Source organism: Pseudopodoces humilis, chromosome 16 (assembly GCF_049639895.1).
Source record: "Pseudopodoces humilis isolate 2021_Gansu_Grassland_sample_001 chromosome 16, ASM4963989v1, whole genome shotgun sequence".
Lineage (NCBI taxonomy): Eukaryota > Metazoa > Chordata > Aves > Passeriformes > Paridae > Pseudopodoces > Pseudopodoces humilis.
In genome coordinates this window covers 13,713,646-13,855,055 of record NC_142215.1, presented here as the reverse complement: position 1 = coordinate 13,855,055, position 141,410 = coordinate 13,713,646, and the positions used below count along the sequence as shown (strand labels likewise).

Here is a 141,410-nt window from a genome sequence, read left to right as displayed (position 1 = left end):
CTTTCCAGTGTTCACAGAATGTCAGCAATAATGGTGAGAACACTAAGCAGTGTTGTGGGAATAATTGTACAGCATTTGAATGAGAGCCTTCACAGTGCATGTCGAGGATGAGGTTATGTAGCACTGAATTGCCTGCTATGGCACATTAGTCTGCAGAGAGCAGATGTGATTGTGTTCCAGAGGAAGGAGCTGATCCCGATGGCCTCTACAGCATTGTCACTCAATGTGTTTTCAGAGTGTGGGTTTGGGTTTTCTTTTCTTCTCCATTTGATTTACATGAGTAATTCCAATTACCTTTATTATCTGCTCATAAAGAAAAGAATGGGTTCTTCTGCAAATGTAATGATCGTTAGAGGTGGGAAACGCCTGGTAAATAATCTTCTTGTGAATCCAAATATTAAAATTATAACCTTTGCCATTTTCAATATGTTTATCTGGTCACTTGATAACTACTTTGCTTGATATGCTCTTAGATGGGTTAATTGCTGTTTGTATTGTTATTGCATATGTAACATTCTATGAGTATATAACCTGAATTATTTTAGAAATTGGTTACCCTAATGCAAAAAGCATAGCAAGAAAGAGTCTTTGGCACATTATGAGAATAGAAAAAGTGGAGCCAGGTATTTACCAGAAGCAACTGTGCAATAGCTACTCAGAGTTACTGGCAGCATGTTGCATCACGTACTAAAATGGCTTTTTTTCAGCCACATTTGAATCTGCATGAGGTGTAGTGAGTGGGAGCTGCAATATTCCGGGTGAAAATCACTGCAGAAAAAAGAGAATCCTCTGGGAAAATAAGGATGCTCTGGGTATTCGTATTATTCCACTGTTTGATTGTAAGAATGGTGCCTGAGTGAAACTCAATACCCCTGAGACACTCCCAGTGTTCTGCCAGAGCCTTGAGAACTGCAAGGCTGCTCTGCTGCAGTCCTGCACCACTGGCAGTGACAAAATGTACAACACAGGTACCAGAAAATCAGGGAACAGATCTTAGGGACTGTAAAAATGGCTGAGACGCTGATGTAGGAAAATGACGCCTGGAATATGCAGGCTACACTGTATCCTGATGTTACTTTCAAGAGTGAGTGGAAAGTTTATTCTTTAGAATTGGATATGTTTGTTACTCATGCTCTGGATAAGGAAAATGGATAATTTGGTATTTGCAAAAATCTTGATTCTTAAAAAATGTCTGAAATTAAATTGTTTAAATATGGTTATGGTTAAATATGTTAATCTTAAAATTTAAAGGATCTTTTAAAAAAATAAATCCGTATATATGATCTTTCTTTTCGATAACACCCAGCATTTGCAATTACATCATTTTCTGCACTGAAATCACTCATACCTACTGTAGTGATTTGGATTCCAAATTTAGAAATAGATATTCCAAACTGCTCTCTGTGAAACAGACAGAACACATATTTTGTATTGCATGGAGGCTACTGCTTTGCCAGCTTTACATGAAATAGAATCTTTTCTTAAACACACAATGGCCAACCCTAAATCTGTAGCTTATGTCGATGTGTTTATATCTAGTTTGCATATACTGTAAGGGGGCTTGATAACCTCCTCTCTTCTGCTGAGCTGCTTCTTGTACAACATATACCCAGGAGGTAGACTCTCAATCACAGTCCCCATCTGCTTCCTGGCTAATGTTCCAGTTACAGTTAGACCTCTTGCACATATTCACATCTAAAATAAAATTGATGGTTTCACTATTGGGAAGCAGAGTGTGACTAATGATGCATTGTACCAGGCAAGTTTTTGCTTGAATATATCTTTCTAATCAAGTTAAAGAGAGGAACACAGAGCAGAATTTTGTCAGGCATACAGTCCTGCTTTTTTTCCTGAAACCACAGTGTTCATCAAGATGCTTTTCAATTACCTGAAGACCAGTTATATTGTAGTACAAGATGTTCTTTCAGGTTTAGAAGAGATTTTATGGGCCAGAACTTCAGCTAGCATAAATTGGCTTCTGTGCAGCTCTAATGATTTTCACCAGCTGAGGACCAACCCTGTGTTCCTATAATAACCCTAGCATCTGAAAAAAGATTCATGTGATGGTTATGCTAATACATCTGAGGTTATAGAGCAAGAAAATTTTTATGTGGTTGAATTTTCAATGTACTTTCTAAATCCAAAATTTATTCTACCTGTTTTATCTTTTCTAGGATTTTTAAATATCAAATAACTCTGAAGAGACATTTTTAGATGGACTTTTGTGTGTAAATTTATGGTCTATGTCAAACATACAGCAGCTGCACATGAGTCTGAAACTTCTTTTACAGCATTAGCTATTGAGCCATCAGACTTCCCAGTATCAAATTCAAAACTAAATAATTGATCAGCAAACTTTGCTTTCTGATATGAAAGAAAACCACTAATTTGCATGAGCATAGTGTTGTGAAATATGAATTTCTCCTGCAAGATGCATTTCATACTTTGTATCTCCTGATAAGATAGTCTTCTTCCATGACTCATCACCCAGAATATTTGACTTTCCTTGGGAGCATATTTGGGACTAGGAATGGCATTCTTGCAATTTCAATTTTTTCCACAACTTTAGCAGATTTTGTATATTTGTGCCTTTTGATGATTTTTGAAATGTGCTGCACTGAGTAATTCTTATTATAAACAGCTGTAAACAAAGAAGAGAACACAAATACAATTACCAAACATAAAAATAGTTGTATAATGAGTGGGTCATCTGCTTCTACTTCAATCTTTAAAAGAAGGCATTTTTTTGTTTACTTTGATCTTCATGGAGTGCTTTCATAACAATTCATTACTTGCTTAATTGCATTAGAAGAATGCTGTTTCTTCTGTGTCTGTCTGTCTTTTTCATGTGTACACTGTGTTCATGTGGGGTATGTCTGAAAGCTTGACAAATCAGAAAAACACAGAATTGATGAACCAAATAAAAGGGGGGAACAAATCCCAATACATCTGGACTGCCCATGCTCTTCCATCATGTGTAGAATATTGGGTGTTTGCATATTTCCCCTGCCTTAAAACGGGTTAGGAGCTGGCCTACTCCCTGCCTCCCATTACAATTAGTTCTGCTCTTCAGCAGACAGGACTAAATTTCTGCATGATTATGCATTGCGGAAGGGGTAGTGCAGCTGCAGACCTTTTATCCACCTGCATTCTGTCATATTTTGGATATTCACTGTTTTCAGTGTCCTATTTCAGGGATGCCCTGTAAAAGTTTGCATTGAATTTTTTGTTGTTAAAGCAGGTTTTACACAGAGCTGTAACATGTAGGAAACCTTCCCCACATCAGCACTGGGGTGTCAATAGATGTAACTGTGAAGAGCAGATGTGCGTTTGGAAACCTCAGTGTGCCTGCTGAGGGCATTTCCCTTCATTGGTCTGTGTAAGAGACAGCCAAACATGTGCAACAATGCTCATTGGAAAACTGAGATCCAGCCCAGCCTCCTTCCCCCCTGAGGACTGAGCTTTATGGTTTTAAGCAAAACCAACACAAGAGCATTGCCTTTTGAAGCTGCCTTTGCTTGTTCACCTCCCTCACATCAAACAGAAGCATATCTGAAACAGATGAATATAGAGGAAAACCAAAAGTGCTCTTTCCCCTTGCTTTTGAGCTACTGTATTTAGGAGGGAGAATTTGTAACAACAAATAGAAAGCAGACTTGTTTCAGATATTGATTGATGGCTCTTATGGATAAAGAAGGCAGCATGAACAAGACAACCAGAGCTTCTTGTAGGTAACATATTTGAAGAGGATACACATGAAGACACTTATACAAAAGGCAAAGAACCATGCCAAAGTAAAGAAACTTGAAAGACACTAAACATTCAAAGGCTGATTGATGATGTCTCTTAGAACTTAACATGCTCACAGGAGCAAAACCTGGATCTCTGTGGAGCTGCTGTCATTAAAATTGAGCCTTCATGAAAAGAGAAGAACAAACAGACAAGAAAGCCAAAGGAGAAGAATAGGATTAATATATACAAAGTGGATGAGGGGGCAGCAGACTGTTTGAGGTGGTTAATTATCAATCCTAAATGTTTTGTTTGTTCCAGGACCTGCTCTTTTAAGTCCTAGCAGAGCTTAGGTACTGAGTAGACCCTTGCATCTGATGTACTGTGGTAGTTCCTACATTACTAAAAGGTTAGAGGAGATTATTAGAGAGAAAATTAGCTTAGTTGAGGGATGAAGAAGCTTTAAATACTTAAAGCATCAGTTAGGATAAACATGCATTTAAAATCTCCAAACTTTCTGAAAATCTGGTCTGAAAAACTGCCTGAAAATGTTACAGATTGGTAAAAGAATTGTTGACTTGTTCACAAAAATAGAAATTAATGTAGCCTACTAGAAAGAATTGAAATGGTTGTTTCTCTGTTAGTTCTGGAACAGAAAATCTTTGATGTTTGGATAAAGCATAGGATAATTGATTAAATACATTTGTATTTAAATACATTAAATACAAAATCCATAGTCGTTGAAATGATTCAGAGCAAAAAAAAAATCACTCAGAATTAGGTTTAAAGTGACTGTGACTGTGAGTTCAAACAATTTCTTGGTAGTGTCCTGTAAAAGCTGATGTTCCACAACTGAAATGGGAAGAGCTAATAAACACTGTATTTAGCACAGATGTTTCCTGTTATAACAAATTAGTAAAATTTCAGTGTTCAGCGGGCCTTTAACACCCACCCTCCATCTGTGGTATTCATTTTTAGCATTGTGGAATAGGCCAAAAAAGCAGGCATATAATTAAAAAGAAACCCCATCAGGGTGTTTTCTCTATCTCCACTTCTTTTCTTTTTTTCCTAGCTGGTTCCTTCATTTGTGTGTGGAAACATTTCATGGGTGGCAACATGGAGAAGACAAAGCTAGTTCTCCATCTGGAGTCATGCCTATTGCAGCCAAGTGCACTGCAAACAAGCCCTTGAGCAAATGCTGCATCCATAAGTGCTAATTGAGAAAGGCTGATTACGTCAGTTGGGTAAGAGTAATATTCTTTGCCAAATGACCGGTTTGTGCTTGTGGCTTTTAAGTAGCTGTGGGTCACCAATGTGCTTGAGAAGAGCCTTTACTTTGAAGAGGAAGCTGAGTGAAGGGCTGGAGGCAAGCAGTGCTGAGGGACCGGATGAGCACCATGCGAGTAACAAAGTCAATAACCCAGAGAGTTGCTACAGATCCACTCAAATAAAATGATGGTAAAGCTTGTCTTTGAGTAATTTGCTTGGAAGACAAAAGAGGAGAAGGAAGTAAACATTAAAGTTACTCTGACCATAATATGCATTGCAAAAACATTCAAAATTTATGGTGTATATCAACTTCTCAAGTTTCTTTCATATAAGCTTATTCCACGTTGAATATTCCAAAACCTTAACATGTGGCATGTTATTTGTTGAATAACCTGTGGGACACAACACATTTGTCAGTCATATGAATTTTCAAGTCCTAGGTTTGTGGTGATTGGGGAATAGGTAAAGAGTCTAAAATGTATTTACTATGGATAAGAGCAGTGCCATTGCCTCATCCATGGGATGCAAACCTTGCTAAGTCCACACACCTTGTGGCACATGGACTTGTACCTCCTTGTCTGTGTGTGTTCCCTCACTCTACACTGGGGCATGAAATCCAGGGCAGCCACCACTGGCCTGCACTGCCCTCACACCACCCTTAGGAAGAGCACAAAGGCAGGCAGCTGATCTTTCCATGGAGATTTAATAGCTACGTGTCCTACTCTGTATTCCTTGCTTTTCTGTGTTCTAATTATAGCTTCAAAATTATTACTAATTTTGTTTTAATTTCCCAATTCCATTTGGCATTTTAGACTGAAATTTCCACTGACATCTTACACTGCAAAGAAAAAATTCAAATGATTGGATAGAAATCTTTCTTGTCTTATTCCCCCACAGATGGTCCAATCTTCTCTGCAGTTCATGCCTGACAGCTAGTTAATCTGGCAGTGCAGGAACACACATTTAAAAAGGCAGGTTCTGGCATTAGCCTCAGGCAAGCACCTCAACTGTATTCTGTACCCTGAAATTGAGGAATTTGGTCTCTGTTCTCCTTAAAGGTGTCAAGAATGTGTTTTCCAGATATGAGATATACTGTAGAAGATAACTTCTGAAATCGGGATGTAACTAGGAATGTATGTGTTGTTGCAATACCCTAACAATGTTTTCATATTTACACCACTGGCTTAGGGCAATTTCCTAAAGGTGACTGAGAAAAGCAAACCCATTCATGGTAGGTCTGAATTTGTTACTCATGGACTTTCACCTCCTCTAGAAAACAAAAGAAGGAAGTAAAAAGATAGAAAAATGTTACACTAAACAAGATGTATTTGAAACTTTGGTAAGGCATTGTATAAATACTTTATGCTATATATTTGTTAGGTCAAATTTTGCTCTCTATCTGGTTAAACCATCTTTGTACAAAATTTATAAAATATTACTGAACTGCATGTATATATTTCTTATCATGGATTCTGGGATTCTTATATTCTCTTATAAAAAATGGAACAAGGAAGCAGAATATATTGTGGAGGGTTTTGTGTTCGTGGCACATTATAGAAATACACTGTTTATTATAAATACAGTAATTTCCCTTTGATACAGAAAATGCAACAAATATGCACCTTTGCTCAGGACCATGAATCTTAGGTCAGAAACCTATTTAGAAAGCAATTTCTGACTAAAAATCTAGGATTTTTTTATTTATTTAGAGGACCAGTTTAATCCTCCTAATTTTTTTAGATAAAGTTATGTTTCTGGTGACCACATGTTGTATTGAAAAAAATGTGTCTTCTCATCTGTTTGTTCCAGATTAGTGAAATTACCATGTGAGATTATACAAAAGTTGTTGCACTTTAAATACATCAGTTTTTATTAATGCAAAATAGATAAAACTAATTTTTCCATTTGCTCTGAAATGACAGTCTGCAAATGGCAGCAAATAAATTTTGCAAAATGTTATTTCTGTTTTTGTTTGTCCACTTTGTATGGTATTTGTCAAGAGATAATGCAAACATTCATATAAGTAATTTACTCAACCTTTAAGTCTGAGTAGTACAATTAATATCACATTTTCCATTTCTTTTTGATGCAGAAATAAGAAATCAGGAAATGAAGATGAGATTATATTTTTATAGGTCATATGTGATGTAAATTCTGAACTGGGTGCAGTTTTTCATAATTCTTTTTAGCAAAAGAATGTCTGCTTAAAAGCTTTTACAACTGTCATTAGGGATCCCAGTGAGGTGATGACAATTTTTGTTATGAATTAATCTTTAAAAATTTCACAGTAGCAAAAATTGTGAACATTTAAAGAAATAATGCAACTTTAAGAACAATTGTGAAATATTTCAACTAACATAACCTAAGGGCTGGCTTTCAAAGAAGCTGTAAATTCCTGATTTTAATTGTCTTCTAATTCATCTCCTCTGAAAATAATCAATTTCAAATGAAGGAGAGGTTTCCCAGGTAGTTTTTACAAGAATCACTCATTAAGAGGAGCTTTCAGGTCATGCACAAGCATGTATCATAGAATCATAACACAGTCTGGGTTGGCAGGGCCCTTAAAGACCATCTCGTTCTACCCCCTGCCATGGGCATGGACCTTCCACCAGACCAGGTTGCTCAGAGCCCCATCCAACCTGGCCTTGAGCACTTCCAGGGATGGTGCAGCCACAGCTTCTCTTGGCAGCCTGTCCCAGTGCCTCTCCACCCTCATGGCAAAGAATTTCTCTCTAATGTCTAATTAAATCCTCCCTCTTTCAGTTTGAAGCCATTCCCCCTTGTCCTACCACTCCAGGCCCTTGTCCCTGCAAAGTTTCTCTCTAGCTCTTTAGGAGCCCCTTTAGGCACTGGAAGGTGCTGTAAGGTCCCTCTGAAGCCTTTTCTTCTCCAGGCTGAGCAACCCCAGCTCTCCCAGCCTGTCCTCATGGCAGAGGTGCTCCAGCCCTCTGATCATACCTTGGGACCATCCTCTGGACTTGCTCCAGCAGGTCCACGTCCTTGTTATGCTGGGAGCCCCAGAGCTGGATGGAGCATTCCAAGCCTCTCACAAGAGCAGAGTAGAGAGGAAGAACCTCCCCCCTTGAGTTGCTGGTCCCACTTCTTCAGGTGCAGCCCAGGATATGATTGTCTTACTGAGCTGCAAACACATGCTGCCAGCTCATGTGCAGCCTCTCATCCACCAACACCCACAAGTCCTCCCCAGAGCTGCCCTCACTCCTCTCTCCACCCAGCCTGTATTTGTGCTTGGGATTGCCCCAGTCCAGGTGCAGGACTTGGCCTTATGGAACTTTGTGAGGTTTATGCAGGCCAACCTCTCAGGCCTGTCAGGGTGCCTCTGTAGTCCTTAGAGAGCCATTAGTACTGCTATGGAGCATATCACATGTAGCCAGTCTTCATTAGGAATTATGACAGCCCAAGGAAGGCAGGTTTTGACATACCATATTTTGCTTGTATTATATTTTGAGCCATGTATCCCTGCATTTTGCTGACAGATTGTCAGGGAAGTGATTAGTCTGGATTACATGGTGATGATTCCATTTTATAAAGCAAAGCAAAAAAAAAGCAAGCAAAAAAGAATTGCTTTTGGCAGAAGATGATCCCATTACTTAGAATAAAAAAATTACTTGATGTTAAATTAAATGCTTATCAAAATGAGTACAACAGAATATGAAAATAAACAATAGATCATAACTAGTTAATAACTCTGAAATAAGGATTTACACAATATTTTCTCTTCATTCAGTTCTAAATCAAAGACATGTAAACAATGTAACATTGAACACTTGGCTTCATAGAAATGGCTACTGGTATTGTAGGCACTACATAGGGCCCAGCTACTACAGATGTGACACTAGCTGGCATTGTATAATGTTGGCAGTGTCCTGATGTGTAAAATATCCATGTACACCATAATTTCTGGAAGGAAGTGCTTCCCTGCAAGGCTGCTTATTTTCACTGAGGCCTTTGAATAGGAGTGGTACTGTTCTGTTAAGGAAGCTGGTTTGGGATTGTGTCCAGGGAAATTGGATGCATTGAGACTAGTGGGTGCAGAGACGGAAACCTTCCAAAAACCTGACTTTTAAAGAGTTTGCCCTGTGTCCCAAGGACTGAAACCAATATGCCACCAGAGAATTGTGCTGGAATGCCAGAGGTGCAGCAGTGCTCCCATGCTCGTTCCTCCTGGGAAGGCAGCTCACAGCACACCTGTTCCCTGACTGCACCTCAGGACTGCAAAGTTCTGGTCACCTTCTTTCCAAGCAGCAGCAAAATGCCATTATGATTGTCTTCTGCAATGGGCTGATTTATGAGGAGAAAAACATTCAGTTCCAGAAGAAAGTAAATGAAATTTTTTTAAAATGTGGGCTGCCAAAAGAGAAAATACTGTAATACATATAAGCCATAAATCTGTTAGAAGTGCATGCACTGCAATAGTATGCTGCCTTCTGGGAAATAGGTTTCATTTTTCCATTTCTTTCAAGACTTGTGCTGTTTTGACTGACAGAAGCTCAGATCTATGGGAAATGGAACATTTCAGAAGTGAGTATGTTCTTTTCCCTGGGTAGGCACTCTTGGTCACCTGAAGGAACACTGATCCTCCTCCTTTGGTGATGACAAATCAGATGGCCTTTAAAAGTATTCCCAATTAATATTTTTATTGCAGACCTACTAGGACTTGTTATGTTGTGCTTTCTAGATTACGGTGGTATAACATTCTTAAGGCGACATAAACATCACATCTTTTAACTGCAGCTGCTAACTTGAAACCAAATAGCATCCTTTGAGTACAGTTCTTTGCTCAGCCAACCTTTGAAGAAAGAGTATGTGCCTTTTGTATAAATCAGGACCAATAATACATGGGGCAATTTGCTCACTGCATTTGAGGTTAAAATTTGACATAACAAAGGACATTACAAGAAACTGTGGTGAAGTTTAAAAAGATCAGTACTGAGCTAAAGTTTACTGCCAGTACTGTTCTTGCAGATCAAGGCTATGCTAATGTGGTCTAGGATTACTTTAATATTTTGCAGCCTCTCATTCCCTTGGTGCATGTTTTAAGTATGCATATCACTCACTTTTATAATAAAATAACTTGATAAAACCTTCTGCTTTGTGCTAGTCTCCTGAGGTAAAAAGTCACAGATCTGTTAAGTCTCACATTGTTTGTTCCAGCTTCATTGTTTGATGAAAAAAAAAAAATAAAATATATATATATATATACATACATATATATCTTGGTAATATACCATACTTCCTCAGTAGCTGGATTGCTGTAAGGACAGACATTTTTCACCTGAATAATGGAATTTTATCCTAGTTATTTCTCTGCTCTTCTTTGTAATACACATACAGGAGATTGGCAACATTAACTACTACTGTACAGCATGATGGAAAACTTTGAAAAATACTTTTGTCTTTAGGGATGGATGAGTGGAATCTTTACAATGTTCCTGAAAGATGTACTGTGCAGCTTTTTATTCTCTGTGCAGGAAGAGGTGTGTGTATGTTCTAAATAATATTATGGGTCAAAGTGTAAATGTTAGTTTGTGTGAAGTCCATGACTGAAAGCAGACTATCAGTTATCAGTGGGAGTTTACTGCCAAGATCAAAAGTAGATTTTATGCCTGGCTAAGGCTGCACTCACACAGCTTTGCTGGTCCATCAATGCTGATGTGCTACCCTAGCAAAGAGCATGGCACTCCTGTGGATGCAGCACATTCTGGTTTACTGGGAGTGAAAGATGCTCCCTGGAAAAGAAACGCTGTCCATATAACTTCCTCTCTGCACTCAGCTTTTCCTGATGCAACTAGCCATGTGTCAGTTTTGTCCATGCTCATGTCCAGAGCACTCTCACAGCTCTGATTTGTTATCAGAGAAGCCTGGCCTTCAGTAGATGAACCAAGAGGGATGAGCCAAGTCCTTGCCCTGCGCCACAGTGAAGGGGTTGAATAATCATAAGATTCTCTGTTGTAACATGGGACAAGGATAGAAACAATTATTCACCTGGGACAACCACTTGTAATTCTAGGGCATCCAAGTTCCCAGTGAGTCATCAAGTTAAAATTAAAGAGGGCACTTTTCTTTCCAATCTTTGTTTTGGTAAGGAAGCAGAAGAAGCAGAAAAAACAGTTCCTAGAAGAAACTTAAATTGGTCTAAAACTATTAGATGGAAAGTTCTTGATTTTCCTTATAGATATAAAGAAAAATTATTAGTTTTAAAAATCAAGGCTTCTCAATGTACAAACTATACTAAAATTACTCCAGTTTCTTCACTTTGGCCTTACTAAATCATGGGGTTTATAACTAAGGGATTGCAAAGGATTCAATGTAAAAATACTGGGACATGATAATTGCAGAATCTTTGTTACATGAAGAAGTAGAAAGTATTGATCAAAAAAATGCTCTGAGGCAAACCAATTAGAGACCCACTGACAGCAAAATTACCTCCTCATCCATCTTTCAAATGAAATTTTAAACCTAGGTTCACATTCTTTGTGGACATTTTAAACCCTTGAGCATTTTACTGAAGTCTGAATGCTGCTAATTTTGGTCTCCTGGCCAAACTCCAAACTGAATAATTATTCTGCTTCTTTCCTAAATTACAGCAGCAGCTTCATTAGGAACAAATGCATTCATAGTTTGCTGACCTAAACTGCTCTTATATTGCTATGCACTATTAACTGTTGCTTCATTTCCAGGCTGGCTGCATTTCCATGATTAAAAGACCTCTGGACAAAGCATGTATATCTTTAGCTTGTTTAAAAGGCTGTGGAGCAAAAGATGCTGTATATATAAATGCTATCAAAGAAACAATTTCAGGCCCAGAACATGCAGGTGCTGAAGTGTGTTCACTGAACAGGGGGATCTACTGACATTCAGTGGTGTAGCTGGATGAAAGACAGAGACTATTTGAGGACAGAGTGTGTTTGCTTATGGGTTGGAAAGCTTTTGGCCAGTGATTGTCATGAAAAAGGCAGTTTCATTGAGAAGCACTGCAAAATTACAAAACAAAATGGGAAGCAAAGGGATAGTGGAGATTTACTAAAAAGAGAGGCTCAGTGCTTTCTGGATATGTGTTTCTGGATAATGAGGTCAGCTAGCAAGATGCTTGTTGGCTTTTTTCCAGAAGTAAAAGCAATTAAATTGTTGAGAAGTCCAATAAAATATTCCAGACATTCTATGCATGGTTTCTTAAGACTCTGTATTTTGTTCTAATTATGTTATAGCTTCTTTAAAAAAGGTCCTTTAAAAACTGTCTGAAAGGTGAGGGAAAGGCTTAAATAGTATAAGATATAAGCAGGAGGTTTTACAGTCTTTATCTTTCTACTGTGCTGTTTAGCTACAGCATCACCCTTGCTTTCCAGTGCTATCATTGTTATACAGTACCTGAATTAGCTGCCTGAAGTGGTTTTAGCTACCAATTTAGTGGGAGATGCTCAACTGCACAGCTGTTCCTAAAAAAACCCAGAAAAGTCTAAACACAAACAGCTAACTGAAATTGTTGTTTATGGGAAACTGTTCCAGTTGTGGGAGAGCCACATGGCAAGAAAGCTCTCTAATCCACAAATGGTTATGGTGGCAGCAAGGAACAGATTTGAACCCCAAGGTCTTGGGTTTCACCAACCTTTGTCTCTATGCTGTGAAGCAGAACCACTGTCTGATCCTTTCTTATAGCCTGGAATCAGAATATACTGTAGGGCTGGGCAATTTTCTTTCTGTAGGTGAGTTCAACTAGTACAAAGCAGAGCTGTGCTCCCATTCTCCTAAGTTTAAGCGGGTTCTTTCACTAGGTAGCAGATTCAAAGTCAGGAAAAATCACAAATTTATGTCCAGCATGAAAGCTATTACTAAAAGACATTTTTATTGTCTTAGAAGTCGGAGCCATGGAATAAAGGTGCTATATTTGGTGTGCTCTATGCAGTGTGCAATATTCAGGTGTTCATGGTAAACTTGAGTATGAGTATTCAGTATCACTTAGTTATTGTGTGACTGGTACCAGAACTCTAAATCCCTACACTTATTCTTTCCTAACAGTGAAACATTTATACCAGAAGTGTTCATACTGAAATTATTATGGTCATGCTTCAATACTTTACCAGGATTTATTTTTATAGCTGTCAGGACGTATTAGTGCTCTTTCTTTTTTATTTTCTCTCTTATGAATTGTACTGAAAGTACAGTGTTCTTTACAAATAGGAAAGTATCTATTCCCTCCAAAATGTCAACGTTTGTCATCAAGGAAAAGAACAAAAACCAGTTACTGTCATGCACATCACCAATCAAGCTACTGCTGACCATTGTGGATGGTCTCTTAATCACTCTCAAATGAAGAAAAAGTGCACTTAGAAAAATGGAAGCATCTTTGAACAGTCTGCTATGAGTCAAATGGGTTTGTTTTGCAACAGATTTTGTTTGCTGTGAATAATTTGATGAGCTTTATTTAATTGGCAAACACAACAATAACCACTCATATCACAGTTCCCATAGGCTCCAAATCATGTTTGAGCCCTTTTGCACAGTTAAATGGTTACTAGTTTTCTTCTTTCAACATCTGTTTTACTCAACCTTGCCAAGTATCTATTCATTGCTGTTATAACAAGATGTTAAATATTTAAAATTACAAAACAGCTTTACAATTGTGCCTGAACATCTTGTAACTGTCTCATTTTGGATTTTGTAACTTTTTATATCTTTTACAGACTTTAGGAAAAAACACAGAAATCTATTAATAAAAGGGAAACACAGTGAGTAGATCATTAACAGTTTCAGCAGAATTACAGATTCTCACTTAGATTTCAGTAGAATATAGACATCTAAAGCACTTAGGAAAATCAGCATTTTTAAAAATCTAAACAGAAACAACCCACAACTTTCTTCTGCCTTGCAATAAAAGTCCAGTGCACTGATGTTAATTATATTGGAAAACCTAGTAGAACCCAAGTAAAATGTACATGTCTGCATGTCATTGTTCTGATGTGGTGGATAATGGAAACCAACACTGCAATAGTTGAGTCACAGGATGAGTCAGTTCTTTTTGACTTGAAGGACTAGCACTGGATATTAAGAATAACAGTAGATTTCTAAACTTCTCATACAAACCAATTAGTCTTTTCACTAATATTCTCTGTCATAAGCAACAAGAGATCCTTATGTTAATTCTAAGCCTTCATTCTAACCCCTCTTTACAAAAGCAGCTTAGTAAAAGATTTCAGTCTGAACAGAATTCAGACCACAATGTACTTCTCATTGTATATAAAAAACATGTGCTTACCCAGCTTGGCCTTACTTGATGATATGTCCCAGTTTGGCATAAACTATTTTATAAAATGAAATTTGAAAATAGATGTTAATGAAGATTCCCTCCTTAGAAACAGTGGATAGGTTATATCACAAGCCAAGAATTCTCAATTTTATACCCTCTTCCACAGAAGGCACAGCTCTGTCACATATTTGAATGGCTGTTTTTTCAAAATCGGCATGTTCTTCAAAATATTGCTTTAAAAGATCATTGTGTACCACATTCTTGTGCCAAAATATACAAAATGTGCTATATCAGTCTCATATGTAGTTAGGCATCCAGGACAGGACTCAGAATTGGCTTTTTATAACTGTAAATAACAAGCCTCCATTATGACCTAAATGCTATTCTCTCTGTGAGACAACCATAACATTTATTTACCCAAACTCAGTAGAATGGCTTCCCTCAAATTATAGCAAACTGTCAGAGACAGAAGAGAAAGACAGAGAAGATTGAGGCCCAGATCATAGGCATTTTTAAATCAAAGGCTGATCTGTCATTTCCTAAGAGAGACCAGTATTTTGCCTGTAATGAGCAGTTACTCTGAAGCTTTGTGGCTGAATGAAAGAATAAGGAATTGTGTATGAAGGAGATCAGATTTCCTGCTATGAACATGGATACATAAGCTGGTGTGTAAAAAAAAATAGTGCAGAACAGTCTTCTACATGCTGGATCTTGTACTAGAACACAGGTCCATGTAATTTCATATGAATTTTGAAGGAAATAGGATTCAAAATGAAGCCCTAATATGGGATTTAACTGATCAGATATACAGTAAAATACAAAACCACTGTTCAAGGAAAAGGTTTGTGTGACACCCAGAAGCGGTTACTGGGCATGTTATCTTACCATTAGTTGTAACTGAGAATATGATAAGTTTATTTTTCAGGATTTCATGAAGGAATACCCTGAAAAGCAGAATTTTAGAAGGAAATAATCCTGGGTTTCAGACAAAGGTTTTGCCTCATTAGTTTTCTTGCTTTCCTCAAAGATACAGTGTCACTGCTGCAGCTGGCATGAGTGATACAGGAGATGTAATGCCCTTCTTGTGGAAATGGAAGATTTTACTATGCCTTAGTAATACTTGCACAGCAGTAGAAAGAGCATACAATGGATAAAAATCCATCTTTGGACAGGAGAGTGGGATTGTTTTAAAAATTACATATTTCCTTAAGGATATGAGAGTGAGCTCTTGTTTATCACTGTATCTAACTACACAGGATTGCAATATCAATTTGAAAGTAATAGCAATATCAGTTTTCAAAGAAACTATTGCTTATGAAACCAAAATTGAAGGTAAAGAAATTCCAGAATAATACAACTATGCCCTAGGAGAGTTATCTATTTAAGATTATAGAGGAGCTGAAGGATCAGTCAAGCACAATGCAGACAAACTTAATCTCAAGTTTACATAAGTACACATTACATGTGTTAAGAACATGTTCACAGTAAAACTGAGTTAGAGGATTTTAAGAATTCCGGCTGCTTTCATCTTGAAAAAAAATCACTTGAGCAGCTGTGAGTTAGAGAACTGAACCCTGCACAGGGTTTGAGGGGAAAAGAGGCTTAGCTAAGAGTTTCTGAAGAATATATTTCCTAGCCTAGTGAAATAATATAAAAATTATACTTCTTAAAAGTCAAGGACAGTGGTCCTGTTTGCTTTCCCAAGAGAATTTGCATTTTGGGTTAGATGAGGGAATCCAGGGGTGTTTTACCACAGTTTTAGAGACAGCTCCAGTACAAAATGCTCACCTCACTGAACTGCAGGCCTGACTTTCCACATCTCTTAAAATTTCTCTTCTTTTAGGAGCTCAGTCTTTGTATGTTTGCAGGGTAGAGTGTATTGAAGTCTCAACCTCTGAGACACTTCGGAGCCACAGCTCTAGGAAAGAGAATATTCACAGCAGTGTGAGGGAAATAAAGGCAGGAGAAAATACAGTGATAAGAAGAGGCTGAACAGAAGTGTTAACTTGCCTGTGTGGTTTGTGGGGTAATTGCAGGCCACTCCACCCTGTAGACACAGCTCTACCTCTCCAGATTTCATGAAGAGGCTGGAAATTCAGGGTTAGAGTTTAATTTGCATCCCTGGATTTTACTCCCCCCCTACACTGCCCTCGTGTGGTCTTAGCTCCAGCACAGAAGCTGTGCTGTAGGCACAAAAGAATTACACTTCGGGTTTTGGAGAAGTGTGAAGCAGTCACATCATAATTCGGACCTGACTCAGGATTTTTTAACCAGTCCTACTGTTCTGGGCTAAAATTGCACGGTGTAGATGTGAATCTGTTATTTCATTAGAACAATAGTTCTTAATCTGATTGTCAGCCCCTGTGCTCTAAGAGCACTATGATCTAAATGCCAGTTTCTTATCTTTTTATTCTCTGAGTTTATGTCTCCTGGTTGCTGCTGTGTGCCTTATGTGAAATGAGTGGGTGGTTTCAGACCTGTGCACAGGAGATAGATGGTTATATAATGAAAATCAGTATCTCCAAGCAAATGGCATAATTAGCACTATCACATCTCTGGAACAGAGAGGGGAAGGCTTTGGGGATAGTGGCACTGCACCACTTTCTCTCAGACATGACTCCTGCACTCAAGTCACCAGTTAAGGAAGTTAAAACTCCCCTTAACTAGAGAATGTGCTGGATGTGTTTCAATGATCTATAGAAGAGTTTTGTCTCTAATGCACAAGTCCTTTACCAGCTCTGAACTGTCTAGAAGCATAAAGGAAATGGGGCAGAAGGCAACATTCAGGCAAGTTCATGGTGGCAGTGCCATCCCAGGGCAATCCTGTGCTCCCCCTCACCCCAGCAGTGTCTGGGCAAGGTCTGACTGGAGCCTGCTGGAGCCTGGTCATGGCTCTGTGTAGGATTGCAGGCTGTTCCCCTCTCTTAAAAAGACAGGGTTGTCTGGCTCTCACAGTTCCCTCTTCTTTCTGCCTTGTGCTTTTGGCTGGGTTGCACCCAAGTGCTGCTGAAGCACGATCCATGTTCTCCAGGGACTGAGGGCTCACACTGCCTGCGATATAGGCAAATGTAACCCTAATAGTCAGCAGCAATGTGCTGTCTCATGCTGAATTGTGGCCTAAATACTTCTACACCACACAGTGCTACACACCAGTGATTTGAAGGGCAGTTTTACTTCAGCTGCTGCCTTAACTAACATTAAAATACAGCATGGAGAGGGCACCCAGCCAGAGCTCTGCATTCTCTTCCTGGCTCGGTCATGCTCATGCTCCTTCTGATTTGCTCTCTGACACATAGGAATAGGAGTACTGAAATTGCCTTGTAAAGTAAATAACTACAACCACTAGGTAAGAATTAATTATTATTACTGTAGACTTTGGGAGTCAAATTTTGACCTTTCCTTGCATTCATATGTCATCAAATTGCCATAAGCCTGTCTGAAGAAATAGTTTAACCATCAGGCTGTAGTGGAGCAAGGGCTGCAAAAAAATGCTCACATTACAGATCCAATTGAAGACTGTTGTCCTGCTATCAAAATATAACAGGAGAGATGAAATCTAAACAGCAGCAGGTCTTAGCAACCATTTTCCACAATCCCTTCTAGGAGAGGTGAACTGATGGAAGTTCATTTGTGTGTGATTTGAAGAAGAATCCCAAGAAAAGCAACAGATAAAAGAAACAAGAGTTGTGAAACTGAATATGATGAGGCCTGTGACTGTGGCTGTCTCTTCGAATCCTTTGCTGCTTGTTAGTGACTGCCCCTTTCCTTCAGTTCAGGCACTCTTCTGTTTAGGCAAACACAAATAACAGCTATGCACTTTTGTCTAAGAAAGACAGCTAGGAGAACAGAAAGAACAAAAGTAACTTTTTCATGAGAAACCACATTCTGATCTTGAACAGGCTGTAGGAATTCAGAGAACAATGCAGCTAATGCTTCTGCTACCAGGCAGAGTTCCTACAGCTTTACAAGAGGGAAAAGGCGTAGGGACTTTTTGGCACCCCATCCCCATGCTCTGACTTCCACATTTAAGAAAAGGCAAAGGGTGCTGGTAGAATATATCAGAGCAATAACCTTAGAAATTAGTAATAGAATGTGGAAAAAATCAGTTTCAGTTGTGAGTCATAATTTCCCAACAGTGCATCCATTACACAATAAAATACTACCCAACATATCCCAATGGGCCTAATTAATCACTGAGGAAACATTAGAGCAGTCACAAAAAATAAAGGTGCAATTATTTGAATATGATCTGATAATAACTGGTTTGGGGAAAGAAGGTTGGATATTGGCAACTCTTTCCAAAGAGAATTCCAACCAGAAAAAATACAATTTGCAAATAGCCATGATCCGTACATTCCAATTGTACCAGGAAAGAAAGCATCTGAAAAACATGGCTGTGGAAACAGAGATTTTACAGCTCCTCTAATTGTTGTCCCTAATTTTCTGCAAATTACACATCATGACCAGTACTCCCCACTGTTGGCCCCAGGCCCTTTTCCCACTAGCACTCTTAGGTGTTCCTTATTGCTTCCTTCATGCTAAATTATATGCAGGTTGCCACACATTCTTCTAGTGTCCTTGGTTATCCAGCATCACAGTGATTATCAATAAATAGGAAAGTGGATTAACAATGGCTAATGATTAACTCAACACAGAAACACAGGAAGAGTGCAGGTGGCAGGATAACTTCCCTGCTTGGCGGATCTGTGTGGAGAGATGCCTGAGATTCTGCAGCTAAACTGTGCAGTGAGTTGTTGTAGAAGGTACATTTCATTCATTAGCTGTGGAAATAATCTGGTGGTAAAAAGATGAAGAGTCTGCCATGCATTTTGGTGTGGCCTAGAATTTGTAGCTATTTGTGGGTTGGTTTTGTTTTGCATTATAGTTTCTTAGGTGATGTGTGTAGATGTGCATGTACCTTTACTCTCTAGAGATGGACATTTTTTTGTTTCCCTCCTCCTTCCCACTAGCCACTGTCAGTGAAAATTATCAATTCTAATGTAAGAACTCAACTACCATGTATTAATTTTAGATGGTACCCCTGTGCCACATTGTGCTGAAGCCTGTCTTTGTTGTTTCAGGACACTTTTTTACCTTAAGACCCCTGACAGCAAAGCTTTTGATTAAATCCACAACAAAGCTCTGTTTAACACTCAGCAATCTGTTCTCCATTTTCCAGTTGGACTATTCCTTTGGGTTGTGCCTGGAAGTTTTATTGCAACTATTTGGACCTAAACTAGACATCGAAGTGGAAAGTAGATTCTGAGAAAGGAAGAAGGAGCAAAGACGAAAGATTACTACTTCTATTCATAACAGAGGTGTTTTTGTGTGTGCTCAGAAGGGAAAGGGAGCAATTTTAAGTCCAGCTTTTCAAGGTGAAACTTTTCATGTTCTTTCAAATTTGGATCATATTTCAGTGTATTTCAAAAGCAGCCCACCCCCCACTTTTAACAGAACAGCAAATCACTGCATCACATCCTGACTGAGCAGGTGGGAAGGTTTTCTGATCTTTTGTCCCAGTCCTACAACAAATTAACAAGGCAGGTCACAAACTCACTTTTAGCTGCAGCCCAGTCGTGGTCCCTTCTCTTATCCCCCAAAGCAGGCCCAGCATGGGCTTGCACTGACCTGTTTTCCACCAGTGAGATTATGAACTTTCAGGAAAGAAAATGTCCCAATGCATTTTACCATTTGGACATGGGTCAAATTTGCCTTGATTTCCCTGGTGTGAGTGAGAAATGGCTCAGTTACATCACTGTAAATTGGCTAAGCCTTACAGGCCTCAGTGGAATGACTGAATTTGGCCCATTGCTTTACTACTGCGCTATTAAAACAGTCAATCTTTTGGCTGGAAGGAATAATACTAAGAAAATAAAGTTTACATATGCTGGGATGTGCCCTGGATAGCAGTGTAAAAAGACAGAATATTCAGACTTAATCATGTTTTGTGCCACAGTGCTGACAGTATATGTGGTGCAGAAAAAAGCAGCCTCCAAATTATTCTCAGTGTGTTTTGCAGCACACCAAGGCATCTGGGCAAGGAGACTCTCAGACCTCTCATGTCAGAGCTGGAAAAAAATTGCCTGAAATGAGGTATAAAGATGAATAAAAAATTATTTCCTTGTTTTAGCTTGAAGAAATGTTGTTGGGTTGTTTAGTTTTTTTTCAAAAAAGCAGGAAGATAATTTGAAAAAATTTGCATTTAATGTGAACAGTTCCATGTATCTTCAATTAACATAAAAAAATACATCAAAATTTATGATTAATTATGTGTCTCCTCGGTCCTGTTCTCATTATACATACATCTGAAGTGGAACCAATGCCATTTATGAATAATTTAATTAAAATAATGACAAGTATTATTTTTGTAGCATGGAAAGCTGTAAACATTAATTGAATAAGGTTGAGAATCATGAAATGCAATCTTAATTACTAGAAACTAGAATAATCACATGAACTGAGGCAAAAAGGACAACAAACTTTTTAGAAAGGAGTTTACAGCTGCTAGGGTGTAACTAGCATCTTAGAAGAGTTAGCGTAGTCAGTACTTTGAAGTACACAATATTTTGGAACAAACCATTAAAGCAACATAGGATCTTTCATTCTGCATGTCTTTTGAATATTCTACAGCCCTCAGAGCTTCTCCCCATATTTTATGTTCCTGTTGTCTGCCAGCCCCAGGGCTTAGCAGTAAATCTCCAAGCCAGCCCTTCTTCATAGTGGTGGCTGAGCAGTCATCAGGTGAAAATATGGAACAGATGCTGCCCCTGGATCATTGCAGGCATTTCTGTCCTGTTATCTCTCTCCTAGCTATAACTATCAAGGTCTGCTTAACAATGAATAAAGATTCCTGCATCTTGCACTCTCCTGGGAGGACCTTCTCTGGCTTGCCACACAGAAACCTTCTGGTTTCCCAACTGTCCCTTACTTTAAGATGGGGCATTTCTTTTCAGCTTCTTCCATGCTCAGGTTTTTACCCCTGACCCTGATGTGTTTAAAGAAAAAAAAGAACAGTTTTTATACTACCATGATAAGCAAAGAAAGTGTTAGAGCCTCCTCTTGTAAGAGACTAAGCTTTCCCTTGACTATAATTTCTAGTTTGATTTCAGCTTTCTTTAATATTGGTACCAAAATTGTGCAAAGTTTTCTGTCTGGCTGTAGAGTGGAATGCTTTTCAAAGTGGGTCACCCTCTGCAAGGGTGAACTTTTACTCCAAGTTCAAAGTCAAAAGCATCAGAAAGCTCAAAGTTACCACCCTGAGGATAAAATACACAGTTTTTAAACCGTAAGTGCTGTCCATCACAGCATCTCTGTTACTACAGCAGGCCAAAATGACACTGTCTGCTTTGCAAGTGACACTGCCTTTTTCTCTCAGTGTGTTCATTTCTCTGCCTTTCAGTCTCCGGTGCCTCATTTCTGACTCACTGTACCAACTGAGCCAAAGAATGGGAACAGAGAGCTCAGGCTTCGTGTTTTCCTCCCATGCTGCCCCTGCGCACTGGGAGATAAGAGTTTCCAATTTCTCTGAGTCTGTAAATTGCAGCAGACCTACAAAACAAACAAAAATGTGAATTGGGGGGGCTAAAATTTTGATCCCAAATTACGAACGTGACAGACAAATTTTGACTAATTTACGCTCTCTGAAGAAATCGTGTGGTTTAATCATATTTTTTTTTTTAACTTTGGATTTCTGAAATACGGAATAATCATTAAATTAGGTAAAATATTCACCAGCATCATCATTTTTTATTTAAAACGGTTTGAAATTAGAACGGAATGAAGCGGTTATTTGATAAAAGCAATAAAACTCACGGACCAGCCAAAAACAATCTTCGTGAGGTGCCACCTTGTGCCTGCCGAGCGACATGGCCGAACCTGTGCGCAGGGCGGGGCCGGCCGGGCCCGGGCAAATGCCGTGGAACTGGGAAGGGAAAAAAGGCGGAACAGGGCTTCAAAAATCTCTGCTGTCAGCTGGCACCTGTCTCTCCAGCAGTGCATCCCTGAAAGGCAAGACGGGTGTTGTTAAAACAGTTAAACCTGCTCTTTCTCCCTCAGCGCTCGGAAGGCTCCGGCGGGGACAGCAGTGGTGGTGCCGTTCTCAGGCGGCTGCTCCCGGGCTGGCCCGCGGGCCTGTGAGGCCTCTCCGTCCGCACGGCCTTCCCCGGGCCGAGCAGGGGCTGTCCCTGCTCACACAGCCACTGTGTGTGTCCCTGGGAGCCGTGGTGTCCCTGGGAGCCGTGTGTGTCCCCGGGAACCGTGTCCCTGCTCTCACAGCTGTCCCTGCTCTCACAGTGCCGAGGGAGCTGCAGGGACACCGGCCCGCACCCCTGGGCGCTCCGGGCCGCATCGAGTGATCTCCGTCTTTCACCTGCAGCCATCTGCAGTGCTGCTTCTCTCATCGCTGCGCAGAGCAGTAGGATGCCGCCAGGAATGGGAGTGCTTCCCATCTTTGTAGTCTGCCGAAAACATTTTCTTCTAGGTTTATTAAAAAATATTTTTATCTTTATGTTTTTAAAACATTAGCAAAAATATTGCTGCTCTTGGCATTTTCTGTGTGCATCAGTTTCCCTCCTCTATTTTTTTAATTTGTATTTTCTTGAAAATTAATGCAATTCCAACCTCAGGGAATACAAGGAGAGTAGAATTTGGTGGCACAAAGTGCTGAATTAGTACAAATTTCATCAATAACTGAAATGTCTGTATTCCTTAATAGGATCTTTATTAGGGTTTATTTCATTCTATGTATATTCATCAGCTCAGAGTTACTTCAGCAATGGCAACTTACTATTACTAAGTCATATTTGCCAGGAACACTAATGTTTTTATACTGCCAAGAGTAGAAGATGGATATACCAGGGCTGTTAAACAACTGAAAATATGACTATCACTCTACTAAATTTTCTGTTCATGTATAGCATAACTATGTTTGTCTTGAAGACAGTTTCCATAAGAAAACATTTTTTTTCCTAGAAAGCAAAATATTATTGAACAACCTTGCATACTAAGGATTACAAAATTTTTTTCTGGTGGTTTACATGGTACATCTCTTATTTTTAAAAACGTATTATTCCCATAGTGAGTTTCAGTGTTAGTCAGTAAGGTCTGACACTAGATTTTAAGGACAGAAAATAGAGGTGTGCCTTTATATAGGCAGAGAGCTGATTTCCTGATAGTACTGATGAGCTTGTGCTTGTACAGAATTGATCAGTAATTAAATTCAGACTTTGGCTCAGTTTGAAGTGTTTCATGCAACTGTGAATCCATGGCATTTTAGAGATAAGAATGTAGAAATCAGAAAAACACCCACTTCACAGAAATGAAAATCCAAATTGTGTGGACTTCTGTTTGCAAGTGCAAGTCTAAGAGAGATGTTGGATTTCCATGTCCCCATCCTTCCCCAGCTCCTTTTCTTTCTCTCTGTTTGATACTCACCCACTGTCAGATTATAAATGGAAACAAAGGCTTCATGCTGAATCTGAGGAAGTGCCCCAACCCTTGCTCTTCAAGAAGTCTGGGTCAGGATTTTAATTCTTGGCGCTGGCCCATGGTTTGATGTGTTGGGATGCAAAGTGCCTCATTCACTTTCAACCAATGCTATGAATGCAGAGCAAGCGGATCAGTTTGTAAAGATTACCTAAAGAATATGTTATGGTGCTGGCCAGAGAATAATCTAAGGCTGGAAAACACAGAGAAATCACTTTCTAGCTTACCATAAGTCTTTTAAATATTGCTATAAAGCAGAAATCCAGTGACTACTGTGTTAAGGACTCAAAGCATGCTGGCAAATTGCCTGGTAGGGCAAGTAAGGACATCTCACAATCCATCTTAAACAAGAGGGAGCAGAAATTTCTTGCATTCTGTCATTTGGCAAATATGCAGTTCTCAGATGTAACAGTACTGAGTATTTTATTGAAACTTTCAGACGTCAGCCTGCACTCTCCATATGTTCAGGGTTTTACAAGCTGTTTCCATGACAAAACGAGATTGATTCTCAATCAGAGCCAGATAGTTAATTGGTTAAATCCATTTTATTTACCAAAAAATGTAGGCAAAACACTCTCTCTTCAATACAGTAGACAGATTCCTTTTTTATGTTTTTCCTTCTTTTCCAAAATCTACTCTGTTTATAAAGCTTTCTCTGAGGAAGATGGTTCCTTCACTAACTTTTTGTTGTTGTTTGTTGTTTCTAGTTTTCTTTCTTAATTACATTTCATTCATTAGGAAAAGAAGTTGGTTTTTTTTGCTATATAGAACTTCTGAATCCAACCTTTTAAAATGCCTGTTCATTTCTGCATTTCTGTAAGAGTGAAATTCCTAGGTAGCCTATGTTTTGCATGAGATACTAATCATGGGTCGATAGAAAGAAAAATGTCTACTGTATGTATCATTAATGCACATGTTGGAAAATTGCTATAATCAGGAGAATTTGTTCCTGGTTTTTGTTGTTTGACCTTTTTTTTTTAATTTTTTTCCTTCAGGGTGAGTGAGACAGGAAAAAAATACTTATCCATCCACTGACCAAGTGGTAAACTAGAATATACTTCACAAAGGGATAAGTATCATCCAGGAGTTTTATGGAGGGCAAAGCTATTTGTAATGAAAGGATCATGACACTATCTGGCCCAATTGCAGTTACTCTTCAGAAGCAGAAATCACTCCGTGTATTATTTAGATTGTCACATCTTCATAGATCCACTAAAAGAAATTATATTTTCGATGTGCAGATAAAGTCCAGACATCTTGAATTATGTTAACTTATGCTGAGAGTCAACATTTGAGTTTTTCCCTGAAGTTTTGGTGGCTTTGGCTCATGTGACAGTAGAGCCAGTGGAAGAGGTGAGTGTAGGGGCTCTCAGGGTCTCCCCAGGCTCTGGCTGCACCTTGGGGCAGGTGATGTGCAGCTCTCTAGGGCTCTGCCTGCGCACACAGCCTTTCTGTGTCAGGGGCTGCTGCACAGGGGAGCACTTGGCTTCCTGAAGGCTTAGCTGGGCTGTGACACTGCTGCTCTTGGTATCTAAAGCAGCTGAGAGAAAACCTGGATTGGAGCTGCTACAATCACACTTCTGGTGGGCACTGTGGAGGAACCAAGATGGAGCAGCCGCCGCTTGCCTGCCCCTCCTAAGCAGCAGTGGTGCATCACAGCCTGCTTTTTAGCAACTGCTGGGAGACAGGGACAGCAAGCACAGCAAATTATCTTAACTTTAAAGAGCAGAGTTATGTGTGAAAAGCCATCTTGTTTCCCATTCCAAAAAAGAAAGAAATGAGAATTTATTAATTGCTGAGTATTTCTTGTGGGGCGAATCCAAATGTGAATCACCCCATTACTGATTGCAGTGGTGTAATTGCTATTGTGAAGAAATTAATTTTGGATTCTTTAAAATTGAAATAATCTACCCTCTTTTACTTTCCAGGGCTATAACCAGCAGACACTGAAGTGAATTTCAGGGAGGTAATTTTTCACTCATGCTGTTTTCTGTGAAGCCCCAGATCAAAGCCTGCTCTGGGAAGTGGAGTAGGCCAAAGCCACAGTGCTAGCTAAGGTACTTTCTCAATATCTTGTTACAAAGTCCACTTTGAATACTTTTTTCTTCATCTTTTCAGCCTGTGAGGCACTGGAACACGTTTCCAGAGAAGCTGAGAATTCTCCATCCCTGGAAGTGTTCAAAAGCAGGCTGGATGGAGCTCTGAGCTCTGGTCTACTGGAAGGTGCCCCTGCCCATGGCAGGGGGGCTGGAACTAGGAGATCTTTGAGGCCCCTTGCAACCCAAACCATTCTGTGGCTCTGTATGAAATACAGAGCATTATTTCCCTTTCTGGTGAACACTGTTGTCTCTTGGAGACTGCCTCTGAAGAATGTCTCCATGAGTTTTGGAGCTATAACTCTGCCCTGCAATATTTAAAAAAATAAGTACTCTGGTGTTTTTAGTTTTTAAATCAGTACCTGATGCTCCAGATAATCTAGGTTCTGCATAAAATACTTTTTTTTTTTCACTAATTAATAATGGACTGTGATATCTAACTGGCTGTTAGAAATCCATTAATTGAAGTAAAATTAGTTTTTACACATTTGTCTTAAAATTTAGGGAAAAAAGAATGTATTTGTTGGCAGAATTTTAAATAATTAATTCTGTAAAAGAAAAAGGGAAGACAGAGATTAAAGTCATTCCTTTAAACTAACCTCTCCTGGAAAGTTCTTTGCATCACCATTCAGCTGATTGGAACTGTGTGGGAAGAAAGATTTTATTTAGAAAGGTGCAGCTGAAGGCTCAGTTTATGTGCTGGTAGTTGTTTTATTGAAGTGAAGGCAGCAACCACTTAGACCACTGCAGCTCATGTTATTTCCCAAAGTCCACAGAAACCCCTCCATCTTCCATCCACTGTGTGCATTACAGAACAAACAGGGGAAGCAAACAAAAAGTGCTTTTGACTGTTCAAATCTTGGCAGTACTTGTTTGTAGATGGCCAGCTCCATATCTCCCAGGAAGAAGTAAGGAGCACTAAGTTCTTCACAGATCTGCCACTGGCTGCACTGATAATCTGCAGAAAGCCACACTACATGAGATTTTCTCGCTGTCTTTCTTATTCAAATGTAAAAAAAATAATTTGTAAAGCATATAAATGTTTCTGTGGATTTCAATGGTCTTCAAATTAGGAGCTTGTTGTGTAATCAAATTCAGTGAGGATGAGAAGGCACATGGTAAACAGAATGGTTTTGTCTATAGCACAAAGACTGAATTAGATTTTTTAAAAAAATCTGATTGGCAGTTATGTAGGACTATTTTATGATGTTTGTTTGTGACTTGGGAAAGGAGGAGAGTTTGGCAAGGAAATGTTTTGTCCTAAATCCTGGCAAGCATATTCATATGCCAAAAATGCTGTTTTGTCTGCTTTTCATTTTTCTGAATTCTGTAGACAGCAAAAAATACATGTGTTTATGGACATTTATTCTGTTGTGACAATGTAGATTCATCATGTGAATATGAAATCAGAGCATTACAAATTAGGTACTGCAGCTATTTCACATGTACATATTGGAAACTTAAAAGTATTCTCTGTATGCATTCTGAAGAGAAAAATACACAATTCAGTAGAAACTCTGCCTTGATTTTCTATTCACTTGTGTGAGTTTTGCATTAGTGCTTTCATTAGGCTTACTCCTGATTTATCGCATTGCAAATGAAAACAGCATCAGGTCTATACGCTTTTGCTTTTCACTGATTTTCAATAGGTTGCTGACCTAGTTGCAGAGCAATAATCTTAGGAGAATGCTAATAAAATGATCATTTTCAAAACTACCTCAGTTCCTTGAAGGCATTTTGCATGATTTATTTGGCACCTTGGCTGGTTGGTGCTGTGGGTTACAGTCTGCTGTAGACTAGTACAAATGGTCTGCAAAGAGGTGGAAATTAGGTTTTGTTAGAAATTTGAAATTGTATTTACTAAAGAAAATTTTAACTGCCTTTGCAAATACATCAAGAGCCTCAGGATAGTAAGACTAAGCCGTGCCATGGTTTTCTAGATGGCCATAAGCAGAAGCTGAATTGAAGCGTTTTTTCCTCTCCTGGAGCACCTGTAGCAAAGCTCAGTGAGAATGACTCCAAAGCCAGATCTATATAAACTGTTTTAAACACTTTCCCATACACTGTACAAACAACTGCCCCCAAGAACATAGCATCAAAATTACCAGAACACGTATTTTTAAACTATCACTACATATATTACATTTTTTATGTTCTTAAGACATGAAAGTCCAAATAGTTGTTGAAAGAAATAACATGTCCTTCACAAACTGTAAAACTTCATTAGAACATTTATTCTTCACATCTTAACAGCATTTGGGGGACATCAGATGTAGGTCAGTAGGATAGTTCACAGTGTCTGAGGTCTAAAGAAGCTGACAAATATCCTGTAAAGATGGTTTTAGTGCATAACACATCTCAACTAACCAGCTCAGGGGCACAAGAATTTTATGGAGTCCTGGCTTCTGCTTCACCATTTGAATTGCAAGAGCATTTACAGTGTATTTCATACTGAAGTGTAGTGAATAATTCTGTCCTCTGCTGTAGAATTCTGTCTCTAGTAGTGATTTTGTAGTGAGGAATGTCCAACCTTTAGCATCCAACACAGAGCAGTGAAAATTATATGTGCAAGTATTTTAACAGCTTGTGTAGCAGCTGGCAAATTATGTGTAGGAAGGTTTGTTCTCTTGTCTGTGTATGTGCTAAATACTTACTGGTCCCCACCTTTTAAATATGAAACACTAAATAATGAAATTTAAAGAAATAGAAGCTCTTAGGAAAAATGTGCTTTTGTGTAATATATGCCTCATGTTTCATTATGCAATGAGGATACACCTCAAATGTCAAGACAGTGCTTAAAAATCATTCTTCATTCCCACACAAGATATCAGCTTGGACTCCATGTGAATCCAAGGGCACTCAAACATATTTTGAAAAACATTTGCTGGCCAGCTGTCCATAAATAGAAAAGGAACTGAGTAACACATCAGTAATAATAACACTCCTATCAAATACTTGTATTAAATAACTTTAAACTTCAGCAAGTATAAGAATCCTGTAGCAGAACCTCTAACAATTATTTTCTACCACATGGATAGGAATTATGAAAATAAGTTATAGTGCGTGGTATAAATATTTTAGTACCAGTAAATAAGTAATGTAGCAAACAGAAGAAAGTACAACTCAAGAAAGCCATACCTTTAAATTGAATTTATGATGAAATGATTTTGTATCAAAGTAAATTCTCATGCATTTCTGGAGGGAAAAGAAACAATTTGCCCACATCCCAGTTCTGTGATGGATTATAAATGGGAAACAACTTTATAGAAAAAAGTGTATCATTTTATAGAGAATACAGAGTTTCTAATAAGGTTATTGTACAAAACAATGAATGCAGAAATTATTCGATGAGAGTGTTTGCTAATCCCCAAAGTGTGCCTGTGTGAGCTACACTATATAGGTGTGCCTGTTTCAAACCCTGTTTTGGGCTGTTCCTGAATACTCATTTGGATTTCCTGGACTGACTTTGGACACGATTTGCTCCTCACCTATGTCTGGCAGTGTCTGGGCTATTGATGGAACAGCCACTGTCCAGCTCTGCTCTGCTGGCCCCAGGAAGCTGCCATGGGGCCCAGTCCTGTCTGCACTGCAGTTGCTCACAGCTTCCTTCACTAAGCATCCCCCCTCTTACTGCTGACAGGAGATTCTCAGAAAAGACTTAGGGAAATTCTAGAAAGCTGCAAAAAAAGTAATTGAAAATTGGGAGAGAAGTACTAGAAAGCATCAGAAACATCCCCAAAAAGCAGCATGTGAATTCCTAGAATACTCTCTGAAAACTGTGTAGGGAAAAATTCCAAGAAAACAGACAGGATATTCCTAGAAAGTATCAGGATTTTTAAAATGAAAGGGAAGCCCTAGAAACTAGTAGGAAAATTCCTAGGAAGCAGTGAATAAATTCTTAGAAAGGAGAAGGTGAGTTCCTAGAAAGCATCAGGAATATGGTTAAAATGGACTGGAGTAACCACCAGAAAGCAGTAGGAGAAATCAAGAGAGTTCTTCCAGCGTTAAGGGTTTTGCATAAAGCTGCAGAAAAAGTGCTAGAAAATACCAGCATTGTTTAAAGATCCAATTATCCTTATAAAGCTTCAGAAAATGTATTTTTTTATACCTTCAAGCACCACATCTTGTTCATTTTGAAAACCTGATGCTTCCTTCTGGCCTTAAACAGTCTTCCTTTTTATTGTCTTATTGCAAATGTTTTCTCTTTCATCATGAGGAATTGCAATTTCACAGTCAGCAGCTTGTGATTTTAGATGAAGAAGAAGAAATTGAACTTCAAGAAAAAAATAACTTTGCTGTCATCCCAATCTCCTTAATAAATACAGAACAGGGAAGTAGGAAAAAAATATAGGCTCTCAGCAGACTCAGTGAGAGTTTTCCATGAGAAGTTACTGGTTCTTAGTGAATCACATGAATCTACTCAAATATAGTCTCCTCTTTTCAGTGTATAATACCTTGGCTTGCATGCGAAGTACATGGGCTAGTCTGATTTGAAATGACTTAGGAGGGTGCCAAAAGAGTAGTCATGTATAGATATATCTGAAGGGAAAGATGAATCTCCAAAGTAGTGCCTGCCAAGACCTGAATATTTGTATCTATTTCTATGAAAGTTCATCCCTACCTTTGCTCTCCCAACTCCTGTTAGCTGAAATGTTTTTCCCTTTGTTCCTGGGGGATAACATGACCCAGCAGATTGGGCTCCCTACCCCATCTCTGCCAGGCCCTGCTCTTGCTTGTGCTCTTCCAAGCATGAGTTTCCCTGACTCCATTTACCTCTGTGACTGCTTTTCCTTTCACCCAGAGCTGCCCAACCACTGTGGAACACTGGGAGATTTGGGAGCCAAAGGCACTGAGTACCTGGGGGGTAACTAAATAGAAGGATACCTCCTTCAGGGAGAAATCCATTTCAATAGATTTTGTACCTGAGCAGGCCCTGCAGGTTATGCTAATGGGAGCATTTTATAAATACATATTTCTTGGCAAATTTGATAACCATATTTTTGTACCAATGATGGATGAATGCACCATAGGGCTTGACCTGGCTATAAGCTTTTAAAATATTGGTCATATTGAACAGTTACAAGCAGGCATATGCATCTCTTGGGGCATATTCCTTCTAGATAGGAAGTTCTCCACTGTAAATGGTTTAAATGCTTTAAGGCACCAGACTTTGAATTCAGCCTTTATTGCAAATGCATCTGGTTAATGTTAAATTAAAACACCCCAGGAAATCTGTACTTTTCACTGTATTTGTTATTCATGTAAATTTTTGGAGAGCATCCATTGCTCTAAAATCAAGTTAATTGGAAACAGAGTAACAGGAATGAACTTAGTCCCAGCAGAACTCTGGGATTCTCTGTCTGATGCTGAATTGTTAAGTTTTATTACTTTTTAATAAGACATTGTCCAGATTTCCATCCTGTGAAATCTTCAGATGCCAGATGAAGGCACAATCTTTTATACTGAATCTCATCTTTTTTTCTGAAGACTATTGCTATTCAGCAGATATTATGTAAACACTGTCAGATTGACATAGAGCTAAATCTGTGCTCTGGTGACTTGGGGCTTTGGCCTGCATTTGCGAGGTTTTGGGGACATTCAGAGTTTCTCTAAGGCCACAGATCTATGTTGATACACTCATCTATGCCCCACGGAATGTGTTTCTCTAAAAAAATGACGACTCACCAGGCAGGTCTGAGGCCTCTCTGTGATGTTTCAGTGATGCTGAATTCTGACACAAGACTTTCCAGACTGCTCCCAAGTTTAATAATAGGATAGCTCGCTGCATGAGACCATTTTCCCCACTGCAGATTTGTGTAATTTTGTCAAAACATTTTCCTGCTTGGCTGAAATTTGGCTGAACTTCTTTTAACAGAATGCAGCCTGACATGTTTGCCCAGAAAACAGCACAGCAGCATCAACAGCAGGCAACCATGGCTAAGGATACAGAGAATTTAGGAACTGTCTCTTGGCTACTTTTTTTTTCCTTCCTTTGGTGAAATGGCTTTTTCTACACTGAAATGCTTTTGCCAGCCTCGTTATATTGGTTTTAAGTTCAACAAATACAGGTTACATGCCAGCATAGTGAGGCCAGCTCAAGCTCTGATGTTGTACACACCTTAAGCACAAAGGTAACTGGCTCTGTGTGCTCAAACTGTGAGAGGTGCTGTGGTATTTTGCTCAAGGCAAACTCAGGCACAGAAGAACAAACCAGTGCCAGAGATTTTTGGGGACTAAGCTTTCCTATGTGTAATGTGCCACTCAACTAGAATTGCGTAAAAAACTCAAGAGTCTCTGAGACAACCAAAATGTTGATTTTAGAGCATCATAAAATTTCCCTTTAATAAGCCATGGTGGTGACAGCAAGGAAGGAAGTTTGGCTGCAGGACTCCTGTGGCAGTTTGCAGGTGTTAATTTGCAGAAAATGAAGCTTTCATGGCATGAGATCTATTTGCACAGAAGGGCTTTTAGTCTGTGATACTAGTTTAGAAATCCTTGCAGGGCTGAGACCTTCCCCATGCTGGAATCAGTAATTATTCAGCCATCGGTTACTTAATCAAGAATTACAAATAGTAGCAACAAGTAACTGGATTTGTACTTTGTGATGGGAACAGAAAAGTTACCTCAGGACAGTCCCAAAAGGCTGGTGTGGGCAGGATGCCAGCAGGTGTTCCCTGGTCAATTAAGTGCAGGAACAGCTGAGGCTCCTAAATCCCAGCTCATGCCTTGTTGATAAGTCTGTGTAACTCCTGAGACACAAGTGAGTATCTTCAGCCAGGCATGCAAGGAGTGTGGTACTGTCTCTTGAGAACTGCAGCTTCTTTTTAAACAGCAAATCCTGCTCAGCTGCCTGAGGACACAGTTATGTGCATTCAGCCAAAGGCTTTAGTGCTTCCAATCTTCAGAATTTTTGCTCCAAGTTTTCTTCCCTCTCTTTTGGCCATAGCTGCATCTTGTTTCCTTTGCCTTTTAGCAAGAATGGCTGGTCAGGCTGAAAAAGCAGAGAGGAGGTCTCCTGATTTCATCAAACAACCGTCAGGTCTGATGGGGGTATCAGCTTTGTGAGTCCCTGGGTTTGTGTGGCCTCACAGCTCTTTCAAAGTGCATGACAGATTTTGAATTTTTCTTCAGAAGCAATCATAGTTTTAGGGATCCCTCGCTCTCCCTCTAGGTCCTGTGAATTTTACCAGGCACCTGACTCCTTTTTGTGGCTTGTCTTCTGCAATATGGGCACTCAAGCATTGAAGAGACACCTATAGTTTCTTCTCAGCCTTGCTCTTATGTAACAGGTAGGCCTTTTAAAACGTGTGCACATTACTTCATTTTTAGTCACAGCTTGGGATAATCTTTTCATTTCATGTAAAAGCAACTTGATTTGTGGCTTTGACTTTTGAAGAATTCAAGAGTAAACTATAGGCTAGTCTTTAGAGATCAATTCAATCTAGGAAATGAGATATAAATTATCACTTATATATCAAAACTGAGTTGATTCGATCTCTTAGATTTGAACTCAGAAAGACCTGAAAACTGTAATCAATTCATAATCCTGAAAGATCTGATGGGTTGGATGTTTTCCCCAATGGAAGAGTGAATGTGGTATTTCAAAGTGTTTTGGAGGAGGTCAAATATGGTTTACATATAGAAGAGAGGTTAAATAAACTGTGTCAAGATTTTCTGCAACATGTTTCACTGAGACTAAAACATGTCATCATGTCTTTATGGGCTAATGTTTATAAAAGGTACAAATTACTTTCAAGGGGGGCTATCTGCTGAAGGTTAGCTGTTAAAAATGTTTCCCTTTCTGTTTATAGTTTTCTAAATCTGGGTTGTCAATGGAAATGCTGGTAACTACTCTAAGTACTGCACATTTCCAAAGACTTTATCTGAAGCACACTGCTCTGATACATTCTTTACTGCTGACATTGTTGGCTATTACCATGAAATAAACAGATTAAGTATTGACTCCATAATTTTAATTGCTATGATTTTAAGTGCACAACTACTGAAGTATGCAGGTAATTCATTTAAGTCTAGATCAAAACAATCTAGTTTGCAAAGAATGATCTATTATCTTTGAAATGTGCAAATCCCCAAGAAAATGTGGCTCTATCCTAGGAAGCATTGAGATAGAGAAAGTAGGTAGATGTTTTATACTCCCATGGAGAACTGTGGCTGATTCAGAACTTGGTAAAATCAGTGGGCTTGTTTTCAGTGGTAATGAAGTCCTAAGTCATTGCACTGTATCAATTTCTATAACAAATATGGGCCTGTTCAATAAATTGTGACTGCAGTTCAAAGCCATCACCCTACAGTCAGCTTAAAATGGTTGCACAGATTTTAGGGAACATAAACATTCTTACGTGTGTCTTGAATTTGGGGGTATACTCAGTCAATTTGATATGACTCAAGTTCTAGAGCATTGTTTTTATTTTCTTATGTAACCTTCAAACCATGGAAAAGTGTATTTTTGATAATTTGCAGAATTCAGGGAATTTTGGTACATGTTTTCATACTCTTATATGTGCTTCAAACCATGAATGTTTGCTTTTAATCACTGTTATAAAAGCTAAGGCAAATTTGTGAGTATGACTGTGATTTGATTTGAGTTTTAAGTCTTTCTCTGAACATAAGGCAAACAAAAACAAACTTCTGGATCACAAATGTGCAGGTTGCATTGCACCATTATTTTCAGCTGTCCTGAGAACTCATTATATCTTTTGTCTAAACATAATTTTTCATCAAGTGAGTAAACAATGAGCTTGCAATCCTATTTCTCATAAGCATATACTTAAGTGTATATATAATTCCCTATTGGTAAAGGGGACTGTGAAACATTTTCCTGATTAAAAATCATAAGCTGATAAAAAAGGAATTAGAGTGGCAAGAAACTTGTGGTCCCACAAGATCAAATACCACTTTGTAGCAGCACTGGGCAATGTGCTTAGACTATACATTTATATACAGCTTTTGGTATTAGTCTGCACAGTTAGGCTACCTTTTCTCTTAGTATAATCAAGTCCTTTGGTATTTCATTTTCATTGTGCTCCTAAGATGCCAAGGATATAGAGCACGTGTCTCAAGTGATCGCTTTTTATTGCCTGGTTTACCTAATTTTTATTCTCTTTGGTCTCTGGAAGGTAGATTTCTGGCCATGTGTTATTGTTTAATTCAGTGACTTTTTGTATGGACTTGCTTTGCATTTCCTGGGCTCCGAAATTTGCTTATTGTAACACCTAGATATATAAACTGCCTAGAAACTAGAAAATGTTGATACATTGACATATATTAAACACTTTGTCTTCCATGATGTAGTGTTCATGTTTCCTCTTACTGTTTTGAGGCAACAGCTTCAATACTAAGAAGATACAGAGTTTTCAAGGCTGGTGGCGAGACAATTAATAGGGGGAAAGTGTAAAATATCACATTGTGTGCTTTAATTCTATTATCAGAGGCTCAAAAGAGGAAAATTTGACTTCATTACAGTTCTGGTATTCTCTTATTGAGGAATTGAACAGGACAATGTCTTGGTTTACTGTGGAGCTTTCTAGGTGAATAAAAGAAATATAATTCTGGATGAAGACTCAGTTTTAAGTCCTCTTAAGTAGAGCCCATAATTTTGGCCTAGCTATTATTTAAAGAGTTGTGCTTCCATATACTTCATTCATGCCAGCAGCCTGCTTTACACCTGCTGCTTTGTATTTAGTCTATTCTGAATGTAGGTATACAGAAAAACATCACTCAGTGTTCAAAAGAAAGTGCTTTTTTTCCAGAATAAATCTTGAGGAAAACAGCTGTATGTAGGTTTCCATAATTTGGCTACCAAATTAAAAATATTATTACAATTTGTCTGTGCCCATTGGAAATCCTTATCACAGCTCTGCCTGGTGGCTGTCTCCACCATTTTGTAGAGTACTTTTGCAGTATTCTGGATATGTAAATCATCTAAGGGGCTGTTCTGTTTTTCATGGGCAAACCTTGAATTTTTTGGTGCTTCAACACTGCAATAGGAAAAAGTAGTTATCTCTTAGGAAAATCTCAGCTATTGACTAAGGAGTAAGCCGTTAGATCAAGCCATTGCTGACCTGAGATATTCTGATGTGCTCTTTCAGTAATGAGCATTTTTTTTGCTGTCTAGATTTTATTAAGGTTCCCAGGACAAAACAACTAACCAGTTTAACGAGGACCTCCCCAGCTCACTGTGGAGCATTTAGCTCACATTCCAGTTTGAGTCACTTGGCCATGTTCTGGCTCCTTCCCTGCAGCTCCATTAGCTGGCAGCTGGTGGTATCGTGGAAGCAGCCTCTTGCATAGAAGAGAACAGCTACCTTTGTACCTTAAAAATACTTCAGAACTGGTGGCACTTCTTTATATAAGCACAGCAGATAACCTAAAAATAGAACTATAGCTGGAACATGAGCTATTCAACATGAATTAATGTGTTTATTAAAAGTCTAGGGATTTTTGTGAGTCTTGTGAGATGCACATGACCTTTTCATGATGCTCCCTAGAGATACTAGTCATCCTGTCTAAAAGCAGCATGAAGTTTTTCAGGCGTACACAAACAATGTAATTAGAGCACTTTGGGCCTGGTAATGGGGAATGAGCATTGTAGTCCTGCTCAGATGTCCTTTCCAAACATACCACAGTGTTCAAATATTGTGACTATTGGCGCAGTTAGTGCAAGGGTCTTGTATCTCTGGGTATAACTAAGTCTTGTGCTTTCAGTGTAAAATATAAAGCATAATTTTCTTCTTTTAGCTACGTGCTTCTCCAGGTAACAAGAAGAAAATTGTGTGCCTGGAGCACTGATCTCAGTTTACTGGAAATCCATCCAGTCACCAAAACTAGCCTTCAGACTCAGCATTAGTTATAAACTCTATCATATTACCATTCTCAGAGAGATCAGGGACTGCACAAATGGTGCAGGTTAATATATCTTCCCTACAATGGAGGGCTGAGTTCATGATCAAGGATTATGATGCAGTAGCACAATAAAGCTGTGGTTATTATCATCCCAGTGCTATGGGGCCTTATCATTGTGCTTAGCATCACACAAACACTTAGAAAAAAAATATCATCAGTCCTTACATCCTAATCATTGTCCTCACCTCTTGGACACAGAGGACCTGAGTGACCCACGGGTGGCGTTTCCTATGTGCATTGCATTTGCACATTGTCCATTGCACACTTACTCTGCTGCTGACTACAGAAGCCATGCCCCTGTGAAAACACAACAGACCTTACTCATACAAATTGCTTTCTTAAGAGCTGTTAAGATTTTCAAAATGTCATAATTAAGACATTCAAATAAGCAAGCAGCCAGATGAATACATTGTTCATGTATTCGAGACTGAGACAGATAAACAAAATGTTCAGAACTAATGTGATCTTGCCATACTCATCACACTTACAATGTATATTTTTTTGTCCAAATAATGTTTCTCTAGCATTTATAGCAATGTGTCACAGTTTTGAAAAAAATAATACAGTAAGTAATAATGATAAACAATGTCCTGGCCAAATGAAACTTAAAAACAGGCTTTGCTTAAAAAAAATCTACCAGTGAGTATGGAGCTATTATTAATACTTACAAGTGCTGTGGCTTTTGATACACAACTGACAAAATAATCCAGATGGTGCTGCAGTGTTGATACTCTGAAAAAAGTGTTCTGTAAAGGGCTGCCTTTCACCAGGAACTTCTCTTTGATGGGTAAGTGCTTATGGAAACAGCCTCAATATCTTATATTGACTTCTTTGGTATGTGTCTAATACCTGTTGGCCAGAGATGCTCAGCAGACAAGTTTCATGCCTGAAGTATCTCCTTATGCTTAAATGCCACAATAGATTTCTATTTTTTTCAGTCTAAGCTTTTATCTGGCTCTCAGAACAGCTGGACATGTGTAGTCAGCACCAAACTCCTCCTAGGTAGGCCGGTGGTCCTCTTCTTCCATCACAATGAAACTGAGGTAGCAGTAGAGCCTCTGTGCTAGACACTGCTTTTGATAAAGCTGCCTTAAAGAGTAAAGGATTGTTCTGACAGTGAAAAACTTCCCAAAGTCACTGTAGGAGGAAGGCTTGTGGGATGAAGCCCTCCAGAGAGACTTAGCTGCAATTTTTTTAGAGTCCTGGTGTGTAACACTTTGCTCTCCCACAGCCCAACACACCACAGGCCTGTGGGGCTCTGTGTCACTGTGTACCAGGGCAGAGGAGGGAGATGACAGTGAAGCAAGATGTGTTTATTATCAGACCAAATAAGAGCACACAGGAAAAGACCTCCTTTGTGTTTATTTAAAAATAAATATTGAATAGAAGAACAGAGGAAAAGACCTTCAGGATCATCAGTAAAATGATGACAGTAGCAAAGTTCATAGCCAGAGACTGATGTTAAAATCTATTAAGAAAAATAAGCTTGAAAGTAAAACAAGCTAGTTATTTTTGAGCATGGTTATCTCAGTCATGGTAACCTTAAAACACCATCAGAGAGATTCAGGTCATAGCTATTTTACAACTTTTCACTTTTCTAAGCTGTACACAGCTGCTATTTGGGCATGAAGTTAAGCTACATGTGAAGAGAGCTTCTGACACTCCTTGTTCTCCCTGGATAGCTATACTCTGAAGTTCACTTAATATCTTTTTGAGAATGTTTTTTCTCTGGCTTTCTAATTGCTAATGAAATTACCTGAAGCCAGATGTACAAAGAAGAACTCTGTTAAGCTTAAACACTTTCTGTCCTGAATCTGGAAGTCAAGCTGATTGTTAGTGATTTATGCATCATATCCTGTAATACAGTGTTTCTCAGGGTCAATCTTGTACAACAAATAAAATTCACCAATACCTGAACTATGTCTCTTGTTCTAGTATTTCCCTAGCAGGAAATCCAAATCCTGTGTACTGTAGATCTGCCCTAGTGAGATAATTATTGTTCTGTCAGGTTGCTGTAAGCAACACATCTGATCAAAGGCAAGGAAAAGAGTGTAATTGCCATGTGAATTGTTGGAGGTCCAGTTTATTAGCAGTATATGTTTTGAAATTGCATGGAACTACACATATTTTGAAATCTGCCTCAACATTGAATTTTGCCTTTGTGTAAATGGGATATTTTGTCTGGGGTCTGATGCTCAATGGATGTGAAAGACTTATGCAAGACAGGAGCCTGAGAGAGAACCAGTGGCTTTCTGCCAGTTGTATCAGAAAAGCAGGTGAAAAACTTGGAAGAAGAAAAGGCTATAGGTCTGCTTTCAGGTGTGGTAAACGTTTTAGGTAGATTTTAGTTGTTTTAAAATGTATGGTTGACTTCCTGAGTTGAATTTCAAAGAACCACCTGTGATAGCAAATGGGGCTTAAAATGGCTTCAATTTTAAGGAAGGATTTTGTCTTTTTGTGTCAGAACAGATTGAAATGTGTCTGTGTTCATATCCATATTTTGTTCAGCCATCATATATTTTCTTGGATTAGAAACCTCTGAGGTGCTAATGGTATTTGCATATATGTTACATTTGCAAATGGCCTGTGACTTTGAAGCAGTCATAGCTGTGAAAACAATGTAGTTCTAAATCAAAGTTTTTCTGTTCTGCTTTCCTTCTCCAAGACTTGCTGGAGGAGCCTTTGCACTTGCTTTATCCCCTGAGATTCCATGGAAATCTGGCAGTTGGGTTCAAGTCTCTTTTTGTGTTTCTACTGTTCTACAGTGCAAGCATCTTCAGAAACATGTTGATTCTATACCCTGAAAAGCATGAACCCCCAGGGGAATACACGTGTATGAGATTAAATTCTCTCTGCAGTGAAGCCAAACAGGCTTCCTGCCTTAGGTGGCAGAATGGTTGTGTAGCAGAAGTCTCCTGCAGAGTGCAGCCATCAGTTGCTAATGTCTTGAACATCTGAGATGGAAATGAAAATGAAGCAGGTTTTGGTTTTATATTGTGTGTTTTTAATGGAAAGGTCCATACTGCCTCTTTTGAGTAGTTGCAGCAGGTTTCAGAGGACTGGAAATTGAGTAAGTTACTACTGTACTTTCCCTTTCCTTCACTGAGATTTCCATTCTTCCCCACATGCCCCACCCTTGATTTTCTCCCCTTGTTTCAATAATTCAAAGATGTTCAAATTATCAAATTTTGTTCCTCTGCTATGACAAACTCCACCATCACAATTTAGTCCTTTTATTCTAAAATAAATTAAATTTGTAAGTCTATTTAAAAGGCATTAACAAAACACCTGCCTCTTTAATTTAGCAGTGCTTGTTGCCAAGCATGTGCTGGTGCTTGGGCTTCATGTTTGTTATCTGATGCCTCGGTCATGCTACAGAAAGTGTTGCATCTGTTCAGTTCTGGCTGAGATTGTTCATTTCCTTCTATTCAGATGCTGACTTTTCAAGTCTTAACATATTGTTTACTTTGCTGCTTTTTCATTCACAGCCATGTTTATAATGGGAAGGCAGGCAAGGTTTCCTGAGAAGAGTTGTGCGGTGAAACAAAGTAATTTCTGAGGGTGTGGAATGTATTCTTCACCTACTAGACTGTTATGTGCCTAATGCTGAGGAAATAATAGTATTAATATGCCCAAACTGGTCCTCTTAATGGTACTGAGAATGTCAGAATTTGCACCCAAAACATACATGTGTGCCTGAGAGGTGATCAAGAATCATTCCTGATATAAGCTGCTGCTTATTCATATTCCCTGTCTTGGAGACACCTTTGGAAGTTAGGGTCAGCAAAGAAAAAAATTATATAAATGTGTCATGTCAAGCTTAGTACTATATGAATTTCTCTAAAATTTGATACAAATATACAAAGAAACTCCATGGTAAAAATATTTACCTACTACTTTCTCCTCTGAGACTGTGTTATTAGACTGTGCAAATGTGCAAAGGCACTAACACTCACAGAGTAATAATTAAAAGTATTTGTTTAACAAGTTGTAAGTGCAAAGTAGAAGACAAAAACCTATTTAACTGACGGGCACTGCATTTTTTCCCCTGGATAACCTGTGCTATTTTTAATAGCGGTTTGAAAAAGAAGGCTTTTAAAATTGTGCCTGTTTTAAAGAAGCATTCTCTTATGCAATAATAATTATACTAAGCAGAAAAAGAGCAGCTGTTACTGGAAGTTACAGTTAATTGTTGTGTTTTCCAGCACAAGGTTATTTGGTGGGAACAGTGGGGAAAAAAATGCAAGCAACTGCCAAAAAACCAAACATGTGAGGTGAAGCTTGAATCTGCTCTCATGGGAACTTTCTAAGATTCATAAGTAACTTAGGAAAGCATGCCACATTTAAATCTCTGGAGATGCATTGTGCTGTATAGAGACAGAGCACAGCACAGTGCTAGCAGAAGAAGGAAAGGAGAACAGAGTTGCAAAGACTGATAGGAGGATAAGTCTCCTCAGGATGGATAGAGGATAAAATGTCTGCTGCCACTTCATATACTCTTGTTGGGGGGTTGTTTTGGTTTTTGTTTGGTTTTGTTTGTTTTTTCTTTTGTGGTTCTCAGAGTAAATTTGAAGCACCTATCCTTTCCCTTGCTCCCACAGCACAGGTTTTCCTGTGCTTTTAGAATGAAACAAGCAAAGCATGCCCCTGTTACAAATCTGTGGAGGAGAAGATGGGTAGATTAGCCAGGGGCATTTTGTAAGCCCTGCAGGCTAAATCTCATGTGATACATGTATGAAAAAAACAATCTCTGAAGAGAGACTTCAGCAAAATATCCCACCTGGTCTCTGGCTGTTAGAACAGAGGGAAAGCTGTGGCAGAGAGTGTTCCTGGGCAGGCTGCAGGCAGGAAGGGGAGAAGGGCCAGAGCAGGAGGCCCTGGTTGTGTGGGTGCCTCTTGGCCTGGCACTGCCCACTGCTCTGCTCTGGCCCTGCTGCTGAGCCACAGAATCTGCCACAGGGGCTGTGCTCTGGGAATCCAGCTTGTTAGTCCATCTGTTCTTCCAGCATGAGGCTGTAAAACATTGTAGGTCGTAACAGGCAGCTATTTATTCCTTAAGTCCTTAGGTGCCAGAGGGGAGATTTCCTTTATATATATAAAAATAGCACTGGAATGCATTTATTAGGAATTGACTGTATTTATTTTGAACCACAGTATTTGACCATCTAAATCCACAGACAAAACTCCAAGAAAGTACAATGTCTGCCATACTCTGAGCTCGATTCTCTGATCACTTCTCCTTGCCTGTATAGCCACCCATTGTGAATAATTTCACTGACTTCAATAAAACAACATGCAGTAGCCAGCTTTTAACTCAGTACTATTTGCAGCTTTCTAAATTACTCCAGTACTAAGTTTATCTCTAAAGAACAAGCACTTTGCTCCCAAAAAGAACAAACCCAAAATGAAAGTTTAGCAATGCCGTGAAATTAATTTATTTCAACATTAAAATTAAGACTGATTACTATTAAATCATTAATCAAAACATCTTTCAGCTAGAAAAACTTGTTGCCAACTGTTGTTATTATTATTAGTTTAACATAAGTGTGACCACTGAATATCAGTTGATATTAGGAAATTGCATAGTTTATGCAAAGTCAAAATGCTTTTCTGTTTTTTGTAAAACAGCTAATGTCTGTATAAGTTTATGGAATGAGGTGATTGTTATTGTTCCCATTATATTATGGGATACTGGTCATGGTTTTGTAGTAAAGATTCAGCTGAGGTTTGTCCCAAAAGCAGAAATTCATTCCTTGAAGTTTAAATTGTCAGTCAGAGACAGGTCTATAACACCTTGTTACTGAATGAAATTCTGGCTTTTGTGAATCCAGGATGAATTGTGATGTTAATACCATGTGTCCCCAAAGAATTTACAAAATATTGAGTGATTAATTAAAATTTAAATCCTTTAAGAAAACACAGAATTGACATCAATTTGAGAGCATATTTAAGACATTGTTATGCTATCACTCTAGTGTGTCACTGCTTACGATTTGCATGTTAATAACTTCAGACAAGTAAGTGTCACTCATACAGAAATTATGTGCATAGGAATGGCATGAGTAGGAGAAACAAGGTTTTATGTTTTATAGACAGAACATGTTGTGATCAGAAGGATTCTGAGAAAATTAACAACTTTATGTACCTTGGCCAATGCACAGGCATACAGCGAGTGTGGGCTAGTCTGTGAGTAGGCGTATAAATAAACTGTCCCTTTCTCATTCCTGACCTGAGTTCTCCTTCTTCCCATGTTTTCCATGGTGGATTAAGGAAACAATATAATGATGCATATGAAGCCTACTGACTATGCAAAATTCTAACACAAGTGAAAACCTGCCTCTACCATTTTGAATAAAATTGGTTATTTCTGGTTAATTAGCTGTTTATTTTTATTTTATGCACAGATATTTCGTATTAGATGTTGGTGTCAGTGGAAGAGTGCTTTTCAGAGCTGAGGGCAGCTCTCAGGCTGTTTCTACCTCTGTAATCCCTCTCCAGATACAGAAGGTTGGCAGCCACTTACTTGGGAGTACTCCTGCCCCAGGGATCACCAAGAGATGAGAGACAGCACTCACTGCAAGGGGTAAAACAAAGGATCAGTCTGCAACTGCATTTACACCCCATCTTGCTTTATGTAGTGCAGTTTATCAATATACAGGACCGAGGAACTAGCTTGTCACTGCTGCCAACAAAAAGTCTAAAATTAGGACTAATTTTCGCATTTTACTTTTGATTCTTCTCTGCTCAGAATGAGAACTGTTTCTATAAGCTCTCCCTTCTTGTTCCTGAGACTCTCCAGCCAGTGATACAAGGATGCATGGATATAGCAGACTTTAACCCACAGCAGAGACATACTGAATGAAATGAGCATTTTGCAAAGGGCTGATATGTCTCTGGGCCACCTGAGTTCATTACAGTTACATAAGTTTTCTTAAAAACATAATTAAAATTGGAATTATACTCCCCCGAATATACTGCAATATCTGACTTGGAGCTGCAGCAAGCAGTTTTGCATGACCTGCTATTTCTGTCCCTTTCCTGCCATGAATTTGGCATGGCATCCCAGGGAGCGTGATCAAGACAAGCATTGACAAAGGCCTGATTGGCCCAAATGCTGAGGCGGGTTCTGACCACGGTATTTTGTAAACATCTTCTGCAGATACTGCACGGAAATGCACAGGCTATTAGTGGCAACACAAAGGGCTTCTCATTTCAGGAATGAAATCGGGAATGTAGCATGGAATTTGAGAGCAGAGTTATAGGAATCCCAAGGGAAGAGCTCCCTGAAATGAGTGAATTGATCTGGTGCTCTGAAGTTTAGCCATGAAAGTATCTCAGGAGCATTGCTGAATTGGATGTTTTTTTATTCATGATCACCACCACCAACCATGGATAGATGTATACATAATAGAAATAAACTTTGATTTAACTGAATACATTCAATTCACAATGATTAAGCAGAAATAATTTCATTTTCAAGGCTGGATATTTAGGATGGGGTATATATCCAACCATTTCTCTTTAGTCGGAGAGAACCCACACATCAGAACTCTGATGTGGATCTGGCCTTCCTTGGGGCATCAGACCTAGGACTAGCTCTGAGACCAGTTTCTAATTTTAATTACTGCTCCCACATTAAAAATTGTTCCCACAATGCAGATGAAATCCACCTATGTAAATCAGTAGCAGCAGGACTCTTTAAAGTTTATACAGACATAGGTTTTGTGCTGACCTCTGCACAGCATCAGCCTCTTGCTGGGCCATCTCCACAGGAATGAATTGTATCCAGAAAGCACAGCGGAAGAGATTCAGATTAGTATTCTACATAAGGCTTTTAATATTGGGTAGCATAAAGGTCAAGTAAATAGTCTAAAAATAACGAAGCATTGATGCTGTGAAGACCCTGTGCAGAAGTTACCCTTTGTCTCTTTAGTGCTGATCTTACAACAGTTTTTACCTTTTGTGATCGTATTGTGAGTTAGTAAACACACTCACTGAGGAGCTGGTTTCTTGCTTATCAATAGTGGCTCCATAAAATTTAGCAAAGTTATTTTAAACTGTTTTAATTGGCATTTAGCCAATTTGGGTATAGTTTTAAATGTTTAGGCAAGCCATTCTTAAGAAGTGAGTGATGCTCTTGCACATTAATTCAGCACTGGACCTGTTAAATAGCTATGCATGCAGTTTTGCATCAATATCTAAAGTATTTTCATTAATTAGGCAACATGATTAAGATCATATGAGTTGAATTAACAGGTCAGTGCATCATCTCACTACAATTGCATCTAGGAGATAACTTGTTCTAAAAGCTATATAAAAAGGACAGTTTAGCCTTCCCATAGTGAAGATACTATTTTGAATGTGATCAGCCCAATGTTTCATGGAAAGGCTGCAATTTTGAACTTCTATACAGAATTTGTGCTTTGAAAGGTGAATTTCTAATTGAGGCATATGGGTTTCATACAGTGGTCCAAACAACCATTTGCATAAAAGCTGCACAACAAAATGACAGAGAAAATTCTTCACTTCTTATGCCATATTGGTCAATTCATATTTAGCATGCGTGTCATTTTCTTCTGGCTGAGGATCTGCATGATGAAGTTCAATAAAAATGACATAGATCATTGCTCCAAGTACACCTCCCAGCAGAGGTGCAACTATAGGAACCCACCACCAATTATTACCAGCCCTGTAAGACAAAAAGAACAAGAATTAGTGTTTTTGTGACTCTAGTGAACACCTTTCTGTGTATTTGTCACTGAACAGATCCAGTAGTGTGCCACTTGCTGTAGTGCAGACCTTTCTATTTTGTCTCACACTTCTGTAAGTGGCTGACACCCCTGTCTGCCCTATCCAGCTGGTTCTGATTGAAATGCTAAATAACAAGCACCAGACATGTTGGTCTGTGTGCTGTACTTGCCTTTTATAAAATAAAGCCTTTTCAATGCTTGTATGTTTGGGAACAGAGGATGATTTCTCCCTTGTGTCTTGACTTGTGCTGTCCCTAGACGCTTGTGAATAAAATTTCAGGATGTTACAAAAGTGGCTTATTTCATCTGCATGGGAACTTGCAAGTTCACACCTGCAATAGTATATACCATCTTCCTCTTGACAAATGTAATAAATTAAACTAAATTTTGAGTATATTTGCCTTAAGCAAGGTAATAAGACACAGTGACTGTAAAGTTGATTATCCTTGACTACAGTGGTCAAGATTCAAATTTAATGATGTGGTGTCTTATCTCTGTTTAGAATGTGGTGTCTTTCAGCAAGAGGCAAATAAAGGCTTAGAAGTTTTTTATACACCTAAAACTTAATCTTAGAATATTTGTATTCACTAAGTCCAGCATGCTGATTCCACTGAAATGTTTACATTTGCACAATTACTAGGATTTAATTTGAAATATGTAGATTTACAGACATAATTAAAATTAGAAGTCCACTACTGAAACAATAAATAACAATAAATAACCACCTCTTCATGCAGGAATATTGGGCTGGTAGAATTGCTCTCCTTTACCTAGAGATCCACATTCAGACAGTAAATAACTAAGTATCCATTTCAGAGCATGGAGTCTTTTAACTGTACTGATGCATTGAGGTGTTTTGATAACATGCTGTATTAATAGAATATGTGAGTCTCCAGTGAAAATCCAGCTACCTCAGTTTCATGAATACTAAAAATGGAGAACTTTTTTTCTCACAGAAATACAAAGGGACAAATTAATCTATGAGAGGAACTTCACAGGAAGCTGCAGGGGAACCTTTGAACTGTCAGAATAATTATTCAGTGCTCAGTTCTATAGATTTATGCAGAAGTGAACTTGTGTTTGTCAATGCAAGAATAGAACTGGGAGAATATCACTGCCCTGTTAACTATTACTGCTTGTTCAGAAATGCCTTGGATGTGTATGTTTTACTTTTGGAATTATTTCTGTTTTGCCCTGAGGATAGAAAATAACTTCTGATGTTATTTTACTGAGTTTATAAGTCTGTTTATTTTTTAATCATGGATAGTTGTTGAACACTTGAATTTCTGGAACAAGCACGGACTAAGGTTTTATTGAATTAATTAGCAGAAAAAAAACCTATATCAAGTACTTGCATGTCTTCTTCTGTGTGATGTGTTTATACACGGGTGTGTAATGAAGGTGTGTCTTGGCAGGTTTCTCTCAGCTTGTTCCATGGACTGGCCCTGTCAGCTCCTGCATGACCCTCTCCAAATCGTAGCCTGTATTTGCTGTCAGCCGCGCATCGGATACCCTGTGCTGAGGTGCTGGGTGTAAAGCCTTCGTAGAGGGCGCTGCCAAACTGCAAAGGGATCAGGACCCAGCCAAGCAGGAGTTTCCATGACACTCAGCGCCCTGTCACTGGCACAGGAGCAAGAGCTGTCTGTGCCACACGCAGATCCCCAAGGGCCCCCGAGCGGCCTAGCCCCGGCTGTACCCCCGAGCAGGCCTAGCCCCGGCTGTACCCCCGAGCAGGCCTAGCCCCGGCTGTACCCCCGAGCAGGCCTAGCCCCGGCTGTACCCCCGAGCAGGCCTAGCCCCGGCTGTACCCCCGAGCAGGCCTAGCCCCGGCTGTACCCCCGAGCAGGCCTAGCCCCGGCTGTACCCCCGAGCAGGCCTAGCTCCGGCTGTACCCCCGAGCAGGCCTAGCTCCGGCTGTACCCCCGAGCAGGCCTAGCCCCGGCTGTACCCCCTAGCCGGCCTTGCTCCGGCGGGCAGGGCCCAGCCTCTGCCACCGCCAGCTGCCCTGGGCCGGCCTGGCCGGCAGAGCTGCGCTCGGCTGCCCAAATTCCCGGGGAACTGCAGTGCCCGAGCTACAGGGACTGGGAACTCGGGCCCGTGTAAACTTGCAGATACACCTTTCGCGAGCCAGCTGCTGCGGGAAAAGGAGAGACCGCTGTTCGTGAGGCAATCCGGGCTGCGGGGCTGCACTCCGGGAAGAATGCTAAATACTTCCGAGGCCGCTTTGCCATCCGAATAAATGCCTGTGCAGACAGGGGCTGCTGCCCTTTCCCGAAGCGCGGTTTGGTGCCCCGGAGCCGGCGGCCACGAGGTGTCAGCGTTACCGCGCCGAGCCGGGCTGAGCTATCCGCGGCTGCTTCTAACTCTGCACAAATGCTGCTCTGGAGAGCCCCACCGCTCTCTCTTACCGCTGTTTCAGGCTGGTTTTGCTTGTCAAAATCCAGTCTCGTATTTGGACTCTATGCTCTGGTTGTTTTCTCACTACAGACAATACTTTGCTCCCAAACTTTACTTAAGTTAATCAGAATATTAAGTGTGGACTTAAGAAAGACTCCGATGGGAGCCTGTAACCAAAACAAACCATTTGCATGGGCTAGGGAAACCACACCATAGCTTGCAGCTTCTGGCTTGGTTTTGGAATAAATGCTCCTTCAGGTGCCTGTGCAAAATGCAGTAACAGCAACATTTTAAAAACCCCTGCTCAAATGCATTCCTATCATGTGGACAATTCCATGGTCCAGCAGAAGGGCTCCCCTCCAGGCTAGTTTCCTGCCTGAGAACATGTTAAAACCAGCATTTGCTATACCTGCAAGCACAAAGAAGGGTAGTTGGGACTTTTCCACAGGGCTGATTATCTGAGAGTTAACAGCATTCGCTTGGGAACAATGTAGAAAGTCTTGGCAAGACTATGGGAAGTCTTGCTATTACGTATCTGATCTATTTGAAAGTAAGGCTTTCCCTGTGGTCCCCTGCTGCTCTTTAGGCAACGCTTCCTTCACTGACATGGACTCAATTGCCTTGGGAGATGCTTCCATCCTCTCCCCCAAAGAACTTTCAGCGTCTCTTGAGTATTTCCTACTGCTCAGTTTCTACAACAAGCTGTATATCTCCATGTCTGTGGAGGTTTCATGCTCAGCTCCCAGCTCCTGGACATGCCTTTGTTAGAGAGCTCAATACCAAGGTTGTGAATTCCATTTAAATGGAGATATCTGAGGTTTATTTGTCAACTGTTGCTGCACCACTTTAAGTTGCTCAGGCATAGCAAAGCATCAGGCAATTTAGGATCCTAACTACAGTCATTCAGGCTTTTCCCGTGGCTCTTCTAGCTATCCAACAAGGCTCAGGCTCTTCCTAAGTCTCACCTGGATCAGTGCAATAAATAAATCGGAACATATTCCTGTTGTATCATTCCCTTGGACTTGGTTATAGCTGCAACCTTTTAACTGAAGGCAGAGAGGAAGCCTTCTTTCTCCATTTTTCACATCCCTCATGTTGTTGTAAATTTATTCTGGTGAGTATCAGAGATCTTGTATCTTATCTTTCATGTTCACATGTTAAAATTTCTTAAAGCATTTACATTGGGAGTGCATTCCCTCTCGTATAAAACCTTAAACTAGGAAAGAGTCTATATTGGTATAGATGTAAAGTTTTCTTGTTGTTTTTTTAATGTAAATGAGTACAACCATGCTTTTAGAGAGAAGAGGAGCTCACAGGCATTCTGTGACTAGATCACAGTACAATCAGGCTTCCAAATTTTCAGTAACGTAATATCCAACTTCATAATACTTTACCGGTTATAGTATGACACCATGGCTAATACCTGTAATTACACAGGTATGAGAGAGGAGAATCCCACGTGAGAGATGTCATTCTGTGTGTCCTTGTTTTTTAAAAAAAGTGCAGTCCCATGGTGCAGTGGTAAGAGCTACTGGGGAGGAAAAGTTTGGAGGTAACCAGGCCAATGAACTGATCCCCGCCAGCAGCTCACCAGAGCTGCACCCAGCCTCGTGCTGTGTGCTTGTTTCAGCTATGCCATGCCTGGCTTTGTTTTTATGAGAAAAGCTTTGCTACTGCTTTCCTCAAATAAGATACATGATTTGTGTAAATAGAAATCATACTGAGTAAATAGAGATTATTTGGGCTTCTTTGATTTCTTGTTAAAATAAAATCTCTACTAATCAAAGCTCTCCAGTGGCCTACAGTACTACTGGGGATTCCTACTTGTAAATAACTGGGAACACAAACAATACAAAAATAAACCAAAAACTCCGCTTCCTGATGACAGATTACTCTTGCTTAGATAGCCCAGAGTGCCTCTTACCCTGGATACGTGTAAGATGTGGATTTGATGTGCAACTAATTAGCTGTGCAGTGGACCAGCCAAGAGCGTGTGCATGCGCACATGGGGATTTGAGCGGGCTCTGAAATGTGGGAAAACGAAGGGAGCTTTTTTCATTCACTCCTTCACTCCCAGCCAGGAAGTCAGGCTTTTAGATTGTTGTATATTTCTGCAGTAACTCAGAAGTAATCATAGGCTAAATCAATCTGATATGTCTCTGTTTTTTACAGCACCCAATAAATAATTCCACCTAATTCTCTCCTGATTTTTTTGTTTTTCCTGAAAGCTGCAGGACACAAGAAGAAAGCGCTCATATTTTCAGTGACCTCTAAGAAGCTCTAATATTTTGGGAAAGGTCTTGTTGAAACAATGATTGATATTAGAGATTATGCATGTTTGATTTGCCCTAGGAGCAGGAAATCCTTTTTAAAGCCCAGTTCCTAGAGGATATCTGGCTTAAAGTGCATGAATAGCTGCTTCTGGTATGCAAAGAATTACCTGTATGTATATAAAGTATGACTTGGTACCATGTTGAATCAGGATCTTACTTTCCTAGAAACAATTTTAGCCAGGAGCATTTGACTTCATCTCCAGGCATACTTACGTGAATACTTCCATCCCCCATCCTGCAATAGCTGTGAAGAGCCTTGGGCCAAGATCCCTGGCTGGGTTCATGGCACAGCCACTGTTCATTCCCAAGGAGCAAGTAAGAACAATTATAAGAAGTCCTACTGCAATTGGCTCCAGGCCCTTGGGTACGCTGTTATTTTTGGTGTCAAAAATAGCAAATATAGCCAGAAGAAGAACAGCTGTTGACATCACCTGGCCAAGGCAAAGAAAAGAATATTGAATAAATATGTGTAGATTCTTTCCAATAATGAAAAGAGGGGCTATGGCAGCTCTGTGGATTGGTGTGGCTTAGAGTTGGTATTCAGTTTTATCCCACTATACAGAATAGCAAAACTTGGAACTCGGTGCCTTTCTACTTCACAGTAATGAGAAGTTTTGAAAAGTGTGCTGAAAGACAAAGACAAGAAACGTGCTGAGGGCATTTGAAAAAAAAATAAATCTACAACCAGATGGGGAAAGAACAGAGGATTTAAAATACATTTCTTATGTGAGGTCTAATGCTTTGTTTCTACATTTTTTTTCCTGTCAATTTTACACTTTTATTAACTTAATTTTTGGTGGCTCTGCTGCTATAACAATGCAATCAGTTCCATTGATATAGAAGTGTTTTATGTGACTGTAGTTTATGCTGATAAATTAAATTAGATATGCATCTCTTTATCCAGGTATTGCATAACATCAGAAGAAAAAGTGAAATCTGCAAAGTCAAAACTGAGCAGCTAAAATTAGGAAGTACCCAAGTTAATGTTGCACGTATCACTGTACCATGAACTCTGTATTGCATATGCTAATTGATCTGGAGAAGGAAATTCTCTTGGAATTACTTCAATGCAAGTACAGCTCTGTCGATGTTTTGTCAATGTTGATTTTGCTAATAATTAACTTGATGGGAAAATAGACAAAAGCTTCAGCGATGTCAAACTGTTCAATTTCTATACTGATTTGAAGCTTATGTTTGAGGGGTTTAAAAATTTTTTGTTTTTTGCCTGCTTTTAAGTTTGTTTTGAAACATGCATGGGTAAAAAATATCTTGGGGAAAAATCTGTTGACTGATCCAAAGATCAGAACTGTCTTTCTTACAAAACTTCAAAATAATGTTTAGGTTTTTTTTGAAGCCAGATTGCACAATCTTTTACGTAATGAATTTCTGTGTTGAGGCCATCCCTTGCTTTTCATATGCTTTTCATACCTTACTTATGCAGTATTTATTTCATGTATTCCTGAAGAAGATGGGTAAGTTGATTAGAATTATATGATAAGGTACTTCTGAATTTCTTGAATGAAACTTCATTTTTTTGCTGTTGCATAAGTGGAATTAAAAGACAGCTTAGAAATGAAGTTGAGGATTTTACAGATTCAGTCATTTGAAAAATAAATACTACAAATCTATCTGCAAAAAGAAGGTTAGAGAGAAGGCTTGTGGAAGAAGAAAACTCAATTGTTCAGGGTATGTTAAACTGTCTGCTTAAGCATTATTTAAGGAATAATAGGCCCACAAAATGGGCTGTATTTTGATGTAAATGGACATAACTCTGATGAGATTTATGGAGAAACATTGATTTATGCTGAGCAAAACCTCTTACATATATTGCTTTAAAGACATTTTGAGTGCAACAATTAAGATGATGTATGAGAAAAGAACAACTTGAAATTATTTTGCTTGTAAAATATTGCTAAAATGTAACCCCCTGCAAACAGCATTGCATTCTCATTGTATTGTACAAGGAGACATCTGGCTGAAATGGTGAGGTTTGGCACACTTTTTAGGTCTATGTGGTTTTTACTGCTTGGCTTTACAGGTTTTTTTTATGTTTAATTTGTAGAATTAAGACAGCAAGTGCACTTACCTGATCTGCAAATCCATTTACGAGGGTCAGATAGGGAGCTGGATATGTTGCAAAGATTTGTGCTGTTGCATTAGGTCCTGTGACTTCAAGTTTTCCATCACTATACTCCATAAAGGCATCTATAGAAAAAATCCAGTAACTGCTTGCACTTCTCCATAAACTTTTCTAGGTTTTCTAGGCTAGAATACATGTGATAAATGTGTGCACTTCACATTCTCAACTGGAAATGATCTCTAAGGTCCCTTCCAACCCAAACCATTTGGTGATTCTCTGATGGTTGTTTTCTGGGAGCACCGTTGTTGGATTTGAGGTGATGTACTCCTCCTACCCTCCTGTCTCATCTCTCCTCCTGTGCCTTGATGTACTCATACAGCTTTCCAAACAGGGCTGGTTTTCCCCTGCTCATAGCTCCAAACTCAGTGCCAAGGAGCATTTTCTGATTCTGAATACAGATGTGTTATTCTATGAGAGGTGCTACATTTGTCATGATGACCCATGAAATGCACAGCATCCTGATTGTGCAGTTGTGGATTCCCAGGCACCAGGAGTTACTGCTATTCCATTTGGCAACTATGCAGTTTTAGAAGTAGGAAGATGTTAAGATGGGGTACTCAAATCATCATAGACAGACATGTAACAAACTCTAATCCATCATTTTATTAGTGGATCTGGTGATGGGATGACACTTGTGGATAAGAAATAGCTCCCCATATCCCATGGAAATCATGGTGAGGGTGATAAGTGCCTCCTGAAGCTGGCAGACAAATCTATTTCTCCTTGTTTCTGTTTTTTCTAGCTTTGCTCAGAGCCACAACATGAGTGCAGAGAATTGTAGTTGTTTACATTGATCAGGCTCTCATTTGAAGTGTCAGATAATTCTGTGGCATTTAACAATTACAGGGGAGAAAAAAAAGGGATGATCTCCTATGTCTGTTTTTCTACCAGTGACTTTTCAGTGGACCTCAAAGAGTACATGACAGTCCTGCAAGTTACAGTAAGTAAAGACTACTGAAGAGGTTTGGAAATTAATTAGAGCAAGAGGAGGACTTTAGCAGAGATAGGGATATGAGAAAATCCTGCACTCCTGAATATGAGGAAGATGTCCCTAACCTGGACCTAGGCTTCCTGCTTTGGCTCCCTACCCTACTGCTGCCCTTGTGGCAGAATATAGTAACTCCCCTGTCAACCCCATGTACATGTTAACACACTGCTACATCCTGGCCACAGCCCTAATTCTTGCTGTCAGACTTGAGGAGGACTTAAATTCAGATAGAAATCCTGTTCCAGGATTCCAGTTTCCAAATTCGAACACTAACCTTCAAAAAGTAAACAACTCTCCCCCCCCAAACAAACAAAGAAACACAAAAAACACACCAAGCCCAAAACAGTTATCATGGTTCCTAAAGATTTTCCTCTTCAGGATTACTGTGGGTACTGAGCACTGAGCTGATGTACAGGGTTATTTCCATTTTTGTTCTTCCTCTGCTGCACATGGACCCAGCTTGGTCTGCAGACATAACGGCCACAGGAAAGAGATGTTGGAGGAGATGGGCTGGGCCAGTGGAAGCAGAGTTTTGGAGTAGGGGGTTTGAAGCAACTGACCCAGCTGAGTGCAGTCAGTCAGTTACCTTTTTTTCCTTCTGTGGCACACTGTGTAAAGCCCCCGTGTCTCAAGGATAGGGGTAATTTTTTCCTTTTTCCCTGTCAAATGTGTGACCCCTTTATCACTGTACCTGGAGTTCATTGCCTTGGAGAGTCACCTCTCAAGGGTGGTCTGAGGTTTGGTCAGGAGGGACTTGATCTCATATCCTGTACCCTCAATGAACGATGTTGGTGATTCTTGCCTACAGGCACTTGTAGCAGGTCTTTAATGTTTCTAATTTGCTTGGAAGATGGATAGCCCTATATCCTGGCTATTAAGTAATTTAGAATCCTTACTGAGAAATACATGATCTCAGAGTATCTGATTTCCCATGAATAATTTTTCTAAATATCAGAACATTTCCTGGAGTATTGTTTCAGTAAATTTGTAGGGTACCTGGAATGTTCAAGCCATTGTTTTTCACTTCAAACTCTATATGCGCCTTCCTTTCTTCTTTTATAGCTTTAACTTCATTTGTGCCATTAGCCCTGTGTGAACAAGAGTCCTCTGCCTGCCTGACATTCATTGAAAAATTGGGGCCTTAGAGACTGCCTGACCTCTAGTTTGTCCTGTGAACATGTCTAAGGTGTACTCACTGTAATAAATCCCAAAGACAGCCGCTGCTCCAACAAATGCTCCCAGGAGTTGTGCTAATATGTAAATTGGTAATTTGGTCCATTTTAATCTTCCAGTCACGCACATGGCTAATGAAACAGCTGGGTTTATGTGACCACCTGAAAAATAAATCACAAATTAAGTCATGTGGATGACTCAGATACATGAGAATAGGTGGAGGATTTGTAAAAATGTGGGCACTTTTGAACACCAGAACAGCACATGCTTTTCTAGATGTTATTTTGCAGTTAAATGCTGACTGCAATTAAACTGAAAAAAGTTGGATGTAATCAAATGAGGGAGAGCGAAAGCCACTAAGATCCATCTTTACTCTTGGTGCCTGTGGACTGTGCACTTTATCAGAATGCTGTCCTGGAGTAAGTAATAGACAACTTTTCTAGAAAAATAGTAAATCTGCCCCATTGGTTGTGGTGGGAGGGTCCCCTATTCTGCACCTATTCTCTCTCCTCAAGGCCTTTGGCTTTTTATTTTTAGGGGATGACTGGGGCAGAAGAACATTCCTTTAGTCTCCCAAGCACGTATTATGATTAAGGACTGTTACTGGCTTGAGCATATGTCTTGAGACAGTTCTGGAGTACCTTGGATTTAAGTTATGTTTGTGTCTCTGTCTTCAACCTGGGGTTACTCAGGAACTCAGTTTTCATGGAAACATAATCAAATAATGCTAGGGCTGTCCATTTTCATGTTGGCTGCTGGTGAGCTATGCCTAGATCAGATCTGGGGGCAGGAGTGCATAGTCTTTCACCATGTTTTTATCTAGTTCTTGTGCTTACTGGAAATGTCCATGATAAGGAAACTAATAAAATAGTTAATAATAGTAACAATACAACCAAATAGTAATAAAACAATTCATAATTTGTTCGCTGAAACAAAGTTCAGTTTCCTGTGAAACTTCCTTTTTATGCAGGAGTAGCTACACCTGAACTTACGCATGAAAAAGATTTCAGTAACACTGGAATTCTTTGTGACAATTTTAGTTTCTAAAATACATTTATTGTGTCATATGGTCTCTTTCCTCAACATCTTTGTCAACAAAAATGTTTATTTGTATGCTCTTGGAAAATTTCATTGTTTATAGATACGTGGTTTTGACTTAAGAAATACAAATTGCCAAATAAATGAGCAGGTACTTCTTTGTAATAAATACTGAATAATAAAACCCCCAAATTTTGCAAGGACATAGGATCCTTTGCTTATCTTCCAGATAAAGTCTCATTTCAGTTTCTGTGAATGTCAGAAAAAAATAGCATTTGTCTCTGGTAAAATAACTGAAAGAGCATGTTCTTTATCTCTCAAAGGTTAGTGATGGAGAAAGGGCCTCTATGTAGTTTCTGTGTTTGTTTGCACTTCAGGTCAGTGAGTCATTATCTTATGAAATCCAGGCACCTTTGATACATAATGAACTGACAAACACAGATAACAAGCTGGATAAAACTTTCTTTGTATAATTTCCAAAATGTTGACCTAGTAGCACCAGTCTTGAATTAAAAGTAGAATTCCTCACTGTGTTTCAAATTCTTCAGCAAAGAGAAAGTAGATAGATGGCATCCAATTTAACAGCCCTTCATATGAATTTTGATTAATTGTTGTCTTGTCTTTTGTTCCTTACTCTGGAGAGAATTAATAATTTTCCTTTCTTTCAACACCTGATTTTGATCCCCTCCTGTATATAATACAGGGTGACTATGATGGCCAGAACAAGTCATAATAATATTACAGAGGACTGATTAACATTAAATATGGAAAAGTAAAGTCTAATTGAAGGCTCTCATGCTGACATAGGGGAGTTACAAGATTCTTGGCTCTTTTGCCACTGGTTAAAAAAAAAAGTTCACTTTGGACAGTGTGTTCCTTGTTCTTTTGTAGTTGTAGTGATCACAGTCATGGATTTGAAATGCTAAGTTGGATAAAATAGTGGGAGATTATCTTGATACTGAAGAAAACTGGATGGAAGAAAATTAAAAAGGGGAATTTTCCTAAATAAAAATAGCTCAAATTCACCATGCATGAAGACTATATATTTTGTTACCATCAATTTAGAATTACATAAAGAACTGATGAAAAATATTTTAGCAGTACTTAAACATGAGACTTTGGCCCACGAGCCACAGAAATTGCTAACAAATTCTACATAGGAACTTGTATTCTGAAGTGTCCACTAGTAATAATGTGTTGGATAATAACAGCCTGTTGAAGTATCTGTTCCTATTTTTTCACAGAGAAAATGTACTGCATGCAGAATCCTTTGTCATGGGAAAAACACAGGAAGCACAATACTGCAACAGCTGCAACTGCTCTGCCCTGCTGGGATTGAACTCTAATTTTCTACATAATGATGGAGATGAATATATCCCTTAAAGGTGCAAATGTAGGAAAGGTCTTCACAGGTTTGTTTTCATGGTACTGCATTAGAAAAGTTTAGCTGCCTACACATAAGCCAAGAGCTGTAAGAGCTGTAGTTTAAAGTTGTTCAGATAATAGGAAGCTGTAAGAGCTGTAGTTTAAAGTTGTTCAGATAATAGGAATGTGCTACTGAATTAATTTTGTGTGATATTAAGGAGCAGTTCTGGTCTGTGTCAATGACAGTGACAAGACTGCCTGTTTTATAGAACCTGGAGCACTTTCTAATGTGAAACTTTCTAATGGAAACCTTCTGCATGGTGCCTCTGTAAAAGAATTTGTAAAGAGAAGAGAAATGGCCACAGTAATTTCTGCTACAGCAGCTATTTCAAACGCCCTAATTATACCTAAAGAAATTTGTCCAGACCAACTTAACCCATCTTATGAAGGGTAAGAAATGCCTCTATGAGACCTGGAGTACAAGGGCACCATTTGCTTTAAAAGCAAATATAAACTCTGCATACTGCACAAAGTATTGTGTATTTTCATTCACAGCATTGCTACAATGCTGTTACAACCCATCATTTTCTATTTTAAAGGAAGACTTTAAATGTTAAAAGCAGTTATGCTCATGTTTCTGATCTTAGTTTGGCCAAATTGAATGGTGGAACTGGGAGACAAGGCAGCATCCAATATGGCACTTGTGGACACTGGTTAGTTAGCCCTGCTAACTTAGCCCCAGGACTAAAGAGAGATTCCTGACCAATACCTGTTGAGGAAGTGTAACAGTAGAAATAAAGGGGAAAGGACAATACACCGACAGTGTGTCACTGAATGTATCCCTGGTACTGAATCTTCCTGCTGTTTCTGCTCTGATCTGCTGCTTCTGTGAATAATCAGACAGGAGCAGACTTGCTATTGCCTGTGATAGGATATGAAGAAATAAATTTTACTCTGTAAGGTGAATCTTGGTCATTATATCCATTAGTAGGTCATTCTGCTTTCTGTGTAGCTGGCCACCATTTTATCTGGTGACTGCTGCTCTTCATGGTTCTTTCTTTAAACACAGTGCCTGTTCTGCCCAGGATCATCTCTATTGACAGGATCTTCAAAACACCAAGCAGACTTCTGGTTTGCACAGAACACTTTCCATAAAAGCCAGAGGTCTGCCAAGATTTTCACACTGTGGTTGAGATCAGAATTTGGTGGGACATTTTGTCAAACACAAAGAATAGAAGGAGATAAGAACACACAAGATTTACTAGCAAAATTCTGGTGCAAACTGTGCTGTAATGGTGCTTACCATTGCTAAATTCACAATTGTTTATACCATGAAGTGGAAGCCCTTTAACAGGGGACACCTAACACTGTAGCAATAAATGCTATATAAGAAAAAAGGTCACTTACCAGAAACGCCCCCAGACACGTAGACTGCTATGGTGACTGCCATGGCAAATCCCACTGACACCGTCATGGGCCCTCCGTGCTGTCCTCGGCTGAGCACATTCTGCCCCACACACCCACAGCCAAGGGCCTGCGTTGGAGAGAGAGGTGTAAAACCGTGAGTGCATCTGCCAAATGCTGCTGGGTGTCCTGCTATAGCTGCAAATGCTGTTGAATACTGAAACTGTGCTAGAATTTGTCATGTGCCATTGTTGCCTTTGCTGCAATGAGCACTTGCTTTTTATTTTCCTCGTCTCTGTCACAAGAAAAAAATGTCTGCTAATGACGACCTCTCTCCACACAGAAAACAGTTCTCAGGCACAATGATGGTACACAGATCAGAACTTGGAGCCAGAACAAGATCTCACAGTCTCTACAGCAAAACTCTGCATCTGAAAGTGAAATTAATTCTGTGTGGTAAGTTTTCAGTTCCAGACTGATGTTAAAAGCAATGAAAAATTTACTGTAAAAGTTATGAAAGATGGTTCAAAAAGCTTTTAATGTTAGTGCTGGAACTCTGGATTGAGACAACTTTCTGGCATTTACACCGTGTGTTATTGTTATGCTGACTTTATACCACATATTGCTCTTGCAAAATATTTCACTTGCTCTGGAGCTTCACCAATTAACCGATGTGGAGAGATCTTAATAATTCACATTGAAGAATTCTATGTGGATTTAAACTAGTTTCGGATTTTTTTTGGTTCCTCTCAGAATAAAGTTCAGTAACATGTTTAAATATTTGCTTAAGATGATGTTTATTCAGTCTAAAGCCTCTGCTTACCTTCAAGCATGTTTAGATCCTATTAAAGGTGATAGGAAAGATATTCAGAGGGACAAAAACATTTTAGTTTGAGATAGACTAGCTGATCCATTTCTGTGTCTTTGAAAATCTGCTTTTTAAATATATGCCTATGTGCTCTGCTGAACAAGGAGCCAATGGAAGTTATGGAAGCTCTCAAATAATTTCTATAGTCTGAAAAGTTGCTTCTCTGCAGCTGTAAGTGGTGTGAAACATACCATTTCTGGGATGTGACTAGATTTATCTTGAGAAACCTTAATTGCTTATTTTCACTTGGAAGGCATTTGAATTCAGAAACTGCAAAGTAATGGGAAAATCTCTTTTGCCTTAGGAATAGACTGTACTAAATGATTTGGTGATCAAGGTTTAACAAGCAAGTCCTGCTAGAATAGATGCAATTTAAACAGGCAAAATCATACTTTTGTTTCCATTCTTTCCCCAAGGGTTTTAGCTAATACCAAAATGTGACAGAAAAGTTCACAATAAAATTACACTCTTAACCAGCTTTTTAATGCAGACGGTGTTTCTAAGTGCCCTGAGACTGTGTCATACCCAGGTGCAGCTCTTGCCTTGAGGTCATAATCATGTAAGCAAACAGCTCTGACTGGTGCCAGAGTGTTGCAACTCAGCTTACGTAAGGGTGGGGTGGTGTTAGATAGCCACAGTTTATTGGACTGTATAATTAAAAGCTCCAGGATACAGTGCAAGCTGCAGTCAACTTCTGTGCAATGGACAACACGCACTTGTGTTAGCCATGCTCTCACCTAGCAATGCACTGGTTAGCACAAATGCACATCCAGATTGCAAACTAAAATACATCACACTGGAGCTGTTCACAGCTGAAATTACATTGTTTCTTCATATGAGACAATTCATAATGCATTTATATGTTTAATATGGAAAAAATGGCTATGCTGGAATTCCCAAGAATCTAGAGGAGGTGGAATTAGTATACTCTAGTCATCACTTTCCAGATTTCTCAAAGGGAGTATTCCAGGAAACTGCACCAAGCAAGATTTTGTGAAAGATATGGCTCAGATGAGGAGCAAGCTCAGTAAGCTACTCTGGGCCCCTGCACACACAGGGGTGCAGGTTGAATTCAGGCAACCAGCTCAAACTACAAGTGTAGTGTGCACTAGTGTTGTGAAATGGCATAGGCAAAGCTTTGCAGATTCAAAGAAAAGGCCATCCTTTTAAAAACATTACCTCTTTCTGTAAGAATGATGACAAAAGAAAACAGGGGTAGAGGAGATGCTTATAGAAGAGGATAGGGGATAGCAACATCTGTGTATATTAACTACAAATTCACAAGAAAAGGGAAGGAAATAAGGGAGGGAGGCTGTGGCCTCCCTTCCTTTATTACCAGAACTGAGGAGAGTCATACAGAAATAGCTGTGTAGTCCACTTGCATTGTGGCTCCTGCTCTGCAGGTGTTAGGGAAATATGCAGCTACAGATGCTCCATTTTTGTGCTAACCAGTCTCTCTCCTTCGACAGAGATGTGTGAGCCAGCTGGAACACAGCTGCACCCAGTGGGACCTGCTCATGTACAATGACTAAATGCTACTGCAGGCACAGTCAGTGTGTGCCCATCCAGGGAGGGGAAAACTGGGAACTGAGCCTGCAGATCAAGCATGTCTCACTGTAATACTTCTCCATTTGCTGACCTTTGAAGAAGGAGAGAAAAAGTTGCCTCATACCTAGTGTAATTAGGTTGGTGCAACTGGAAACTATCACCTAATCATGTAATTACACAAACAGCAATTTAATACCTTGTAAGTCTTTGCTTGACTGAGTTAAGACTAACTACATCATTGAACTGTAATTAAATATTGTAAGATTTTAGGGCAAGCTCAGCCATCAGTTGCACCCACAAAACTCATTGATCGAAGCACATGGAATTAATGGGAGTTTAATTTACAGTAGAATATAACCAGATCTCTTTATCTTGTCTATCTTATGTTACCAGGTTTTCCTCTCAGCAGTTGTCTAATAGCCTGCTTAAAATTACTGGAGTACTTTCAGCACTGACGTTTTTTTGTTCATAGAGTCATTAGATTACTGTCCTAAAGAACATGCTTGGGTGGGGAATAGCTGTCTGATTCTTCTCTGCCAAAAGAACTTGCTTCATAACCCATTAGATCCTTCTCTTTGTCTTGGATAACAAGGCTAAGGTTAGGAAAGGAAAACAGTTGACCTTCAATGAGTGTAAGGTCCTATTACTGACTGGAAGCTTGCAGGACTTTCTGTAACCCACTCATCAGAGAGACAAAAAATTATTCTGCCTCCATCTTACTATTTTCAGGATTTTTCCAAATGTTTGTAATAGCATTTTTCAGTGTAAATAGGATTTCTGCAAGATCTGAAACCACAATTTTAGTGGATCTACATGGCCAATAAAGTTTTCGACATCTTAAAGAATGCTTATATAAAAAAATCCCCCTTCTTATCACACAGTCCTAGAAGTGGTGTGCATTTATAGCCAGACCCTCTGACTGTCAGATTAAAGAGGCAAATAAGCTTTTTAGCAATGTGGAGACAATGAGCTGTGCCATGTTGGACATTCCCAGGTCCAGCTGTGGTGACACACACCTGCAGTGTTCCATAGGTATCCCTGCAGGCAGAGTGTGGCCTCAATGGCTGCACAGCTGATGATGCTGAGTACAGGAATTCAATGTGTTATAAGGAATACAGTCAGCAGTTGCAAAAAAAAAAAAAAATTAGTATTTAATCATAAACTGCTCACTTTCAGTCATGAAATGCTAGAAAACAGTGGCTGCATTTGCCCTTCCTTGCAGGTAGGGACCTGTGCCCATGAAAAATTTGCAGTATTCTTCATGATGTACTGTAGTCTTGTGCAGTTCTCTTACCCAACATTAATATTTCCAAATAGGATTAGCTACTTTTAAAAGTAGTAAATAAGCTTTTCAGTTTGAGGTGTGCTAAATTGGCAGTGTCTTCCTAAGGGAGTGTGTTTTGGAACTCGCTTTCATTTCCACCTCCTTCATTTACAGAGCAAGTCTGCAAGTCTGCTTAAGAATTTACCTGTTGAATTTCATAATAAAGTGTTTTATAATATTTATAATTGTATATATTTATAATATATTTTTATTTATAATATTAGAAACTCTTTCCTAATACAGAGATGTATTTTTGCTGTGTATTACATAGGATCTTAATTCAGATAGGGTTCCTAAGCATTCTTTCAACAGGGACAGTAATTCTAAAAGCAACAAAAACAGAGACATGGTAGATCTTCTAAAATTCAGGGCATTAGCTCTGCAAGAATTTAAGTTACAGGAAAACCCTTTCAGGAAAGACCAGTCCTCATCCAATTTAATGTTTAATATTTGCTGTATTTTGTTAAATAAGAGAGTATTTAAGCTTTTAAAGGTGAGATAAAAATACAGCTTACCAGTCAAGTAATTTCTAAATACCTTAAAAGCACACAGCTCTTATTTTATCATTAATAAAATGTTTTGGTGGGTGGGGAGGATTTCTGTTATTATTTAATCAAGCTTAGAGCAATAAAAAGACACTATATCTGTTCTCATGATTATCTTCTGGGAAACAAATAATATTCTCTTGGGTTCAGATAGATTTAAATTTTTTTTCATTTAAATAAGGGGTGAAAAAACCCCAAATCCTTATCATTTAATTAATTAAATAGTATAGACATAAGTCTTAAAATTATTGCCATTGTGAAACCATTTTCTAGTGAAAGAAAGCATTACTACTTGGACACATGATTGTAAATTTAATAAAAACTTTGGATCATTTCTATATAGAGAACTTTTAAAACATTTTAATATCAGGTTCAAATTTCTTTGTGGGGGAAAAAAAAGTGAAATTATTGAGGGACAGACTATGCTGTGTTATATAAACTGATGCTTTTAAATGTTATTATTGCTTTTGCATATGCAATAGGAGACAAATAAAAGTTTGAAATCACCTAGAGAGAATGCAAAAGTCTGCATTTTCTCATATTTTATTATGATTAATGTTGCACTCTTCATCCTGAAATGTTAAATGCTTTTCTTTCCTGAATTATAGAGGGCAACTGGTTTGAGTTACTTTCTTCAGTGAAGACTGTTTTTATTTTCTTATTAATTTTTAGAAATTCAGGAAAGGAAATGTAATGAGATATTCAGACACAAATTTTCAGGAGTTAAACATTGCCTGTTGTATCAGGGCTAGAAAGAAAAGGCCAGGCAAAGGAACAAAATCTTACCTTGAAGAGAAAAAGAACCTATTCAGGTGCTGCTTCCCTCCCACCCTACTCATTTGTTCTTGAGCTGTAATACTTTGCTTCCTACCCCAGCTGAAAAGCTTTAAATCTTTCTAAACTCCTAAAATATGTTCAGTCTCTGCACCAACTCTCAGGGAATTGTAGCATTGAGAAAGTGTGCAAGAGTGAGCATTGCAGGCTGAGAAAGGAGGTTTTCTGTCCTCTCCTTGGAGTACAAGGGTACATGTACCTTTTCTTTTACTCATTCCTTTGGGTGTGAAACAGAGGGGCTGGATCTTTGCTGTGCATGGGTTATCTGTTTGCTAATCTGTTTGCTGTTGAAAAAAAAAAAAGCTGAATGTTTTTAATAGTAAAGAAATGTGTGAAGAATGGGTGAGAGGAACTGAGTCACGTTTGCCTTTAAACAGGACTATGGATGGGAGAGCTTCCTAGAATTCACTTTCAACCAGAATGGTTCATTGAGCTGTTGAGATTGCAAAGATATAAACTCACTGCATAGCACAAACTACATTTATTGTCTTTTATTCTGTTCTCCAACTGTTTATGACAGCTTAAAAAAATTATTACTTTTATTACCTTTCTTTTATTTGGTGAAACTTTTGAAAAAACACCTTGTAAATTTGTGTCTGTAAAACATAAATTCAAATGTTGCACTCACAGTTGAATGTTGGAAAGATGTGAGTATTCTGTAAGTCTCAGGCAGAGGTGCTCACGCTTCAGTCCTATAGATGTAAACTTTCTGGGAAAAAGGGTATCCACAGAAAAAGGTTTTGGGAAATTAGGTTCAACTTACTGAAACCTCTTAATTAAACAATGAGTGCTGAGTTACGTGCTGGGGCTGACCTTGCAAAAATGAAGGTAATTTTCTTCAAACCTTTAATGTAACACAACATCTGAGTCACTTAAGAGTTTGAAATATCATATATTGGGAAACCTAAGTTTGGATGGAAAACAAAATTTCCCATGATTTTTCAGAATTATTTGCTGCCATAAATATTTTGGGGTAAAAGAAAAATTAGCTAACCTTCCCTTCAAATTTTTCACACTGCTAAATATTCAGTGGAATTAAAGAATGGCTTCTAAAACTGAAGGGCTGGCTAGAATAAAACCTGATTCTGATAATAATAAGATTATAAAAATAACACCAGTATGCAAGAACACCTCCTTAACCTTGGTACAGCTAAGGGTCTTTGTTACCCCTTTTTCTTCTGTTTGCAATGCTTATTTAACACAGTTTCAAAAAGAAGAAGAGTTTGTATATCTTCACCAGAATCATTAGCAAAATGTAATGCCATCAAAATATATGCAACTATATTTCATTAGATTAATGAGTGGCATCTACTGTTTATTGGTTGTACTATATTATTGCTGCTAGAGACCCAAATGTATGGATCTCAGACACCAGAGCTGTTTTTCAAAGTGCAAACACAGCTAAGGCTCACGGTATTTGTAGCATTATGTAATATTTTAAAAGCTGAGTGACAGATCAAAATACCAATTATAAATAAATTTTAATACTCTCTTATCTAGCATTGACAAACTTCAGTTCACTAAGAGCTAATTATACAAGATTCTGTACTCCAGGAAATTCTTTGCTGATGGCAAACAAGGCAGCTGTTAGAAGGTGCTGATGTTTAATTTTTAACCTTAGACAAAACTTGCTGTAATTTTATCCAATGCAAAAAAATATCCCTTTCACAAAAATTTAGAACTTGGAATTTATCTTTGTTTAAAATTTCTAAGTAGTGGTTGTGTGTTAAATGTTAAACACTTATTTAAGGAGCAAAGGAGCAAAAGCTGTTTGCTTTCATGTAATAACGTCATGTAATAAAAATTCTAATGCATGTTTAAAATAAGGGATATATGTTACCCTACAGTGTTGTAATTAACGTGCACTGGAATGCAAGACCACAAAAAGTAGATATAGAAAAGTTGTATAGATTTTAATCTTATGGGTTTAGCAGATCCATATAATGCCAGTCTTAAAGATTTTTCTGATGAGGCTCAACTGCAACAGAACAGGAGTGATAACTTGCATAATGAAGTGTTCAGAATATGAAAACAAGACTAAAATATGAAAACAAGACTAAAATATTTTGGTGATAAATAGGTTTCCTCATTAGCTGGACTGTTTCAGGGTTCTGGTGTATTCTGTTCATGCTTGTGCCCTGAATCCTCTAAGCACACACAAACATTTGCTTCAATGGGAGTTGCAAGAGGATCCTGACCTCCAGCTGGAGACCAGGCTTATAGGAAAATATATATATATATATATATATGTATCTGTATATATTAGGAGCACATTTACTCCCCACTTGTATTTATATGCTAAATGGAAGCCTGTGTTTTGTCTCAGCAGGGAAATGTATGCTGCTCTGGCCTCAGGAGATCCTGGCTCCTGTGCAGCTCCTTTTTGGGAAACTCTGTTCAGTAAGACGCTCTTGAGAGTGAAAATGAAATACAAACTGTGTTAGGTGAGCAGTAGCTGTTAAAGGAAGCCACATGGCCTATTTGGCATATCTTTTTGGAACTGTTTCAATTCAGATATACTTAATGGTGCAAGTCAGAGTAAATCCCATTTTGAGCAACGCAGTCAAGTTCCAAAGAGGAAAAATGGAGAGAAGCATGATTCAAAGCAGAGAGGCAGTTGGATAGGTGAGCTGCAGCCAGACTAAAAAACCACATAAACCATCTATCTGATGCAGCGTGGCTTCCTGACTCTTATGTGTTGGCACACAGGTACTGACTCCCAGATTAACTCACAGAAGTCCCAAGAGGACATGTACTGAACCAGGAAACATGATGGAGAACAGAAAGCTCCCTAGAGAGCTCTTCCTCAAGGGAGACCTTGGGGGAAGGTCCCAGACCTTGGGGGAAGGTCCTCAGCAGAAGGCTGAGACTATCTGAGTGTGTGTGCACTGGCTCTCAGCCACCATGGTGCAAACAGGCAGGAGTTCTCCCACCTCAGGATGCTTCCGGGCTCCTGGTGTTTCGTGTTTCTTACTGAAATTGGGTGCTTTGCTAAGCAGAGAGCATGGCTCACATGGGCTGTGCCTGTATTATCAAGTTGTATAATGTAAGCACCTGAGAACATGACTGTCGGTCTTTCAGGAGGGATTACTCACTTGGAGCATCTCCAGTCAGATCCACTGGACTGAGCATACATTAATGGTCAGTACATTTCCTGTGATTCTGGAGCTCACCTTCTACTTTATTTTAACCTGGAAAGAATTCTGTCTACGTGCTCTGACTCCATGCTGCAAGGCAAAATGCAGCATGTTAAGTAGGGCTGACCAGGAGATATTATCCAAATTGTGTGCCCAGTGCCTTTCTCAAGACTTGTTGGGTCAAATCTATCTGACATTGCAAGCCACACCCTTCACACACTGAGGTGAAGGCTGGGTTTTTGTCTGATGAGTGATTCAACTTTCTAGACTTCCTCTTTGGAAAACAATATTGCAAGGCTAAGAGTAACTAAAGATGGTAGTTTAGGCTCCTATTACTGTGTAGCTTGTGATGTTATTCTCCAGAAAAATTAGCAATAGGGTGATTTGGAGGGACAGAGTTTCACCGCACTAACTCCCAGGGGTGGGTCCCAGATTTAGGCGTGGTCAGTTAGCATTGGCTACCAGACAGAGCCTGTGGGTAACAGAAATGCTGTCTCAGCCTGGCTTCCTGGCACAGGTGCTCTCCACAGTCTCTAAACCCCATCCCAGCAACCCAAAATGGCTTTCAGCAAAGACATGAATCAACTGTGCTGTAGGCTGTGAACTCTCCTCTCAATTTGTAACAGCTTTGCCACACAGTTCTTACACTGTCCTATTACCATAACTTCTTTTGCATACACACTGTTTTTCAAGGATTTTTGTCCTCTGACTTACCAGGGTGCCCCTTTCATTAGCTCCAATTTAAATTAAGGGTTTAATATTTATCTGTACTTTAAGTGCTTAGTAGCTGACAAAGCTTAATAGGAACAGCAATAAATAGAATGGCAGATACTAGATTGAAAAAGACCTTTGAGATCATCAAGTCCAACCTATTACCTAACAACACCTCAACAACTAAACCATGGCACTGAGTGCCACATCTAATCTTTTTTTAAACATCTCCAGGGACAGTGATTCCACCACCTCCTTTGGGCAGGTGATTCCAGTGCCCAATCATTCTTTCAGTGAAGAATTTTTTTCCTGATGTGTAATCTAAACTTCCCCTGCACAGCTTAAGATAACAGCAGAAAAGGCAGTTTCTTCACATAAACACTTCATACTGCTGCTAACTTGTGCAGTCTAAACACAAGTTGAGGTATCCAAGCACTGAGAAAGCTGCAGTTTAATCCAGGTGAGGCTCTTTCTGTTTTAAACCAAGGCTGAAACTAGGAAAGGTAAGAGAAATGATAAAGAAATTGTCAACAACAATTTTGTAGCTTCATTTTCTACTACACTCATATGGTGAATATACTAGAAAATGGGATCTGGGTTTGCATTTCCTTTCTAGCCTTGTGCAGCAGGACATTAAATAATAGCATTTGCAGTCTAATCTGCACTTTAATATGTTTTCTTCTCTTGCTTAATTTTATTAATGGAAAGAGGAGGAGGATCTTGTGGCGAGAGTACTGGAAGTCAGGTGATGTGGGTTATATTCAGAGATCTGCCACAAGCTTCCTGTGCAGGCTGCCATAATCAGGTTTGCTAATATACAAAATGAAGATAATGACATTTCCCCTCCTTACCAGGGTGTTGTGACACTTAATTCATTAATGTTTGTAAAGTGCTCTGTGCTCCTTCCTTCAAAATGTGCTTCTTACTGTAATAATGTCTTATGGATGATATTAAATTTGAGAATAATGTTATTTTAGTGACGGCATACTTCACTTGGCTGAAGTGTAGTAAGGACCATAATTTCCAGTATTTTATGAGCTACTGGAATTTTTAGATGACTTACTTGAAATTTAGCTAATATAGTTACAGTTGTAAAACCTATGTCAGTACTGTGTCTGCTGCTTTTTATTTTACCTTTTTCATTATGATGTAATATTTAATAATAAGCAAGACTGAGTTGTCCAGACTAAAATAAAGAGTCTAGCTGCTTGATTTTTAGCTCTGCTACAGAGCCTGCTCTCTCCCTAGTGAGTCACAGTCCCAATGCAAAATGCCCAGAAAAACTGAGCAAGAAATTAGGTTAAAAAAAAAAGGGGAGGGGTATAAAAATGGGAACTTTAGGTATTTATCTAAGTTGTAGCAGTACTATAGGATCAAATAATATATGTATAATTTATGTAGTACAGTTAAAAACGAAACAAAAAATTGTTCACTTACAAAATCTCTGGAGGTTTGTCAATACAACTCCAAATAAATTCAATACAAATCACAAAGCTAAATATTGCATAGGAAAGCAACTCAACTAAAATTTTCTAAACATGCAGTACAATATGTTTGTTAATGTAAACAGAATTTGTGCATAAAATGAACTCCTAAAATGAGTTTTTAAGAAACAGGAGAGTATTAACAACATTCATTGTGCATATCTGGATTGTTCAGAACATGCTCCTTCACTGAAATTCCACTCCTAGATGAAGTCTAATGCCAATCAGACAATTGTAATACGTAAAACTATCTGGTTTTTATAGGCAGTGATAATTACATGGGGTGAAGAAAGGAGTTATACACTTACCGTCACAGGAGCTATTCATTCATGCTGTGCATGGTCAGGCTGTAACCTCGCTGCTGGCACAGTACAAGAAAAATGTACATGTCCCCTTACAAGCACTGTCCAACATTAGATTAGTAGGAAGAAAGGAAAGCAGCTGACACTTACTATCAGTATAAAAGTTCCCAGGAACTCTGAGAGGGCTTCTTTAACCAGGCTGTTCTTCAAGGAAAATTTCTCCTTTAAACTTCTTTTGCTTTTCTGGCTCATTTTGGCTTCCTCTATTGCTCTGGTGCCCTAGTTACAAATACACACAAAATTTGTTCTGTATTTGTCCCTGCTTCAGCTGAACTTTGACACTTTTACTTAAACATTGAAATATGAGATTTCATCCTCCACAGCCAGTGAAATCATCTGACTGCAGGCTTTGACAGAACCAACTCAACATGCCCTAACAATTCATCATGGGTTTGTCATTCTATCCCTTCTCTGAGTGCATTCTATTTATACTGGTTAGATAATACCAGCAAGTTCACAATCAGATTTCTTTTTTTCTTACAGAATGGTTAATCATTACCTTTCCTATGTTATTTTTGGTTTTATTTGTTTTTTGTTTAATCCTGGTAAGAATGAATAAAATGTTGTTTCTATCATCCTACTCAGAAAGGCAAAAAGATAAACCACAAAGTAAGGAATCAAAATATAGTTGCAAATTTCTCTCTGACCTAGATTGGGATTTAAACCATGCTACTATTGGCTGTCAAAGAATTTTTCAAGGGGAGGTTGTAGAGAGAGTGAATGCTTGGGAGAATGCTGTGCTGTACCCTGCACACAAAAGCCCTTAACTTCTGAGACATTTCAGTGGCTAATGATGAATCTTACCTTGGTGGTGTGTGTTGAATTTGCATATTCACTCACAATACTCTTTTTGGACTAAATGCCTTGCTCTCCAGTGAAGTTCCCTTTTTACAAGAGAGCAGTGAGGCAGAATAAATTAGGAACTTTTAATGGAATCTGCTTCAGTCCAGTGGCTCCCTACAAGGCAGAACAGGGAAGTGAAGCACTGAGTCACTATATATTTATATATATAGCTATTTTATATTATATATTTAGTATATGTTTAGCTTAAAAGTGCATGGGTGCTATAATATGGAGCATTATAATATTATTTTCCATTGTCTCAAGGCTTGAAGTTGCCAAAAATCTCAAAGAACTGTGCCTCCTAGAGAAACATTACACTTTTATTTGTTCAGCATTTTGAACAGTTTTATCAGATGTGATATGGACTTGACACTATCTGATTGATTTACAAGTATTTTCTGCCTGTTGACTTTAACACCAGAACCTCACCCCAGTTCTGGTAGATTATTTTGGCATGTATTGTAGCTGCTCAGTGCAGCTGAGGCTTGTATCTGTCCTAAGCAGGGCAGAGCCTTACAGAGTTAGGGAAACATGCCACTTCTGTTATCTCATCAGTGTTCTTCCTAGCCTCCAGCTAGGACCTGATGTGTGTTCCCTGCAGCAGTAGTCACCTTACACCACCAGCTTCATCCCTTAACCACCCAGTTCCACACCCCCCTACACAATTTTAAACCTTAACTGCTTTTCTGTGTCCTTTTACTCACCTTTCTCTGCCTCTGCATCCAAGCACCACTGTGCCCTTAGGTGGCTGTGAAAACGCTGCTCTGTGGAGCACCAGGGAGCTGATGGAGCAGCAGACGGCAGCATCTGTGCAGAGAGGCGGTGACACTGCTGCAGGACAGCTCCGGGTCCTGCTCTACAGGTCCTGCCTGTGCCACAGACAGCTGGGCTTGCCTCTGGGGAGCCCCTGAAAATAACCTGTGTATGGCAGCTTGAAAACCTTTACCCCACACCACTGAGAAACAAACACATATTCAGGACCTTAATTATCACAGCGTGCTAGAGTACATGTTTGTTATGTTTGTGAGAAAAGTCTTTCAGAGTAATGTATACATTAGAACTGAGGGAGGGTGCTTTAGAGGACATTGATTACAGCAGGAATGAGATAAAACACTTCCTCTCTTTCAGAAAAATGATAAAGAAATATTTTTATGAAAGCAATTTTTAGTTGTTTGTCCATAGTGATTCTTTCTCTTATGCAGATGCAAGTCGTGCTCACGAAGTAGTATGTACCTCTTAGTTTGGTCTCATAGCAGGTATAAAGACATTAATGCTATTTATCAGCTAATGTTGGGGTAATAATATGTCAGAGGCAGAAATTTGTACTTATTTGTTCAGATCACATTGAGTTCCTTATATGAATTTTCTGTCTTTGCAGGGTGGAGAACTGGCACAAATACATCTATTTCACATTTGCTTTTATCAGATTTTCTTCAATACTTCATAAAAATCATATGATTTAACTCCATTAATAAGAACTGTGATACTAAGTTAGACCAAAGGTTGTCCTCAGCTCCATAATGAGATTCAAGCAGGTGCTCTAAGAAAGTACTGAAGAACAGAGTACACAGGGGATGACTGCTCCCTTAGTAAATTCTTCCAGCTTTTGACATGTGTCAATTTAAAGGCATTGCCACACATTTCAAAGAGAAAAGGAGGCAGCTCAGAACATTTGTATTTAGTTTCTCCTTTTCTATATTTAGAGATTCTAAGACATTTACCAAATCTAACAAATATATGTTGCATTTTAAGAGAGACAAGTCAAGTATAAAGATAAACACCAGGAAGGCTTTGACTTTAATTGCTATCTATTTGATTAATGCTGTTTTGCTGCCTTTTAGTTGTATGCAATGGAACACCTGGTTGAAAAAGGGAAAGAAAATGCAGTGTTGTTACTGTTTTCTACTGCTCCCTCACCTGGGCCCTGCTCCCAGAATCAGAATGATAAGGATGGCAGTGCCACCCATAAATATTGAAACTGCGTCATCTGAGGGAAGAAAATGAAGACATCTTCCAAAAATGGAAGTTATGTAAGTAAGGAGCATACATATTAAATGTAGAACCACAAGAAAGCTCACCAAAAAGATTTTAAGGTTTTGCCAAGCATGTGAAAGGAACAGTCTAAATGTTTTCAAATTCCATAAGCAGAGGAGTCCTGTGAGACTGTAAGCTATGGAGGATGGAATCACAGAAGAAGCATTCAACATGGTTATATCCACAGCTAAAAGAATTATCTGCCTTGCTAGATTTGGTGGGCTGATTGTGAGCAACTGTTCTCAAATAAATTGTCATCAGGAAACACTTCAAGAGAAATTGATAAATTAACCAGTAACTAATTGCTGAAGCCATGCAATATTTCCACCAAGGGATTAAAATGCTCAGCTTCTTAAGTGCTAGTGCCAGTGGGTTGGTTTTTCGCTGATCCTGATCCCAATGTCAGCAAAACAGAACATAGGAAATATACCAGTGATCTGCTGGTGCTTCAACCGAGTCCTTCAGAGGTGATCATAGGAACTACAAAACTGTCAGTGCCACTCCTGTGCCAGGAAAACTAGATGAATTGCTGTAAAAAGTAAAATCAATAGACACACAGATGAAGCTGATGCTCTGTAGAAGCATCAAATGGATTCTGTTAAGGGAGGTTATGCCTCATGAATTTACTGGCATCCTCTAAAGACATCAAAAAGCAAATTGATATTATTTTCATGCCTGAATGTGGGATCACTGTAACCTTAGATTGCAAGATTAAGATTCTTGGGACCCTTACCCCCAAAGCAGCCTGGACTGAACTATTTCTTCTCTTCACCTGGATTCAAGCAGAGCAGGAATTCACATAATGTATATAACCTAACCATTTTTATAGTAATCTTCACTCCTATAGAAATAGCAAAGTAGAGAATAATGCACATAGCTCCCACAGTTTAAATCCCATGGGTAACAATATATAGTGTACTGAATTTTTAATAGCACATTATTCAGAGTATCACATAAATGGTTATTACTGATGTAATAAAACCTAAACCAACACAGCTGGAGAGACCAAGATTGTAAATACACCATATATTTTTTGTATTGTAATAATATGGGCCAAATCATTTTAAAGTCTGCTGATTTTAGTTGAATTAGACTAACTCTGAATGTGTACCTCTAATTCAGGTCCCTGGTCGATTGCCTTTGCTGAATTTATATCTCAATTTTTGTACAGAAACGACTGCATGGTACATAAGGGGCATTCTCTGTTTTACAGATTGGTTCTCCTGATGAGGAAGTCAAAGAAAAAATTCAGGTAAGGAAGATCTGAACACACTGTAACTCAGCATTCTAAGTGTTTTAGTGCATAAACCCTCTATTTCTTTAGTTCTTGTATTTTCTGATCATCCCTCTGTCTCTGCTGTAGTCCCTGGTGAAAAAGTGCTCAAGGTGAGAAATATTTGCAATGTGCAGCACAGGTTTAAGCCCTCCTTGGAGGAGGGGCAGGGCACACAAGGGGACCCCTTGAGAATTTGTTCTTTCTGCTCTGTGATCTCAGTGTCCAGATAAAACATTTCTATCCTCATCATGAATATGAGATCAAACCCTCACTACATGTGTGTACTTCAGGCTTTTTGCTCATAATCTTTAAAGACTGACATATATATGTCTGCTGCTGCTGACACTGATTTCAGGGAGAACTAAACTGGACTTTCCTAAAGCAGAACCCAGGATTTTGCTTTGTTCTTGACTGGCTGGGCACACCATTAAGGCCTCAGCACATAACTGATGTTACTACACCCATATGTTATATATAGTTATATAAGTGATGATAGTGAATTTCACAGCTTGTTGTATGTGTAACACAGGCCCTGCCTGAGAGTTTCTGAGCCAGTTTAATCTCTCAAGAGCCGTGCTGGCACAGAGGGGCACAGATAACATTCCACAGCAGAGGGCCCCGTGACAGGGCTGTCAGTGCTGGCACCACATGGAAGTGTCAGGGCAATGCTGGACAGATGCTTACATGCACTCCTGTTATCAGCTGCTCTGGGCTGTGCTGCCTTCCTAGCTCTGGGAGGAGCTTAGCTGGTAGGTTATGGTATGGACAAGTCTTTCTCAATGCATCCAGAGAAAGACTGTATAAAAATTTTGCTTTTAAGGCCTAGATCAATTAGTACAATCAATTTAGTACAGACAAATGCTTTGTTTTTTTTTTTTAATTCCTTGCTCTTTTTTCCTGCATATTCCCTTTTCTCAAATAGTTTTGCAATTAAAAATAAAAGACATCTTGCTAAATATATTAATGCAGCATGAAGAAAACCTTTAGGTATATCCAGTGGGATCTAAATCCTGTGTTTTCTTAACCTGAATGGGATACATTATGAACACCTCTCATCATTCTACAGGCCACAGGTTCCCTATAGCAGCCCTGAGACTTATTAAGGCTACTTGTAGGGTTGTGAAAAGGAGGACATCTGAGCCTACCTAACTGATAAAAGGAAAGCAACATGAAAGCCAAAGATAAAGACAAATTTGACTCTACTGACACACAAAAGCAAAGTTATGTGTTTGGCAAATAGATGGAGCAAACTAGGACAGTTGATTTGTGGTTCTAAAACCTAATTTCCACCGGGAAAATGTCAGTGTTTCCTGTACCTGACTCACCAATCTACCACTTTCACCTGTCTCCCACTCTACTTGGCCCTCCAAGGAAGCCATCCAGCCACAATCTGACCCTCTGTTGGAGCAGGATATTCTGTAAGAGCTGCTGCTCCCCGTGCTTTTTCCCCTCTCTCCCACAATGAGAGTATTTCTTTGTTTTGCCTCTGGGTTCCACTCATCCCTCATCCTTTAGCAGGTGAGTTGTTAGTCTGCCTGGTTTTCATTCTTTTAATTCACTTTCATTCAGAATCATTTGATTATTTAAATCCTCTGTCTTTCCAGATACAAGTTTTGCTTCTGGGATTCCTTCTATGTATTAAACATTTAGAACAAAGATGGTATATGTATCTCAGGCCCCTGTGTAAGAATATTAGATCATATAGATTGCCAGGCCCAATTCCTTTGAAACTCCACAATCAAGATATTTTAATAAAAAAAAGGTGTTCTGAGGTTCATAGCTGACCCTTCATAGGGTGTACTTGGGAGCAGACCCATCAGCAATTTTTTGTTACTTCTTCATGGTATCTATGTTCATTAAGGTAATGAAGCTATTAATTGAATATGTAAGTTCAAGTAATTAAATGCAAGACTTATTTCTTTAGTTTAAAGGGTAATAATAAAAAATTTAAACTTGCAAACTAGATCACACATTTAGTGATGATGAATGTGAGCTGGAAAGTGCAATATTCCAATATGAATTAGTTAATTGAATCCATTCATTAGGTGATACACATTAGCAGAAGGTCAATCCATTTGAGGCTAGATGTGTTTTACAAATAATAAATTTCAACAGGTAAATTGAAGAGAAATTCAAAACAGAAAGTTTTTAAAAATACATTTAAATTCAGAATAAAATCCCTACATGCAAGAGCACATTCCCTATAAGTTCACAGTTACCAGCACATGCTCTTTTCAGCACTGCTGAGGTCACTCCAGCCAGTGAGGGACAGGTAAACTGCTGGCTTAAACTAAAATGCTAATTTTTGAAACTGACCCTGTTATAAAGTGAGTCAAACATTGACCTTTTTCAAGCATTTTCTGCTTTATCACTCTCACTGAATTATTTGAAGCTTGCTTAAATCCCTACATTTGCATTTCAGTTTTGGACTAAATTTACCATAAATTTACCAGCAGTTGGTAAATTTACCAGCTGTATCCCTGTTGCTTGAACAAAGTATTCTGCCCTTTAGGGCTTTTCTTTTTGCAAATTTTGTAAATTTAACAAGTGTTAATTTGCCAGCATTTAGCAGTTCTACTGGGTATAAAATGGTCAATATCACAGGTAAGAAAGCTGATCTGTTTGACTCATTTTACTAAAAATTATCCATTTGACTAATTTTTAGTAAAAAAGGGGTTAAATCAAGTTTTCTTCATTAGACATTTGTGAATATTCAGTAATAAAATAGTTGTTCTTTAAATCAGCTTTTTTTTCTGGTGTTAAAGGTAATGTAGAACTAAGGAAAGTAAAAGGAGATTTTATTCTGTTTATTTATAACTTAAGATATATCCAGACTCAATTATTATTAAGATTTATAACATTAAAACAACCGATTCACTGAGAAACATGAAAAAATTCTGAAATAATATTTTAGAGGATCCTCACAGTATTGTGGGTGTTGCTTCACAGATCATGTTGCTTAGGTAGGTGTATAACAATGCCTTTTTAGTTTCTATGTATAATATAGCTTTGTCTGGAGCAAGGACTGCTCTCTTCCTGCACACAGCTCAAGGGCCATAATTCTTAAAGAGATTTCAACCAGTGAGCCTTTTGCAATGGTCAGGCATAGAGACATTTAGAGAATTGATTCAATTAACCTAGAGGAAAAAAGTGCTATAATGTGTGATTTATGTTTGCAGATAAATTAAAATACAAGTATCTCCTGAAGAGCATTTGCTGCCCTCATGGTTGGTAATGAAAATAGCAGGCAATTAAAATAGAACACCTGAGGTTGAAGCTTTAATGTACATATCAGAAAATGAAGTTCAGATTTCGTAAGTGGAAGTCTGAGCTGAGAAATAACTTAGGGGAAGTTTTTATTCGATCTCTACTTTTCTTCCAAAAGTAATTTATAAAGCACACAAGAAATAGGAAGAGACATTTACTGAAGCAGGAGGCAGAGGGTACAGAGGAGTGGGATCTCTCAATCAATACTGAATTTGTATGAGGAACCAGGAATATCCTTGTTAAATGGTAGTGGAACAGCTGAGAGAAAAAGTTATATATAAAAGAACTTATGGGTCATATTGAAATAATTTTGGGGTAGATTTTGCAGTTGAAAGGAATCATTGGAAGTGTCTGATAGAGTGATGTGACTCAGTTCCTTCCTGTGTGTGACAGTGCTTTCTGGAGCTCACTCAGGAGCATAAGAAATGTTCACAGATTAGAAGTAGCGAGAACGAAGAGCTCTTGCTTGGAGGTTTGTTGGAGTTGCTGTATCCATTGCCCATTTCAGTGGTGTATCCATATGTACTTTGGCACAGGTGATCTGCCCAAAAGATGTTTTGAGATACAAAGAGATTCACCTTATCCTCCAGTTTTATTAATTCCTTTAGACAACAGATACACTGTAGCACAGAGAAGCAAAACACCAGTACTCTGACTGAGAAACCCAGGAATACCTTAATTACATCTGTATTGTCTTCAGCATTGCAACTTTGTCTTTTGCACCCTGTCTGGCTACTGCAGGTTCTGCTCCCATCAGATGATGTTTGTATAAGCCAGTTCTATATCCTTATGTATAAATAACACCAGTGCTGGGGATGGGTAGAGAAATTGGGGCTTCTAAATGTAACAAAGGTATATCTTCCAATTATACATTCAGATTGCTTCAAATATAAAAAAAAAAGTCTCCAGGAATGAGTTTGATGATGGCTGTATACTAGCCTAAATTCTAACACTGAAGCAAGAAACAATCACTTGGTTGTTCTTCATTTTATTAACAACCATTTCATCACAAAGTGTGAAGACTTTGTCATTGCAATCTGAAACAGAACATATTTGTTTCCTGATTTGCTGTTTAAGTAAAAATATAATTAAAATGCATTCATGTGAGAGAAAATAGCCAGTCTAACTTAACTGACAGTTGATTTAGTTTTGCAAATTCGCAAAAAAAAAAAGCCCAAAAAAACAAACCAAAATCAAAAAACAAACCAGAAACTACAGCACTGCAGTAAGTGGTTTGCTGTTGTATGGAGGTGTTTAGGGACCATTGGACTGAACCCTGAGTATTGTTTTTATTTTCTTTTTTTGGATTGACTTTTTCTTTAACAAATTAATTAATTTCCTTCCATATTCATTGTTTTTACTGAGTTATTATCCCAATGTCCAAGGCAATCCCTTCCACAGTAAATTATACATTAAACATTCACTTGCATGATTTGAAGCCACAGCTTGATTTGCTGTCATAAAGTAGCCAGTGTGGTGCTGGAGCCTGGAAGCAGCTCCCCAGGCTGGGTCCGTCATTGTCCCCAGAATCTCTTCATTCCTCACTCTGCTTGGCAGAGCTGCTCCAGTCCTTGGTGAGAGCCCAGCCTGGCCTGGGCACCAAGGGCTGAGGCATCGGTGGTGGAAGAGGAACTCCAGTGAGTCCCTTGCTGTCCAGAAGAGCAACAGGCCATGTGTGCCATGTCTTCTGGGGAACCCTCTGAGGGTGGCTGCACACCAGGAGCCTGTGGAATGGCAAATGCAGTCCCAATCTCCATCTGGGAATGCCAACAAGCCCTTGGTCTAAAGGTCCCCAAGGGCTTTTGCAAACAAATTGCTTTTAGATGTAAGAGGAATGTGATTTGTACAGTAAGAAGTTGATGAAGGTCTTAAGCAGTTCCAGATTATGTGGGTTTGAGCTGCATCTCCACACACACATCCCTTCTCACCAAAATCTCCTGAATTTTATTGATCTAATAATGAAACTGTCATACAGTTTCCTCATTCCTGAAACTTGTTTAAATGCATTCTTTTTTCGAAGGAGCACATCCTCTCTCTGATTTATTTTAAAATGGCTTTTAGAAGGTGTCATCCTTGTGATGAAGTGTTAGGTCTGTGTTGCCAGTGTGCCATTAAAAATTGAATTTCTGACGTTTAAATGTCTCACTCATCCCAAGTGTCACAGTTTGACAGCTCTGCATGTCACATTACAGCAGAATATTATGAATCCATTTCCTCTGTCAGGTCAAAAAAAAAAAAAAAAAAAAAAAGACTGAAAATGAGAGAATGCAAAATCTGCAGTCCTCTTCATTAGTGAGACGGAAATTCACAGAAACAGGCATGTTAACCCCGAAATGACTTAATTGGTACTCTGTGCCTTGTGCTGCCTGTCTGTGCCCAAGCAATCTTTGTACCATGCTCCTGTACAAACACTAAGAGGATTCTGGAACAATCCTTTCAATTGTCTGTGAACATGTCAAACATGGAGTGAGGAATATAAGGGGCATCAACAAATAAATACTATAACAAAATCAAAACATGGCCAGATCTCATTGTTTATTCTCGACTATGTCAATGAAAAGGTCATGTGATGTATTTCTTGTTGCTTTGTTTTGCCAGCTTTAGACAGCGGTAACTTTGGTGTCCTTTCTTTGTTCATCTATCTGGTATGTGATAACTTCAAAACATGACATCTGATTGGGCTCAAACATTGGGAGTGTTTGCATCGGTAAGCAGAACTTCACTGATTTTGCCTAAAGTAATGAAAAGGGCCTGAGCTATCTATGTTTTCTGCCTAGGTTTGACCAGGGAGAGTGTAGGGCTTTGACGATAAATTTCTGATGCCTGTCAGCTCGTGGATCTGGCTCCATGTGGCCGCTGCCTACCCAGTAACCTGCCGTATGGCATTGCCCAGCCTCTTCTCTTGCACGACGTGGCCTCCCACTAAGAGAGCTCCCCCCAAAATAATAGCCGGCATCAGGTAGCTGTTGATTGAACAACTTATTCTGCCCTTTAAGCCGCTTCCTTTTGCGGAGAACTTTGAGGGAAAGCGCGGCCGCGGCAGGGCCGCCCGGGCCGTGAGGCGCCGCTCGGGCCGCGAGGCGCCGCTGGCCGCGCGCTCTGAGGCGGCGGCGCGGCCGGCAGGGGGCAGCAGGCGGCCGGCGATGGCGCTGTGGCAGGGGCAGGTGGGGCCCGCGCGGGGCCGCTCGGCACCGGGGCTCTGCGGGCCAGCAGCGCCGAGGGCCGGGGCGCGGTCGCTTCGGCGGCACCGCCGCCAAAGGAAAAAAGGGGCAGCCCGGGGAGCAGCGGCCGCGCTGCGGGCACGGCTGGCGAGGACGCTCGGGGAGCACCCGGGGGCGGGAGCGGGACAGGGCGGGCGCGCGGCCGCCAGGTGAGGCGCGGGGCCCCCGCCCGGCAGGGCGGGCAGCCCGGGACAGCGGCGGGCGGCGGTGGCGGGACGGGGAGCGGGCATCGACACGCTGCCGCTCAGGCTGCGCCCTGTCCGTGTCCTATCCGCGCCTCGGTCCGGCTCCCGCGAGGGGCCGCCCGCCCTGTCCCGTCGGGGCCGCGCTGCGAGGCGGCGCCGCCGGCGGGGCACCGTGCCCCGGTCACCCCAGCCCGACGGAGCTTCCCCAGTGCAGCCCCGTCTCTCCCCTTACGCCGCTACCCCCGCCGCGGCCACAGGCTGTGTCGAGCTGGGGCTGCCCGGGCTCCCCGCGGGATGCCCCGGGCGGGGCCGGAGCCGGGACTGGCCTCTCCCGGCCGCGGCGCCTCCCCGCCCGGAGAGCCGAGGGGGAGCACGATGGTCCCGGTGAGCCTGCTCCCCGCGGCCGCTCCCCGGTGCCGCTCCTCGGGCGGCGGGCAGCGAGCCGCGCCCGGGAGCTCCGTGCTCCCACGGGGTGCCGGGAATCCCCGGGACGGGACGGACGCGGGGCCGGGGGGCCCGGGGAGGCTGCGCCTCAGTGAGCGGGGCTGTGCCGCTCTCGCCCTAGGTAGGATGGACCTGCCCCCCTGCCTCTGCCCCCATGTCCAATAAGAAGAGACCCGGCTTGACACCTGCCTATATACAGAGGAGGAGAGCAACATCTTCAGCGCTGGGCTTTGGAGGGGGGGGGGACCAACCCAAAACACAACACAGCATCAGGGCAGAGCGGGGGGTTCGGTGGTATTATAAACCACCCCCCCCTCCCAAGACTATGACTTCCAGTAAAATTGAGATGCCAGGGGAGGTGAAGGCAGATCCTGCAGCTCTGATGGCATCTCTGCATCTGCTCCCTTCTCCCACTCTCAACCTTGAAATCAAATACACCAAGGTAAGTTGTGTTCGTTTGTTCTGGCAGAGAAATTCATGGTTTTCTCTCCAAAGGAGGGATTTTGCTTAAATTCAGTTTCATTATGCCCTACCCAACATGAGTGTAGAGATAAAAAAAAAACAAAAAAACAAAAACAATGGCTAAAAGACTGCCTTGAATCTGCAATAAAAGTAAAGGATTTTTGTAATCGTCTGAAAAACCACAGGATAATAGAAAGCAAATTGGATCTGCTGGGACTGGCTTTGCCACTTCTCTTTAAATGTACTGTTTTCTACAGAGCTGTTGGGGTTTATTTTCAGTGCAAAATCTGTAGTTCTCGGGTATCTTTTGGTTGCTTTTGATGTACTTCAGAGGACATTACTATACATACCTGTGTATCTCAATCAGAAAATAAAAACGTTTTCTTACTTGAATTACCCTGAGTGCCCAAGGGACTCTTTTACATTTCCTGGAGGACTCTTAATACTACCAGGTTGTTACAGCACTGGAACAGGTCTCTACAAACTTCCGTGATTCTTGAATACACCCTTGAATAATATTGCGAGAGGGCATGTTTTTCCTACAAACCTTTAAGAGTGATTTTCATAAAGAGAGGGTTAAGAACAAACCCACTGGGTCAATGTAGAAAAATCTGCTGGTTTTCTGTGGTGTCTTATGAGACTAAATTGATTTTGTTGATTAAAATGGGCTTTAAGAACAGTCATTTGTTTTTAAATGCATTTTGCATTTTAAAATTCGTTTATATATTTTTAATCTTTGAATCTTCAGTACCTTTAAAGAATGTTTTCATTTCTGTTGGAGAGGTTTCAGATCTACTGTATAAACAGATTACAATGTGTCAGACTTTGTTTTAATTACCAAGTAACTTAATAAGAAAATAAGCACATCAGCACGGGAAAAAGGTGATAACATTTTTATCTACTGGAAATACAACTTCAGGAGCTTTAATGCTGATAGGAGACTGATTTTGGCTGATGTAGCGTAATTTTTTTCCTCCATATCATCACTTTAAAAGCTTTTCATCTTTTTTTTTAGTGGGTGCCAAAACTAATTTGTCTTCTAATTTGTTACAGTAATTCCTTGTTCTAGAAGAATGTTTCAGAGGAAAGTCAACGACTTTAAATTTCATTACATTTTAATACAAACTGGAGTATGCAAATCTAAAAATGCATCTGGTTTCTTGCTCATAATTTATTTTTAAATAGTTAAATAAGTGAGGAATTCAGTTATTGGATGCTGTGTAGTGCTACACCTCGGGAGTAATCATACTGTGCAGAGTATTTGGCATGAATTTTGTTCATTGCTGGTTTCAGTGTAAACTATGCTCCAGGAGGGTTTGGTGGAAATACTTGAGAGTAGTATCACAGCCAGTTTGCATCATAAATGTACTTGCATTTCTCTGTTCTAAAACTGGAGAATTGTTTCTAGAGATCTTTGAAAAATACAGCAGTCATCAGCAATCATAGCTTTCTTTCTGTGAGAATATACAGTGACCTTTAATAGATTAATACATAGTGCCATCATCTCAGATCTACAGTGTTACACATTTTATACTAATGGAACAATTAAAAGAAAGTTATTTCAATATTAAGCCAAAAACAATGGCAATGTGTTTCTTCTAAGCTTGGGTTTGAGATATCAGGTAACTCTTGGTTGCTTTTCAGAAAATTTTGGTTTAGGACAGGTATCAGATGTTTCACTTGGCATATCCTCTGTCTCTGTTTTTCTGTCTGTCTCGCTCTTTCCTCCTTTTTCTCTTTCTCTGCAGGAAATTCAAGTGATTTATAGATAATTGGAGTCTTCAGCTTGGAGTTTTGTCTTGGGCAGGACTTTTATCCAGGATCCACTTTCCCACCTATTACAAAGAAAAACAATCAAAAATGAAATAATGGATTGTAACTTGATTCTTTCTTTTGGGGTAGTGGTCACTTCATGTCCTAAATGACAAACAACTTCCATAAACAATAAATAACATTAGACTAAAGCACTTTGGCAAAGAAAAAAAGAAAACAACAACCCCAGACCTTGTAAAATCAGACATCTGTGAGCATTCCTAACAATCTCTCTCCTGCTTGTTAGCTGGGAATTTTAAATACACAACCAGGACACAGAATTCTTGAACTCTTTATTACAGGTGTCTATAAATGTAGAAACTTAACCATTTGGGAGTTAATTCTTTATGAAGAATAGAAGTATCTATGAACACTTAAACTTAGTGAGAAAAATTTAAATATATTTTGCCAATTAAATTCTATTTCTATAATTATAAAGTTGGCAAACAGACCGGCTCGTTAGGGTATGACATGTTAAAATTCCAGAATTACCTAAATGAGTTTTGTTACAGATTTGTAATATGTACTGGGAAAAAGGAAATTATTCATTAATCTTTTAATAACTGCAGTACCCTTGAGGTTGCTATGAAAGCTCCTTCCAACTACATAGATGAAACAAATATCACCTGCGTAATTCTCATTTATTTGATTATTTAGCAAAATTATTGAAACTTGTGAAATATTACTCTGGTAAGTTTATTGAATAAGCAGAAAACTGTATGTGAAGTCCTTCTGACCTGTACACCTGACAGAGCACCCAGAGGCAATGTAGGTTTGGATAGGTCAGAAAAAATATGATTTAGTGATGAAAATTAACTGATGCCATCGTTTTATGTAAGATGTACAGCAGTAGCTATTGGGACTTCAGTACTGTAAGTCAGCCTATGCTGCTTTAAAAAAACAGTCATTAGAAATATTTTTCCCAGTTTTTTAATACCTTGGCACGGTCTGTGAAAAATAAAGTGTTGCCGATGTGTGTAATAAGAACTGGTGAGCAGGATGTGAACCAGACATGCAGGTGAGTGTTCAAGCACACAGGGTTAAGTTTTGTGTGGCTGGCAAATACTTGAAATGCTACATTCAGGATTATCTCTCTTTTCACTGTGCTGACTCCTTAACTCTTTACTTTTTAACATTAGCATTTGGGGAGAGTTTGCATCTACAGAAAAGGGCATCTTGGCATGGAATTAGGTTGTTCCACAGCCCTGCGGCACAGTGAGCCCTCCTCAGGCTTGTCAGGAGCGTGCTGTGCTCCATATGTAAGGGGGCACATAGGTAGGAAGGGGATCCAGCCCTCCCCCTGGGAATAAGTCACGCTTCTACAAAAGTCAGCTTTGTGTCAGAAACTCTCCCAGAATGGGCTGTTCCAGAAATATCAGATGTGTGAGAGAAGCAGTAGCATGATGTCCGCTAAGGACATGTCATTAACATGTTTAGTATAGGGAGCACAGCCCAGAGAACCTGACAGCTTCTGAGGGTGGTCAGAGGGTTTGCACTGTTCAACTGATGCCTTTCCTAAGCTTTTATGAAACTCCATTTTTCCTCCTGAGTCTGTCTCCTAAGTATCTGACAGTAGGTATGGAATCAGCCCTGTGGATTGAGCCCTTTGCAACATTTCCCTCCTGCTGTCTCCATTTGAGGAGCTAAAGGTGTTTCTGCAGGATGTGTCTGTCCTTCCTTTGTTATGGCATAATCACATCTGCTTTACAAAATATTTTCTTCGTGGTCTTAATAGGTCATGTTGTCTCTTTTAAGGACAGCCTGGGGGTGAGGGCTCCATGGCTCTGTCCTGTCACAGCTGTGTCACTACATCAGGTAGCTGAGTGAATAAATGTTCTCAGTTTGCATCATGTTGAGCACACTAATCCAGATGGATGTTTTAAGTTTTGCTTATTGCTTGCCAGTTGATTTAAATCTGAGTAAAAGCTGAACAACTTTAGCATAAGGAAAAGCTGAAGAATTGTGGTTTAAGATCTTTTTAGAAAGAGGTGCCCTAATGGGATGAAGTTACAGCGCAGTGGCAGTGAGGAGGTACATGAAACATTTCTCTATTAACAGCCTATGATTTAGCTGACAACCATATCTTCTTTGTCTTGTACAAGAGGGTTTGCTTCTACCCTTTTGCTATACCACAGGCTAAAATCTGTCCAGTTTCTACACACAGGCCAGGTAAACTACCCAGCACTACAACAGAGAACTGTATAAAGGACTTTGTATGAAGTGTAGGCAAACTGCTTCTGGGTAGACAAAAGCTAACACATACATCTCAAACTGTCATATGATAAGCATTTAGGTTTGAATTATTTTATTGCTAGGTTTCAGTATATTCATTCCCATTGGGCTTCCTTGGCATGACCCTTTCTATTAAAATTTCCAGCATGTGTTTTTCAGATAAAATTCTAGACTTACATTACAATAGGAGGCAGGAAATCCATTTTATTTAGAGTAATATGCAGAATATTTGTTATTTTCTGAACAGAAGACAAGCTTTGGCAAAACTCAGGTAAGTGAGGAATACATGCACTTTCCCATCTGTCTTTCCCTAAATGAGCTACTTTAGTGCCTTTTGAAGTCAGATTCACTAAGCAATGCCTGAAAAAGACAGCTTGGCTTTTGGGTCACCTAGGTGAGCACAGTTCTTCTACAAAAGATGGGTGACAGAAAATGAGAGATGTTTGCATGAAGAGTAGACAAATAGAACAGCTACTTAACCCCTCTGTGGAACACCTCAGCATCTGATGCTGACACTAGGGATGTTGCTCTGTATGGTATTTCAGTGTATATACTGTATGCAGTTTTACTGCTGTTTAAATCTGCAGTTCGAATTCTCCTCCAGTGTATTCATACTTTGTGTTTAGTATTACAATCCATCAACTCAGATAGTGATTGGAAAATATTTATGCACTCCCTTCCAATTAGTAGCCCGAATATGGGATTATTCTTTCCTCCCAAATCTTTACGGTCTTCTGCACAAACCAAATTTACCGAAGTTTTGCATGAGGGAACAAGAAACAAGTGTAGTCTTACATGTATCCAGTCCTTGCCTTTGCTTACTCCAGTATAGCCACAACAGCCATGAGCCTTAAAAACACAGAAAGCATGGGGCTGAACTGGCCCCAGCTAGAGAACTGTGGCAGACTGCTGTGTTACTGAGGGGTAACTATGGCAGCAGCGACCTCTTACTGTGCCAAATCTGCAGGGAGAGGCTGGATCTTTAGGGAAAATGCACCCTGGTTTAATGCATCAAGCTGTACAATAATACATTTCTGGCTCTGTCCAGTTGGGAGGGTCAAATGATGTACTGAAAGACTTACTCATTGCTTTTCTCATAGCAAAAAAAAGTTTAACTCTTCAAGTATTCAAATGCAGAAGACCCATGTATTTATTTGCATATCAAATCTAGAAGGCCAGTAATAATCAGAGTACCTGCCTGAGTTGAAAGGCATACAAATTCATACCCCTGCTCTGAAGCAAATAGAGCAGAACCTGAATATGGATCCCTAATTTCTGATGGGGAATAGGTCAAAATTTTGCCAACTTTGACTGTCTTTGGAAAGAATTTAATGTTATCTGCCATTGGATAATTTACTTCTAAGTATTTATGAGGTCTCAGGCATCAGCTTGATAGCCCAGTAGGCAGGACATTATTGAAGGAAAAACAGGATTCAGGTCTTTGCTTCAAGAATAATTATGATGTTGAACAGAGCAAGGAATAACACACATGCTCTCACACTCTTTCATTCTGACAAAAAAAAAAATCCTTCATTAATTCTGTTTCATTTTGTCCTTCAGAGATATTTCTCATAGAAGCTGGCCAATTCTGGTGCATTTCCATATTACAGTTTTGTCTTGTAGATCTGCATTTTCTGATAAATCCCACTGTCCAAGAATTCTTGATGCAGCTTGTCCATCTCCCTGTCCATGCAAAATTGTTCCTGGCAGGCCTCAATGGGCTCTGCCAGTTTGAAGTTAGTCACTGCCATAAAGTGCCTGGGAGGACCTCAACATGGAACTACTGGATCCTATTATCCTCCTTTATTTACAAGGCACATGAACAGATCCCCTCACTGAGCTGTTCATGGACCTTGCAAATCAGTGGGCACAGATCAACATCCAGAAGTTGTCTGAACCTCTCCTTCCAAGAGGCTTGGCTTTTGTATTTCCTGCCTTTGGCAAATTTCATCTCCCTTGAGTTGCCCAAATGTCATTTAACTTCAGCCCCAGTAATATTTTCTACAATACTCTGATTAGCCTGAACATTTTTATCTACAAACTCTGTACCTTACTATTAATGATCTGCAAAGGCAGGTGAGCCAAGATATTGATTGCCAGTCACAGTAATGAAGGGGCACCTTGCTATTAACCTTTTTCCAGGGAAAATTATCCATTTATTTCCAGTCTTTTTATCTTATCTCTTAACCACTTTTTAATCCATGGCAGGACTTTATCTTTCACCATATGGTTACTAACTTTCCTTAATAGCCTCTTGCTAAGGACTTTATCATCAAAAGCCTTTTTAAAGTCTAAATAAATTGTATCCACTGTTTCATCTCAGCTCCTCATTTGACTAACTATCTTCCAAGAAATCTCACACATTTACAGAGATAAATGACAGAAGATGAGTTCAGTGGTCCATATCATAAATTCTTTGTCAGGTCTTGCATAAAGTCATATTATTTCTTTTACGGTTTTGCAGCTATCTTTTGTGAGGCTGGACTGTAACATTTATCTATTTATTTTTTGAAAATTCTTTCATTCTCCCCAGTTGTAAAAAACCCAACAGTTTTTTATCTGTTTGGGTATTTTTTAGGAGTAGAACTCATTCCATGTAACAAGTAACCAATATATCAAATCTAGTTCAGCTGAAAGAAATGACAGACAAGAAATGCAATTAAAGAAAGACAAGATCATAAAGAAGCTATGTAAATGTAATATAAGCACAGATGTGTAGAGGTTTAAAACATCTTCAGAAAGCTGCAGTTCTATGCAGTTCTCTAGTGAGGAATCCTCAGACAAGGGCTGGCATCCCTGCTTAAAGCCCAGTAAGTGCATGAATAGCTGTGCGAAGATTTACTACCAAGTATTATGCAGAGAATGACGAACTCTAAACATTGATTGCCATCCAAGGGCTCAATCATTCATTACTGTTGTGTTTAGCAAATGAATTCCTGTTCAAACTGCATATTCCTATCTGGTTTTCTCCAAAACACAAGTTCCTAATTTCAGAATTTGTCCAAAACCATCTTTCTATTCATCACTTTTTTCTGTAAATAGCGATCTACCTTTGTGACATGAATGCAACACATCGATGCTAAATCACATGGTGAACTAAGGTTTAGGAGCACTTCATTACTAGAAGTGTGATACATGAAGCCACATCAAAGTGTTGATGCAATTGTCTCCCAAATGACAAAAGACAGAAAGAACCCAATCCGTGATTACTTGGAGTCAGTGCCTTTCATAGAGAGACTAGTGAACTGTATTTTTATAGATGACTTGAAACATAATGCATTCCAGCTTTGTTGTACTGAAGTGGGAAAATAGTGCAGGAAACCATCCACATCACATTCTGTGACCCAAGTGAAAACGTTTAAGGTCAGCTCAATCTCAACTGGCCTCAGCTGGAGGCTAAAACATGGGGATCACACTGACCACTAGAGTACATAGACCTTGATCTGTGAGGGATTCATAGGTAATGAAGACTCTGAATTGAACTCAAAATCTAAGGGGATGCTGTGGGACAGCTGTTAGGGGCCTACAGCAGGTGGTATGGTTACAGAAAGGATATGTTTGCTAATTTCCATGTGGATTTATAGTATGCCCTAATTTAAAATAAGTGAGTTACAAAAAAATCCATTTGGAAAGTCACGAAAATACTGGAAGCATTGCATGGTAAAACAGGCTGCAGCTCCTTTGCTGAACTCGGAAAGAGGATGCCAGGGGGACACTGTTCTCTTACCATGATTTGGTCCTGTGGCAGTGATCACACTAAATCCCTTGGGTTTTACTCAGAAACTGTCAGAAAGTCCTTTCCAGACAGAAATTCCAAACACATGTATTTACACAGGTAAGGGCTTATCTCTAAAGTGAGACTGATTTCTTTCCAAAGCAGAGCTATTTACCATTTTGGGTGAATGTCAGTATTTTTAGACTGTCTTATAAAGGCTGATCTTACCGTCTTGTGAATAGGTCAGCACACCTTAAATCTGGCCCCAAGTGACTAGAGCAGGTTAGAATGTCAGGTGTACATTTCATCTGACATAAATCTCTCCAATTGGAAGATCCTTCCAGATCTGTGCTGTGTCATTGTTTTCTCATGCTTCAGTGGGAAAAGCACCACTTTATGTATCATCATCATCATAATCATCATCACTCCCACCATCGCCCTGGTACACCCTCAGTGGCTTTTATGCAATTCCTGATGCCTTTTGAAAACTGGAAGAACTGATGCAGTAGATTTCAGGGTGGATTAGCATTCAGGATTTCTTTTTATTTCAGGAATTTAATTTCAACTCCTTACAACACGATTGGGAGTGAAGCACTGGGCCTGTCCTGGACACGGTCCTTAAAGGTTTTTTGTATACTGCTGGCATTAGAATTTAATAAAGATGATTCCCCAGAACAAATATTTTACCTATCATTTTCTAGTCTTCCAACTAGTGGCTCTGCTTTTCTAATTTTTGAAAGTAAATATAATCTACTTTGGGGTAGCCAAATAAAGATCTCCCCAAAATGAGCATCTACTCTGGAAGAATCTTCAGTCTCCCTTCCATAGCCAGTTTGTTTTCAGAATCCAGTGACACTCCCACAGCCTTTATCTGCTTATTTATTTAATTTAGGCTTCTCTTGGCTGTTTTGTGTTATCTTTCCAGTAATTTTCTTCAGAATATTTTGTATGTTTAGTAGCAATTTTTATTTTTTGTGTTTGCAGCCTTTGTGTTTCTTCTCACATCTTCCTTCTTTGCCACCCCATTTATTTTCTTGCTTGTGCTTTCCTTTTTTAGCCTTGGGAATGCAAATCTTCTTTGACTCTTTCACATTCTTAAGCCTCCATGCTGATTCCATGGATTTTAATTTCCGAGCTTCAAGCAGGGAGTTTCTAAGTTACTTCCTCTTTAAAAAAAATCTGCTTCTTGAAGTTTAGTATCCCAGAGAGTATGGCTTCTTCATGTGTTTCTCTCCTGCAAGGAAGCTGGAATTATTTACAGGGTAACCATTTCTCAGGGGTTCAGACACAATTTTTAGTCCTTGACAGGACTGTGTCAAAAGTTGTTTACATTAGGATACAGAAAACTCTGTTCTCTACACACTATTTCAGTGCAGCTTTCACTGAACTAATACGGAGTTATTTTGGCGCCAGCCTTACTGCCTTCTTACTCTTTTTCCTCTTCAGTACCACTTCAGTGTCACTTCAGTTGCTCTTATTTAGAAGCCAGTACCTCACTCCTGCTATTATCCTTCACGATCTACACTGCTTCTACATCAGTGGGTCCGCATTTTGTGTTATTTCTCTCCTCCAGGCAGTGCCCACGCAAAGCATTGCACACAGAACTGCTCCCCCCTCTGCAGCCCGACTTGTCCTCCCTACACAGCTTACACGTAAAAAGTGTGGTATGCCTCTGATAATTCTCAACCCCTTATGCTCAAAAAACGCTGGTTTCTTCCTCTCCGTGATAGAGTCCAGATCACCCATTTTCACACTCAGCTTTCTTAGGCTGGTTTATAGGCACTTGCGCTTTTATTTCCCAGCTATAAGATGACCTAGATGAAAACTGTGATCTAGTTTGTTGAAAATCCCTGTAAAGTCTTTCCAGCTCAATCGCAAAAGCACTTCCCGTGACACTGCATCTCACTTTTATTTACCACTCTGTTAGTGTAAAATGTCCTTAAAATAGAATTAAATTTTAAACTGGGTTTAATACTTCTTTATATTGTCAAATTGATTTGAGAAGGCATTTATGTAACTGACAGGTGGATACACAGATTTCTTTTTTTTTTTAAGGAACCACTTCATTTTGTTGTCTGAAACATTTTTGGAGTATATTTTAAACATTCTTTGCACCCAGACATAAAAGCACTGTCCTGATTCCACCGGATATTTTCAATGCTTACCATAACATCTACATTTTACATTTGCTTGTGTTTCTTTTCAGCTGTAACAGAAAGAGTTTATTATTGAGTTGTTCAAAACTAGCAAGAAATTACCACCTACCTTCCAAATCAACAGACTTTTTTATTTTTTCCAGTTGCTTCAGTTGTGACACACTGTTGCAGCAGTCCTGTACCAGAATGCTCTGCATGGAGCTTGAGAAACAAGCACAGTTGCTTTTCAGGACATCTGGCTAAGCCTTTACCCCCTTTTCCATCAGTGCCTGACATTTTGTTGGTATTCCTCTTTTTGTCCTTATCATGCTTTCTTTACCACACCTACTCAACGGCCTCTTCTCTTTCGTGATGTTTATTAGATGCTGTTTTCCTGCGAGGTGAAAATCAAGCTCTGCTTTTTTCACTATTCATTTGAAATAGTGATATAAGACTAACACTAAATGTGCTGTAGCTATGCTGATGTTGGCTTAGGAGTCTTGGTGGTCCAGCCCTTTGATAGTGATTTTTAAATCCATTTGTTACATTACTAAAGATGTTTTTAGCTGGTATCACTCAACTGCAAGTGTTAATATTCTACTCCATCACATCTTTCAGAAGGCATTAATTGATTCAGCCTCACTGTAAAACTGTGACAAGGTTTCCTTCACAGATGGGGGAGTTTAAATTTGTGGGAGTGTAACCATGACTAACTCAGACAGTAGGTCAGTGTCAGAGGCAGGATCTCTTGCTAAACCAGCCAGACTACAAGAAGATCAAGCCTCTATTTTTGTACATGGTATTCTGGGAAATGGCAATACAGATGAATTTTGGAGCCGGTGTTTACCTGTGGATGCATGTCTGCATTTCTGTATGTTATTAATTGCACACTTCTCTGCGTACTCACTGCACACACACACGGTATAGATGGAAAGACCCCTTTCTTTGTGCTCTGCTCTCTTTCTGTGTCACTTCATCAGGAGTTGTCTGTTGTTGTTCCTCTGAGTGTTGTCAGGGAGGCAGTGCCCTCCTTGCTGCAAGATCTGCATAATGAGTTCAGATGAAGCTGGAGCTGGTGATGTTGTTCCCCTCTGTACTTCTCTTCAGGAGGAGGAATATTCCATCAGTGCAAAGTGGTGACAGTACTGGAACTCCAGTGCTGGTATTGCTTCTATTCACATCTCAAAGGTTTTGTTTCAGTAAGGCACTCTAGCATGGAGGGAGAAGGAAGGCCCTCCTATTTAGATGCCAAGTAGGAGCCCAGTGCAGAACATGCCCACTGAGTGGTGAGCACAGCTCTTCCTCCCATCAGCCAAGACAATTGCTTTTAATGTCTAGATTCTGCTTGTAACACAAATGTGTTTATGGTCTTGCTCTCTGTCTCAGTTAATTTTTTTCCTTGAGGGAGCAACAGGACAAATCCTTTGATAACTTGTTTCCTGATTAGAAGCCTTTACCTGCTTTCCCGGAGTGGTTCCCTGTGACTGGGAACCTTTGTAGTCAGCTCTTCCAGCTGTTTGCCTAAATGGTCTTTAGAGAGACTAAAAGCAGTGAACCAGGAATAGCAACATCTGACTTCAGCCAGGTCCCATGGGAATTTAGTTATTACTCACTGGATTGGATTGGCAACACACCTTATACCAGGTACCTGCCAAAGGCTGCATGCCATGAACCTTCACAAACAGCTGTCACTGGTGTGCTCCTTGCACAAGTGGGGCACTGGGTGACATGTTTGCTGTAATTAATACTGGGCTCCACACCTTTACATACCAATAGTACTCGCAATATCTGGGTGAGAAATTTCTCAGATTAAAGTCTTGATAGCGATTTTAGCCATTTAGTGATCACGTCTCATTGTGTTCACTACAAGAATAAATCCTGTCTTGTAGACAGCAGGGAAACTAATGAGGTTTGCCCATATTCTGGCATCATTACAAGGGGTTCAAGCAGAGAAAAATGGAGTTTGGTTAAAAAGGGGAAAAGAAACATGAATTTTAAAGGAAATGGGGAGACGGGATCTCAGGACTGCATACATGAGTATTCAAGTTTTTTAAGGAAGCCTCTTTATTGACAAGACTTATAGCATGCTTTGCTCATTTAAGGAAAGCTTGGTATAACCAGGTTTTGGGTTTGCCCTAATCTGCTTTCTTAATACTGCATGTTTGGCAAAAGTTTAGGGCCATGTTTTTCATTTACATACTCAAAGTCATTAGTCTGTTTCTATTTAAAGTTAAATAGAAAAGCTCATTTTTCATGCAGGCCTTCATCTCTATACAGAATAGCTTGCCAGTCATATACAAAAATGTTAAATTCTATCAAAATTGGCATTATTTTGGTATATCCTCAGGTGTTCTATTTGACTGAGACTGTAATTGGATCTTGCAAGAACACTCCACATCCAATTTTAGCCTTAGCACCACAGTGTACTTTGAGACGTAAATCTGTCAGGTATCCAAGCACAGCAGGTTACTTTGACAGCTTAAACCCAGTTCTCCCCAATCAGCCTTATGAATAATAAAAAGCAGAATGGCCTATTCCAGTTTTGTATATGTAAAGGCAATGACTTTGCATTGTGAAAGACATTGTGAAAAACAGAAAGAACTGAAGGAGAAATCAGAACTGAACTATGAGGACAGGGAATTTAACAGTTTCTTCTCTCCAGATTAATATTCTAAAGTAAATAAATTAGTATTTTCCAAGACATTTTATTGAAAATAATTTCCACCCTGTGAGATTTCATTAAATAATTGAATGAGAGGTGTTAGGTTCCTTTGCATCTTCTTGAAGAGCAAAAAGAATTTATAAATCAGACTTCTGGGAATTGTTATCTCACAGCTTCTTCTAACAAACACAACAATTTGTTTTAAAGGCTTTCACCAAAGATGTCATAAGTGGTAATCCCTATGTTGTAAGTGGGTACTTAATGTGATTTAACTTAATGCTGATGATGCAAAGCTATTCTCCCCCAAAGCCCATTAAGAACATCCAATTTTCTGGTAGACTAACACTCCTGCTTACTATCGTAGAGATAAGTGACTGTTTAACCAGGACAATAATGAACACTTTCAAACCAAGGCTGCAAAACTGAGTGGCCACAAAACTGTTCTTTGGGAAAGTTCAGACTTTGAATGTAAATGTCACAAGCTGAGTTTTTTCTTTCTAGGAGTAGTTTGAATTTCTGTATCTACAGACATGTACATACAGGCACTTTGCGTCATCTTAATGGGTGTACTGGTGAATATCATTATTTATGATATCAGTAGGCATGGTCTAGTAAGAAGAAGGCCAGTGCAAGTCATTTGTGTAAATTAAGTAAAGAAACTGATAAATAATGGGTTTTATTTTATGTCTCTCTAAAGTGCAGATAATTCTTACAGTTTATCCAAGATAATGCTTCTCACACCACATGTTTTTTGTGGATTCTGTACATGCAGAACAGCACAAAAGGAAATGTCTCTGGCATCATTAACAAAACATGCTAACAGTAATATTTGAAAAGCTTCAGGATGCAAAGTAGAAGCGAAGGCAAACTTTTCAGGAGCTTAAGGCTGCTCACTTGGGTCTAATATAGACTTAGCACTTTGCAGGTCAGTGGCTCTGCTATTTGTCTCTGACCTAACAGATCTGGAGTTCTTCACATCAAAACCAAGTCTTGCTGAGCTGAGATCAAACGTGTTAAGGTAAGGATCTTGCCAGTGATTTATCGTGCCAGGGAGGGTGATCAGGCCATAAGGGGCCACTGCAAATGAAGCTGACATTCCAGCAATTTCTCATGTGTAGTTATAAGGCAATTTTCTCAGGCAGAGCTTTTAAGTCAAAATAAATTTGTTCATTGTATTTTTCTGTGTTGTCTATAATGTCTGAAATCCTAGGAGGAATATTTATTTATGCAGCACAGCTAATTTCTAAGTAAGAACTTGTTCCTGGTGATGAACATTTAAAATGGCAGTTACCTACAAGGGAGATTAAATTCTTCCAAATGGCAGAACATGTTTCCCATGTACAGATAAATAGCTCAGACTGTTTTCTGTCACACATAAGGAGCACACAAGACTTGCAATGCACAAATAATGCAAAACACAGGAGAACTACACAGAGTAATATGAGTCATGTTTGTACAAACCCCTCCTCATTCCCACCATTTCAAATGAGTGCTTGTGGAAGGGTTTCCAGGATCAAGTTCTTAATAGCCACAACTTCATTAAAGCACAGTGACAGCCCAATAATTGATTATGTAAACAAATACTCCTCCTCTCCACTCTCGATTTAGTGGATTTTTAAAAATCTTTCATTATTTCACTTTTTAAGGTGCAGTAAGTGACATCAAGGATCATCCTCCATAAAAACCATTGCCATCCTTACCCAGCTCTTCCAGTGACGACTTGTCTTTGTAACTGGTGAAAATGGAAAGCACAGTTAATTTTTTAGTCACCCTGGTTTCACAAGCAATGTTTTCTGATGCAGTTAAAGAGAATAAACATTCTTCTCCAGCAATTAAAAAGTCCCACTGATGAAAGGATAAGTAAAGCTTGGGAGCTTAGTTTCTTAGGAATACATGAAATATTACCTGAGCTATGTTATTGCTCCTGTATTGTTCTTCTAACAGCAGACAAATTCTTCGTTAACTGAAAAAAGTAAAAATTTCTTTCAAGAAAGCCTTTATGTGCTGCAATGAAAGTTTCTTCCCACAGGTTTAATAAGGCAGCCAAAAGGAGTAAAATGTTTGTGGTGGGTACAGTTCAACAGACAATACAATCTGAAGTTTCTTCTCTTTAGATTAATTTTCTTGAACAACCAGGCGCAAAATAATCCCTTTAATGAGACTGAATTGAAATAACGGATGCTGTATCAGCATGTGGCACAGTGAGAAACTAAAATAAAAAAGGGTATCATCACAGTTTGGCAGCCTGGGTTTTGTGCAGGAAATACTTGGGGGGGAGGAGGAAAGTAAGCACGCTACTGCATGTTGTTAAGACTTATTTAATCTTCTTAACTAATTACTCACACTTCCTAATTCAAAATCATACAAACAAAAATGTTTAGATAAGCCGGGAGTTTTTTCAAATGGGTACCCCCTACAGCTTAGAAAACAAACATGACAGGTTTCCCCTGTCTGATGTCCTGCCATTTGCAGAAGAACAGACCCAACTCCCAGAAAGACAGAAGACTAATTAAGACAGGAAGACAGGCAGGTCAAACATTTGGTGTGAGGGATGTAGGACATAGGGGAGAAAAAATCATGTTACATTCCACTTTCACAGCAGACTGGTGAGAGGCTTCAAGTCCTTTCTCTGATTCCATTTGCTGCTCAGACACCCTGGATTCCTCCCATTTCTCCGCCCATCACACCCCTTTCCTAGCACACCATTCCCCAAACCTCTTCTATCTGTGAACAGGCTCAGTGGGGGACTTGCCCTATCTGCCTTTAAGCACCTGAACAACATCCAGGTGAGCAGAACAAGGCACAGCCCCTGCAGACAGGTCCTGCTTTGCCCTCTCCTCCCACCTCTCTGGGACTGAAAAGAGACCCAGCTCCTGCCACCATTAGAGCTCGACCACAGAAATCCTCCTCCAGCTCATGTTGTCCACACTGAAGCCTGACTTAATTTACACAGGTTGAAATGTCACTGAACCTTGATGTAGTCACCTCTCAGTGACCACAGCCTTGTGTAGTCCTTGGTGTAGTGACCAAACACTTGAATTCTGATCCAAAGTCCACTGGTATGAAGCGCTGGCTTTAATTTTGGTAGAGTTGACTCAGGCCTTGCTACTTGGTATTTACACCCAGAGAAGGCAAACACCCTGGTCTTCTCATCAGACACCTACCCTTGCCACAGGACTGGGTTTGCACAAACAAAATTGTACCAGAGCTGGCTGCACTGCTGCACTGACAGTGAAACCAGAGCAGCTCCACTCACTTCTTGGGCATTTTATTTCTGATTCCACTTTTTTGATCCTCCTGCTGTACTGTATTTGTAAAGATTTAAAATTCTCCAGCCTTCTCAGTACACTCACAAATTTGCACTCTAGATTTCTTCAGTGCAATTACAAGCTTGATTTTATGAAGGAAAGCCCCATTTATGGTATACTATGTCCAAAAGCCATGACATTATCCATCAGGCTCTGAGGTCCAAATGAGAGTTTAAAAAAGAACAAGCACCCCACAGCACATAGAGCTTTAGACCAGAGATATTTTTCCTTTTAAATTTTTTTTCTTTCTTTATTTTCATTTTTACAATGTGGGGGGTGTGAATAAGGAGAGAGGACAACCCAGCAGCCAAAAAGGAAAAAGAAAAATCAACATATTCTGGTTTTGTTTGGCCTTTCAGACCTCACAGGCTCTAGAGCATGTGTCAAGTTTCCAGTGAAACATCTTTGTTTCCCAGTACAAACATCCCTCTGGAGGCTGTTGCCACTGATTCCTTTTCCTCAACTGGGGCCTGATTCAGCTCCCACTGAAACCAGCTGGATTTTTCCTTTTGTTCTACTCTGGACCTCTTGGACCTCTTGTAGCTGAAAACCAGCTATGCCCACAGGCTTGCTTGCCCAAAGTAAATTTGCTAGAAAGTTGCTCCTGTACAGTTCACTGTTACTCTCATACAATTGCAGTTCCTCCACAGCTGAAAGGCATCTCACTAAAGAACCCAGATCTGGGTGGCTGCTGAGGATGATTCTGCTCTGGGGTAATGAATTACATGAGAACCACCTGTTCTGGGGTACTGGGCCAGCCAGGCTGCCCTGGCTCTGCAGGGGTGTCCCCTGAAGGCAGCACAGCCACTGGCACTGCCCAGAGAGGCTCATTCATGGTTCAGAAGCAGGATTCTGCACTGGGGGAGGTGGCCTTGAAGCCCATTGCTCACCTTTTGCGAGCTGCCAGTGAGAAGCTGTGACTCTTGCTGCTTACCTGAACAATCCTCTTAAAAATAAAATTAAATGGCACTGCTGATCCATCACGGGTCATTCAGCCTTGGCTTTTGCTTTCCTAGTGCCTTCTTATAAACCAGCTTTTCACTGATTCCATAGCCAGCTTTGGTTCCCAGTCATTCCCAGGAGTGTCTCACAACACACACTAGAATGTGAGAGATTTGCTGTATCAAGACAGCCATAAAAGTGAAGGAAAACAAGGCCTGTGAAAATAAACAAGCTGCACCTCTGATTGGCAATCCCACCTAGTTCATTCCCTTACAATTGTACTAATCATTAGGACTCTTGAAATGTTTCCCAAGGAGAGGAAATTAAGTTGCTGAGATGGGAAAGGATATGAAATTTCCTGACCAGACTGAGGCACAGGTGCCCGGTATCTGGGATGTTATGCAGTATTTACCAAGGGAAATGCTACTGCTGGATTTTTTGCATGCCTCTAAAATTGTTGTCCGTCCCCCCTCAAAAAAAGGAGTACCGTTATGTACTTCCTAATGCCTCCAGCTCTGAGAAGATGCTGAGAGCCAAGCAGCTGTGATTCTCTTATAAAGTACTTTGGCATCTGATGCCCCCTCCCCCATCCCAGCAGATTTAGTGTCAAAAGCTCTCTAAGGAAAAAGCCACATATGAAAAAAAGATCTTTGATGGAATGAAACTATAACCAGCTACTAAATCAATTGAGTTAGGAAATTCCCATTCCTTCCTCCATTCATCCAGAACCAAATCTCCTGTGGGAAGCCATTATTATTTAGATGTTAAAATCATCTTCCTGTACCAAAGAACATTTCTGGAGCTGCAACAGCACAAAAACCTTGTTTATTAAATCCATGGGAAAATAATTCCACCTCCAAAGAGCTGAATTCTGGGCCACTGTCTGTCCACTGCCTGAAGTTCTTAGTTGAGCAGCTGGGGAGCCTGAAGAAAATGTCTCATGACATCATCACTGAGCAATATCGAATTAAGAATGTAGATCATCATTTCACTCACACATCATTTGAGAACATTTTCAAGAAAGGAAATGAAAAATTACATTGTTGCCACCTGTGCTGATTATTCTCATGAATTAAGAGAGCCCAAAATATTTTTTCCCCTCTATGTTTTAAGGAAAGACAATACAAAAAAAGAGAGGCAGTGAGCATGCAGGAATCCCCAGTGAGTGTAAAAATCAGTTGCATTTCCCAAATCCGGGGCTAGCCCCTGGCTCAACAGCAGAGGGAATTTGAAATGCCATGAAACTAAAGCTCCTTCAACCAAGAGCTGCAAACAAGGTATTAGCTCTCTGTTTATTTTAATTAATTGTATTTATATAAACACTCATAAAGATAGTTGTCTTGTACTTCCTTGCTGGTAAATAGTGACAAAAACACAAAATACATTTTCTCCTTGGTCTAAATTTTGCTATTGCTGCACTGGAGATCAGAATATCCTACCTGGGTTCGTACACATCCCTTCCTCTTTGAATACTTATCACTCCAATTACCTGCATGGTTTAAAATGAACATTAAGTTGCTAATCATTACCAAGCCAGCTGGGATGGATGGATACTGAAACAAGAGATTGTAGTTGTTTATTTGCAAAGCTAAATTTGCTTTGTGTTATGTTAAAAACATTAACTCTTGGCTTGATTTCAAAACTGATGAGCATCCAAAATGCTATTGAACTCAGTGTGTAATGCTTGTGAAATGTAGGTCTTGTGCAAAATGCAATGTATGATTTTATTCCAACTACATGTCAGCAGTTTCAAAGTAATTTGGAATTTTTACTGGTAACTTCGGAGTTTACTTTTCCTTTGTATACTTTTCGGTATGATGAGGTATCACCAAGGCTCTGAAGAGTCACTTGACCTGTAGGATGAGTCAGATTGTTTTCTTGGTCAGCCCTGTGGAACTCTGTCAACAGAGGCCATATGTAATTACCCACAGGCAGGATCTGAGCCCACGACGACATGGTGGGAGCATTCTCTTGCAAAGTTCTAGCAAAAGGTCTATGAGAACATGTGTGTATGAGCAAGAGGTTATTGCCAGTACCAGGAGGGATGTGACTGTTCTCTTTAGGAAAATCCATGCCCTCTCCATCTTTCATTTGGAAAGGAACATAAATTGCCCAGAGACCTGCGTGGTGAGTTCTCCTGAGAACGATGACACTCCAAGGGGCATCGTGTTCACAGGGACAACTGGGAGCTTCCACTCAGGCCTGTCACACTGCACTGTTTGGAACAGTCCCTCCCACTCCCCAATCTCACATACCCCAGCACCTGCACCCCCAGCTCCCCTGCTGCCCTGCTCTGCTGGCCCCTTTGGCATCACTGGGGAACAAATGTATTTGGTTTCCTCCTTCACCCACTGTGCACCAACCGCAGCCACACTCCTCACTTACAGGGGGTTGGTTTGCCACTTGGGTTTTTTCTTGGCTAAATCACTGCACTGACAGGGACACCTCAGTACAGCAGCAAAGTTGACCTTTTATCTTCCTGCTTTGACATTACTGCCATTACAGCCTCTGCTGAGAGTAAATGGCAAACAAAATGTGTATTCTGTCGCTCTATTAGGAATGGCGAGAAGAGCGACACAGACTCTCTCAGGAGTCAGTCAGGAGAATTTCTCTTAGTTTATTACTTCAGGTCTTTTTTATAGACCGATACGTGGAAAGTACAGAAAATAAACTCTTATTGGCTAGTAAACTGACACATCACCATCATTGGTCAGTGGGGTACACTACCCCTCGACCTTCTCCTGCAAAGAAAACAAGGAACAGACAAACAGCACCTGCAAGGCTGTTTTCTGTCTCTGAGGATTGTTTTAAATCCTCCTCATGAATTCCCAGGCCACTTTCTCAGGCAAGACTGAGAAAGCTATGTGGCCTGCAGTTTCACATGCTCCCTGTTTCAGAGTTAGCATCCACAGTATTCCAAGATTTTTCAAGTGCTCCCTTCTTCCCTTTGCCTTTTGGCACAATGCTATTGATAGCACCCAACCTGCCAGATCATTTAACTACCACAATACCACATAGCAAATGCATGACACACTATAGACTTTTTCTTCTCCCTACTGCATATCACAAAAGGTAGCACTAGGACTCAAACAAAAACAAATTACCTCAGTAACTCCTGGAAAACTCAAGTGGTTAATCAGTTACCTTTTATTTACATATATATGCTTAATGCTGAATTAAGTTGTAAAAACCAAAGGCTGATTTATAGCCCCAGTCAGCCTTAATTAACATTGATTCCAGGGGAATAGTAAATGTGAATAGCCTTCACAATTGAGATTGAACAATGAACTCACTGGGTGTTGTCCAATTTGTAGCATGATTTACATGGAAGCAAGCCCTTCTATTTCTAGGGTTACCCCTTATTTTATCTGGTGTTTAGGATGGGTTATATATAATCCATAGATAGGAACATTTGCTGTCAAATATTCTCCCTGATTTAGAGTTAGCCTTTACCATGGTCACTATAAATAAGGGAGAAAAAAACCCAATTTGAGGCTTTGCAGGGATTCCTTTTTCTTGCAATGTGTCATCGCTTCTCCATTTCATGGCATTTTTACGAAGTGGCCATAATGAAAGTCAGATTAAATGTACAGGATATATACATTTAATCAACAGCCATTGGAGTCAGTAGTGCTGGAAGAGTTATAAAAGTCCCTGTGAATGCAAATTTATTGCAAAAGAATCTGCGTCTCAGTGGTAGGAATATCTGCTGAATGGTACTACCTGACACAGAACACCTAAAACTTTCAAAAGTGAATTATTTAAGTGTAAGGCTTTGCTTGTAAAGCCGCCAGCTGCTGGATTTCAAGACTTGAAACTGGTCCAAAACATGGGACTAGGTACTTTATTTGTGCACTAGAGTAAATACTCTGATTTTACTGCCAATTTAAATGTGCTCAGTTTACAGTAATGAGCTTGTATAGGCAATACCTTGTTTATAGAAAGTGGAACAGGAAGAAACTAACATTAACCATTAACAGTAGCAATTTCTCTTGCTTTCAGCTCTAACTTTATGCCAAATAGATCCTTCCCATGTCCTATCTGAAATATTTACTATTACTGTTCTTTTTCTAAGTCAGTGGGATAAATGGAGCATTCAGTAAAATCATGCAGCTTTTCCTTTCAGTCAGCTTGAACTGCAGCCCTCTTTTGTAATTCCAAGGCACTATTTCTCATTCCTATGGTGAAATGTATTTCAAGAACAAATGTATATCCTCTGTACTAGCAAACCTGATGATAGGTGTTAATCACAGTAGAATGGAGTTAACATTTTTTAATCTATTTTAAAAAAGAACAGACCACTTTTCTAAGGGAAATGTACTGAATTGTGGCTGCCACAATTTCTCAGGTTCTTGTACTCAACCAAACTGCTTTATTCTTTCAATGCAGCTCACACGAGAAGCCCATGTGTTTATGTACATCCTGTCACCTTAAACAAACATGCTTACATCTTCTCTGGCCATCTGCTCTTGAAGCTGGAAGCTTTTCTCCCTTCCCCTCCCTCCTCAGCACCCCCCAACACACTCACTGGGTGCAGAATTAACTCGGAGAATACTCACTGGAAAGCATGAAGTAAATTCCTTCTTCCACACAGGTCACAGATCTGTGTTTCTTTGCTTCACTTAGAGTTTAAAAGTGACAATGATACCCCAGAAGATTTTGGCTTATGGTGTTGGTCACTAGAGATCATACTGGTGATTCTTTCTCTATCTCATTTTGGGTTAGCTCCAGAATGCCCTAACAGGGACTAGTACTTGTGTTTGGTGAAGAGTTTCATCACTGAGCAGGAAGACACCAGCACAGTTTGAGGAACTCACAGTCCAAGGACACAAACATGTTCAGGATAAATAGGATATGCAAGGAAAGCAATGGTAGTGGTGTGGTAGGTCCTGAGTTCAGCAAGCTCTGAAAACCTAAACAGAAGGGGCAAGGGGGAAAAAAGAAAGGACATGCTCTGGAATGGATGGAGGGACACACAGCAGAGGCTGAAGTTTGAGGCATAGGGAAGATGAGGAAACACAACAGAAACACAGTGGTAACAGCAAAAGCACATGGAATTGTTGGTTTCTGTGTAGTTTTCCAGGCAGGCACAGGTTCCTCCCACACATGGCCATAGTGAGCTGGACACGAGTGAGCTCTGGAGCAGGAGCTGTGACACTGCAGTCACTGTGGCACCGAGCCTGAGCTAATAAATCCTGCTGAGAGGAACACAGCTACAGGACTTCCATTTGGCTTGGAGAATAGGTTTGAGCAAGCTCATGTCTGGTAACTGAAAACTCTACAGATGTATTTTTGCTTTTCTGTGTATAAAGATGGGCCAGTTTCTCTCACCTGTGTATCTCTGATTGGAACTGAGACCCCTCAAGCTTTCAAAGGATCCCTGTCTTTATAAACACAGCCATGTGTGCAAAAAAACCAAACTGGGTGGTGAACGCTCCTTCTCTCTGTGTGTGAACTCCTGCTTTCAGTGGAGTCAGGGGTAAAACTCTGTATTTCAATGAAACCAGGACATCCTCTTACACATTTAAAGTTGTATTTCATGGAATCCAATAAAATCCATTGATATCTGGACACTAAGGAAACCAGCTGGTGCCTGGACTTTTGGAACACTTTCATTCTTAGAAAGACTTAAAAGACAGAAATAGTCTGAATACCTGGAAAACTTTTCACTCAGTCATTTTCATGTAGTGACTTCTTTAATACCTGCTAATAAATAATTGCTGTTCTTAATTCAGCAGAAGTGACATGCACGCAGCTACCAGTAAAAATCTACTTTGAATAAACTCATTTGTCATTACCTTTCTCAACACAGCTGTTGTCAGCACCATTACCATTTAAATTTGTTTTGCCCCTGACAATTAAAATGATGTCAACACTGCGAGAATGTAACAATTTCCATTGTTCCTAGCAGATAAGCAAGTTAATTTTGTGCTGCAAACCGTCACTGTAGCCATAATTAACTGACTGTGTATTGAAGAACTGTGATGTTTGAGATTATTCAGCCTTGACTGGGATGTATCAGTGACTAAATGTTTACTTACTGAACTGAGTGATTACTCCAAAACCTTGTCTTGTCTCCAGCAGTTTCAAGGCTTTTTCTCTGATACAGGTATTTCTTTTTTTAGTTTATTTGTTACAGTTTTTGAACCATATTTGAACATCAACCAATGTTTAGACTTTGGTGTTGCTTCTATAATGACACTGCTATAGAATACAGAAAGACATCAGGCACTGACCTCAGCCTGAACTCTTGAAAACTGTAATTTTCACACACACAAAAAAGTTTCAGTTCTTTTGTATTAGAATCTGCAGCTTTTCTCATAAGTTTGTTGCTAGATACATTACTGTTTGTTCATGCAGGAGACCTGATGACTTTTCTTCCTTTTCTAGATTTTCATCAATAATGAGTGGCAGAATTCTGAAAGTGGAAGAATATTCCCAGTATATAATCCAGCAACAGGAGAACAAATCTGTGACATTCAGGAAGCTGACAAAGTAATGTATCCCATGAATGACTATATGTTTAATGTATAAATTAAATGTATAACAAATAAGAGAAATGTATAAATAGATCAAAGCAACCAGTCCAGTATAGCACTGTTTGGACAGTTCTTTATTAATCATAATTCCAAAACCCATAATCTGACAGCAAATTCCATAAGCCTGCCTGTGTTATTTACCTGTGTCTTCAATTTTCTTCTTCCTTCTTCCCAGGTTGATACAGACAAGGCAGTGAGGGCAGCTCGGCTGGCTTTTTCCCTGGGGTCCGTTTGGAGGAGAATGGATGCCTCAGAAAGAGGCCATCTTTTGGATAAGTTAGCAGACTTGGTCGAAAGGGACAGGGCAATTCTTGCTGTAAGTGGCACATAAAAATCAGTTGATAGTTTTACATGCTGAAAGCAAATTCCTTCATGAACGGGTTGGTATGAATTGTGTGAAAACCACATGCAGCTTCCTGCCTGAAATGGCTTTGTCCACTTACAACGTGATGCAAAACCCATAAAAGCCAACGAGAGGCTTCCAGTGGGCTCAGATCAGCTTTAAATTGGACATCGCGCAAAAGCAGGGGTGTGCACATGGGCGTGCCTGCCATGCACACCTGTAACTCCTCTAGAATAAGAAATGGCAGGTTGGGATGATTTGTGCAGATGGGAAGGGAGGGCAGGTGAGGTGCTTAGGCACACTGGTGACAAAATCCGGGTGCGGCTCCGTTTCGCTCTCGGATGGAGCCATCGGAACGGTGGCATTGTTAATGTTGTTTTCCGCATGTCAAGTGCTTTGAACTAAGCCCGTGAACATCTTAATTCCAGCTTTGTCAACACTTAAATCATCTTACCGCCAGCAGATACTGTAAAATCGCCATGGGGAGAAGGAAGTGCACAGCAAATCAAGTTTACTCTGCCTGTCATTTAATTTTTATTTCTGAAGCCAAGTTCTTTACTGAGTTGCGCTGCAGGCAGTGCCATTAATTGCTCTTGGGGATATAAGTCAGTGCAGAATTAGGCCTCCATTCTTCTCTATAGAAACTCATTTGATGGTTGGTGTGTTACACATGGGCGTCCTTTGCTCATTCTTAATGATTACTATTAGACAGCTATTGAGAATGAGTTAAGCTACTCAACATCTTAGGATATTTTATTGGATGTTTTTTGCTAAATGATCTTAGGAACCCCTAAGAGGATAGCTTAGAAGATACTTTTGAAAATAGGAATATTAACTAAAACATAAATACATTAGCTTGTTAATTTATGAGCTTCCCTAGAGGAAAGTTTGTTTATTTGATGGCAATAAATAAACTGGCTGTACAGTATAGATATCTCAGACCTCAGCAGGAGTCTTGGCAACCATATAGAGAAATTTTTATATTCACATCAATTATATAAAGAGGGATGTGTCCATTCTTCTCTTTATGGATTCAGATCATTAATACAGGGTTACAAGGAGCCCCTTCTCAGCTGTTATCATTAACATAACAGAACCCAGTTTGACAGGCATTTTTATCTTGGCTCCTGATTAAAGCGATTCAGCATTTATAGATCTGGACCAAACACAGTGGCTATTAGGTTCAAAGTACACAAAGGCACATGTACATGCATGTGGATACACACATAAACCCACAAGACAGACAGGCAGACAAACACACATAAACACACACATATGTTCTTAAAATCATAGCCATTCCAGAATACTCCAGAAGAAACCAGTTTCTTTTCCTTGAAAAACCAGTTTGGGTTTTTCAAGGAAAAGACATTCTGTTCACGTTTACGAAAAGGAGTAACAAAGAGGATCAGATAATTTTTCAGAACCTTCTGGGTTAAAATTACTGATTGGTCTTCATTAAAATCTTTGTCACGGTTCAAGAGCTGTTGAGGTGGTGAATACTTAGGAACAATAGTCCAAAAATATTACTATACTTACATCTCTTAACTTTTTCTTGTCCTGCAGACTATGGAATCACTGAACAGTGGCAAACCATTCTTGCAAGCTTTCTATGTAGATCTCCAGGGAGTCATAAAAACCCTGAGGTATTATGCTGGCTGGGCAGACAAAATCCATGGAATGACCATTCCTGTAGGTAAGGGGAATTAAAGCACAGCTGTGCACCTAAACCTTCTCATGGCCAGACTAAAGCTTGGTAGCTCACAGCTTCATGGAAGGCAGAGGAGAAGCCTGAGTTGCTCCTCCAGTGTGTAGTGTGTTGCTGAAGCAGATGTTGGAAAGTCAGCAAGGGGAGCACTGGGTGCCCTGCTCTTGTTCTGCCCCACATGCACATGTGATGAGGGCTTGGTTTCTTTTGCATGCGTCCATCTGAGAAGAAAATAGCTCAATACCTACATTTAATTATTGACACGTGTGTAAAAATAGATGAGATAGAAGCCTGGAAAATACTTTGGAACTAATGAAAACAGTGTTGGGTGCCTGTTTCAGAAACAGTATCATTATGTATCAATCTGGTTAGTATATGTCTCCTTACTGCTTTTGCAAATAATTTTACCTGGGACTAACACTGGATCTAACTCAATTTATATTTTGAGAGCATTCTTAATGTTACTATGGGGAATTTCATACATATGAGATATATTTTGTTATAGATGCTTCTTCATATTATTCAGTGGGATGAGTTTTATATTGTATATATGAGATAAACCTTCATGTGTGCGATAAAATCATTATGTTCTTATTCTTTTGCTAAAGAGATGCGAAAAAATCCTTACCATTATTTTTTCTTCAACAACTCTCTTCTTCCTGCCCCTCCCTCCCAGCTGTTTTACAAATACAGGCTGCATTGTCTGATGCAAACATATTCATTTGCAGTCCGGACTAGATGTACCAAGTGCTATAATTACACAACATAGCAAAAAAGCAGAAAATGATTTTATGTAGGTGCAGTCATTAAGATAAGTGTACTCATCTTTCATCTGCATAAAACAAATCTCTGGAAAAGCATTAAGGAAAATGAACATTCATTACATGGATTCTTTTTGGCTTCATGGTGCACGTGTTCATTGCACATGAGGGCACACTCAGGGATAAAGGCCCATTGCTGTTGCCCAGCTATTTCCCTGGTGTTCCACTGTGTGACACAGTATCTGCAGTACTCTCACTCGCCTCTCTACAGCAAAGCACCAAACTACCCAAGTGAGGCAAGCAGATAAACTGAAAATGCGCCTTCCAAAATTTTCAGAAGGGAAACAACCTGTAACTCTTCTTGTAGTGTTACTCATCTTAGTGTTTCACCTTATTAAAATTGCAGTGTGCACTGACTGGTGTTTGTCTTCACTATCTTATTTTCACCAAAGAAATGACAATAATAATATTTCGGGTGTAGACATTCCTGCAAGGACTCAAAGTTTTCCACAGTCATTTAGACTGAGATTCGTAAATCCCAGTTTTGCTGCTTGCACTTCACATTTAATCACACAAAAGTGCAGACCACACCATAAATTCATGTATTCAGCAAATTTCCTGTTCCCTAATCTCTTTCTCCCTGGTCAGTGAATGCTTCTTTCTCCGTCCTTAGCCCCATAGGTACACAGAAATTAGGTCAGCAACCAAAAGGCACTGCCAGATTAAGGAGAATAAATATTCTCTGCTTATTCTTGGTTTCAAGTACCTTATAGGATAAAACCTGATTTTTTTTTCGGTAAGGTGGGCTATGGTGGGTGAAAGGAAGGCACATTTTCAGCATGCCTTCCTCAGTGCAAACTTTGTGCTAACACAGTTTTCAGTAGTGTAAAATCATAAGTCCATTCACAAATCTTCAGGGGATCAATTAGTTCTTCTTCATTTAACACTTCTCTTTATTCCTCTGCTTTCACACCATAAATTTGTCATTCTCATGAAGCTATTTTAGGGCAAAGCCGCTGTTAAACAGTGGTGCTCTTTACGTTCATTTACCGTCAGCTCACCAAAGATAAGACAACAAAATCAAAAAAACCCCACTATTAAATCTTGTCTCTATTCAGTGTGCTAATAAATCTGAAACGTCCCCATCTTCTGTTGTTGCTGTTTTTGTTGAAGTTTTCTTTTCCTGTAAAATAAAAATAGGCAATTGATAGACAAGTAGAAGAAGAAGTATGTTTTACAGTCACATTCCTTTTGGTCCCAGAGCTACAAAACCTTCAGACTGCCCTTTGCTTGCTCCCATGCGTAAAGCCTTGATGATTTAAATTAAAACAGAATGAGGCTAGGCCAGAAACTGTTAAACTAATAAACTGAATGCTAGCAGAAATGTATCTTTAAAGCAATATATGCTATGATATAGTTTAAAGAGCTAATTCAGCTCTCCTCACCCACTTGTTTGCTGTGTCCTGCTATATGAGACATGGGACTGTATTATGGTTGTTATGCAAATAAAATACCCATGCTGGAGACTCCTGATGGAAATCTGAGCAAACACATCTGTGGAAGATATTGCTGTCCCAAAGTGAGATCCCTGGATAAATGGGACTTGCTTTCTGATTAAAAAATGAAAGTCTTTGGGCCAGGTGCTAAGCAGCTGCAAATTGATCTTGCTGTATTAATATCAGTGAGGACTGAAGAATGTCAGTTTACTTCAGCTGGGTATATTAAAAAAAACCCTTTAACACAAAATTTTAGATTGGATGTAGGATCAGTGTCAGGTCCCTCTGGCGGCCAGCTAGTAAAGGATAAGATAACAATCATCAGCCACAGCATCTTAGAATAAGGGTCATTAGCATGACTTAAAACACTCAAACATTTAAAAAGTCTCCTGTATAATTTGTAAGCACAAGGAACTTTGCTTACTGTTTAGAAAAATGGAATTAAGCTCATTTAATTCTTAAGCTATTTTGTCATTGTAACCGCTTGTTCTGCATTATGGACAGGGTATCTCTTAGATCCACCTTTGGCCTGTCCAGAGACATCCAAGGCTTCTGAAGAACTTCAAGTCACATATGTTCCCAAAGATATTGTTAGAAAGCAACCTCAAAAATCCCATCTTGACAGAAAATCTGTGGATGATGAACTTTGGAAGTAGGTGTCAAAAAGGGCAGCTGTCTAGAGTCTAGTGGGAGACAGCAGGGAGAGCAGCTCTGCATGGGAGGCACCGCTCTGCGGAAAGAACGTTCTGCCTACGCTGGGCAGAATTAACCACCATTTGTCTGCCTTGGTAAGAGGTTCAGGTTATCTATAACTCTGTGATGAAGCACGCAGACATGTGGCAGTGATTATGCAGTGACAATCTAAAGTCAGACAGTGCTAATGTAACTGTGTTACTGTTATGTTGCCACCATCCTTCTGGCTTAGAACCCACCTCTCACAGTACTACCGAGTACAAGCCGGTATTTTTAGCTGACTCCTCTGTGTTCCTCTTGAGCACTTAGACAGTTTTGCTTGTATGTACTTCTCTGTATTTTGATTTCTACTTTGCTTCCGTCGGATCTGATGAATCTTCCTATAGTCTGTGAACCACTGCTAGCATCTGTGAAAGATAACTTGGAAAACCAAACTGATCATCTCAGTCTGTGACACAAATAGTCTCATCTCCACTGGGGAGTTGTCAAACTTCTGGAGATCAAAACATTACAACAGCGTTTTGTCAATGCAGTGCAAACCAACTGATAAACTATTTTCTTCTGCCTTTCCCTGAATCTCTTTTCTCTCTTTCCCTCCCTCCTTTATTTTCTCTGCTCTGTCCCTTGTCTTGGTTGCAGACTATTGCTACCTTTCTCATAGTTATTCTGTATCTGGCCCTCAGTTGACATTTAGCTACTCTAGCTCAGGTTTCTACTGGGCAAATCCTGTAAAGCAGATGGATAGAAATAAGCAGACCTGACAATAAGTTATTTCTAATCAAATTCAAGTTGAAGTCTTCTTAAACCCAAGAAATTTTAAGGATTAACCTGTTTATTGTTACCAGTTAAATCTTAGAGGATATTGCAGCAGGTTCCCAAAACACACTCTCCATTGTGAAGTCAGGCCCTTCCCCAATATTGCACAATATCTTCACTATTGATATAAGAGTGGCTGCAGCTTTGGACTGAACGAGGGGAGAGGCCGGGGCAGCCACTTCCCAGCCCAGCCTGGGAGGGAAAGCACATACCCTGTGTGAGACAGAACAATGGGAGCAAAAGCCCTGTAATCTCTCCTCCTCCTCCTCTTACTCCCTTCCGCTGTGTAACCTTTTCTTATCCTGGTAAATCATCTCCTGCCATTAAGCCTAGGTAACCTCATCATTTTCACATACTTAGCTGAAATTATTTTCCCAAGTTAAGAGATTTGAGTTTTTCTAGATGACCAAGCACTACAGGCCAAGGGGCACATTCAACTCATGCCTTTAGCATAGCCTTTCCCTCAGCTGTAGCCACACTGAAAAACATCTCGCCTAAATTCAGAGATAGTTTGGGCTAGTTTATACAGCTACGAGACTCAGCTGAGGTACAAAGGTGCAGTAAATCTACAGATGCAGGCTGAGCACACTAACAAAGCTACTGGTTAGACAGTACCTTAACTGATCCTTTAACAGGTCCCCACACAGCAGGTCCCTTTCTGGCTCTTTGTTAACTGTGAAGAAACCTGCATGTAGAACCTCAGCACGTGCTCCCAGACCTCAGGAAGTAAATGATGCTCAGTCACAAGTCACAACTTTCCTTCTTCATTCCACATCTAGAGATTGTGGTCCAGCTTTCCATCACTTCACACTGCCTGTGTCCTCAATGGCAGATGAGTCAGCTCAGTGTTACTCTATTAGCCCACACTGGGTTGTAGATACCCCTTAATATTGTTGTGTTCCACTCATGCCTTTCAGGAAATTGCCTTTGTGTTGTGACTCTTCACTTCTCTCACCCTTAAACCAGCTGAGGCCAGTAAGTGCTTCCATGCTACTGCAATTTTATGTGCAGAACAGCTCTTTGCCAAGGAACAAAGCAGGTTACTTTCTGATGGGAAGCCTGCTTCCTTTGTTCTACAGAAAGAACAATTAGGTTGCTCCTGAACCTAGGTTTCCCATGCTGGCTCACAAAAAAACACTTCCATGACTTCTTTATTTCTTTAACTGCCATCAAAGGCTGATCCTTAGAGTTTTTTCCCTCCCTCTATTTTAATTTTTTTTTGTTCTGCCAAGTCAAACTGCACTTGAGAGTAAGCATGCTCATCTGTTTCAGATGGAGATTATTTTACGTTTACAAGACATGAACCCATCGGAGTGTGTGGACAGATCATCCCTGTGAGTATCTCTACTAGTGCTTTCTATTTATTTTCATTTGAACCAGTTCTCTTTAAAGACACATAAAACATGGTCTTCAGCTATGTGTGTTTTCCATTACGAAAAAAGCTGAGCTCATATTGTTGACATATCTTTAACAGCCTCCCTGCAAATGCTTATTTGAACATGCTAATAGGGTTTAGGCTCTGTTATTAGGAGTTAAGTTCTCAAGTCATAGAATTCACATGATTAAAACAAGCAAAGCAAAACACAGTGTTAATATGCTGTCAGTGGTTATGGATGTTCACACAACTTATGGAAAATTGATGCTTTGCTGTGGTAGTCTCTTTATTTATTTAGTTTTTACTGTGATTTAACAGGCTCCTCAGTTCCTGGGAGAATGTGATGTATTTTAATTCCATTCTTTCCTTCTATTTCTTTTACAAGGCTGGAAGAGAAAAGGAAACTCCAGGAGACATATCATTACAATTAACATTGCGTAGCTAATAGAAGACATGAAATGTTTGTTTTATTTGTTGTGAGAGAGAAACACATCATTTCATCAAATCCAATACTCCTCCTACACCCCAGCAGACACCCTCATAATAAAATCTTGTTGAACACTGCATGGGAATTGCACTGAGAGGGTAACTTTTTCAGAAGAGCCAGTTAGCCAGCTTTGGCAGAAATTTCAATGGGAGGCTCACATATAGCTATTAAAATATTGCAAGGAAGCTTTTTGGCTTGACAAAACACTGGGGGACTAATCAGATCATTCTCTGAAATTTTTGTTGATGTTGATTTTTTATTTTGTTCACATTACCACAAAACAACTAAACAGAAACACAAAGCAATTCTATAACAAGAGAAGCAGCCAGAAAAGATTACTTTAACAATGTTAAGCCCCTTTCCCCTATTTATATTTGTTATTATTTAATGTCTTTGTTAAGGGGTAGCTTTTGTGTTTGGCACTTGGCAGAAACCCAGAGAAACATGCAATGACTCAGAGAATCTGTGGCTACAGCCATCCTGCAAACACCTACACACTCTCCTAACTTGGTCCTTATGAATGAAAGATTCCATAGCTCTGTCCACTTTCCTCAGCCAGGCACATACATAAGCATTTCCTAAATGACAACCCCAACATCTAACCCCAGCACTGCTGGACATCTCTTGTGCTTGTTTCACTGAGCTTAACTGACAGAAACTGCTGAAGAAACTTGGCCACAGGCTGAGGATTGTGCCAAAAGCAGGATTTATTTAGTTAAGATGTGTAAACCTTTGTTTGGGGTACCCAGTCACCCAGCACATGTTAGTTCTTCCCTCAGTTTTGTCCTCCAAAGCCTGAAGATGCCTGTCATATCCATCTATTCTAACACCACTGCTGATCTGTTCTGTGTTTCCTCCACGCTACCAGTCCCAGAGGACAGCCCAGGCTGCTGCATGTGCATGGCCATTGCCTGAACAAATACATTATTCAAAAATAAAATTAAACAGCAAGTCTAACACTGAACTCCTCATCCTCTTTCACATCCCAGCTTCCATCAAAACATGTGCTCTTTGGCAGTGCTGTAGCATAAACAGGGCTATATAGTGCCCTATAAAACTGCTGTGAGCTCTCCTTGCAATGCCATTAGAAGTGCAGGCTGTTAGCACACTGCTGGCCCGACAGCTCCCCTCCCAGGTTTATGTACTGGAGATGGAATTAAAACATCACTTTGTCTCCGGAGTTTATAAACAACAGAGGGAGTAAAAAATTGGGTGTTCGGTGAAGGAAAGACAGTTGTGTATTTTTTCAAGCTAGCCAGGGGCTAGAGAGATGTCTGAGAGTGGCAGCTGATATGCATCAGGCAGCAACAAGTTCTGGCCAGTGGCTGACTCTGCGACTGATACTTTCTATTCTCCTTCTAAAACAGACTGTTGTATGCATTTGTAAGAGTGATTGTGCAAGCACAGTTATTTTATTACTCTGACATTTTCACTAAAATCAGCAGGACTATCCGCTTAACCTGCTAGGATTAGGCCTTGGTGCAAAAGGCTTGTTACTTTTATCTAAGGCACATTTGCTCATCAGACTAATATAATTCACTGCATCATCTGCTGCAGTTCAATGAAGTTATAATGGATGACAATACAACATTTTATAGCAGTGAAGAGTTTCTCAGCTTGTTTTTTACTGTCCTTTTAACATCTCCCACATAGATTTCTCAGTAAGAAATCTTCAAGAAAATGAAAAGTTTTGATTGAACACTGACATTTATGGACTTTTTATTGTAATTCCATCAATTAAGGATTGTATAATTTTGAGTATAAATTTTATATCTTAAGATGTATTCAGGGATATGAAATTTACATCCAAAACTGCTTCAACATGAACAAACAGTTCTTTGCAAATGTATCAGAAGCAAGACCTATTTTTATCGAACAATTAAAAGTGCCAATAGCAAAACAGTAAATGAAATAAAAAGTTGTGACTTAAAAAATTAACAGATAACAATTTTTTTTAGTGGAGATTGTGGTAAGGGTTTTATTTCTTGGAACAGGAGAGAAAGAACTAAGAAGTCGCTGTTGTTGCTTTCTTAATGGCAGTAATTTAAAAAAAAAAAAAAATTGCTTTGTGCTGGGAAAGATTTATGTTGAGGATCAGCCTGAGAAATAAGTGAGGTATCAGCTTGACATCTTGAAAACAAAACACCACGGCAATATTTTCCATCTATCAACTTTTTTTTTTCCTACAGTGGAACTTCCCCCTGCTGATGTTTGCATGGAAGATTGCTCCTGCTCTGTGCTGTGGCAATACAGTAGTTATTAAACCAGCCGAACAAACACCACTCAGTGCTCTCTACATGGGTGCCCTCATCAAGGAGGTAAGAGGAACTGAGGGGAGTGATGTCTGTCTCTCCTCGTGGAGAGGGAACTACCAGCACATGCCTGCTGCAGCACATTCTCTAACAGTTCTCTTAAGTCATGCTTACCTTCATTCATTCATTCCTGTTTTGACAGGCTGGCTTTCCACCAGGAGTTGTCAATATTTTGCCAGGATTTGGTCCAATTGTTGGTGCAGCCATAGCCTCTCACGTTGGCATTGATAAAATTGCTTTCACTGGATCCACTGAGGTAAGAGCATTCACACACTACTGTAAAACATGAATAAATACTTCAGTCCTTGTGCTACTTTTCTCACTGTCGCTGAGTAAAAGAGCTACATCTAAATAGCAGCGGTCTGTGCTTCCCAGCTAAACTCATGTACCACAGGACTTCCCAAGCACAAACGGCTCCTTTCCTCCAGCCCCTGCTGTGCTCAGCACCTCAGCACAGGAGATATGCCTGGAAAAATATTACTGGGATTTCCTGTGGGCTTATGAGGATGTGAATCACATGCAAGTAGGCAGAACATCCCGTGTATATCATAGCACACATAAGTGCTGCTTTAACATCCATAATTTGTGTATCCTGCTGTACTTGGGGAAAAGGGAGAGGAAGGGAGCAAGTTGTGCAAATACACTCCAAATTTGATGCTGCATTCAAGTATATTGAGGATGAGGAGGAGGAAAAAGGAAGGAATGCAGGGAGAAAAGGAGATTGTCCAAGGTGTCAGTTCCCAAAATGATGGAAAGAAGCTGGCCAGAGGATAAAGGGAGCCAGTTGTCTCCTGGATGCCAAAATGTCTTGCTATGAATCTATGCTGCAGTTGTTTGAGAGGAGGCTCACTCTGAAGATGCAGGCTGCAATCTACAGCAAGACTAACCCCCAAAACTCTCATCACATCTTGCTCTCAAATATGTGCCAAGCTGGCTGTTATCAGGGTTGGGGTGGGGATGACAGAGGTACTCCAGACTGAAGTCACAGGAGAAGGGGCCTTATCTCATCGTCTGAAGGCAGACAGAAAGGAATCTCTGTGGGAGTTTCAGGGCTGGTTATATTTAGAGAGTGCTAAACCCAGCCCTTTTCAATTCAAAATCTGACAAAGTATTGTATGGAGGGAGCTAAACCCCAGGGATCCAGTCTCTCTTTGATATGTTTGACTCCCACTCGTGGCAGTGGAAGGCTTTATGCATCCTGAGGATACTGCTCTTCAGAAGAGACAATTTGTTTTTTGATTTGTGTTGATAAATTCACTGACCATGCAACCCTGCTAGATATGTGTGGGTATCTCCCTGGTGGGCCCAAGGATTGCAGAGACCAGCTCAATTATTTAAAATTATTCTGGTGGAATTATTCTGTAATTGAGTTTGCAAGTCACACACAAACCTAAATTACCAGTAAAACGTAGCTGCAGTTGTATGCCTAATTTGCACACACAGGTGTTTTGCAATTATTATACGCCTGTATGTGATTTTTTTAATGACAACTTCAGATTCTAACATACACTGGTTACATTCTAAGTCAATAGCTATATTAGATTTCAGATTATTCTATGGAATTACTCTAGTCATTATGTCTCCTGTATCCAATTAAGATTAGCATCCTGGAATACTGAAAATTTTAATATGAGCTGATTACCCCCCATAAATTAAGTTGAAACAATTGTTTTCATAAAGATATGTGGTCTCTGTTTAAGATAAATATTCTATTATACAGGATGTTGCACTGTTTGGAAGAAGAAAAATACAGATGGGTTAGGTTTCAAAGTTGTCTCTTGTAGCCAAAATAAATTTTATTGTAGTTCCAGACAGCTTTAGTTTTAATAGGCGTTTAAACTCAAAAGCTGTGGGTTTTATACTAACTCAGTGCCTACCTTTAAAAGCCTTACTAATAGGAAGTGAAAAGCATTACAGAGATGAAAAAGCAATTCTCTAAGAACCTAAAGCAAGAACAGATGGATCGTTTTAATGCAGAGTTAGTGTAAACTATTCCATATTGTTTCTGATTTCCTGTAACACTGAATTCTTGTAACAGCAAGTCAACATTGTAACATTTTAAACACCATGTTCTGATATGAGCTGGACTACAGTCTCTGACTCCTCCAAAGCAGATTTCAATTCCTAGAGAAATAGTAATGGAAGCATTTTTTCTCTCTGGTAATTGTCTGAAGCATGTCAACTGTACACTCCAGTGATGGGGATTTCCAATAGCCATTAGGTGTATAAACACCACGTATTAACTCCATTCCATCCATGTACTAGCTGAGGCAGTTCATGATGGGCAAGTTAATGATAAAACCTATCAGTACAAATGCAAAGATCTTCAAATTGAGATTCTGAAGCACAGTTTTTCTCAAGCTTTCACCATGAGGTCCTTTTATAGAAATTCTTTACCTTTGAAGTATACTTATAGCTAATGTAAACTCCCCATTTGCCTGTAAAAATCACAAAAATGGGATATTATTACCTTTTTTCTGCAGTATTCTTAAAAACAGGCTGCTTCTCCTACAAAAAAAAATAAAAATTGAATGATGCTAATGTGTTCCAATATTTGTAGAACCCAATCCATAGAAATATGAGCCAAAAGGCCAAGTTCACAGCCTTAACTCAATAAAGCCTGACACAGCCACACCACAGAGCCCTCCAGCCTTGCACTTTATCTTGCAACAGGACCAGTACCAGATGCTCACAGAAGAAGAGAGCATGTGTAGAGTGATCCTTTCCTTGCTGCAGCCTCACAGCTTCTGGCAATCAATGACTTACACACTTCCTGAGCCCAGAGGTGCATGTGGACACTTGTATCCCATGTGCCAATGGCCTTGTCACCCGTCCATTGGTCCAGCTCTTGACACTCCTGGTGACTGGGAGGCCTCAAGCCTGTGCCCATGCAATGACAACACAGAAATAATTTTCAACTTCTGCTTCTGATTTCTAATTTACAGCTATCCAGTGTGCACTCTCTTCTCAGGATTTTATATTCTTGGGCGCTCTGAATTTTTCTTAAGTACTGCTGTTTACTTTTCACACACCCCCTACAAAATAATGTGTGAAAAAGCATAAAGAGCTCTTTTTCTCTGGCGCCATTACTGTTTGATTTCATTTCTCTCCCATCTTTCCTGTTGCCCCTCCTTTTATGGGTTAGCTTGCACACATTAAAAGAATAGTCTGCCAACTCTTTCATGCCTCAGCCTATCTGCTTATGAAACACCCTCCCATGGATCATCTTCCTCTCCCAATCCCCTAGTAAATGTATCTCAAAACTCTTCCCTCCACAGCTCACTTGGAAGGGGAAGGGTTCTGCAAACTCCTGGCAGGCTATGGATTTCACTCTGACAACTGTCACGCTGAAAGAGATAAAATCATACTGAGTATGAAAGGCCATCTAAAATACTGTGCCTCCTTAGATTCCAGTAGCTTTCTTGGCTTCTCTGCCTGGTTCAGCTCACTCTTGAGCAGCCTGTTTGGTACAGGCATTTTAACCAAAATGTTTATTTTTACTGTATTGGTTTTAGTGAACCAGGGCTAATCCATGATCCTCCTTAATTACAGCAATCTCCTCTCAGGCTTCACTGACACATTTTCTCCTCATCTTCCATGATCAGATGAAATTGAAACTGACATAACCAAACTTTCTTCCAGCCAACATGACCATGTTAACAGTTGCTCCTATCCTTTTCCTACCTTTCCTTGAAAATCCATAATCAACTTACACATCTCATTACATCTTACTGAATTTCTCCTTTTCCCTTCTGGTCCCGAGCTGCAGGGTGAAACTCCCACTCCCTGGGAGCATGGGAGAGGTAAAGCTCAACTGTGTCCCGTTACCCCCAGTGTTTACTGCACAGGCCTTTTCCTTTTGCACTGCCCCTCTGTGCCTCAGCTTCTTCACTGTTCCACATATTCTTGTCTGAGTTCCTTTAAAAAAATTATTAGCAACAATTTAATTAAAACTAGTAATTTATATTTCCTGAGTTTAAGAACAGGTCCAAACTCAGGATGTCTGGGATTCCCATATATCTGCTGTTGGGCTGCAGTGCTCAGAAGTACAGGAGATGTTCTACAAGTCTCTTCCCCAGTGAAATACTAGTAGGCTTTATGTATTTTCAAGACAAGTGCTGATGAGGGGACAACTTCTACGCATACTGCAAGTGCAAAGAGTTTCTTCATATTACTTTCTTATTCTCTGAAAGAACTTTTGCTCTGCAAAAAAAAGGTGAGGGACCTTAAAATATCAGAGAACAGCAGCCATCAGAAGAAGCAGGTTTACTCTTCATTTGCCTTTATTTCCATTCAAATCTGTGAGCTCAGTTAAAGCTTTGCAAATACAGCCATTTTCCTGCTGTGAGCTGTCTGCCCAAGTCACTGTGTGCTCTCATGCTCCATCTGAACTGGAACTGGTGTGGGGATGGTGTACCCATAAGCTCCTGGTACACAGGCAGTGGTTGAGGGCAGTATGTTCTGGGTTTAAAATTAGAGATGATAATGAAGAGTAAGAAGTTACAAATTTTTTAAAATGCAGATTTAAAGCCCTGCCTGGGATAAAAATTGTGTTTTGATTGTTGCAAAAGTTTAATGAGTTCTAATAACTTCTGTTTAAAACCAAATGTGTAACCTCCAAATCAGACTGGCTTACAACTCTCTCCAGTTGTTAAATGCTCTCAAGATGAGAATTATAGATAGCACACAAAACATTTGAAGTTCTGGCCAACAAGAAATGTATCCTAAGTGGCTGGTTTCCACTTTGTTCAAACTACGACCCATTAAAATGCAGACAGATTTAAGATAGGATTCAGGTCTGTGTTCAGGCAGTTCTGTAGAGTAACCCAAATAAATATCCAACAAATTGGTTTGGATGCCTGTGTAAACAAAAGGTCTATAAACAACTGCAATAAACCCCAGCAAAAGAGTCTGCATTTTGCTTGGCAGAATGTTTTCTTTATGCACTTAGATTAACAAACCATGATCTCATCATTAGTCAACAAGATACTAGAGAGATCATCAAAGCAAACTACGGGAGAGTTGAGATTGATTCATGCCAAACAAATGTTTGTAGCTAACAGCTGTATTACCACTGATTCTAATTTACTCAGCAGGATTCTCCTTTCATTTCCAAAGTGAGATGAATGTCCCAAAGCATGATGTAGACAGAATGTCTTCCTACTGCACAGGCAACGAGTTGTGTGAGCTCTCCTGGATCACACAATCTCTTGCTGATTTTAGGCTTCATGAAGAATTGCAACCTGGCATTTTCTACTTTAGCAATAAGAATCCTAAAGGTGATTGACATATTCTGCAAAGTCTGTGAGCTTATGGTGCCACACACGTGCCCTATGTAAGGATTTAGGGAGGCTACATTAGCATTCATTCCTGCTCCTGCGGAATCTTTTGGATCCCATCTAGGACAGCTTGTGCCTCCTGAATGAGAAGTTGTTTTCCTTTTCTTTCCTTTGTGTCTTTGGTAGCATTTAGGAAGCTGTCCCTGGATAACTGTTGTGCCTCTGTCTACAAAAGATGCACTTCAAAAAGAATCACCTTCTTAAACCCAATACAAATAAGATGGTGTATCAGTCCTTTCAACTTTAGCAGGAGTTTAGCCACAGACTTCCACGGGGCCAAGATTTAACCTATGGAACAAATGAGCCATTTATAGCTTAGGAGTGTCTCCAGGAATTTGTGTTTGGGATTGCCTTTTCACTTGTGCTGCACTATTCAGTATGCTCTTTCCAGGGCTGCTCCTCACACAGTCAAAAAAAGCTGCTCTTCTTTGTGCCAGTATATAATATTTGCTTGCCCTTATGGGACACACAACCTGAACATGCCAGGAGGCTCTAAAATGTTTGTTGGAAAGATTTTGCATATAATCTGGAACTCATAAAAAATAAGGCAGAGCGAGGGAGCAGTAGCATGGGTTTGAGGGTTTTACCAAAACAATGACATCCAGTGTCTCAATGGCTGAAGAGAGAGAACTGTACTTCAGAAAACACTGTAAATTTCTGCCTAGCCACACCATCTCCCCAAAACTTAATCCATCTCTTGTAACTTAAACCACTTACTGTTCTTCAGATATTCTCTCAATATCCCAAGAAAGGTATAGAGGGTATTAGTTAAAATGCCTGATTAACTGATGATATATATCTCCTCTGTCAAATACTGCACTGTTCATGGAATCTTGTAATCCATACATTTCCCTGTGCAGTTCTTCCCTTCGCTGTCTTGTCTGTGACAGAAAATGACCTGCTGTTCAGCTAGACTGCAGTTCCCCTATATTCAGGTGCTCCCTGACGATTTACAGTTTATCTGTGAACAAAGGAAGTTCAGAGCAAAGGAGAACTCAGGCATTCTGAATGACAGAGCTGAAGAGGAAGTACCACAAATCTTGGAGGTTTGCTTTTGACTCATGAGACTTTGAGTGCTCTAACAGTAACAGGCAAACCCACCTGTACCCTTCAGAAATACAGAGTTCTGTCTGAAAACTGAAAATTAAGAGAACAAGAAAGGCAACAAATGTTTTTTAATTTCTGCACTAAGCTGAAAATGCAACTGCTTAAGTCTCCTCTTGAAAGAGACATTAAACTTCCATACAGAGAAAGCTTAAATAAACAATAATCAAATGTTTTAGATCATGATACATTCTCACTGCCCAATGTCACACCATTGACAGTCCAGAAACAGACCCTTACAGGGCTATCACTCAAATAGCTTTGTTGCACAGGAGTGCCTCAAACTACTTTTTAAATCTTTGTTGTTGTTGGTCTGCATAACAAATTGTTTTCTTTGAGATGGACCAAATTACATCTGCCTCACCCTCCGTGCAGCTTACGAGGTTATGGTACTTCACAAGCTATCCGGGGATACTCCTGATATCAATCTTGAAGCCTATTCAAAACAAGGATGGGGAGTCAGGCCTTTCTCTGCCAACATTCCTGCTGAATAATCACACAGCTCCATTATCTGTGGGGGAGTCCTCTCTTCCAGCGTTGCCTCTCCGGGCTGTGCTGCCTGTTGGGAGCTCAGGGATAGAGCTGGGAGACACCGCGGGAAGCGTGTCCTGAATGGCCGTGCAGATTGCAACACTATCGCTTATCCCTTTCATGCTGTCTTTCTCCATAAAGAGAGGCTCAGTCACAAAAGGCCGCCTTTGTCACTAAATAACCACGGTGCTGGTGCCTTCCCGAAGACTTTTCTCAACTTGTAAGTGCACAGGGCACAACGGGAGCACAGTGAACAAAAATGCTGAGCAGCATGAGCCCCACCATCCTGATGTCTACACTGATCTCTAACAGGAAAGACACAGTGAAACCTTCTAATAAGTTTTCACTTGGAAACTTTACAACAACTTTCTCTGTATTAAAAATACCTCAGACTACACTTTTCCAAATTTACACCACTGTCTTTGGACTTGAATATTTGCCACATACACTGTACTTGGACTTGCATACTTGTCAATCACTTGTTTGCGTGGAATCTTTTCAAAATCTTTACTTACATGTAAAAAAGAGTGTTTTGACATTAAAGTAGAATGGAAGGCAGAGAGATGAGGGCTGGACACGTTGCTCTGGCTTTCTTGGTCTGTCCTGCTCTTTGTGAATTTTTGAGGGGAAATAGCTGGTTTTTGCTCTTAGAGAGAGGGAGGTTTAAGGCAGTGAGGGTGTGAATGGCATTGGCTGGCACGGGCTATAAACACAGAACTCTGGTTTCCAGTGTACATTTTCAACACAGTTTGAGCGGCTGGAATTTCCAGATGACGTGCTCGATGTATGTGGTGGGGGTGGAAGGCAGAAAGGATCCTTTTTTTCAGGTTCACTTCTGGCTGTCAGTCAAACATAGCAATAAAATCAGCTCCAATTAAGGGGATATGCAAGGAATTTCATGATAATGTCAACACTCCATTCCATCAATACAGGGGTACAGAAAAAAAGCTTTTTCTTTTTTTTTTAAAAAAAGAAAAAACTCAGTCACACTCAACTGTGGTATCACCAGATAAACAGTTAATCACAAAGGTACATGAAGTGGTTCACAATTCCTTCATTATCCTGTGGAGTTTTTCCTTTGTTTTTTTTTCTTTTGGGGCCCTGGTTTCTGTTTCATTTGCTTTCTGATTACTCCAGTGCTGACTTAACTTTCTCTAGCAGACTGCCTTTAATTCTCTACGAGGTTCAGCTTCTCATCCATTAACCCCTTGCTGCAGGGAATCTCACTCACATAACCTTAGAAATAGAAAACAGATAGAGAGACCAGAGTACTACATGGGGAAAAAAGCCCAGCTCTGGGCTCATTTCATCTCTTTCTGTGTGACATTAAAACATATCCCAGTTAAAATAAAGCACTCACCAAGGTTCTTAAGCTTCTCAATATTCTGTAGGTACTTTTAATCCTGTGTTTTACCAAGTAGGAGACTAAATCTACCCGTGATTACTTCCTTAGCTGCAAAATGGTCACAGTTACACTGCAACTGTACAAAAGCTGATCTATTTTGGATTTGTTGATCCAGGGAGAGGAATTTTCTGGGAGCACAGCTGCCCCTCCAACTGTACTGATGTGGAAGCACATCAGATCTGTAGCTGTCAGATTGCTACTCCATTTAATCTACTCTTATGTTCATTGGTGAATCTGCAATTTGTGGCTGCTGCAGCTGACCCCATGATCTACAAAGACATTTTAGAGGCGATTTTGACCTCCTCAACCCATATCAAGATTATCTGTGGTGCAGCTGTGGGTCAGGACTGGGATGGTGCTTTTGTAACTTCTTGCCTACTTGGTATTCTGCTCTGTGCTGTTAATCCTGCAGAGGAGGAGGATGACTTCATCAGTATTTGATGTATTAAGCCTTGTGAACATATCAGTGGTTTGGATGGAAGAAATTGTAGTTACATCCATTTCAAATTTCTAATTCAGCTCTCCTAAAATGCCTGAAAAGAAAGCCCCAATCCATTTTAGCATAGCTGCATAGGGGTGAATGCTATACAAACTTAGTGCTGTGCCTTATCCCCTCTCAATTTCCAGGGGGAAAAAAAAAATAATAAAAAACAGGGAAGCTGTCTACTACTGATGAGAATATGTTTGGAACGAAGAACCTGCTGGATTATTTAAAGCTCTGCTCTACTGATAGCAAACCCTGGCTGTTAAAATGAACTGTATGACTACATTCCCTGTAAAATGTGTCTCCATTTCCTTTCAGGTTGGGAAGCTGATCCAAGAAGCAGCTGGAAGGAGTAATTTGAAGAGAGTTACACTGGAGCTGGGTGGGAAAAGCCCAAACATTATTTTCGCAGATGCTGATTGTAAGTCAGCACTTCCATATTTTTGCTAAAAACATATCTGCATGATGTCTTTCTCCTTTTTTTTTTTTATAAACTAATTTTAGGGCACATCTTTCATATAAAGTGAAGTGAAGCAATACAGCTGTATCTAATGATACTTTTCAATCTTACAGAAGCAACCTAAGGTGTGCTATCTTTTATAAAATACAACTTTTGAACCCACAAATTCATAGTCAACAAGAGAGCAGAAAAAATGTTATAACCAAGCATATAGACATGGTGTTTTTCACAGTTAGTCCCACACACATTTGCCAACCTATGCTCTGCAGCAAGGTGATTTAGTGCTTTAAAACTGGAAATTCTGTGATTTTTTTGGTTCAAAGCAATTATAAAAAGGGAGGACACTTTTATGTACACTTGACTTGCTAATCTAGTCAGTGTTGTCTTCCTTTGTTAAGTAGCTGTATTCCATTTTTAAAATTTTTACAACTGAAGAATTGTGTATTGAAATATCCTCACTACCACTGTCAGCAGGGAGCTGAAAATTTTGGCAGATGTATGATGTTGTGCAGCTGAGATTTCTGGCACCTGAGAAGGCACAGGACAGCTGTTTAGGATAGGATGTAAACACAAACTAAAAGTTTCTGCATAAATGATCAGCAACTAAATAGTTACAATGCTGATATCTAAATTGTCAGCAGGAGGTTTTGAGGTTAACACCCCGTTAAGATGAATGAGATGGTTCACACCTCGCTCTGAGCTCTTGTTTCAGGCTGGGTGCAGGCACCCTATACTCAATGCCCTTTCTGAGAACTTTGCAACCCCAATAAATAGATACATAAGGATTTGGTCTTCTCATTTAAAAGGGGTAAGTGAATAGAATAATTTTGAATAGCATTAATTACAAGAGATGGTTACAATCCTGTATCCATTTTCAAAACTTATTAATACCTAAAAAACTAGGGAAAGCTTGACAACTTCCAGCAGCTTTTCTACGTAGAAATGCTTTACCAAGTTGAGGATTGAAATTTCAGCTACAGACATCCTGGTAAGCTAAAAAAGCTCTTGTCAGCTGGAGCCAGACACAGATATTCCAGCCTTCTACCCAGTTACTCATCTCCACCTCCCACCAGATATCACCGTACCTCAAATGTCCCTCACCTGCTAACTCAGACTTGAACACCTAAACATTTCTAGTAGAGTGACTTGTGCCAGGTCTGTGTGTCGTGGTTTTATGACCTTCCACGGGGGAAGAACAACTGCTCTCTGGTCTTCCCACAATTACAACCTCCAGCACTTGGCCTAAGATTTAAACTTCAAAGCTCTGATTATTTAAAAACAGCAATTGGCTCACCGTTCCAAAGGAGTTGTTTGTTCTGCTTGAGGAACACTGTGTGCCAGAAGTTAGAAGAAAGCATGATAAAACTGTTGAAGGTTTAGTGCACCAAAAAAACAGAGGAGAATGGTTAGAGCCCCTCATGGTGAAAAACTGGTAACAATAGAGAAAGAAACATTACTTAATCACAGCTATCCACCAGTGCTTTCAATCTCCATGGAGCTGCCAGGGAAAATTTGAATGGGGTCCAGGGAACAACCCATGTAATTTTTCTAAAGACCACACTGAGGGCATAAAAAGACATTTCTGTTAGGCAGAGTTGTCTAGAATGTGCTGAAAGTAAAGCACTGTTTCTTTGTTTAGCCCATGAAAGATTATACTTAAAGCAATGTTCCAAAGTGTTACAACTGGTAACAGAGGTATTACAGTGCTGTAGGGCATCACTGTTTAGGGATAAATTCATTATTCTAGTCTAGTCAGTTACTACACCCAAAGTAAGAATGTGGCCGTGAATGTCTAAATATGATTGGATCCTCTCTCCTGCTTGGACAACAATGTGTTGTTGTACCTCCAAGGAAGTTGGAGTAGAAATCGAGGGTTGATTGTTCTATAACACACCTATAATTTTAATGCCTTACCCGGTCACCTGCATGGGCCAAGAGGAAATTTCTATGTTACAGAAAAGGAATCTGGCTTTTTGGGAAGGACTGGTCTTGCCATTATCAAAGTCAAATTTTCCCATGTATTTGGTTTGCTGTAATTCTCACATATGAAGTATTAAACCCAGTGCCAACTTGGGATCACAGACAAATTTTCCTCTCCAAATTTCCCTACAGTGACCCAGTCAGATGTATTTATGTGGGGGACATCCCACTTCTGAGGTTCCCTTAAGGGTTTTGCTTGGTAAATGACATGTTGCTGGATATAAGACAGTGGTGAAGTTGTTCTTGCATACCTTACTCCTATTGACTGCTAAATCACTGTCTTAACTTTCCCAGTGGGAATCATCCTCATTTCTGACCTGACTCAACTATGGGATGTCTTGATTTAATTTTATTTAACCAAATCCTAGTACTGAAGTTTGGGGAATGTGGCACTACTGTGTAATACACACAGCACTGATGCAAAGGCAGATTAGCCCACGGTGTTGCAGTGCAACATGTGCTGTCTTGCTTTTCAGTGGACTATGCTGTGGAACAAGCTCACCAAGGAGTCTTCTTCAACCAAGGACAGTGCTGCACTGCAGGCTCACGGATTTACGTGGAAGAATCAATCTACGAAGAGTTTGTCAGAAGGAGCGTAGAACGTGCAAAGAGGAGAGTTGTGGGGAGTCCTTTTGACCCAACTACAGAACAAGGTCCACAGGTAAAGGAGCAGGGCTTTGGCTCTACAGCCCAGGAGGTGCCTGGAAGTATTTAAACTCCACTAAGGCAGAGGTCAGTCAGTGCACACTCATTCAAGGTCCAGGGTAGCTGATACTACCGATATAGTATATATATACATATACACGTATACATACATATATATATATATATATGCACAATACATGCTTTCAAGATTAAAGTTCTAAAAGAGTAGATAAGCTGTGCAGCTCTGAGGTGTTTCTTGTTAAATAAAAAAATCTCAATTTAAATATGATGTTTGCCTCCCAGTTTTAAGACCAAGATTTGGATCTTCAGCCCCCAAAATAGAGCCGTAAATTGTGAGAAGCTCTTAAAAGCCTCTATGAGCACTTCACCATCAAGAACTGTCTTCAGCCATACCTATGCTTGGAGATCCAAGAATTCTAAGCAGAAGACAGGCATAATCAGAAATAAGTCTTTAGAAAATGTTCCTGTCACTAATAACCAGCTGGGCTTATAACATTTTCAGGAAGTTAATCTGGTACAAAAACTAATGATCTGCTTTTTTTGTGCTTGTAAACTAGATTGTTTAGCAAGTGTGGGCTACCACAAACATAAGGTGACACATCTTAAGAAGTCTGAGCCCAAAGTTACAGGCAGCACCTGCTTGTAGATCTTCAGCATCTGCAGCTCAAAGAGCAGTGATGGAAGCAGGAGCTGACTCACTGGAACATGACTTGTCTAAAAACACCTATTTGGACTCAGTTGACAAGTACATGGTCTGCGCACCAAACAGCTTTTTCTCTCTTTCAGATTGATAAAAAACAATACAACAAGATCTTGGAACTGATTCAAAGTGGCATCACTGAAGGAGCAAAACTTGAATGTGGGGGAAAGGGGCTGGGAAGAAAGGGATTCTTCATTGAACCTACAGTGTTTTCCAATGTAACAGATGACATGCGGATTGCCAAGGAGGAGGTAGTCATGTGTGGGCAAAATCCTTTTAAAATGTCCTAAATATTACTTTTCTTTTTTTTTTTTTTTTGTTTAATTCCGAAGACAAAAGCTTCAGAGTAAAAATTATGACCATATTAAAAAAATAAAATAAAATTCAGAACTCCTTATGCACACAGCAAGTTACATCATCTGGGTAAGGAAGCTCAATTTTTGTCACTGACTGTAAGGTGTCAGATATCAAAGAGGAGATATGGGTAGAATGGACAAATTCCCCTGAGGCATCTGCTTTGGGAAATTCATGCAGTTTTACAGACAGCTATTATCACTAGTTATCACTAAATTTTGCTGTGGGAAATTGTAAACAGTATAATAGGAGAGAGAAGATAATTAAGAAAGCAGAACAAAACAAGAATAAAATGCCTATGAAGGGGATATTTTATTAATTTTTATTCTTTGTTGCAGATTTTTGGGCCTGTTCAAGAAATACTGAGATTTAAAACCATGGATGAAGTTATAGAGAGAGCCAACAATTCTGATTTTGGGCTGGTAGCTGCTGTCTTTACAAATGACATAAACAAGGCCCTGACAGTCTCTTCAGCAATGCAGGCTGGGACGGTCTGGTAAGTAGAAGTTAACCCACTCCCACTCTTGAAGATAAAGAGTTTGACTCACTATCATCATTCCACTTCAGTTTTGCACCCTTTGTTAAGAATATTTATGCAGCCCATGCTAGTGGTGGATCACTGGCCAAGCCATGGAACAGCAGTGGGGAGGTGCTGCTCACTGCTGGAGCTGGAAAGCACCTTGCTTCCCTGGAGCACTGCAGCCACTGAACGGCTTTACTGAAAACAAACAGGATAAACCATCCTTTCTGGGGAGCACAGGAATCCAGGGAGCTTTCACTAAAGGCACAGAGGATTGTGCACTTTCTACAACATTAGGGAACTGAGAGGACGCCTCCTCTCCAGTCTTTAGGGAAAGGGAATGCCAGCTCTAGAGTTTAGTAGCTTGCAATTTAGTATGTCAAACCTGACTAAACTAAAGAGCTGCATGAAATTAGGGAGAAAAAGTGCAAACTCAAATCTAACAGCTCTATGTTATAAACTGGCACTGAGGTTTGGCAGCAGATTAACAGCTCATTACTGAAGATGTGTCCAAGGGTATGGTGGTCTCCTCTGGCCCCCAGAGGTCAAATCCAATTCTCTTTAGGAGTAAGAAGCAGACTGTTGTTTTTGTAGCATAAATCCCTCATTTCTTTTCAACACGAAACAAGTCTGTTATTACTAAGGGGTATAGAGTGTCCTTAGCTCCACAAGTTTCAGTCTCTCTCTGAGTTATCCAGAGGTCTCTCTGGCAGTGCAGCTGGATTTAATGCCTCTTCTTGTTACAGGATAAATTGCTACAATGCCTTAAATGCCCAAAGTCCTTTTGGAGGATTCAAAATGTCTGGCAATGGGAGAGAGATGTAAGTATTATACTGCTGTTTTCTAAATTCTTCTCAACTCAACAACTTAATAAACATTAGAGAATGTTTCCATGCAAATTAAGATCCAGAAATATTCCAACCTGAGAATCAGGGCAAAATATAAAGTGACATAAGGTGACATTTAATCATCATTGCCAGTTCTAAATGCAATTGATTTGCATGGTAAGACCAGGTTTTTATTTTTTGGGTTTTTTTTTAATGTTGCAAATTAACTTATTAGAATTTTCTTCTTCTGAAAGGAACTGAAAATTTCTGTGTATTTTTCTGAACTTGTAATCTGTGTTTTCTTGAAAGTTTTTTTAGCCATATTAAGCATGACTTTTCAAAAAGACTTTCTCTTTGGTGCTGCTGAGTGCTTGTTGGCTGGTTTGGTGTACCTGTTTCAGAGTTGTTTTGCCATGTACTGTGCCTCTCTTTGTAGTTTTTCCTTTCCTTTCTTCAGTTTTCACTCTATTTGTTAACACAGATGCATTTGAATTTTACAAAAAAATTATCAGCTTGCAGATTTTTAAACAATGAAATCAGGCAAAGAGAAGGAAACAAATGTGTTAACATACCTTTGAAAAAAACCACTTGCCATTATATAGCTTTCTGTCTTTCTTATTCCATTAAGCGCTAAGTGTCAAATATTTTGAAATGGAGCTCCACACTCAAATATTGTCCCATGTACCAAATTTAAAGTCTTACCAGTTTCTCATTCTCATTACAATCACAAGGAAGTTTGGCAATTGCATCAGCCCCAGATTGGTTACATACCAAGGATTCAATTAATTTCTGTGCGGGAGGTATGTGTACCAGATAAGTCTCACCTAAGTTTTCAAAATAGCTTATGGCTAATGGTAAACTCAGCAGTAAAAATAAAGTAAGGTCAAACTCTTTAAAACTTTAAATATGTTGAAGTATACAGCTTGATCTATAAAATAAGCTCTATGTAGACTGAAGTATTTTCCCTTGTTAGGGAGTATTTGAATAACACATTCATGCTATTCACATTCATGAGTTATGAGGTGATCTCACACTGGCATAAATATGTCAGGTCATCTAACTCTTATCATTGTGAAAATATTCTGAAACTACTAAGCTCGATAGAGCTCATGAGTAACTTGACACCCAGGGGTGACCCCACTGACTCCAGGGAGGTTCAACTGTGCAAGCAAAATATTCACGTATCAATGTTGCAGAGTTCTTAAAAGGGGGGAAACCCAGACAGCACCCCAGCTCTCATAGAAAAATCTGTGGTAATTGCACACTTGATTCCCACTACAGCTTTGAAAGTATTCATCATAAACAATAAATGTTTGGAATGGCAATAATCTCCATCTCACAAAGATGCCTGAAAACCTACCTATAAGTAATTATTCTACTCCTTCAGAACCTCTTTGATCAGATACCACCTTCTAATTCACCTCCTCCACCCTGCATTAATACCTGCATACTTCTTATTAAAATGCCACTTTCCTAGATTCTTGTTTTTAAGGGATAAATAATGTTCAGTTGGGCAGTTAAAAAAATAAAAGCTGTTTATACATTAGTGTGTCATTACAAAGGTGACACTATGTTACAGACAGACCATAACTGGGCCACTGTGCTTCCTCTGCCAGTACTGCATTATCTGGGACTTGTTTTCGTCCTGCATTTAAATTCACAGGTTTTCATCACACATGGGCAAAAATCAACCCGAAGTTCAGAACTGTTATACTCATTTTACACTCCCACAAAATGTAGCAGAGTATGTGCATCCCAGTAGAGAACCAGAACTCATGTACACAATACAGGTGATTTCTGATTGCATTAAGATTACTTAAAATATTCTTCTATCCTTGAAGAGGTTTAGAAGTCATGGCTTTGTTTTGTTTTTTTTCATTCATGTTTCTTTAAAGCTTCTTATCACTATGTGGGAAATGTAAAATTCAACTCATGTAACTAAAAATTTGGTGGTTCACCCCAGATAGCCACATGTGGCCATTTTATATTAGAGCTCCCCAAAATTCTGGCCTCTGTCCAAATGTCTTCAAGGGAAGGAAGTTCCATTCTACTTCAGAACTCTTCTTTAATGTCATAGGAATTGTTACTATCTGATATAGTGGATATAGCTATCTGGATAGCTCTGAGATACAGCAATGCACACCTGTATTCCAAAAAACAAGTGCAAGCAGGAGAATGGCTTGGAGTTGTAATTCCCAAATATTTTTTTCCTCCTGGACTGAGGTAGGGAAGAGAATATATAATATTTCTTCTTAAAAAGTATATTATTCCCCTTCCCTCATACCTACACAACCAAGGGACATCACCATGCAGATTTGACACATGGACTTCTTCCTTTTCACAGACACAACCTTTATTCTCACTCTGATACCAAAGTGCAGTCCCAGAAGACCCAGAGTGGCCATAGAATAGAATAGTTTTGTATAAGTCTGTGGGGACAATCGAGCCCTTGAACTGAACACACACTGACTCTTCTGCTCTGAATATCTGGCATAACCCATCTTCCTATTCAGCAATTGCAGCTTTTTAACTTTTGAAAAAAATATTTGCCTTAGAATTCATCACAATTTTCCTTTTCCAAACTATTGACCAGAAAACAAATGTGTAAGGCTCTGAAGCCGTGAGTTGAAGAAACAGACAATAAATGTCTCTAATTTTGTTTGGCAGTCCAAGATGAAAGATCAAGTGGCATTTGGAATGTACATAAAATCACTCGTTGCTGTCAGCTGGGTTGCCTATTGGCTCACAAATATGTGTCTAATGGGTGTCTGGAGCTACAAAGCAGCCCTGCTGAATCCAGAAACTTCCACACAGACACATACTAGCATTAGTTACTGGGCTCCAAGCAGCTCCTGGTGACAGCTTCCACTGAGCCCTAAGGGAATACTTCTGATAAAGAGCTAAAGTTTTTGGTCATTCTTTGGAGACAAATCCACCACTTTCTACTGCAAGCTGGGAGTGGTGTGGTCAAGATCAATGGGCACCTTTCACATGCACAAAAGTCTTCACTAATATTTGCTTGCAGGTACTTAGACTCTGGTAAATCTTAAAACTGCCTACAGAATAATCAATCTGCTGTATCCCTTAAATACTGACCACTGTATCACATATAAGGCTTACCAAACCAACAGGCACATATGCGTTCAAAACTGCAGATGAAGTGACATGGGCTGGTAAATACTGATATTTCTGCTCAATTGAACTTTCCAAGGAAGATTACAGCAGTTTCACCCCAATGTTATATTTTGTGTAAAATCTGCAGTGTAGAAGTAAATACAAAATGGGTTATGCAACAGTGGGGGCCTACAGAAGGGTTTAATTGCCTTAAACAGTGGCCTCTCACTCCATTCTGAAACCCTCATTAGAAGGTGGTTCTGAGGAATTCTTCTGAAATATTCTTTATGGTTCAGTTGGCATTTAGTTCTGCACAGGAAAATCCAGAGAGGAGGCAGTGTCAAATAAACATTCTAACATCATATATATGCCAGCATGTTCTACATTTTAATATAAGTAATAGAGCGATACTGTGTGCATCTTAGGGGTGGGGATAAAAATTCAACCCATAAACAAATGTCTGTAAGACCTCCTGCAAAAAATCCTCATTGAGTTAATAAGGAAAAGGTATTTTACTTCCAGACTTGGACTGTACCTGTTTTGAGGTGGGGACAGTGTTTGCTTTACATACACAGCATCTGGAAGACATAACTCTACTAATGACATAAAGAGACTTCTCCATTACTCAAAATGGGCACAGGAAAATGGAAATAGCTGTCCTTCAGAGAAGACCAGTGCAAGTCCTATGAAGCCATGCAACATCCACACTAAACCTCAGCAGAGGGGCCAAAAAGATGAGCCAGACTGAAGCTGACTAAAACAAAATGTTAACAGCATTCAGAAACACCCTCTTTTTAAACATAATCTATGCAAAGCAGAATGTGTCCCCCTCAGAGCCATGTGTCAGATGACTGGGACCAAGTGGGTGCCTGGTCTCTAGCAGTATGGAGGTCCAGGGCCAGGACAAAATGAGGAATTCTACAGGGAATTGAAGAAGGGAATCTGAGCAAGCTGAACCCTCTTCCACATTAAGTGCAAATGGTGATTTCTAGGGAGTTTTGTTAGGGAGAAAAGATCAGCACCTTAGAAGTGAAGTTCATCTTTACCCACAGTTGTGAGTAGTTCATTTTTCATTGTGCTTAGTGCGGGTCTTCCCTTTCTCGAGCGCAATATAAACAGTAATTTCACTGGCCAGTGGGGTAGGTCTTGGTGTTTGGACATTTTCAAGGTCTAGAAAAGACAGAGGATATCTATTTGCTCCCAAAAGCTCCATCAACAGACAGTGAGTATTTCTGTGTTTAATGTTGTGTGTCTCATCAAATTCTGAAGCCATCCATCGTTCTTCTGACCTAAACTAAATTGCAATTTTGGGTTATATCTTACCTTTATCAAGAAATCTCTTTGCAGATTTTTGCTTGATAAACAATACCTGGTATAAGCTGATGATGCAATTTGTTCTTTAGGGGTGAATGTGGATTGAGAGAATATTCTGAAGTTAAAACTGTGACAATAAAGATCCCTCAGAAGAACTCCTAAAACGACAGAGGACCGTGTTGTGCAGAAGAGCACATGATGCCACCTTCTCTATTCCTTATGGAGACCAGCACTCAGGAATAAAAAGTGTTACACAATATTTAAGAAATTAAGTTGCAACATATATACTGGGCACATAACTGCATACGTAATGCAAACCAACTCTGCATGTTTTCATGAAAATCTCCTGAGAATCGTTACATCTTTTTAAAACAAATTATAATGAGATAAAATTGCTACTGGGCATCATTTAATAACGGTTCCAGCTATAAAACTGTTAAATGCAAATGCATGCACACACACATTTATCTCTTCCTTAAATAAACAAAGTAAGTCTTACTGCTTTCAGGCTGCCTTCTCAAACAGACCTGCCTTGTACTGACATTGTAGTTTCAATCAGGGCTCTACAAGCCAGATTTCACCCAAAACACTAGCAGTGAACAACACAAACAAGTGTCATTGATGTTCCTAAAAAATAAAAGATTCTGAATGGTAATGGCCCCAAACCTGGCATAGTGGCAACTTTCCAATTAGCACGCCCACAGAAAGAGGTCAGACTGGGGAGGGAATCAATCTGCTGCATGGCCAATGAAAGCCAAATACTTATCAGCGAGATTTGGCTTTCAAGGCTCACAACAATTCGGATTTCAAAGCTTATTTTCATAATTACTTTATGTCTTGCTATAAGCAAAAAGTCCTCCTTCATTTCCAGGAACTTGAAGGGATTTACCTGCCTGCCAAAAGAGCAAGGCCAGACAGGGTGGGTGGGTGTTAACGAGAACAGGAACAGATTCCAAGGCTTCAGAGAATACTTTAGCTTTCACTGCTTGTCTAGTTTTGTTGTTGTTGATGTTGTTGTTACTGTTATTGCTTTCACCTTGTTGTTTTTTTTTAAAACAAATATATGCACGCACAGGCTCCATTTATTTGTCTGCTATTAAAGTGTCTGTGATTACACTGGGAATCATTAAGAACTTGTTACAGTTTTTAGTAAATGATGTCTTGCCGTCCTCACCATGCTTGTGCACCTCAGGTGACGTTAGTGGCTGGTATTGAGCTTTCAATTATTTGGTTTCTTTTGGTCCAGGACAAAAATATGAGCAAGCTCTTTCAGAAGTGAGGTGTTTAAAGCCTGTCACATTATTACCTGCTGCCTACAGAGACTCTTCAAATCTATTACTGACAAACTAAACACTATCTCTTTCTTTTTTCAGCTGCAGAGCTTATCAATTCCCCAGTTGTTTTTTTTTAAGAGGTTTCATTTTATGTTTTAACTTAGAATTAAGAAAATCTATTTTAGAAGTATAGTAAATCATCCACACAGTGTAGCTACATGATCTGGGGTGTAAGGACAGAATTACAGCCTCAGGTGTAAGTTTTCCCAGCTACAGAGTCTATGCTATGAACTGTTGAAAACTCCAGCCCTGATCAGAAACTTAATTTTGCATGTTCCTAACTTCCTTTAGTCTCTGAGGAATTCCTCTTAGATTTGAAGTTGTATGTGTCCTTCAACATACTGCTGGCTCAGGACAAGAGTCTCCAGCACTTTGTAGTGTGGTGGCCCTCAATATTTTGTAACTCATATCAAACTGTGTATGTGTTTTTAAGCAATACGTTACACACTCTATGGTTATTCAGAACTGATAGTACATTCACAGACATGGAGATAAATCAAAGTATTCCTGAGTTGTTAAATTCAAATGCCATATACTTCTACTGTAGTGTATGTCAGAGTGAAGAAAAACAAAATACAACAAGTAAGAGATTAGTTATCTTTTAAACTGCAATATAAGATGTGAAAAAGGAGATTTTACTTCTTTTCTCCTATTTACTTAAAAAAGAAACTTCCTGTGCTTACAGCATTTACACCATGTACTCTTTTGTATTCTTTTTGTGTATTTTGTATGTCTGTGCTTTATTCCCAATACATTCAGGTAAATAATATAGAGTTGCCATTTTTTTCAACCCTGTCACTGCAGCTCCATTTGATGTACATGGATTTGTGAAATCCTTTTTTAGATGTACCATCTGCATGGATCCAACAAAACATTTTTCCAGTCCCTGCAGCTTTTTGTTACAGTTTTTAATCATGTATATAGTTATATGTTATTAAAAAAGTAAAAGGATATTTTCTATGAAGTTTTTTCCATTAAAAAGGTTTAGAGAAAGACTTTAGACTGTGAGACTCCTTTATTATTGACAGAGCTATAAATATTAAAAAAAATATTTTCTTAGCAAAAGATCTGCTCTCACAGTAGCTTTATTTTCATTTGCAAAAGTGAATGATGTAAAAGGCCAATTACATTTTCTGGAATATTATTGCAGCTGTATGAAAACACTTGTGAATTGCAGATCTAGGTCATAGTCAAAGTCCATCCTCACCCTTATGGTCATAAAGTTTAGCTATTGGGGCAGGTCTGAAGTCATCAAAACCAGTGGGGCACCCTTGCAAACTGCTGCATCACAGCTTGATTTTTGGATAATATTTTAAAAAATCATGATGCCTTTTCTTTCTCTAGTAGACATTTCAGAGAGATTATTAAATTAACACTCAGACCTTTTATGGAGAGATAGTCTACTTTGATTTCAAAATGCTAAAATGGGACAAGGACGGACTGAATTCACATGGCCAGGTACTATACAACTCACCCTCAAGCAATGCCTTTATTCCAGGTTACTTTCATTGCCAGGGACTGCATTCCTTTTTGAAATGGTGCCTATTTAGGTAAAGTAAGTGCTCAGTTAATACAGCCAAGCTACTTCATTGTATGGCAAGCAGTGGTTGTACCTCAGTGTCACAGAATAATACTGTTGGTTCAATCAACACTTGAGAGGCAATCACGATGGAGTAACTTGACTAGAATAGATGGGATAAAAGAGAATAAGACTCAATAATAGGAAGGAAATTGCATTCTTAGAGAGGAGTACTGCTCCTTAAAGTCTGGAATATCAGGTGCATATTAAGCAGAGTATTGTTTCTATTTAGTGGCACGGACAGCTCTGTTGTGGGACTTTGGGTGGACAATTAGAACTTTCCATATTCCCCATCTCTCTGACCCACTTGCCACCTGTCTCAGCACTCCAAGCAGTCATCCAGGCACAAGCAATGGAGACGTTTTCTGAAAGCAAAACAAAGGAAGGAAGGTTGTTCTAGAGCCACTGAAAACAAGATATGTTTTCTAGTGAAACGAGCTAAGTTTAATCCATAGTAAATAAGCACCCTGTGGAGCTAGTGAAAGTGAATGTATCAATAAAAGTGTACAGGCATAGTAAAGGGAGAATTTGGAATAACTGTGCATTTCTTCTAGAAAAGGATGTGAAGAAAGACAGAAAGTTTCAATTCTGTGGTCTACAGACAAAGCAGTGGATATTGATACTACTTGGCTATCATTCACACATTTATTGGTGCCCTGTTACAGAGAATGCTCTTTCTTCCAACAGAGGCCAGGATGAAAAATCTTGCCTTGCATATGCAGTGGCACTGTGTGTCACAGTACCCTGTTATTTCTCAGTTCTGTCCTGGAAAAAGAGATCCATAATAACACTGAATTCAGGGCAGCAGCTGAGCTAGAGAGGAAGTCAAAGACAAGCAATACACTGTACTTTTTACTTATGACTTTGCATGGTTACACGTAGAGCTCTGGAGAGCTACATTTACCACCTTACATTTGCATCCATACATCTCCATTTACTGCATGCTAAGTCCATCAACACAGGAAGTTATTTTTCTTATAACAACTTCTTACCACAATGAGTGATATTCACAGTGCTATATCTATCAGGAAGCAGGAAAAGCCTCTGTGGCTATTAGATGCCATCAGCATTCCCAACCCATTCAAACAGATTTCTCTAAGCCCATTAGACTACATCTTCCTCCCTTGTCCTCATGAAACACTCAGTCCATAATTCTTTCTGTATCTTCACCATATCTTCTGTGTCCACTGACAGTGCACAGGTATCAGGGACCTGTGTGTGGCTCACACAGAAATCTAGGAACTTCTGAAGCAAGTGCAGGACTTTCAGCTTAGCACACAGAGCATGAAGTCAGGCCATTTACAAGGATAGATTAGTCTAAAGTGAGAATAGTGGTATAATCTCACATCACTGAAGTGTGGCTAGAATATGCTACTACTAAGGCTTGAGGTCCCACTTTCCTCTTCCACCCAGCACAGTGTAGAGTGCTGGGATGCTGGTTTTGATATGCACTTTCCTAATTTTTCTCAGAGGACCAGAACTGACATGCTGGAACCCAAGGTTAACACAAGAAACAGATGATTACAGCTGGCTGCAGCACAAGTTCAGGCATTTCAGTGCTGCAGAGCAGGTTAAGTTTTCTGTGTAGCCACAGCTGCTGCACTGGGTAGTGCCCAGCACCAAGTGCCTGCTTATCTGTGCCTTAGGCCTAGAGGCTGCACATACACACAGGACTGACAATCTGTCCCACAGACAGTAAGGAGAGGCACAAGGCTGATTTGCCTCTTCATACAGCTGGGGTAGGTCACCTCAGCTGCTGCATAATGTCCCTACCTAAGTCCCTTAGCTTACAGTTAGAGAGGGAGAAAAAGCACATCTGCACGTCCTGGTGCCTAAGAATGGCTGATTCTGAAACAGCTGAGTTTACATCCTTAACCCTCACTAAAAGCCCACTAGCACAGGTATTCTAGAGCTTAGTTGCATCATAAAGACCACAACTATTTTTTTCTGATATAAATTTAAATCTACTCAAGCCAGTATTGAAGAGAGACTGCACCTACAATCCATGGCTTCTTTATGGTGAGCATTTGCACTGTTACTTTTCATGGGTTATTAGGATGAGTCTTATCAAATAACAGAGGCTGGCTTGTACTGTGCACAGCACATGTATTTTTGAGTGTGCCTGCAATGCCAGAAAGCATGCCAGGGAACACTTTTTTGACCTGATTTCATGTGAAATTTATAAACACATTATGGAGTGCCTTTGTTTCCATCATCTGTAATACCCTGAAATCGCCAATACCACGAAGGCTGGGACAATCTGCCTTAAGGATCAACTGAATCTACATTACTGATATGTTCCCCAGTGCATTATTGTAACCATTCCTTGTATTGTCATTTAATCCTGGTATCTAACATCAAATCCTGCAATTCCAGGATGCTTTCAAGGTGTTTTTAACTGCCTGGAGTCTCTTGATGAGCCACACTACATAAACCTGGATTGTGCAACCACCACAGCAATAGACTGTATGAAAAGCTCCAGCTGCAGGGGTTGCCAAAGAGGCTGTGACCACAGCAGGCTGGAGTAACCCAAAAGGGTGCTTGTGAAATGTTTGTGCTGCTGGCAGGCAGCACATTGCCAGGACAGATCACACATCATGCATTTGCACATCAAATGAAGCTGCACTGGTCTGAGAGCATGGGAAAGGCCTGTCTTGAACGGCATGTGTCCTACTTCCTAAACATGTATATTTTACACTTTACACTTGGTTATTGGCCAGATTGAAAGTACCACAAGTTCCCCAAAGCTTGTCATTTTGCCTTTGAAGTAGAACTGTTTGGATAATGTTTCCTTTGGCAATTTATCTATGTAACAAAGCAGGAACTTAACTGCATTGGCCTCTCAACAATCCTCCACTAGCTTTTGTCGAAGTCTTCATACCCTTGTGTATATGCACTCTCACAGAATTTCATCACTTTTTGTGACCATTCTTAGCCCCTCTCCTTCTCCCTTATGGTTCTGCATGGTGAGGCTGTTGCTCATATTAACTCGCTTAATTCTGGGGGTTTTCCCTGATCTATGTATGCCTGGCTGAGTTCCCATTTCCTAGAGCAGCAAAATTAGCAAGATTTTGTGTGCACCTCATTTTTGCTACCAAACGAAAAAGAAAATGTGTTTCTACTGCTTGTCCTTGCAAATGGGCTTCAGTTCATGGTCCATCGCTTTTCTCTCTCTCCATACTCCCACCGTACCACAAGATGGGACATAGAGCAGGATCTTCTGAGAAGTTTCTGCTGTTTTCTGCTTTCTATTGGTCCAAAATCTCTCCTGCAGTCTTTGGCACTTGACATCTAACCTCAAAGCACAAGTCAGTGCCTGGCAAGAGAGGCCTCCTTTTACTTTTTGATTTTAAACATCACAAACACTCAGGTTTCAGGGAAGGATGCTGAATGGAAAGGCACTCTTTGCTCCCACCAAGAAACTGCAGATAAGGGATTTTGGCTAAAGCACCCCCCACTAGAGGATGCCTAGTGGCATCTGACACTACTAGGTCAGAACTCACAGTTTGTTCATTCACCAGAGAAGATTGTGGCTCTCGCTCAGAGCTGGCTGGTGGGATGCCCTATCCCAGGCTGAACAGCTATGGGGACTAAGTAGGCAGCCTTTAGTCAAACCAAGTATTCCAAGGAGTCCAGAAAAGTCACCAAATACTCTTCAGCCTTATTCCTCCAGCATCACATGCATACATATATTATTTTAAAAACAACCTGGCTGTGAAATCAAGGAGAAAAACATACTGTTGCTAAAGAAATGGGCATTGACAGACAGAGTTACCAGTCTGTTGTTCCTGAGTAGCCTGGAAGTCCTGAGCAGTACCAGGAAAGCTCCCACATCATGATGCTGCATTGCCCCAGGGTTGCCATGTCTGGTGTGAGGGAGGAGGTTGCTGAGAGCACCACACCCTTTCTATCCTGGCCTGAAACTAAACTGGATCAAGACCCTTTCTTGAAAATCTCTCCCATGTTTCTCCACAGCGCACTCTACACACCTTAAGCCACAGGAAGCCATTGCTACACCGCTCCTGGGAACTGCTAAGTTGGCCAGGTCTCTGAACATGCCAATATATACAGAACCACCTACTCCCATAATGAGACTGCAGCAAAACCCAGAACAATTCCTACTCCATCTTTTCTGCAGCCCAACATCTCCAGCAGTCTTCCGCTTGCAGCATTATCCTCCCAAGGATGTATTTCTGGGGAAGAATGCCCAGGAAATACCACTGGTATAATAGTCTCTTACAGGAGTTTCCTTAGGGAACATCTGACACTCCACAAGTCCCACTAGATTCCCTTTCGTGAACCTTTCTGATGACATTATTTGAGATCACTCTAGTGGAAAAATGATAGTAGGCTCCAGCTGCTAATGCCTTTCAAAAAGACACAGAAAGATGCACAAATCTCCTGCATCTGTAGCGACTTCATAGTCAAGTCTCCGAGACAAATGTTGATAGTTTATTTCATATTCCATTATAGAGACATAAAAACAACTATGACACAACTCACTGCAGAAACTGTTTCTCAGTGCTCAAAATCACCTTGTAGCTCTTTCCTATGAAAATACCAAGACCATTTTCTTCCCTGTAGTGAACTGCATGTGTATTATAGAAGGGCTGGTGCAATGCTCTGCTAAAAGACAGGATTGCTGGTTGCTTTCTATTGTAAAAACACATAGAGCATCCTGAGCTCTTTCTCAGGGTTTTTCCAAAGAGGCTCTTTTAACTAACTGTGTTCTTAGGTAGAACAGCAACAAATGACTTGATGATTTGTTTTTACAATGTCCTCTCTGGGAAGACTAATTACCATCTAACCTTCTAGCATCCAGTTTCAAACATAAAAAGAGTGGGGCCCCATTCCTTTTCAGGAAAAATTCATACTACAGGCTGCAGAATCTCTCTGGGTAAGGGCATTTTACTGAAAGTTTCTAAAAGCTCTAGGATTATGGGCTGGCCAAGAGATTTCATGATGCTTTTAGAATTATGCTGATAGAATAAAAAATTTTAGAATGAAAAACTGAATGGAAAAAATCCCACACTTTCCTCAGTTTTACTATTTGTCTCTTTGGGGTAGTAATACAGACACCAAACCAGAGCCACTGGAAATGCTGTTCTCAGCTGTTTTGCTGACAAAGCACAGAAGAACAAAGGTAAATTTCATGCATTAATTGTGGAAGTTGTGTTCAGCAGCAAGAACCATGTTGCACAGAGCACTCTTTTGAGCCACCAGCAGATTCTGCCTGAGAAAGGAAATCAAACGGATGGGCTTCTTCTAATTTGTCTTCGTTTCACATAAAGTTTCAGGAAAAGCAACTTTTCATCTTTATTATTCTTCCTATTGGACTTCTTTCTCCCTTCATAATTCCTTTTCCTCTTGGAGTAAATGGTGCCTCTCTAAAGGTTTGGGCTGAGGCAAAGCCCAGAATGTGCATGTAGTCTCTGCTGGTATTTTCCAGCTGTGCACTTACACACTGGGAA

At 39.7% G+C, this 141,410-nt stretch overlaps 2 protein-coding genes and 2 long non-coding RNA genes across 5 annotated transcripts; 2 read left to right on the top strand and 2 right to left on the bottom strand.

Moving 5' to 3' along the window:
* Positions 1-32,639: 32,639 nt before the first annotated feature.
* Positions 32,640-47,219, top strand: LOC148183030 (uncharacterized). The gene is made up of 3 exons (XR_015773943.1): positions 32,640-32,878; positions 33,011-33,128; positions 46,928-47,219. It is a non-coding gene; the product is annotated as an uncharacterized LOC148183030 (long non-coding RNA).
* On the bottom strand, positions 44,110-69,586 carry AQP9 (aquaporin 9). Of its 2 annotated transcripts, none has more exons than XM_005521465.3 (6): positions 69,254-69,586; positions 58,354-58,480; positions 54,567-54,704; positions 52,329-52,447; positions 50,456-50,673; positions 44,110-45,451 (listed from the first exon to the last, which is right to left on the bottom strand). In XM_005521465.3, the coding sequence occupies exons 1-6, from the start codon at positions 69,353-69,355 to the stop codon at positions 45,292-45,294; spliced, it is 864 nt and encodes a 287-aa protein (XP_005521522.1). In that variant the 5' UTR covers positions 69,356-69,586; the 3' UTR covers positions 44,110-45,291. The 2 variants fall into 2 exon arrangements, with proteins under 2 accessions (XP_005521522.1, XP_014106751.1); XM_014251276.2 differs by lacking the exon at positions 69,254-69,586 and adding an exon at positions 69,110-69,247.
* Positions 69,587-80,654: 11,068 nt separating this feature from the next.
* Positions 80,655-135,355, top strand: ALDH1A2 (aldehyde dehydrogenase 1 family member A2). The gene is made up of 13 exons (XM_005521466.3): positions 80,655-80,875; positions 104,092-104,196; positions 104,416-104,556; positions 106,147-106,276; positions 111,327-111,388; positions 114,106-114,234; positions 114,371-114,484; positions 123,410-123,512; positions 126,008-126,192; positions 126,984-127,148; positions 127,590-127,747; positions 128,518-128,592; positions 133,116-135,355. Exons 1-13 carry the CDS (start codon positions 80,759-80,761, stop codon positions 133,186-133,188), a joined length of 1,557 nt encoding a protein of 518 aa, XP_005521523.1. The 5' UTR covers positions 80,655-80,758; the 3' UTR covers positions 133,189-135,355.
* Positions 95,004-96,177, bottom strand: LOC148183029 (uncharacterized). The gene is made up of 3 exons (XR_015773936.1): positions 96,036-96,177; positions 95,357-95,414; positions 95,004-95,183 (listed from the first exon to the last, which is right to left on the bottom strand). It is a non-coding gene; the product is annotated as an uncharacterized LOC148183029 (long non-coding RNA).
* Positions 135,356-141,410: the final 6,055 nt, after the last annotated feature.

What these genes read in the sequence shown, in the direction of transcription:
- AQP9 (XM_005521465.3), bottom strand. Translation starts at nt 69,355, where the DNA reads ATGAGCCAGAAAAGCAAAAGAAGTTTAAAGGAGAAATTTTCCTTGAAG. An exon ending in TGGGAACTTTTATACTGATA is followed by an intron (nt 58,481 to 69,253) that starts GTAAGTGTCAGC and finishes TCTCCAACGCAG; the next exon opens with GCCCTTGGCTGTGGGTGTGT. An exon ending in TGTCTTTGGGATTTATTACA is followed by an intron (nt 52,448 to 54,566) that starts GTGAGTACACCT and finishes TTTTTTCTATAG; the next exon opens with ATGCCTTTATGGAGTATAGT.
- ALDH1A2 (XM_005521466.3), top strand. Translation starts at nt 80,759, where the DNA reads ATGACTTCCAGTAAAATTGAGATGCCAGGGGAGGTGAAGGCAGATCCT. An exon ending in TGTGTGGACAGATCATCCCT is followed by an intron (nt 111,389 to 114,105) that starts GTGAGTATCTCT and finishes TTTTTCCTACAG; the next exon opens with TGGAACTTCCCCCTGCTGAT. An exon ending in TATTTTCGCAGATGCTGATT is followed by an intron (nt 123,513 to 126,007) that starts GTAAGTCAGCAC and finishes CTTGCTTTTCAG; the next exon opens with TGGACTATGCTGTGGAACAA.